We start from the raw sequence: 144179 nt of genomic DNA, 5'->3' as shown, positions 1-144179 counted from the left end.
GCCCCTGCTCTTATATAAGTCTTGAGACAACACTCGATGATGCAGAATTTCCCAAAGGAACAAGATTATTTAGGGGCAAGATTTAAATGTCGTAGCTTCATCCAAAAGGTATTTGCTGCAGTTGGAGTTTCTCCTATTCCCAATCTATAAACTGATGCCATCGAAATTGTACAGATGTTGTGGGATGCAGAATTTTCCAAATGAACAAGATTATTTAGGGGCAAGATTTAAATGCCGTAGCTTCATCCAAAAGGTATTTGCTGCAATTGGAGTTTCTCCTATTCCCAATCTATAAACTGATGCCATTGAAATTTGTCCAGATGTTGTGGGGGCCCAAATGATTTCATCACTTTTTGGCAGAAAGGGAATCTGAATTTGCATGAATGCATCTTCAAATTCAAGTAGCTACCATTCCCTTATTAGAGTTCAATTCCAAGTTTGTTGATCTTGTTATGAAGCATGATGCATGTCTAGGAGCATTAGGTGAAACTGGGAAGGGAGCTCAAAGGTGATGTCTACCTGGGATCCACCTATCTATCCATGGATTAGTTGCTTCTCCATCTCCTATGATGTGAAGAAGTCTTGGCTTCATAAAACCCCTTGATATGATGATGGATTTCAATGCTGAAGACGGAGTTTGTGAAGCTTTTTTTGCTTGTAGATAGTGAACATCTTTGAAGTACTTTTGTTTAATCAAATTTGCCCAAAATGACAGTGGGCTTGATGAGTTCATAACTTCCAAGATAGAAGCGCCAAGTTCATAACTTCCAATTTTTTTATGTTCAAACCTACTATTCTCTTTGAGTGACAAATAATATTCCAGCTGATCATAGAAATTCTTGTGTGCTCTTTCGAACTCTTCTAAGGTAGACTTGGGTAATTTGAAGCATGACATGAAATGTGACGGCATGGCTGAAGATAAGATTGTCTTAGTATAGTTTTCCCTGCAATGCTAAGCAACTTTGCTTTCCAGCTTTTCAAACGAGTATTCACCCATTGAATGAGTGTGTCACAATGCTTCTTTTTCAGCTTGCCGCTAAGGAGAGGGATTCTAGGTAGATATCCATTTTTGTTGTAGGTGTAATATGGAATTGGGTGGAGAGGATTCTTTTCAAGCTACTGGATGTGTTGGGACCGTGAGCTTGAGTTTTGTTGACAGTCAGTTGTTGTCCGGATCTTTTGCAATAATCTTGTATCAAGTCCTAAAATATTCTTGCTTGGCCAATGAAAACAATATCATCAGCAAAGCCTAAATGAGTAAGACTCTCACATCCTTTACCAAGTATTGATACCATAGTGTATTTACTAACATATATGTTCTAGTCTAATTGGACAACATGATAAATACCACCACAACATGGCAAACTGAAGCTTAAACTAATTTGACATTAGATACCCCTTTCATGTGATGAGATCTCGGATTTAAACACATAATTATCAGTTGAGTTGCCAAACCTGTAGCATTCAAGTAAACTATATAATTTAATCCATAAAAACTAATGACTAAAATGAAAAACATATAGTTTATAGAAAATAATCATATATTTAATTATTCTAGATTTGTATGGTATGGTTCTGATGTTAATTGTTAGGATCTATAGATTTTTCTCAAAACTTTAACCCATACAAAACTATATTATAATATAATATTCAAAGATAAATTGTACATACTTTACACCAACGTTGTTGAAGAGGATCAATCTCAACCTTGAAATAGAGTGATGATGCCTTATCCAATCTCCTCGTCTTCTCTGCCATCCCTCTTTCTTATGGAGAGAAAAGAAAAAAAAGACTTGAGTGGTTGGGTGAATTTTATTATAACTATTTATAAAATATTCCAAAACCCTAATCCACTTCCATAATGGACTGGCTTAATCAATCTCAAACCGAATGGCAATGCACCACCCAATGTGTTGAGGACCGTATCAATTATTAACCCTAATAATTAAACCAAGCCCACACATTGTCTAAGATAAACCTAACAAGTAGTGGATATGTATATATATATTCTCTTGTAACAGAACATTGTAAGTTGTTGTTTTCGAGAAGAATATAGCAAAAAACCTAATGATGGACGTAGCCTCACATTGAGGTGAACCAAGGTAAAATCCGTCTCTCTTTATTCCTTATTTTCTGTTCGATTGTGTGACTGATTGCTCTAATCCTAACATCTGGTATTAGAGCTTTAGGTTCTGCGAGTTGGTTATTTTTCTTTTACAAATTAGGATTTGCGATAGAGTTTTCTTGGTGAAGAATAATCCGCGAATCTGGTATGTGAAAGATGTCTACTAGTCAATCACGAATCGATGTGGAGAAGTTCGGAGGAAAGGGTTTTGAGTTATGGAAACTAAATATGGAGGCTTTACTCTTGGATAGAGATTTGTGGTATGTGGTTGAAGATGATAAACCATCAGAGGCGGACGTGTCTGTTGAGATGAAGGAATGGATAAAAAATGATAGGAAGGCTCGAAGTCTAATAAGGTTGTGCCTTGCTGATAATGTTTTGGTGAACGTGACTTCTGAGAAGACAACGAAGGATCTCTTGATGAAGTTGGGAAGCCTTTTATCAAAGCAAGTCACTTGTGAATAGGCTATTCCTGCAAAAGAAGATGTACAATTTGTGGATGAGTGAAGGTGATTTTTTTTTCTGCGCATTTAAATGAATTTAATACAATATGTGGACAACTTGCATCTATAGATGTTAATCTGGATGAGGAAGATAAAGCTTGTACTTTACTTTGTTCATTGCCTAACTCGTGGGAGCATATAATTATTTTGATTGGTTATAGTGTTGGCAAACTATCTTTTGAGATTGTAGTACCAACCTTGTTGTCCGAGGAGTGAGAAAGATGGTTATGAAAGTACCACGAATGAGGCTTTAGTGGTTAGAGGGAGAAGCAGTGAGAAATTTAAATTTGGTGATAGAAGTAAATCTAGGTGAAGATCTAAATCCCGAGATAAATTTGGATTAAAGTGTTGGAAGTGCAAGAAAGTTGGACACTTGAGGAAGGATTGCAGAAGTAAAAGTGCAAGCCCAAAAAAGCGAGATGAGGCATCATCTTCTGCTACAAAGAAGGATGATGACAGTAGCACAAGAGATCTGTACATGGTAGGTAGCTCATCTCAGAGTGATTGTAATGAATGGATAATTGATACTGAAACATCTTTCCGTATGACACCTCGTAGGGAATGGTTCTGTAGTTATGAGCCATGTCACGGGGTACAGTGAGGATAGGAGATGACACAAAACTGGATATAGTTGGTTGTGAGAAGGTGAGACTGAAAATGAAAGATGGAACAATCAAGGATTTGCCTGGTGTGATGTGTATTCCTGGTCTTAGCAGAAATCTTATCTCAATGGGAACTATAGTAGATGCTGGTGTCAATTTTAGCAGTGACAGGTATTCATGCAAACTAACTTGTGGGTCTATGGTAATTGCTAGAGGAGAACAACATGGGAAGCTGTGGAAACTACTGTGCAACACAATGTTCAGTGGCGAGAGCTATGAGCAGGTGGAGGAGGACACTTCAATGTTGTGGCATAGAAGGTTGGGTCATATTGGTTAGAAGGGATTAGAGACCTTGGCAACAAAGAAACTAGTGGATGGAATGCCAAGATGTTCTATGGGATTTGATTTCTATGAACATTGTCTATATGGGAAACAAAAGCGGGTTTCATTTAAATCCAAAGGAGGTAGAGCAAAAGGTACTCTAGACTTGATCCACAGTGATGTCTTCGGACATACACCGAATGCATCACTTGGAAAATTGAGGTATTATGTTTCTTTTACTGATGATTTTTCATGATATATATGTTTATACTTCTTACAGAGCAAAGATGAGGTGTTTGAAAATTTTCAAGAGTTCAAAGCCTTGATGGAAAATCAGTTTGACAGAAAAATCAAAGTACTGAGGATTGACAACGGAAAAGAATTTTGTTCAACAAAGTTCAACGAATTTTGTGCTCACAGTGGGATTGCAAGGCAAAATACACAAATATATTCGCCCAATAGAATGGAGTGGCAAAGTGGTTGAATCGACACTCATGCCAGAAAGCAAAATGTTTGCTAAGCGGTGCAGGTTTAGCAGCTGAATTTTGGGCAGAAGTCATAGCTATTACATATTATCTCAAAAACAAGTCCTCTACATCAGCTTTGAAGGACCAGACCCCGTTTGAAGCATTGTTTGGGAAGAGGCCAGATATTTCTCATTTCAAAATGTTTGGTTGTGAGGCATATGTGCATGTGCCAAAGGAGAAAACAAACAAGTTTGATAGGAAGTCAAAGAAGTGCATCTTTATTGGGTACAAGGATGGTATGAAGCGATATAAATTTTGGAATCCCAAAACTAGACATATCTCTTACAATAGAGATGTTGTGTTCAAAGAATCAAATTTGAATAAGATTTTTCCAGATGCTCAGAAAGGCCACAAACAATGCCTGTTAGATGTGGGTTTTGAAGAACAGTCAGTCAGCACACAAAGTGGAGCAAAAAATTCAAATTCTGAATCTGTCGAAGCTGATGAGACAGAGGATATAGATTCTGAAACAGAAGTTGAGGCTGAGGTTGAAGTAGTAATTGGTCCAATATTAAGGAGATTCACAAGGGAGAGAAGACCATCAGAGAGGTATGCACCTGATAACTATATCCTTTATGCCAGTAATGATAATTATGCTCTGAATGTCATAGGTGACGATCCAAGCACAGTAAAGCAAGCTAGAAGCTTGGATGATTCCAAATAGTGGGAGGAGGCTATGAAAGATGAGATGAACTCCCTGAATAAAAAAAAAACTTGGAGTTTGGTGAGAGTACTTGCAGATCGCAAGGTGATTGGATGCAAGTGGATGTTTAAGAAAAAGGTTGGTGCAAATAGGGACATAAAACGCTACAAAGCTTGATTGGTTGCAAAGGATACCCTCAGATAGAAGGGGTTGATTATGGTGAGGTATTTTCATCTGTTGCAAAATTAAATTCCATCGACTTGTTCTATCTATAGTAACTACATATAATTTGGAGGTGGAGCAGCCGGATGTAAAAGCCGCATTCCTCCATGGTGATTTGGAGGAGGATATCTACATGAAGTAGCCAGAGGGGTTTGTGGTCAGAGGAAATGAAGATTTGGTGTGCAAGTTAAATAAGTTTTTGTATGGCTTGAAACAGTCTCCCAAGATGTGGTATCAGAAATTTGACTCATATGTCTTGAAGCTTGGGTTTGATCATTGTATTATGTCCATGTAAAAAGGTTAGAAGGTATCTTTGTTATTCTAACCTTGTGTGTAAATGATATGTTGCTTGTTGGGAACAATATGAAGATGATCAGCACAGTTAAAGGATTGCTAGCAGAGCAGTTTGAGATTAAAGATTTAAGCCCAACAAATTTAATTTTGGGGATGCAGATTAAGAGGGATAGTGAAAAATGAAGATTGTGGTTGAGTTAAAAGCAATATATTGAAAATGTTTTGAAGAAATTCAATATGTTAGATTGCAAGCCTAAAAAGGAGGAAGAAGAGATGGCATCAATTCGCTATGCAAGTGTTGTTAGGAGTTTGATGTACGCCATGGTTTGTACTCATTTAAATATTGCCAAGCAATGGGAATTTTGAGCAAGTATATGTATAAGCCTAGGAAAGAGCATTGGATGACAGTGAAGCGTGTGTTTCGCTATCTTCGCGGTACATCTAATTTTGAGTTATGCTATGAAGGCATGAAGAGCTCAAAGGGACAACCACCATTAGAGCTATAGTGCTCTGGGGATGCTGAATGGGGATGTGAGATTGATAGTAGAAGATCTACTAGTGGATATGTTGTTTCCTTATTTGGAAGAGCTGTTAGTTGGATGAGCAAGAGGCAAAGCACAATTGCCTTATCTAATACAGAGGCAAAATACATGCCTTGACACATGTTGTCAACGAAGTGATTTGACTGCGTAGGTTGTGTAAAGAGCTTGGTTTTACACAAGGTGGAGTGACAGTTGGGTGTGATAGTCAGAGTGCAATATTCTTGGCCAAAAACCCAGGTTTTCACGCAAGGACCAAGCATATCAGCATACAATACCATTTTAATAGAGAGAAGATAGAACAAAAGGTTGTGATCTTGGAGAAAATTGACAAAAAAGTAAATAGTGTTGATTTTCTTACCAAGGCAGTGAGTTCTGAGAAGTTTGAATGGTGTACAATTGCTTTGGGTTTTAGGAATCATGTGAAGCATTCACCAAGTGGGAGATTGTTAAGTATTGCTCATGCTTCACATTGTGTTGCCGACGAACACGGGGGTCCAGCTCGGCAGCGCCCCCATAGCCTGTAGAGGGTCCATATTTCTGTGGGCCTTGGAGTTTCTTTCTGAGTTTGGGCTTGGGCCCATGAATAGCTGTGGCTTAGTGTTTCTAAGTGCATATATATATATATATATATATATATATATATATATATATATATATATATATATATATATATATATATATATATATATATATATATATATATATATATATATATATATATATATATATATATATATATATATATATATATAAAAAAAAAGGGGGGGGGGGGTGACATAGCGCGTATCGCGAGAGCCACACACGGGCGGGAGCGAACAAATCGTTTAATCTCCTCACCTTTGTTCACGTGATTTTTTTTTTTTTTTTTTTTTTTTTTTTTTTTTTTTTTTTAACCCTCAAGATATTTTGAAGGTCGGGGCTTTTGTGATCCGGCTGTCCAAATTACCAACCTTCTGTCCCGTCACCAAGAATACAACCAAGTCACGAGACTTTGTAAGCCGAATAGTCGAAACTCTTCCTGGAAGGACCACTTACAGTGTTACACTCCACATAGCATATGCTAGCTGGTGTATTTCTGCAGTCCAAAGGTTTCCCCTTGGCAGGACCTATTAGAAATTATGAAACCAGGTTTCGTTCCTATCGATCCTTAACATGAGTCGGCTTGAAGAAGTTCAAGAGGCTGGTAGAAGAAGAAGAGGTCTAGAGAACAGACTTATAAGATACACAATTCCTAACGATCTCAATCCTTATTAGGTAAGTGAAGACATAGAGTAAAACACATAAAAATTTAATCTTTTCAACAATTTTAAAAAGGCGATTACTCCGAATCCTTCGGTGCACCATCCATGCCTAGCTTTCGAAGTCTATCGAGCTAATGTCCAGCCACAACCAATTGCCCTGACGCACACAGCAAGCGGGACTTATGTTGGAATTTAGGACTAGCACATCAGATCTTAATAGTTTTCTAAAATTAAACTGGTCTTACGGGAGGAATTTATGCCGGATTCATCCTTGTAGTGATAATTAAAACGTGTTTGAAAGATTAAGAAAAATGAATACCAAAAATTTACAAGAGTAGGAATTTACAGATGAAATGCATACCACTTTTCACCAAATTTAGTGGCGAGCCGACCATTTATGGTTATGTGGTCTAATGAGATGCATGAAAAATTATCGAGGGGCCTAGGAGATGAAGGAAGCACGATTTGTAGGCTATTCATCCCAAATCCTTCCTCGAAGAAATTAAAGAAAGAAATGAAAGAAGTAAATATACATATAAAGTGCATGATGATGCATGATGTCAAAGTTTAGAGGGGCCTAAGAGAGATGATAGAAGCACGATTTGTAGGCTTTCATCCTCAAATCCTTCCTCTAAGAAATTAATAGAAAAAGAATAAAAACACGAGGCACAAGATTAGCTACATCTTAACCACTTAGGGTTCCCTTTCGGGATCCCCGAAGTGTTAACTAAATACTAAGTAGAGAAGAAAGGATCCAAACATACCATTATGTAAACTTGTCTTTATTTCTTCAAAAGCATGTTACAAGAGAGCTTGATACAAGAGAGAGCCAAGAAGAGAGAGAGAGAGACTTCACACCTTCACCTTCATCCTTTTTGCTATCCTTCCTCCCCTTTATCTTACACTAACTACTTCTATTTATAGGCAAAGGGTGCCTCCTATTCCTAAAGACACATGTCACCATTTTAAGCTAAGTTGTAATGTACTATTACACTTGTCAACTTACTACAAAGATGGAAGTAAAAGGACTAAGGTACATTTTTCAGGGTACTAGAATACCCTTAGCCCTTTTTGGTATTTACAACATTGTCCCTTTGAGGTGTCACTTTAATGATTAAAGAATGATCCCATGCAACACCCTCTACGCATGCAGCTTTGTACTTCTGCTGGGGACCGTAGATTTGGTATTTCTTCAAGAACCACCCCGTGGCATTCCATGTAGCATAAAACTACTGTTTTCCACATTGGTTTGGTTCAGGTGTGTAACCCATATTTCTGAGACGGGGTTCTTGCACGGCATACCTTTATCCTTAGCATGCTAAAGTGTGATGAACACTACGTTTTGTAACCCGTGTTCAGGGTTAGCCGGTTTTATACTAGCCTGGCCTAGTTTACCCAATGTTTTTCATGCTTGGTACTAGCATGGATCCTGTTGTAGCCCGGATCGAGGGTTAAGGACAATTATGTAGTTTTACATGGTTGTCCTATGAACCATGTGGTCCTTTATGGATTGGGCCAAAATCCTTGTGGTTTTGTTAAGGTCCACAAAAACCATCCCTAAGTTTAACGTCATTTGGGTGTGAGACGGATGGTTAGGGAATCACCCCTTTGTTCAATCTACATTTCCAGTAGATTTTGTGATGTTGACGGAGACTTTCCTTTGTTGTGTCTTCGTCGTACTATTTCATATTCAGTGTCTTCTTGTGGGGTCAATGTTCTTTCTTGTTCGTCTGTGGGTTTATGGGCCCACGATAGCTTCCGCCATATTGTGTGAATTTTTGTTGAAGGAGAGCTTCTATTTCTCCAAGTATTTCTGTTTTGAAGGCCTCCATTGGTGATTGTGAGCTAGAGCCTGGTGATACTTGTTCAACTTGTTGAGCTTCGTTTCTTGATGGAGTATCTTGTGCTTTGTAAAGTTGTAGCTCAGCTAAGAGGCTTTTGTTCGAAGCTTCTAATCGCTGAATTAGTCTTTCTTTTGTAGCATTTTCTATTTGTAACTTGCTTATCCTCATAGAACAATTGGCTACTTGATCCAAGAGTTCCCGGTTTTTGTTCTTGATTGGCTCGCATTGTATACAAGTTGTGTTCCTCTGAGCCATGTTGGAGAAAGAAGGTTGTTGAGGAGGAGCATTACGTAGTTTTGGATCTACGTAATATGTTGGGCCAATCATCGACTTGGCAAAAATGCGTGCTTGTTCGAGGGTCTCATATCCCTTGAAGAAAGGAGTGGGATAACCCTTTGTAGCTTCTGCAACATCTTCCCAATCAAGAAAAATGCCAGTATTGTGTCCTTGGTAGACGACGTAGAACTTCGCCTTGCCTTTCTTTGTTCGCAATTGTCCGTATAGGAAAGCAGCAGCATGTATGGCATTGGCTAATCCTGAGATAGCTTTATGTTGAGTGATACACTTGTTTGCATTGTACCATATGTTGTCCAAACATATTTGCTCTTCATCACTGATCATATAGCCATTGCTATTTTCAAACTTCATGTGAGAGTTTTTGAACAGAATATGTTTTCCAAAGTTTATAGTTTCGGGGGAGAGGGAATTGTGTGTGGTGAGAAAGAAGGGAATGTGCGAGCTGCCTTGGTATTTGAATTACCGACTGTTCCCATTATGCTGGCAGGTAAACGCCGTGTTTGTGGTGAGAAAGTATTATTCAATAATTGTGAGGGGGTTATCAGAGGAGAAGCTGTAGAGCTTTGTTCTGGAGTTGTATTACTCCTTTGTATGAGATCTCGGATCATATCATCTTCCTGTGTAATCATAAAATAAAGGTGGTTAACCGGGGTCTGTAAAATTTGGTGTATCCTGGATAGTAAATCAGCAGTTTTGTTGTCTACACCTTTTATATGTTCAATTGTAATTTTATATCCTCTATTATAAAAATGGTTTCTTAAAAGAACCCATCTCCTATGTTGTATTTTCCTTTCATTTAAATTATTATATGCCTTGACTATGGCTTCATGATCTGTTCTAATTGTAAATGGTCGATTTGTTAAGAATATTTCCATACAATCAAGTCCTTTTAATAAGGCCTCAATTTCGTATTCAACGAGAGGTCAATGTTTTTATACTAAACTTTCTGAGTTATACCTACTGATTTCTTGATTGATTTAGGGTGTTGTTACGATGGTTTAATTTTTAAAATAGCTCCCCAGCCAGCTTCACAACCATCAGTTTCTATTATTCGATAATCCTTATCTGTAGGTAATCTTAATGAGGGAATATTTAAGAAAAGATTTTTAATTTTTTGTACAAGAAGAATATCTTGATTATTCCATCTGTGTTCGCCATTCGATGAAGTTTTATGATGTAACGGTCCTAAATATTTTCCTAAGTTTTGTATGAAAGGTCTAGCTTGATTAGCTAAGCCTAAAAATGATCGAATTTGTGTTATAGATGTTAATTTATCAGGAAAGTCATGTATTTTTGTGGCAATATGGGGTTGTAACTTAATAGTACCATTGCCTAATTCCATTCCTAAGAATTTAATGTATTGTTTACCAATTTCCATTTTCTTTTTTGAAATAATTATACCATTATTCATAAATTCGGCAAATATTATTTTCAAATGACTTATATGTTCTTGAGGTGTTTTACTATAGACTAAAATATCATCTATATAGACTATAGCAAATTTCTTATGTTTTAAAAATATATCATCCATTCGTCTTTGAAAGGCAGGATGGAGCGTTTTTTAATCCAAAGGGCATTACTAACCACTCGAAATGTCCTAAGGTTGTAGAAAAGGCTGTCCATTCTATTGAGTCTTTATGCATTTTTATTTGGTGGAAACCTGATTTACAATCAAATTTGCTAAAAATTGTACAATCTTGTATATGACTTAGCAAATAATCTCTTTCAGGTATTTTGTAAGAATCTTCATGTGTATTATCATTTAATCTTTTATAATTTATTACCATTCTGGTTTTTCCTCTAATTTGTTCGGCATGATTATTTACAATGAAGGCTGCACTAGAATGTCGAGAATTTGATTTTTGTATTAATTTATATTCTAATAATTCTTTCATGTGTAATAGAAATTCTTCATTATCTTTAGGTGTATATTTCGCCTGTCCTGTATCTATTCGCATTTCAGGATTAATTATTTCTAATTTACAAATTGGTTTTGTAACATTCCAATGTTTAAGTGGATTATCATTTGCTATGATTTCTAATTTTTCTAAATTTCTAATTATCTGTTGGATTTCATTGTTTGAGTCAAGACTATAATATAAAGATTTACCTGTGATTAGATGTTCAAAATGTTCAGGTTCTATTATGCAGAAGTCATTCATTGTTCCTTTTTCAGAAGTTTCTGCAATATGTTCATTATATTGTAATTGAAGTGGAGGTAATCCACATTGATTTCGTGTACAGGCGCATGTGTTTGAAGAAATGTTAATGGGTTTTGTTTTTGAGTTTTGGAAGTCGACTTAACGATTCCACCACGCGAAGTTGCCGACTCTGATTGGGTGATGCGACGGCGTGACGCGCGATATTCATTGGTAGAAACCGTGGGTGTAAGGGTAGAACCATCAAAGAGAAGAAGGGCCTCTTTGGTGATTAGAAGACCCGCATTTTGATTTAAAAGGAAATTTAGGCCTAAAAGCATATCGATAGAAGGGGGCATGTCGGTTTGATATAAACGGTGTCAAGGGGTAGGAAAGAGAATATTGTTTACAATGGTTGCGAAAAGCAATTGTGGAAGGTTTGAGTTGATGAGTATATATATGGGGAATATTATCAATACCATAACTGGGCGTAGTTTGTGGGTCAGATATGGGCTGAGTATCATGTTCAGAGATAAAATGGGAAGAAAGGAGGTTTTTTGTACATCCGGTGTCAACATGGGCGATAAGAAATATCTCTTTGTTGGTGGAAAGAATTGTTAGTTTGACTTTGACCAAAAGAGTATGTAAAGTTGGGTGAGGTGAACATTGGAAAGTGGGAAAAGAAGCGGGGTCAGAGTTTGTGGAATATTCAGTGTTGTAGAGCTCGGTAGGCGGTGATTGAGAATGTTGTTTTAATTGTAATAATTCAGTAATATATTGGACCTTGGATGTTAAGGTATGTAGAGTTGTGTGCATGGTTTGAATATCAGATTTAATAGAGACGATATCAGATTCGAGGGCTGAAACGCGAGTGTGAAGTTGTGCATTATTTGATTCAATTTGTGTTAATCGAAGATCAGAAGGTGCTGTGGGAGTCTCGTATAACTGGTGTGTTTTGGGTTGAGGTAGGTGAGAGAAGAGTTATATTTGAATATTCGGGTGTGCGTAAAAATGGAGAGGTTTTGCCAGTAAGGCAAGAGTTACAGGCTTCTTTATAACATTTGTTACATTGATACCGGTTTTGTAAAGATGGCCAAAAGCCACAGTAAAGACATCCTATTTGTAGGTTGCCTTTGTTGTTTATCCAATTATGAGAACAACTTGTCATTTAATAAATATGGTTTAAATTGATGTTGTGGAATAATTCTTCTATTGGTTTTTGTTCAAGATCTTCTTGTTCTATATCTTCCCTATCATGGATAGTAATTATACTATAAATGCTTTCGGTGTCGGAAACATCTTTATCAATTTCTAATAACGCTTGATTTGTATTTTGTACTAAATAAGCATTCTGAGTATATGTATTTTGTAGATTTGGGCAATTATTACTAAAATGTCCTGTATTGCCGCAGGTATAACACTTTAATTGTTGTTTATATGTTCTTCTAGGGTCATATCTTCTAACATGTTTATCTTGAGATAAAAATGGTTTTCTAGCTGTAGATTTTCGGATAGAGTAATTGGAATTTGTTTTTCGAGGTTTACTAGTATAGCTATTTTGGCTTTTAGTGGAATTTGTATTGTATTTAGAATTCTGGTAATTTCTATTTTGTTTAGCTTGTTTTCTATAGAAGGGTATATTTCTATTGTATTGTTGTGGGACATACATTATATCGCAATAGCTATTATCTCCCTTTAATTGTTTTTGTGCTAATTGGTCAGCACATTTAGCTTTAAGTGTTTCCATTATAAATTGTACTTTTATACCGAGACCGTGCATATCTGCTTTAGTTAGATGCTCAGCCTTGTCTTTTAAAAAATTATTCCAAGCTTCGAGTATTTGTTGTCCTAATACTCCAGGTAATTTTAAAAATAGTTTGTCACTTATTTCTTTATTAAAATATAATCCAGATTTTATTCCATGATACATGTAATCATTACAAAATTGTTTAATATATCGATAATCTGTTAAAGACATTTGTTCTAATGTTTTTAAGGCATCAGCCTGCTCTGTGGTGTTTCCTAAATTTGGGTCTTTTCCAGTGACTAATTGTCCTACATAATTTAAGAAATTGAAGGGATTATTTCCTAGATTTATTAAATATTGATATGTGGGTTGATATTCTTGTTTAAATTTTTCCCATATCACTTTAACAGAGTCACCTAAATATGTTTCTAATCTAGCAAATAATTCTTCTGTTGTTAAATTTTCTACATTAAAATTTTTATAAATATCATTAGTAACTCTTTGTTTCCAAATAGCTATAACAGCATTCCATTTTTGTGGATCATGATGGGTTATATTTAATATAGCTCCTTGCTCATGATTCTGGAATATTATCGGTTCATCTGTAGGGTATCTTTGTCCTCTAGATTTCCACTGTGTATCATGATTAAAATTGTTGGTATTTCCCGGTAACCAAAATATATCTTTATGTTGTGCAGATGGTCTAGGTAGATTCATTCCAGACGATCCATCTTGATGTACTCATTCTTTGTATCTCGTATGTGAGTATTGTGAGGTTGATGTGAAGCACTAGCTCGAGATTCTTGTGGTTCCATATATTCATTATTTATATTATCTATAATTTCTTGTATATACTCACGTTCTGGATCTACAACATATTCCGTATTAATAATATTTGATATTTCTGATTCGAATTCTATGTCAGATTCATAGGTGATATTTGTATCGGGGGTTATAACAAGTTCTTTCTGGTTTTCTATAACCTTAAATTTGTTTTCTTGTTCTAACTTATCTTTTTTACATTGTTCTTCTACTAATTTGGTAATTATTGCTATATTATTTGTTAATTTATCTATTGATTGGTGCATTTCTTTTAAAGTATTTTTGATATCCATTTTGTTTTGTTTAATCACTAATTGATTCAGTATCAGTGTCTGTCTTAGGTTGGGTTAGGGTTGTATAATTTGTGAATTTTATTAATGTCTCTCCTTTAGCGGTTTGATACATTGAGTGTTCAGATGGAGTTATTGTCATTTGTGTATCGTTTTGCACTATTTGAGAAATGTTCCATGGTAATCCTGCATATTCAAAAGAGTCTATTTTAGGGGGTGTTATGGCTTTTACGCCTTTACTAGCCATACTTTCTACTATATCTTTTATATTTATTTTATAATTAGTGGTTGAATTTTGTATTCCGGCTCCTAAAAATCCAGTACAAATTATAAGATTGTTTCCTGTAAATCCTTCATATCCTTTAGTTTGGATTCCTATCTGTATATTGTTTATAAAAGCTTCTTTATCAATTAACATATCAGGGGTGAAGAATACTAATCCTACATTATTGTTCATATCTATTTCCATTAATTGTATTATTGAATTTGTGTTTTTCCATCTAGAATCATATATTGTTACCAGGGCTTTAGTGCCTAAGTGTTTTCGAGTAAGGGATTTTATTCCAACTACAAATATTCCAGTGTGTATTAATTTAATATGCTTTGGTTTTAATAATATTTTTAATTCTTTGTCCACCATTGGTAATCTGATGGTTTGTCCTTCTAAACAACTTACAATTTCTTCGTTTTTGTGTCTTATAAATACAGTATCTCTTGGGAAGTTTGCTGTATTATATAAGGTTTTAGGGTTTAATAGATTTAAAGCATTATTCCTAAATATTTCTATATTTTCATTTATATCTACAATTTCTGTTATTTTATTTTCTTGTGGGCTTTCAGAAGTTTTGGAGGATTGTCCTACTAGTTGTCTATTCGAAAATTTTCTTATCATTTTACTCATGATTTTTGTACGTAAAATTTAGCTAGGGGTTTTGGTTGTCTGAGTCTATCTATTCCTGTTGTCTTGTTAATATTTAGATTTTCCATTTGAGATAATATATCATTTACTGTGGTTTTCTTTGGTATTAAATCTTGTACTAAAAGTAAATCTTTGTGTAATTGTTCTAAGTTATTTAGGAGTTTTAAATGTAATAATATAATTACATTATTTTGTTTAAGGAGTATTTTATCAGTGGGTTGTCCTGGATCATATTTTGATAAGCCTTCCGTTTCTGGGTGATATTCTTTGGCTTGTTGTAAAATTTGTTGATATATAAGGTTGTCTTCCATAGCCTAATATCCTATTTGTTTAATTATCTTTTCTAAATATTCTAATTTTTCCATTATTTGATCACACCTAATATTTACTTTATCACATCTTTCGTTTCAATAAATTAAATATTTCTTTATACTTTATATGTCTATTTTGCTCTTGTTCAAAGAAAAAGATTAATTTATGTATATCCTCACTTGTTGGTAATTGTTGTAATTTTAATTGGTTTGTTACAGACATAATTTGTTCTAATTCACTTTTTATGTAATCTTGATTTTGTCTAAGTACTATTAGTTCATTTTTATAATTTTTATTTTCTTGGTCCATTTAGTAATATTCTTCGGAATTATGATAATCTTCAAATAGGCTGTCATTTTCTTCATTTACTCTAATTATTTGTTCAAATTGTTTTAATAATATTCCAATTTCTTCAAATAATTCATAATTTTGTTGTCTAAATTCTTTTAGAAGTTTTCTTTCTTCTAGGGTAGGGCCGCGTGGTCCTAAATATCTTGGAGCAGTTAATCGATGTATACTATCATAATTATTTCTGATTTGTTGTTTCAAGATTACTATCTCATCACTTATATCTTTTTGTTTTTGGATTTCTATTTTCATTTCTTGAGTTTTTATATTTATTGTTTCGATTAAAGTTAAACTTCTATCAAATGGTTCATATCCGTAAGATATAGCTAATTTCATTTTCATATTTTCTATATTTTTATACCAGGGGAGGTCTTCGTCAGGTTGATCGAAATAACTCGAAATCCTATGTATACAATATTTTTGTCTTATTGATCTTGTGTCTTCTTTTAATTGTATATATTGTGATAATAATTTTGAGTTTGTAGATTCTATGGATGATGCTAATTTATCAAATATCAGTTCTCTTATTTCACTGGGTAAAGTTATTCCTTGACTAATAGTTTCTTCAGGGAGTTCAATAATATTTACTGCATGTTTAAAATATTCTAATAAGCTACAAAAAGCCACTTTCTTTCCGTTAGTTGTTTCACTAAGTTGTAAAGCAGATATGTATACTGTGTATGTTTCTACTAGTTTTTGCATAATTATTAGAATAATTTGTTACCAAGATGACTCATGATGCAAATTGTGCTAATTCTTTTTGTTTATATTCTAAGATAGCCTTTAATCTATCTATTTGGTATATTCTTATTAGTATTGGTGGTTGATTATCTATTCTCCAACGTAGGTAGTCTGGGATATTATCAAAGGGTTCATTATGATCTATTTCTGCCATTTTTCTTCTAAAATAATTAACTTCATTTTCTGTTTCTTTTATTTTATCTCTTAAATTTTTTATTTCTCTTAACTGTCTTAGCCTATCTTGTGAACTCATGTTCCAATTAATGTTATTAAATATTAGAGTTTTTCTATTAAATTTGCATAATTATTCTATTTCGTAATTATCACTATCTTCAATGTCAATTGCGATATTTAATTCATTTTGTTTAAGCTCCATATATTGTTTGATATTTCCATAAATTTTTACTAAATTATTAATTTGTTCAAATAATTTTTGATTATTTCTTTCAATTTTATTCATATGTTTTCTATCTTTTTTACTTATTATGCCATGACCTTTATTCATAATATTATGGATTCTGTTATAATTTTGTTGAATTTTAGTTCTTATACAAACAAGTTCATCACCAATATTTCTTTGGTGTAAAATTTCTATTTTAATTTCATGTTTTTTTATTTCTAGAGTTTCAGACATGAGTAATTCATATGTATAAGGATCAAATCCCATAGATGTGGGACTTTTATATTTTATTCCTTTTATAAGATCATACCACGGTAATTCTGTTTCTTTTTTATCAAAATGTTTTACTGCCAAATATATCACATATTTTTGTCTTTGATTTTTAAACTTATTTCTTAATTGTTCTTTTTGTACTACAGTATTGGTTGGTTTAATAGAAATTGCTAACTTATCAAAGATAAGTTCGCGGATTTCTATTGGAAGAGTTAATCCTTGTTCAACATATGTTTGTGGAAGTTCTATAATATTCACAATTGTTTTGTAATATTCAAGTAAAGCGCAAAATACTTCTTTTATTTGTGAAAAATTATTACAATTATGCAAAAGATGAATATAAACAGTAAATTTATCTACTACTTCCTTCATTATAGCAAGTTTATAAAGACAGTAAGGAAAATTTACTAGAGTTCCGAAAAGAAAATTTACTAGCAGCAAGTGAACAGTGAATAGTGAATAGAGAACAGTGAACTGGATACAGCGAGTGATCAATAAAGTTGTATATCCTACTCAGTACTACCTTCGTAGTTAAGACTTACTTATCTTGGCCTGATGCAAAGTTATACTATATGAATGCAAAGATATCGAAGGAGTGGTTTTCTCGTGGTCTTTACTGGTATTGTATGGTAAATTTCGTTTGGCGCAAAACACAAAGCCTACAGGGCTCCATCTAATTATCAGAACTGAGACTTATAGCCAAGCTCGCTCTACGAAGTTCAGATAATAGACTTTCCTTTTGGGCTAGGGGATGCATTCCATAGAAATTGAACCATAACTTCAGAATTTGGTACTGAGAAAACGTTCCTTACATAATATCCGGATGCAAGATGGATGCATGAACCACGCTCTGATACCATCAAGAGTGCGTGGGTGACATAGCGCGTATGCGAGAGCCACACACGGGCGGGAGCGAACAAATCGTTTAATCTCCTCACCTTTGTTCACGTGATTTTTTTTTTTTTTTTTTTTTTTTTAACCCTCAAGATATTTTGAAGGTCAGGGCTTTTGTGATCCGGCTGTCCAAATTACCAACCTTCCTGTCCCGTCACCAAGAATACAACCAAGTCACAGACTTTGTAACTGAATAGTCGAAACTCTTCCTGGAAGGACCACTTACAGTGTTACACTCCACATAGCATATGCTAGCTGGTGTATTTCTGCAGTCCAAAGGTTTCCCCTTGGCAGGACCTATTAGAAATTATGAAACCAGGTTTCGTTCCTATCAGTCCTTAACATGAGTCTGGCTTGAAGAAGTTCAAGAGACTGGTAGAAGAAGAAGAGGTCTAGAACAGACTTATAAGATACACAATTCCTAACGATCTCAATCCTTATTAGGTAAGTGAAGACATAGAGTAAAACACATAAAAATTTAATCTTTTCAACAATTTTAAAAGGCGTACTCCGAATCCTTCGGTGCACCATCCATGCCTAGCTTTGGAAGTCTATCGAGCTAATGTCCAGCCACAACCAATTGCCCCCGACGCACACAGAAGCGGGACTTATGTTGGAATTTAGGACTAGCACATCAGATCTTAATAGTTTTCTAAAATTAAACTGGTCTTACGGGGAGGAATTTATGCCAGATTCATCCTTGTAGCATAATTAAAACGTGTTTGAAAGATTAAGAAAAATGAATACCAAAAATTTACAAGAGTAGGAATTTACGGATGAAATGCATACCACTTTTCACCAAATTTAGCGGCAGAGCCGACCATTTATGGTTATGTGGTCTAATGAGATGCATGAAAAATTATCGAGGGGCCTAGGAGATGAAGGAAGCACGCCGTAGGCTATTCATCCCAAATCCTTCCTCGAAGAAATTAAAGAAAGAAATGAAAGAAGTAAATATACATATAAAGTGCATGATGATGCATGATGTCAAAGTTTAGAGGGGCCTAAGAGAGATGATAGAAGCACGACTGTAGGCTTTCATCCTCAAATCCTTCCTCTAAGAAATTAATAGAAAAAGAATAAAAACACAGGCACAAGATTAGCTACATCTTAACCACTTAGGGTTCCCTTTCGGGATCCCCGAAGTGTTAACTAAATACTAAGTAGAGAAGAAAGGATCCAAACATACCATTATGTAAACTTGTCTTTATTTCTTCAAAAGCATGTTACAAGAGAGCTTGATACAAGAGAGAGCCAAGAAGAGAGAGAGAGAGACTTCACACCTTCACCTTCATCCTTTTTTCAAAATATCTTGAGGGTTAAAAAAAAAAAAAAAAAAAAAAAAAAAATCACGTGAACAAAGGTGAGGAGATTAAACGATTTGTTCGCTCCCGCCCGTGTGTGGCTCTCGCATACGCGCTATGTCACCCACGCACTCTTGATGGTATCAGAGCGTGGTTCATGCATCCATCTTGCATCCGGATATTATGTAAGGAACGTTTTCTCAGCATACCAAATTCTGAAGTTATGGTTCAATTTCTATGGAATGCATCCCCTAGCCCAAAAGGAAAGTCTATTATCTGAACTTCGTAGAGCGAGCTTGGCTATAAGTCTCAGTTCTGATAATTAGATGGAGCCCTGTAGGCTTTGTGTTTTGCGCCAAACGAAATTTACCATACGATACCAGTAAAGACCACGAGAAAACCACTCCTTCGATATCTTTGCATTCATATAGTATAACTTTGCATCAGGCCAAGATAAGTAAGTCTTAACTACGAAGGTAGTACTGAGTAGGATATACAACTTTATTGATCACTCGCTGTATCCAGTTTACTGTTCTCTATTCACTATTCACTGTTCACTTGCTGCTAGTAAATTTTCTTTTCGGAACTCTAGTAAATTTTCCTTACTGTCTTTATAAACTTGCTATAATGAAGGAAGTAGTAGATAAATTTACTGTTTATATTCATCTTTTGCATAATTGTAATAATTTTTCACAAATAAAAGAAGTATTTTGCAGTTTACTTGAATATTACAAAACAATTGTGAATATTATAGAACTTCCACAAACATATGTTGAACAAGGATTAACTCTTCCAATAGAAATCCGCGAACTTATCTTTGATAAGTTAGCAATTTCTATTAAACCAACCAATACTGTAGTACAAAAAGAACAATTAAGAAATAAGTTTAAAAATCAAAGACAAAAATATGTGATATATTTGGCAGTAAAACATTTTGATAAAAAAGAAACAGAATTACCGTGGTATGATCTTATAAAAGGAATAAAATATAAAAGTCCCACATCTATGGGATTTGATCCTTATATATATGAATTACTCATGTCTGAAACTCTAGAAATAAAAAAACATGAAATTAAAATAGAAATTTTACACCAAAGAAATATTGGTGATGAACTTGTTTGTATAAGAACTAAAATTCAACAAAATTATAACAGAATCCATAATATTATGAATAAAGGTCATGGCATAATAAGTAAAAAAGATAGAAAACATATGAATAAAATTGAAAGAAATAATCAAAAATTATTTGAACAAATTAATAATTTAGTAAAAATTTATGGAAATATCAAACAATATATGGAGCTTAAACAAAATGAATTAAATATCGCAATTGACATTGAAGATAGTGATAATTACGAAATAGAATAATTATGCAAATTTAATAGAAAAACTCTAATATTTAATAACATTAATTGGAACATGAGTTCACAAGATAGGCTAAGACAGTTAAGAGAAATAAAAAATTTAAGAGATAAAATAAAAGAAACAGAAAATGAAGTTAATTATTTTAGAAGAAAAATGGCAGAAATAGATCATAATGAACCCTTTGATAATATCCCAGACTACCTACGTTGGAGAATAGATAATCAACCACCAATACTAATAAGAATATACCAAATAGATAGATTAAAGGCTATCTTAGAATATAAACAAAAAGAATTAGCACAATTTGCATCATGAGTCATCTTGGTAACAAATTATTCTAATAATTATGCAAAAACTAGTAGAAACATACACAGTATACATATCTGCTTTACAACTTAGTGAAACAACTAACGGAAAGAAAGTGGCTTTTTGTAGCTTATTAGAATATTTTAAACATGCAGTAAATATTATTGAACTCCCTGAAGAAACTATTAAGGAATAACTTTACCCAGTGAAATAAGAGAACTGATATTTGATAAATTAGCATCATCCATAGAATCTACAAACTCAAAATTATTATCACAATATATACAATTAAAAGAAGACACAAGATCAATAAGACAAAAATATTGTATACATAGGATTTCGAGTTATTTCGATCAACTTTGACGAAGACCTCCCCTGGTATAAAAATATAGAAAATATGAAAATGAAATTAGCTATATCTTACGGATATGAACCATTTGATAGAAGTTTAACTTTAATCGAAACAATAAATATAAAAACTCAAGAAATGAAAATAGAAATCCAAAAACAAAAAGATATAAGTGATGAGATAGTAATCTTGAAACAACAAATCAGAAATAATTATGATAGTATACATCGATTAACTGCCCCAAGATATTTAGGACCACGCGGCCCTACCCTAGAAGAAAGAAAACTTCTAAAAGAATTTAGACAACAAAATTATGAATTATTTGAAGAAATTGGAATATTATTAAAACAATTTGAACAAATAATTAGAGTAAATGAAGAAAATGACAGCCTATTTGAAGATTATCATAATTCCGAAGAATATTACTAAATGGACCAAGAAAATAAAAATTATAAAAATGAACTAATTGTACTTAGACAAAATCAAGATTACATAAAAAGTGAATTAGAACAAATTATGTCTGTAACAAACCAATTAAAATTACAACAATTACCAACAAGTGAGGATATACATAAATTAATCTTTTTCTTTGAACAAGAGCAAAATAGACATATAAAGTATAAAGAAATATTTAATTTATTGAACGAAAGATGTGATAAAGTAAATATTAGGTGTGATCAAATAATGGAAAAATTAGAATATTTAGAAAAGATAATTAAACAAATAGGATATTAGGCTATGGAAGACAACCTTATATATCAACAAATTTTACAACAAGCCAAAGAATATCACCCAGAAACGGAAGGCTTATCAAAATATGATCCAGGACAACCCACTGATAAAATACTCCTTAAACAAAATAATGTAATTATATTATTACATTTAAAACTCCTAAATAACTTAGAACAATTACACAAAGATTTACTTTTAGTACAAGATTTAATACCAAAGAAAACCACAGTAAATGATATATTATCTCAAATGGAAAATCTAAATATTAACAAGACAACAGGAATAGATAGACTCAGACAACCAAAACCCCTAGCTAAATTTTACGTACAAAAATCATGAGTAAAATGATAAGAAAATTTTCGAATAGACAACTTGTAGGACAATCCTCCAAAACTTCTGAAAGCCCACAAGAAAATAAAATAACAGAAATTGTAGATATAAATGAAAATATAGAAATATTTAGGAATAATGCTTTAAATCTATTAAACCCTAAAACCTTATATAATACGGCAAACTTCCCAAGAGATACTGTATTTATAAGACACAAAAACGAAGAAATTGTAAGTTGTTTAGAAGGACAAACCATCAGATTACCAATGGTAGACAAAGAATTAAAAATATTATTAAAACCAAAGCATATTAAATTAATACACCTTTGGAATATTTGTAGTTGGAATAAAATCCCTTACTCGAAAACACTTAGGCACTAAAGCCCCGGTAACAATATATGATTCTAGATGGAAAAACACAAATTCAATAATACAATTAATGGAAATAGATATGAACAATAATGTAGGATTAGTATTCTTCACCCCTGATATGTTAATTGATAAAGAAGCTTTTATAAACAATATACAGATAGGAATCCAAACTAAAGGATATGAAGGATTTACAGGAAACAATCTTATAATTTGTACTGGATTTTTAGGAGCCGGAATACAAAATTCAACCACTAATTATAAAATAAATATAAAAGATATAGTAGAAAGTATGGCTAGTAAAGGCGTAAAAGCCATAACACCCCCTAAAATAGACTCTTTTGAATATGCAGGATTACCATGGAACATTTCTCAAATAGTGCAAAACGATACACAAATGACAATAACTCCATCTGAACACTCAATGTATCAAACCGCTAAAGGAGAGACATTAATAAAATTCACAAATTATACAACCCTAACCCAACCTAAGACAGACACTGATACTGAATCAATTAGTGATTAAACAAAACAAAATGGATATCAAAAATACTTTAAAAGAAATGCACCAATCAATAGATAAATTAACAAATAATATAGCAATAATTACCAAATTAATAGAAGAACAATGTAAAAAAGATAAGTTAGAACAAGAAAACAAATTTAAGGTTATAGAAAACCAGAAAGAACTTGTTATAACCCCCGATACAAATATCACCTATGAATCTGACATAGAATTCGAATCAGAAATATCAAATATTATTAATACGGAATATGTTGTAGATCCAGAACGTGAGTATATACAAGAAATTATAGATAATATAAATAATGAATATATGGAACCACAAGAATCTCGAGCTAGTGCTTCACATCAACCTCACAATACTCACATACGAGATACAGCAATGAGTACTGAAGATGGATCATCTGGAATGAATCTACCTAGACCATCTGCACAACATAAAGATATATTTTGGTTACCGGGAAATACCAACAATTTTAATCATGATACACAGTGGAAATCTAGAGGACAAAGATACCCTACAGATGAACCGATAATATTCCAGAATCATGAGCAAGGAGCTATATTAAATATAACCCATCATGATCCACAAAAATGGAATGCTGTTATAGCTATTTGGAAACAAAGAGTTACTAATGATATTTATAAAAATTTTAATGTAGAAAATTTAACAACAGAAGAATTATTTGCTAGATTAGAAACATATTTAGGTGACTCGTTAAAGTGATATGGGAAAAATTTAAACAAGAATATCAACCCACATATCAATATTTAATAAATCTAGGAAATAATCCCTTCAATTTCTTAAATTATGTAGGACAATTAGTCACTGGAAAAGACCCAAATTTAGGAAACACCACAGAGCAGGCTGATGCCTTAAAAACATTAGAACAAATGTCTTTAACAGATTATCGATATATTAAACAATTTTGTAATGATTACATGTATCATGGAATAAAATCTGGATTATATTTTAATAAAGAAATAAGTGACAAACTATTTTTAAAATTACCTGGAGTATTAGGACAACAAATACTCGAAGCTTGGAATAATTTTTTAAAAGACAAGGCTGAGCATCTAACTAAAGCAGATATGCACGGTCTCGGTATAAAAGTACAATTTATAATGGAAACACTTAAAGCTAAATGTGCTGACCAATTAGCACAAAAACAATTAAAGGGAGATAATAGCTATTGCGATATAATGTATGTCCCACAACAATACAATAGAAATATACCCTTCTATAGAAAACAAGCTAAACAAAATAGAAATTACCGGAATTCTAAATACAATACAAATTCCACTAAAAGCCAAAATAGCTATACTAGTAAACCTCGAAAAACAAATTCCAATTACTCTATCCGAAAATCTACAGCTAGAAAACCATTTTTATCTCAAGATAAACATGTTAGAAGATATGACCCTAGAAGAACATATAAACAACAATTAAAGTGTTATACCTGCGGCAATACAGGACATTTTAGTAATAATTGCCCAAATCTACAAAATACATATACTCGGGAATGCTTATTTAGTACAAAATACAAATCAAGCGTTATTAGAAATTGATAAAGATGTTTCTGACACCGAAAGCATTTATAGTATAATTACTATCCATGATAGGGAAGATATAGAACAAGAAGATCTTGAACAAAAACCAATAGAAGAATTATTCCACAACATCAATTTAAACCATATTTATTAAATGACAAGTTGTTCTCATAATTGGATAAACAACAAAGGCAACCTACAAATAGGATGTCTTTACTGTGGCTTTTGGCCATCTTTACAAAACCGGTATCAATGTAACAAATGTTATAAAGAAGCTCGTAACTCTTGCCTTATCGGCAAAACCTCTCCATTTTTACGCACACCCGAATATTCAAATATAACTCTTCTCTCACCTACCTCAACCCAAAACACACCAGTTATACAGACTCCCACAGCACCTTCTGATCTTCGATTAACACAAATTGAATCAAATAATGCACAACTTCACACTCGCGTTTCAGCCCTCGAATCTGATATCGTCTCTATTAAATCTGATATTCAAACCATGCACACAACTCTACATACCTTAACATCCAAGGTCCAATATATTACTGAATTATTACAATTACAACAACATTCTCAATCACCGCCTACCGAGCTCTACAACATTGAATATTCCACAAACTCTGACCCCGCTTCTTTTCCCACTTTCCAATGTTCACCTCATCCAACTTTACATACTCTTTTGGTCAAAGTCAAACTAACAATTCTTTCCACCAACAAAGAGATATTTCTTATCGCCCATGTTGACACCGGATGTACTAAAAACCTCCTTTCTTCCCATTTTATCTCTGAACATGATACTCAGCCCATATCTGACCCACAAACTACGCTCAGTTATGGTATTGATAATATTCCCCATATATATACTCATCAACTCAAACCTTCCACAATTGCTTTTCGCAACCATTGTAAACAATATTCTCTTTCCTACCCCCTTGACACTGTTTATATCAAAACTGACATGCCCCCTTCTATCGATATGCTTTTAGGCCTAAATTTCCTTTTAAATCAAAATGCGGGTCTTCTCATCACCAAAGAGGCCCTTCTTCTCTTTGATGGTTCTACCCTTACACCCACGGTTTCTCCCAATGAATATCGCGCGTCACGCCGTCGCATCACCCAATCAGAGTCGGCAACTTCGCGTGGTGGAATCGTTAAGCTGACTTCCAAAACTCAAAAAACAAAACCCATTAACATTTCTTCAAACACATGCGCCTGTACACGAAATCAATGTGGATTACCTCCACTTCAATTACAATATAATGAACATATTGCAGAAACTTCTGAAAAAGGAACAATGAATGACTTCTGCATAATAGAACCTGAACATTTTGAACATCTAATCACAGGTAAATCTTTATATTATAGTCTTGACTCAAACAATGAAATCCAACAGATAATTAGAAATTTAGAAAAATTAGAAATCATAGCAAATGATAATCCACTTAAACATTGGAATGTTACAAAACCAATTTGTAAATTAGAAATAATTAATCCTGAAATGCGAATAGATACAGGACAGGCGAAATATACACCTAAAGATAATGAAGAATTTCTATTACACATGAAAGAATTATTAGAATATAAATTAATACAAAAATCAAATTCTCGACATTCTAGTGCAGCCTTCATTGTAAATAATCATGCCGAACAAATTAGAGGAAAAACCAGAATGGTAATAAATTATAAAAGATTAAATGATAATACACATGAAGATTCTTACAAAATACCTGAAAGAGATTATTTGCTAAGTCATATACAAGATTGTACAATTTTTAGCAAATTTGATTGTAAATCAGGTTTCCACCAAATAAAAATGCATAAAGACTCAATAGAATGGACAGCCTTTTCTACAACCTTAGGACATTTCGAGTGGTTAGTAATGCCCTTTGGATTAAAAAACGCTCCATCTGTCTTTCAAAGACGAATGGATGATATATTTTTAAAACATAAGAAATTTGCTATAGTCTATATAGATGATATTTTAGTCTATAGTAAAACACCTCAAGAACATATAAGTCATTTGAAAATAATATTTGCCGAATTTATGAATAATGGTATAATTATTTCAAAAAAGAAAATGGAAATTGGTAAACAATACATTAAATTCTTAGGAATGGAATTAGGCAATGGTACTATTAAGTTACAACCCCATATTGCCACAAAAATACATGACTTTCCGATAAATTAACATCTATAACACAAATTCGATCATTTTTAGGCTTAGCTAATCAAGCTAGACCTTTCATACAAAACTTAGGAAAATATTTAGGACCGTTACATCATAAAACTTCATCTAATGGCGAACACAGATGGAATAATCAAGATATTCTTCTTGTACAAAAAATTAAAAATCTTTTCTTAAATATTCCCTCATTAAGATTACCTACAGATAAGGATTATCGAATAATAGAAACTGATGGTTGTGAAGCTGGCTGGGGAGCTATTTTAAAAATTAAACCATCAGAACAACACCCTAAATCAATGAAGAAATCAGTAGGTATAACTCGAGAAAGTTTAGTATAAAAACATTGACCTCTGTTGAATACGAAATTGAGGCCTTATTAAAAGGACTTGATTGTATGGAAATATTCTTAACAAATCGACCATTTACAATTAGAACAGACTGTGAAGCCATAGTCAAGGCATATAATAATTTAAATGAAAGGAAAATACAACATAGGAGATGGGTTCTTTTAAGAAACCATTTTTATAATAGAGGATATAAAATTACAATTGAACATATAAAAGGTGTAGACAACAAAACTGCTGATTTACTATCCAGGATACACCAAATTTTACAGGACCCTGGTTAACCACCTTTATTTTATGATTACACAGGAAGATGATATGATCCGAGATCTCATACAAAGGAGTAATACAACTCCAGAACAAAGCTCTACAGCTTCTCCTCTGATAACCCCCTCACAATTATTGAATAATACTTTCTCACCACAAACACGGCGTTTACCCGCCAGCATAATGGGAACAGTCGGTAATTCAAATACCAGTGCAGCTCGCACATTCCCTTCTTTCTCACCACACGAATTCCCTCTCCCCAGAAACTATAAACTTTGGAAAACATATTCTGTTCAAAAACTCTCACATGAAGTTTGAAAATAGCAATGGCTATATGATCAGTGATGAAGAGCAAATATGTTTGGACAACATATGGTACAATGCAAACAAGTGTATCACTCAACATAAAGCTATCTCAGGATTAGCCAATGCCATACATCTTGCTGCTTTCCTATACGGACAATTGCGAACAAAGAAAGGCAAGGCGAAGTTCTACGTCGTCTACCAAGGACACAATACTGGCATTTTTCTTGATTGGGAAGATGTTGCAGAAGCTACAAAGGGTTATCCCACTCCTTTCTTCAAGGGATATGAGACCCTCGAACAAGCACAGATTTTTGCCAAGTCGATGATTGGCCCAACATATTACGTAGATCCAAAACTACGTAATGCTCCTCCTCAACAACCTTCTTTCTCCAACATGGCTCAGAGGAACACAAGTTGTATACAATGCGAGCCAATCAAGAACAAAAACCGGGAACTCTTGGATCAAGTAGCCAATTGTTCTATGAGGATAAGCAAGTTACAAATAGAAAATGCTACAAAAGAAAGACTAATTCAGCGATTAGAAGCTTCGAACAAAAGCCTCTTAGCTGAGCTACAACTTTACAAAGCACAAGATACTCCATCAGCAAACGAAGCTCAACAAGTTGAACAAGTATCACCAGGCTCTAGCTCACAATCACCAATGGAGGCCTTCAAAACAGAAATACTTGGAGAAATAGAAGCTCTCCTTCAACAAAAATTCACACAATATGGCGGAAGCTATCGTGGGCCCATAAACCCACAGGACGAACAAGAAAGAACATTGACCCCACAAGAAGACACTGAATATGAAATAGTACGACGAAGACACAACAAAGGAAAGTCTCCGTCAACATCACAAAATCTACTGGAAATGTAGATTGAACAAAGGGGTGATTCCCTAACCATCCGTCTCACACCCAAATGACGTTAAACTTAGGGATGGTTTTTGTGGACCTTAACAAAACCACAAGGATTTTGGCCCAATCCATAAAGGACCACATGGTTCATAGGACAACCATGTAAAACTACATAATTGTCCTTAACCCTCGATCCGGGCTACAACAGGATCCATGCTAGTACCAAGCATGAAAAACATTGGGTAAACTAGGCCAGGCTAGTATAAAACCGGCTAACCCTGAACACGGGTTACAAAACGTAGTGTTCATCACACTTTAGCATGCTAAGGATAAAGGTATGCCAGGCAAGAACCCTGTCTGTAAAATATGGGTTACACACCTGAACCAAACCAATGTGGAAAACAGTAGTTTTATGCTACATGGAATGCCACGGGGTGGTTCTTGAAGAAATACCAAATCTACGGTCCCCCAGCAGAAGTACAAAGCTGCATGCGTAGAGGGTGTTGCATGGGATCATTCTTTAATCATTAAAGTGACACCTCAGTGGACAATGTTGTAAATACCAAAAAGGGCTAAGGGTATTCTAGTACCCTGAAAAATGTACCTTAGTCCTTTTACTTCCATCTTTGTAGTAAGTTGACAAGTGTAATAGTACATTACAACTTAGCTTAAAATGGTGACATGTGTCTTTAGGAATAGGAGGCACCCTTTGCCTATAAATAGAAGTAGTTAGTGTAAGATAAAGGGGAGGAAGGATAGCAAAAAGGATGAAGGTGAAGGTGTGAAGTCTCTCTCTCTCTCTTCTTGGCTCTCTCTTGTATCAAGCTCTCTTGTAACATGCTTTTGAAGAAATAAAGACAAGTTTACATAATGGTATGTTTGGATCCTTTCTTCTCTACTTAGTATTTAGTTAACACTTCGGGGATCCCGAAAGGGAACCCTAAGTGGTTAAGATGTAGCTAATCTTGTGCCTGTGTTTTTATTCTTTTTCTATTAATTTCTTAGAGGAAGGATTTGAGGATGAAAGCCTACAGTCGTGCTTCTATCATCTCTCTTAGGCCCCTCTAAACTTTGACATCATGCATCATCATGCACTTTATATGTATATTTACTTCTTTCATTTCTTTCTTTAATTTCTTCGAGGAAGGATTTGGGATGAATAGCCTACAGTCGTGCTTCCTTCATCTCCTAGGCCCCTCGATAATTTTTCATGCATCTCATTAGACCACATAACCATAAATGGTCGGCTCTGCCGCTAAATTTGGTGAAAAGTGGTATGCATTTCATCTGTAAATTCCTACTCTTGTAAATTTTTGGTATTCATTTTTCTTAATCTTTCAAACACGTTTTAATTACTGTTACAAGGATGAATCTGGCATAAATTCCTCCTGTAAGACCAGTTTAATTTTAGAAAACTATTAAGATCTGATGTGCTAGTCCTAAATTCCAACATAAGTCCCGCTTCTTTGTGTGCGTCGGGGGCAATTGGTTGTGGCTGGACATTAGCTCTGATAGACTTCTGAAAGCTAGGCATGGATGGTGCACCGAAGGATTCGGAGTAACTGCCTTTTAAAATTGTTGAAAAGATTAAATTTTTATGTGTTTTACTCTATGTCTTCACTTACCTAATAAGGATTGAGATCGTTAGGAATTGTGTATCTTATAAGTCTGTTCTAGACCTCTTCTTCTTCTACCAGTCTCTTGAACTTCTTCAAGCCAGACTCATGTTAAGGACTGATAGGAACGAAACCTGGTTTCATAATTTCTAATAGGTCCTGCCAAGGGGAAACCTTTGGACTGCAGAAATACACCAGCTAGCATATGCTATGTGGAGTGTAACACTGTAAGTGGTCCTTCCGCGGAAGAGTTTCGACTATTCAGTTACAAAGTCTGTGACTTGGTTGTATTCTTGGTGACGGGACAGGAAGGTTGGTAATTTGGACAGCCGGATCACAAAAGCCCTGACCTTCAAAATATCTTGAGGGTTAAAAAAAAAAAAAAAAAAAAAAAAAAAAAAGAAAAAAATCACGTGAACAAAGGTGAGGAGATTAAACGATTTGTCGCCCGCGGGGGGGGCCCCGCGGCGGGGCCCCCCCCCCGGGGGGGGGGGGGGGGGGGGGCGGTTTTTTCGCCCCGCCCGGGGGGGGCGCCCGCGCCCCCCCCCCGTGGGGGGGGGGGGTGGCGCGCCTCCTTTTTTTTTTTTTTTTTTTTTCTTTTTTTTTTTTTTTTTGTGATTGGACGTAGACTCAAATTGCGGTAAACCAGGGTAAAATCCATGTCTCTTTCTTCCTTGTTTTCTATTCGATTGTGTGTGAACGATCTCTCTAATCGTAACATCGCACCTTTTGTTTAAATTCTGTGGAGTCCATACACCATCTCCTATGTAAATGTCTAAAGTCCATAGACCACCTCCTATGTAAATGTCTAAAGTCCATAGACCACCTCTTATGTAAATGTGATTTTACTCAAACTATCTATAAGAGATTGTATATATCAATTGCTTCCATCGATAGATCTCAAAGTCATGGACGTCAGAGTTGTAGAGGGTACAAAATCACTTCTATGGTTCATCCATGCAAAGTAGGGTGCAGTGCTTTAGCTTTACCTCTGCCATTTGCCATATTTGGCAAGCTAGGAACTTCAGGATTCATTGGTAGGATAACTCCACTCCTCATATGGTTCTCGCTCGCATTATATCGAACACACATAGGAGTTGTTCTTGATGTAACTATACAGTAGAAGACTTCAAGAGCAGTGGATCATTCTTTAATCGTAGAAGGATTCCGGTCATAATCCAACTACGACACAACAACTTACACCATGGATTCAACCATCGTTTGAGTGGTTGGTAGTACATTGTGACAGTTCTATTTTCCATGACCGTGGTAGGTACGGTGCCACTCCTAGAGTAGTAGATCATTCTTTAATCGTCGGAGAATTCTGGTCAAGATCCATCATTGTTGTAAGAGCTTACACCATGGATTCAACCACCATCTAAGTGGTTGGCAGTAGATCGTGACAATTATGTCATCGTCGACCGTGGCACATACAACAACATTGGAAGAAATTAAAAAAGGACATGTCCTATTCACAGTAGCAGGTGGCAGCCCATATGCAAACGTGGAGATGTGAGCAATTTTGTGTGGGTTAACCCATGCCCGCCATCATGGTGGGGCCAAGGTGCAAAGTTCATTCAAATTCCTAGCTTGTTGTTCACACTGTTACTGGGGTGATAAACATGTCGTGGGCAGCATAGGATCTTGTTGTTCCAAAATCTATCTGCGTGCAATCTGGTTCACTTCTAGTCCAAACCAAGTTCCTGGAGATCAAAGAAATGTGAGAGTGGGCCGATTCTCGGGACGGGAAGCTACCTCCAATGATTAAGTCAGATTCAGGAAAACACAAATCCTTGTATTGAGGAGTAAATGCTCCAAGAAGGAATGTCTTCACTAGAACTTGCAAAAGAATTAATGCTAGAGTTATTGTAACTAGGCTTACCCTCATTTGTGCTACAGTTCCATACCTCTAATCATGTAAGGATGTCGTGATCGTTCAATCTTCCACAACAAGATGAAAGGTTGAGATTGCTCACGGTAGATAACTTAATCACTAAGTTAAGAGCTCAATCTTCTTGGAGAAGCTTCAAGCCAGCTGCACCTTATCTCAAATTGATCAGGAGCTTAGAGTCATGTGGGCTAAGATGTGACAACTATCCCTTAGTCCAACAGACAAACGTAAAGGAACAACACTTGAAAAAACATGAACGAATGAGAGGCTTTTTGATAAGCATTGGGCATTTAATGCATCTCAAAGCATTTAATGCTAAATTTAATGTCTTGATTGACGTTTGGATAAAGATGAGCCGAATCTCCTTACAACGTTACTTTTTCCGAGAAGTAGCATCCCGGGAGCTATGTAAGGTGTTGTCCAATAAGTAGCATTCACTGAGAGACATTCTTCAATGCCAGCATTCATCCGAGAAGTGGCATACCGAGAAATACCAGGCGAACCCTTCAAACTGGGTTTAGTGAAATGTTCTCAATTGAATGACTCACTCTGGTTTAATGGTCTAAACCATAATATATATATAACAGATCTCATGGACAATATTTCAGACCTTCGTCTAAAGTCCTAGCACTGTGTTGTCATCCATCATGTTCGTGAGTCAGCAATACCGCCAATTTTCCTTCCTCTCTGATTAATACAAAGTTCCCTTTGCCAAAAAAACATAAAACTTTGAATGGAAAATCCAAATTATCGCTCTTCCAAACAAGAAGAAGCAACTTCTAAAATTTCTAAACCTCTCTTTCTCTCGAGAAAAGATAGCTTTATTTATGAAAAATGATATGCGGTAGTGTTAAAAGTTATAATAGTTTTTCCTATTGGCATCATTCCGAACAAGGTTGGAAAGAGCTATTGGGAGAGCATCAAGATGAAAATAAACTTCTTGGGTGGATTGGAGAAATCCAACAAAAAATTCCGCCCTAGGGTACTCACAAACATGGCGGTCAAGTGACATATTTTTCTCTCTATGTCCATTTTTCTAATGATTTCAAAGGTGTGCTCATAGGACTAAGGGTTGATTCTATTCTACATCTTGTAACTTAGAAAGACCAATATACCCTTTGTCTTTTTCTTCTTTCCCATCAAAATCGATCATTTCTTTTATTTCAAAAAAGAAAAAAATATTTCTTTATCTATTAAATATATTTCATGTTTTTTTACTAAAGAAATATATTTCATGATTGATGCTTCTTCTGATTTCTCCTATCAATTTCAAATAGTACTGTTGGTGGAGAAAATATAGTCTTAACTCCATGATTCGCTCTTGATCCAGCCCTTGCTCCTGAGACCAAAACAAAGTGAAAGTGGGTCGCTTTTGAGGGCAGGAAGCCTCCTCCGACGATCGAGTTTGTCACACCCCACCCGTTGGTCTCGGTTACCCGCCCGACAACCCGTGGGTGCTATCCGTCACAAGATCCAAGGTTTTAGTCTATCAACAATATTTAAGACAAATAAAGATAATCAAGAGCAAAGAATATTCAATAACTGAATTAAATGAATTACAGGAGTCCAAAATACTCCAATCTCAATAAATAAAGGAAATGAAATAATGAATAAAAGAAATAAAGGTTTCAGCGGAAGTAAACAAAAAGGTTATATCAATTTCTTCCCAGTTTCCTTTTCTAAATCTAAAAAAATGTTTTTCATGGATCTCAAGGTAAGGTGTTCTCCAATTCAACTCTATTCGCCGAGCAAACTTTCTGACCACCCTCCGCCTTTGATCATGAATAGGTGCGATAAGCGCACTCCATGCAGCCTACGGAGCTCCCGCACATGCTATTTCCATCTCCCACTGACGGTGCCACATCTTCTTCATGCGGGATGGTTCCTTCATAGGAAACCAGTCCATCTTCCTGTAAAGTTCCTTCTTCTATGCAGGCTAATAAACAGTACAAAAATAAAGACGTGAGTTCTAAAGAACTCAGTAAGAAACAATTAACATCCCATCAATATATCCAATAATGCCAAGATATATGAATAATATAAGTGAATGCAAAACATGAATGATACTATGATTTCTAACAATGCAGGTCTCTAATAGTTGACATGCTTTAAGTTATACACTAGCCTTCCTCTGGGTAAGTCTCATCCCTCTGATCCGGCAAGGACTGGCTACCTCTGTAGGGATCCTGGGAAAAAGGGGAAAGTCCACACCTGGTTCTCAATTCCATGGCTGGGGGTTAAGTCAACACTCTCTTACCACGACCGTTGGTAATGAGTACTGGCGCATGTCGGGGTTTCTAATCCAATGCAAGGTCATATTGGTTACATGTCTACATGAAGTCTAGATACATCCCCTATGGCACCAACCAACTCGGTTCAGTATCCTTCGCAACCTAGGAGAGAGAATCCTCACGGACTGGATACCTTTGTTGGACTCCACTCCTTAACCCTATGGTCATCCACATATTATTGGGGCGGATGCTCTCATGATTCCTCACGACACCCAGTCCGATCCTTGGACATCCATGAGTTCAACCCTAACATATGCAACCCTACCATTTATATGACTAACAGTGGACCACTAAGTCACATCACTGTCATCACGGGTCACTCGGTTTCAATCCCCCTACCGAAAGGGTAGTAGCATGTGGGGTACCTAACCATGCAATCTAGACTCTACCTAAATAATGCCATCAAATAGTAAAGACAGTCTTTGGAGACATCAGCGGGCATGTGTCCCATTCCCACCGCCTCCGATATCCCTAGCCAAGATATCCCAAAATAGATACCTCATCTATCAGAACCATATACCAACTACCATCAATCCATAACATCCATAATCAATACAATATGTGTATAAGTAAGACAAACAGCAGTAAAGTAATATGATTTCTATACAAAACATATAAACAGCAGCATATGTAAAGAAATATGATTTCAGATATACACTAGATTAACATATTATAAGTCTATTCAGGAGATAGGATGAGTTGTCCTTACCTGCATATAATAAGATTGCCCGTAAAATGAAATCCGATAACAATTATATGACTTTTCTTTCAAACAGTAGTTACCTATATATAGGGTTACAGTAACATATAAGTTAAATGAATCAATTTGAATCAGAACCAAAAACCATTTGGTCTTTGTTTACCGGCCGGTCGCTTAGGTTGAGCGACCGCCACTAGTGACCGCCCCAAAAACAGTGAGTTTCAATCCGAAACTCAGGCTTCTGATTTCTCAATTTCAATCCGGATTTCGAGTAATCTTGACCTAAGTCTCGAATCAAACACTCCCTAAGCCAAAAGGGTGAGGGAAAACTAACCATTACCATCAATAGATTACCCATAACCCTCCCCTTGACTGGATTAACCTTCTCACGGAAACAGGGTTTCGTTTACGGTTATTCCATCTCAAGTAGACTAAAAAGAGAGTTAAAATATCCAAGGGGGTAATCACAAAGATGAGGAAAAAGGGATAATACTAATTTAACGCACAAAGAGAGTAAAGAACGAAGGATTAATTCAATACCTCACGCCAGAGAGTCAGAGAAGGAAAGAACTGATCTTCCAAGTCACTGTCAGTACTCCAGAGACTCTTTTGGATCTTCCCTGCAGCTGTCTAACCTCCCAAATAAGCAACCACGAATAAAGTATTCGTTAATTAGACGGAGGTTGCCTTTTATAGAAGTCAGGGGGCAAAATAGGGCAAAATCCCCGAAAACAGACCGGGCGGTCGCTTAGGCCGGTCGCTTAGGTTGAGCGACCACCACTAGTAACCGCCCCCATGTAATTTGCCATACAAGGGTGCTTTTACTAGGGGGGTTGATACCCAAGGCCAACCTAGCCTAAAATAGGAGATGGGGGAGATCATACCTTCAATCCGGACATCTCCGAACAACACCTGACTTCCAGAGTTCCAAGTTCCAGCCAAGGCAGGCTCTTCAGATAAAGGATCCAAATCCATGGGTCCTGGGTATGGATCATGGGCTTCAATCTGGATACTCCACAAGTTCACTCGACTAGACCCTCGGGTTCTCGGACCTGAAATACGAATCTCGGGTTAGAAATATGGGGGTTGTTACAGAGTTAGTCCAGGGCAACAAATCAAAGACTTCGTTGAGGAGTGAAGAGCCCCAAGAGATGATGAAGATCACGCTCTTGAAGGGTTAGAAAGAAAAAGAGAGTGATGGCTGGAGTGGTCAGAGCCTTACACTGTTCAAGCTTGGTGAAGGGTTATATATTTGATTCATACCTCCAAAGATAGCATGCTTCACAGCCTTTGGATGCTCATGTGATGAGATGGAGGGTGGAGATGACTTCATGGAGTGGCTTGCTTAACAAGCTAGCTTGCTTGAGTGATCTTCATATCAACTAGAGATTTGTTGGTGGATTGAGAAGTCAACATCATCTTTGGCTTTGACGTGACACATGCCCATGGTTGAGGGGACAAGAAGATGGATGCAATGTTCAAGGCAAGCTTGGGCCACGTGAAGAGCTTCTTTGTCAACAAGAGCATTTAATGCCTCTTGGGACCTTCAATATTGAGTTGAGAGCTTTGTCAGGTCATTTAATGTTGAGTGAACAGCTTTGGACAAGGACATGCTAAGTATCATATTTGTCATATTCTCTGCTAAGAAGTCACGTGAAGCCAGCTGTAGTGGCAAGTCCGAGAAGTGGCAAGTTTGAGAAGTGCCGAACGGGTCCTCTTGGCTCAGATTTTAGCCCTTGGTCTTGGCCCAATAATCTGGTTTGGTTCCTTGGCTTGAACCATAATTTCTGACCATAACAAGTACTACCAATGCTCTTTGTTCTCTAATTGCTATCCCAAAAAAAGGGGTTTAATTCTTTGTATTTTGTTCTCTGACATTGGATGGCTTTGTTGATTGGTCTTACTTGTGTTCTTTGTTATTACTTTCTCATTTCAGTTAACTAGATCCCTTTCTAATATTTCATTTGCTTATAATCAACGATCGTGAGACTGGGAGAAACCAAGATAAAAAGAACTGCAACTTCTCCCACCTTGAATTTCTATTTAAATTGAATCAGAGCATGAAAGGTGTAAATAGAAAAAGGATGAGTAAAGATCGGTTGGGAAGAATAAAGATCGAAAAGATCAACTACAAAAAAAAAAAAAACTAAATCAAAATCACAACGCTAATTAGAAAAGGAAAAAAGAAAAGAAGAAAAAAAAAAAGATTAGGAAACAAATACATCGAGCTTATCTATTTCAATGTAAGATGTTAGTCTCTTCTTTTCATTACAATGGTCGAAAAAGGCAGCATCCTCATCCTCCTCATTCTTGCTGGAACCCTAGAATGACTGTAGATAGGGGTGTAAGCGGACCGGATTTGGATAAAATAGTGGTAATACCATATCCGCATTTTATTATGTGCGGACGGATTCAAATAATAATATCCTATCGATTTTCGGCCTAATTCAGTCGGATTTGAATGATAATCGGATAGTTATTTTCTTAAGTAGATTCTTCTAAATGGGCATGAATAAAGATTAAATACAAGTTTTCGACTACCTGTTTACATCTTTACCATTTCATTTGTGAGGGCTAGGTTTGAAATTTAAGAATTTAACAACTTTGGTAGCTATTCTAGTAGAAAATCTAGAAAAATTGTTACATACCACAGGTAAAAAATTTATAAAAATAAGAAAAATAAGTCTAAATAAATAACTTAATTGGATAATTTTATAATCGGTAAGAAGGGGGTATATCATATCCGCATCCTATTAGTAATCGGACGGATTTGGATACTCCTAAACTGATGTGGATGCGAATTCGGAAGCGGATTTCGGTTATCCATTTACACCCCTAATTGTAGATGATTCAATAGATTATTTCATTTCATTTCTTTTTTCTTTTTAAGAAGAAGATGCTATTAATTGGGATTTATTGAATTATAATTAAAATCCAGTAAGGGCAATATTATAAAATTTTTAAAAAGCTAAAGACAAGTGGTTAAGGGTAATACTGTAAAGTCATAATAAGAGCAGTTTAATAATTATGAATTATCTAACTATGACTTAACATAATCTACTAATGGAATAACACATTGTGCAATTTTATGAGACATTTTGGAGTGTCTTTGCCAAAGTGATATATTTTTGGGGTGTCGATGATTTTTGTTATATATTTTGGGGTGTCCTTGAAATTTTCCCAAAAATAATTAGCCCCCTTCTCTTTATTGACGTAGTGTGAACTTCTAACAAGTTGAGATTGTATCTCGTATGTGTTAGGTATCAATAATGTATTGATTATATTGTTGGGTTATGAAAAACCCACCGAATAGAATAATCAGCAAATAAGAGAAAAGAAGAACACAAGAATTTACGTGGAAAACCCTTAAAGGGAAAAAACCACGGACAAGAGAGAAAACTCCACTATAGATAAAGAAATATACAAGAGGGAGGATTTTGGGATGAATTACATGTGGAGGGGGAGGCATCCTTTTATAGCCTCTCCCCATCCTCCCTTCTCTCACATTTACTCGAACTGGGACTAAAAGTCTCAACAAACTCCCACTTCTTTTTGATGTGGGATAACAACTCCCACTTCTACTAGATGTGGGACTAAGACTATACAACAATCTCCCACTAAGAGATTAGATTGAGAACCAATTAATCTCCACACCATTTTCTATCTTGCCACCACCATGCTGTCTACGTCTCTATCAAGCCATACAAGGATCTGTACCAAATGAACTTGTCAGTGTTGATTGCCTTTGTCAATGCATCTGCTAGATTCTCTTTTGTGTGGATTTTCTGCATATCCACCCTTCCGTCTTCCACCACTTCACGAACAAAATGATATCGTACTTCTATGTGTTTTGTCTTGGAATGAAAAGCTGGATTCCTTGCAATGTGCAAGGCACTCTGACTGTCACAATACAAGAGAATCTTCTCGTGTTTGTGCCCAAGTTCTTCCATGAATCTTCTTATCCAAATTGCTTCTTTACAAGCTTGTGTAGTTGCCATATACTCAGCTTCTGTTGTAGACAGTGCTACAACTGTCTGTAGTTTAGATACCCAGCTGACAGCTCCTCCTGCAATTGTAAACACATAGCCAGTAGTGGATCTCCTTTTATCAAGATCACCTGCAAAATCAGAATCAATGTAAAACCCAGCCCTAACCTTGACCCGAAAACCTTGTTATTTGTAGGTCCAGTGACCCGAAGTAAAGTAAGAAGTCAGCTTTGGGCCATCCCAGTGGAGGACTTGGTGTCTGGCTTTGAATCCATGAGAGTTGAAGATGAAGTTCTATTTATGGAAACTGAATCTTGATGAAGATCGGATTAGTTGATGGACTTGGAGTGGTCTCTATCATGGTTTGAAGGCATTTCTACCTATTAGGTAAGTCACTTGTTATGTGTGCAAAACCCCTTTAGGATTGGATTTGATCTGGGTCTTCAATTCCCTGTTTTGGAATTCTTTGTCGCATTGGTCGACTGATTGGTCGTTGGACCAATCGACCAATCCACTCGACCAATGGGTCTTGTCTTTGGCAATTAGGTCTTGCTTGCTCTATTTAAGTCCAATCTCGAGTCTACTTCGTATTTGCTGCCTCCAAACTCTTTGGAACGAACCAAAGACCTCTGCAAGTCATCTCCCTTGCATCCTTGGTGATTTTCTTGACGGATCTTCGTCAAAACTCTTCCTTTTGCATCAAAGGTATGTCTACACTCTCTTCTTCTCCTCCATCTCTCGTTTTTCTTTCCTTTTTGAGTTGAGACAGTGAGGAGATGCTGCATTCTCTGTTGCAAACATCTCTGGACTTGTCTCTCATGATCATCCTAAGGATTAATGGTTAAAACAATGATCTTAACCATGATCATTGCAAGCTTTTGAAGGAATCATGATCAAACCATGATCTAGTCTTTGTTTAACTTCGATTTGAATTCGATCTCCTTGGATCTTCTATATTGATCATGTTAGTAGTCAATTGCTGTGTTTTCTTTTCATGATCCATGATCTATCAATTTCTAGTTGTTTCTCTTCTACCATACCATGTTTTCTTCATGAATCATGATAGTTACATATATGATAGGTTTTGTTTCCTTATTTAGATTTATGCTTTTAAGCCTATTTCCTTGAAGATCTAAGTATGCTTTTCATGATACCTTTACCTGAAGCAATGATCCATTCTCCTATTGTTCTTGTCTTTGATTTCTATCTTGAATTCCTCAAGATCCATGGTTGATCTAATTATGGTAACTTTTTGTTTCCTAATTTGGATCTTGATGGCTTGATTGGATTAGTGTTTTGAGGTCCCTTTTATGTTAGGATACTACTGATGTAGTTTACCCCTTGATTAGTACCCTTTTGAACCACCAAATTCGGATTTTATATCTTAAAACTTCTGTTTTTTTAGGGCTCTTTATCTGCATTGGTCGATTGATTGGTCGTTGGACCGATCGACCAATCCACTCGACCAATGAGTACAGCAACTCGAGAATTGAGTCTGTGTTGGATGTTTTGGTATCTTTCTACGTTTAGGATCTTTCCTAATATGTTGTATACACTTGTTTAGGACCTTCTTCTCAAGTTTGCCAAGATCTTACTTGATTTCTTAGGATTCCTTTGCGAGTTATAAAAGGTAAGGATGGTTACTTCTTTAACAACATAGATAGCATGAATCTAGTTTCTATATTTGAATATCATTGATTTGTTTCCTTAATTAGATTCTTACAATGATATATTACTGTTGCATAATCTTGATAACAGTAGCATTACTTATTCATATTGAATTGACTCATGTATGATTTACTTACCAATTATATACAAAGTGATTGTAATTATTGATTTCTTTCCATATATGAAGTTACCATATATGTGATGATATGAATTGATGCATGTGTATGCTTAAGTATGGTTTGGAAAGGAGAGGTGTCCTTTTGACACTTCTGTCCTTGGACTACTACGGGAATATTATGGGATGTTTCCGGAGATGCCCTATGGACACCTTCCTAAACTGTTGGATGACATATCTAGGATTGTCTAGTAGTGTTTGGCTAGGATGTCCCGTTATGTCGCGACCCTAATCGGAGGGGTATTGAGACCGAACGACCCGTGGTAGCAATGGGGATTCATGGGCGCTCAAGACCGGTAACCAACCCGTGAGAGGACAGGAATCACATTGTGGGGGCCATTTATTGGTAGGGTTGCATATGGATAGACTTGGGTTCACGGGCGCTTAAGACCGGTAACCAACCCGTGAGAGGACATGAGAGCTTCCCGTTTACCATATGTGGATGATCAATAGGGTTGATGAGTCCGTAGTCAGGGACTATGAGGACTCTAGTGTGAAGGATACCGGAAAGGATCGTCGGGGACGAGGAATGGACGTATCTGGATCGACTTGATGTAACTAAGTAGAAGACTTGCATTTGGCTAGGCTTTACCCTGACATGCGCCGGTACTTAGACCAATGGTGATGTGAGAGAGTGGTGACCTATACCCCCGGCCATGGAATGTCCCGAGGGATGCCGGACCCATTACCAACTGATGATGAGTGATTGAGACCTTCCTAAAGAAGTACAGTGCTATGACTTAAAGCATGTCTGCCAATAGAGACCAGCATATATAGAGTTAGATTCATTCATTCATTGCTTGTCTCATACCATATTGCATTTATGTCTGTTCTGAAATCCTGCCATCTATGTTATTATGGATTTAACTGCCTTACTGAGTTTCTTTGAAACTCATTCCTTTATTGTACAATGTTTGTTAGACTATTATACAGGTACTGAATATCATGACGGCCCATATGAAGAAGCGCAAGGAGAAGAGGCATATCTCCAGGAAGGTGATTGCGGTTACAACAATTACACTGAAGATCCCGCAAGTGGTTATGCTCCGTACGATGCTTAGTCCGACCATTGAGTGGAAGCGCCCTTGTGCCGTTTATGAGATTTATATTTATAGGGATGTTGTCTATAAAGTGGAGAACAATTTAGTTACCCATTGTACTTGCTACTGGGATTAGATTTTGTCTTGCTTATTCTCTTTTAGAACTACTTTTCCGCTGGTTGTAGAGTGGGATTTTGCCTCACTTTACTTATCTGTTTTTGACACTCTGATTATATCTAGTACTCTGATTTATATATGATTCATTCTTTCCTTATTGGAACTATGGTTTATCTTCCGCACTTTTATTATTATTGTTCATGATTATGTTATTGTTTATGTGGGAGGTTGATTACTCGATACCTGATCTTTGGGCTGTGGATCACACTCTCGGGTATGCCAGATAGGGTACCGGCTGGGAGGATGTGACAATCAACATATCCTCTGACAGTAAATTCAGATCCTCCATAACATAGAGCAGCATCCGAGGTTCCTTTAACATATCTTAGGATCCTCTTCACAGTAATCCAATGCTCTCGTCCTGGATTCGCCATGTGACGACTAACCACTTCCACTGCATGTGCAATGTCTGGTCTTGTACATATCATAGCGAACATTAGACTCCCTACTGCTGATGCATACGGTACTCGAGACATCTCCATCCTCTCTGCTTCATTGCTAGGACACATACTTGAGGATAACTTGAAATTAACAGGAGCAGGGTAGAAACTGGCTTACAGTCTTGAATATTGAAGCGGCGCAAGGTTTTCTTTAAGTAACTCTTCTGAGATAGCCAAATTTTCCTGTTATTTCTGTCTCGATGAATTTGCATCCCTAGAATCTTGTTTACAGGTCCCAAGTCCTTCATTTCAAATTCCCTAGCCAACTGAGCCTTTAATTCTACGATATGATTTTTGTTGGGGCCTGATACCAACATATCATCAACATACAACAACAAAATAATGAAGTCATCACCACCAAACCTCTTGTAATATGCACAAGGGTCTGAAGCAAGTCTGTTGTATCCAAGCTCAATATGAAGGAATCAAATCTCTTACCAACATCTTGGCGCCTGTTTTAAGCCGTATAGAGATTTGTTTAACCTGCAAACCAAGTTCTTCTTTTCTGGTTCTTCAAAACCTTCTGGTTGGAGCATATAAATTTCTTCTTCAAGATCTCCATGAAGAAATACAGTTTTTACATCTAACTGCTCAAGATGTAGATCAAACGTAGCACAAAATGCCAGAACCATCCGGACAGTAGTAAGTCGAACCAATTGAAAAAAGATTTCTGTAAAATCGACACCTTCTTTCAGAGCATATCCTTTGATCACCAATCTTGCACGATACCGCTCTACTTGATCATCACTGTTTCGTTTGATCTTGTAAACCCATTTGTTACCAATGGGCTTCCTTCCGTGCGGTAAAAGTACAAGCTCCCACGTCTGATTCTTATGAAGAGCTTTTAGTTCTTCCTGCATAAATGCCATCCAAAGTGACGCTTCTGAGCTATCAATCGCTTCTTTGAATGTTGATGGCTCCCCATCTTCTGTTAGAAGACAGTATGCAACGTTGCTCTCCATAATATAATCAGACTGCCAGGTTGGTGCATGTCTTTCATGAGTTGACCGTCGAACTTCTACAGTTGTAGACTCAACTGGTACTTGTTCCTCGTTTTATGATTCTGCTCCAGAAGAATTTTCTGGATTGGACTTCTCTTCTTCCTGAACTGTTGTACTCTCCGGAATTTCTATTGAATTGCTACTCACATCTTCTTTTTGCAGCTTATCTTCTGCAAAAATAACGTCTCTGCTGATGACGACTTTGTGGGCAGTGGGATCCCACAGTCGATACCCCTTGACTCCATCAGCATACCCCAAGAATCTGCATTTTCTTGATTTTGGATCCAGTTTCGAAATTTCTTGGGGATGATACATCACGTACACAAGACTCCCAAATGTGTGCAGGTGTGAATAATCAACTGGCTTGCCAGTCCACATCTCCATCGGTGTCTTCAGATCAATCGATCTTGTTGGTGATCGATTAATCACATAGCAGGCAATGTTGACAGCTTTCTCCCATTAGTTTGTACAAATTTGCAGCGCTTCTTTCAGCCTTCATTACAACTATCGATCCTTTGACGATCCTCATCATTCCATTTTGGATGCGTGTCTTACACCCATTCATCTAATTGTCCCAAAGACACTAGATTTTTCTTTAAGCCCTTCACATGCCTCACATTTTGAATAGTGCGTACCATACTATCGTACATCTTCAACTTGATAGTGCCAACTCCAGCAATCTCCAAGGCATGATCATTTTCCATGTACACAGACCCTGTAGAGATAGGTTCATAAGTGTGAAACCAATCTCTGCGAGAGGTCATGTGCCATGTTGCTCCCGAATCCAAGATCCAAGCATCAGTGAGCTCCAATCTATCCTTGGATACCGTTGCTGCTTCACTGTAAAGAATCTCTCCTTCAGCAACGCACCCTTGAGATGTTTCTGCCTTATCTACACCCTTTTTGAATCGGCACTCATTTTTGAAGTGTCCCCTTCTGCCACAATTATAGCACTTGAAATTCTTCTTACCCCTGGATTTTGACCTCCCTTGATTGTGACTCCCACTGGAATCACGTTCCATTGACCTTCCTCGCATCATAGAGAGCTTCTGCTTGTTGTGAGCTTGCTTGTCTATCTTCCCTGCTTTTTAGTCTATTTACTTCTTCAAGAATTACAGCAGCGACATCATCAAATACCAGATAATCAGAGAGGATATTACTGGTTAAATTGATGATGACTGGGTCATATGAATTTGGAAGACTTTGGAGTAGAATTTCAGCACGTTGAAAGTTGAGAACATAATGAAATCAGAGTATGTAAGTGCTCTGTAACTGATGTAGATTCTGCCATCCGTAAGGTATACAATTTTCTCTTCAAGAAAATTTTGTTGTGAAGTGATTTGGCTTCATAAAATTTGATGAGGTGGTCACAAACCTCCTTAGCAATTTTCTTCTCTTCTATACCCGCTAAAATATCATCAGATAATGCTAGATGCAAATTGGAAAGGGACATCGTATCTATTATGTTCCACTTTTTGATATATGTGAACTCGCCGGCCGAACACCTGATGTCTTCCAGGCTGTTATCTTTTATGAATAATGCCTTCATCTTCATTTTCCATAATGAGAATTTCGTGCCATCAAACTTGCCGATGTCGATCCTTGCTGCCATTGCTTCTATCACGAACTGTTGTTGACTACAGAATAACTCCCACTATTTCACGTAAAAAGTATCTTCTCAGGTTACTTCCAACTGGTATATTGTTGAACCAAAATACACCAGGAAAATTTTCAGGAAAGACTGGAGGGACACAACCGGTCCGCTTAAATACCAGACTCCTTAGACAGAATTTTCCTAGACATGCACTTAATCACCCAATATACCTTTCTAGGATACCAAAAAATAAAACAAATACTTGAATAGAGACTTCAAAAAATTTATGTAGCACCTCCGTAGGATGAAACAAAACCTTACTCGATACTACCTGTTGGGTTATGAAAAACCCATCGAATAGAACAATCAGCAAATAAGAGAAAAGAAAAACACAATAATTTACGTGGAAAACCCTTAAAGGGAAAAAACCACGGGCAAGAGAGAAAACTCCACTATAGATAAAGAAATATACAAGAAGGAGGATTTTGGGATGAATTAAATGTGGAGGGGGGATGCATCCTTTTATAGCCTCTCCCCATCCTACCTTCTCCCATATCTACTCGAACTGGGACTAAAACTCTCAACAAACTCCCACTTCTTTTTGATGTGGGATAACAACTCCCACTTCTATATATATATATATATATATATATATATATATATATATATTGGTTTCACACCTTCATACAAATACCAATTTGATATGGTATCAATGCAACTAATACGGGTACTTGTCAAGGAATATTAAGGGCAAAGCCAGACAAAGAGGGAACTAAATTGGGGTCGAAGGAGGCCATGCCCCCCCCCCCCCAATTTTTAAAAGTTTTTGATTAATTTCTGTAATTTTTTAGTTTTTTCTTTTCCCACATGTGAAATATCACTATTTGGCCCCCTCAATATTGAGAATAAATTTTAAAAATAAAATAATGGGTATAAATATCATTCCTAATTAAAAACTAAATCCTCAATTCTTGTTTATTCTCTCTTCTTTTCTCTCTCATCTTTTTTTTCTATTTACTATCTTCTCTTTCTTTAAACGTGGGTTAAGAAAATTTTTGAAAAAAAAAATCTTATTAGGTATTCAAAATGTCATTCAGAAACAAACTTCTCAATTCCTATTTATTCTCTCGTCTCTCCTCTCTTTTTTCCGATATTATTCTCTTCCCTTTCTATATGCGTGGGTTAAGGAAAATTTGGAAAAACAAATCTCCACAATTAGGTATTCTTTATCTTTTATCTTTTTTATATTTTATTTTTATTTTTTATTTTTATTTGATTTTCTATTCTTTGTTTCTTTATTTCATCTACAATTTTTGTTATTTAATTTTATATTATGAATAAAATGTCTATAGTTAGTAAGGTAACTAAGTATCATTGGTTTGTATCTCCTACACGGGGAGAGAGAGAAGAAAAAAAAAGGGTTTGCATTTTTTACGGAGAGAAAATTTTGGTTTTCATCTAACATTTTCAAGTTGAAGTCATGTGTCTTTTTTTTTTTTTTTTTTTTTTTTTTTGATTTTTGAATTGTTGCTTTAATTTATCTATATTTTGTCAGGAAAAAAAATATCATTATCAATAATTTACCTATTTTTTTCAAATATGTGTAAGCCCTATAAAATATATGTGGACCTAGACTTTAATATAGTGAATAATCCAGAGGTGGGACCCCCAATGGGTCTTATAAGGGTCCACACAATATGCGTGGCGAAATAGCATTAATGCTTCCCCAACGGGAAGGTTATCTGGACCTTCATTCTTCGGCCCCTCCAATATTGAATCTTGATTCCGCCCTAAAGCCAGATACGTATCCACCAGGACCATATTGATTTCATTATTATGCAATTAAACCTTGATTACTATTAATAAGAGTTTTACAGGTTGGTTGGTTCATTTTGTTTCTAGATGGGCTAATTCTGTAGTCGATAATCTAGCTAGGAAGGCCCTATCCTTGGTAAGTAGGACTGTTTGGTTTAATTCCATTCTTTAGCTCTTTGAAACTTATATTTAGGATGTCTTGACTTTTTCTTGTCCATTTTCTAATTAAAGATTCTTTTACCAAAAAAGAAGAAGAAGAGACTTTTTGGAGTACTCCTCTAAAGAATGATCATAGAGGGACTTTACGAGAGCCAAAGGCAACAGAGAATACAACAATGGTTTCTGCTAACATTTGTAGTCATTGTTGAAGTTTGGTTGATCTACGGTGTGGAGAGATGCATTATTGACCTCTCGAGAATTTTCTATATCTTGAATTTAGGATTCATTTGATTATCAAAGTAATGAATAAAAACTCTTTTAAGTGGTTGAAAGGAAAGCTGCCACCAACCGCCATCAACTTACCAGATTTAGTGACTGGGTCAAATAGGACATCCTTGAGGGATTAGAGGACGATGGACAAAGGTAACTTGATGCATCATGGGATGGTGAATCTAATCCTGATCTAGGTTATTTGGTTGAGTATTTCTATTTGTTCCACATATTTTATATATAAAAAATATATTTACATATGTCAAAGCATGATTGGTAAAGTGGTAAGATTCATACTTTTCAGTAGAGAGATCATGGGTTCAACCTTTGCGGACCATATAGCTCCTTTTGAGGATGTGATGGAGGTGCACGTAAGCTGTTCTGGATAAAACTCAAAAAAAAACAAACAAAAAAAAAAACACCTTTACATGAAAAAAACAATTGAACCGGAAATAGGTCCTAGAACCACATATCCTCTAAAGTTTCACGGCGGATGCAAATTACTTTTCAGCTTGAATAGCTTGTTGCTTATTTTAGTTGAATAATTAAGTTTTTAGTCAATGGTTTCAATTTCTCTTAAAAAGACTTGACTTATCAGCCTTTTCATTGAAAAAGCCATAATAAGTTCTGTTGACTTTCTTTAAAAAGTTGAACATATAGATCTCATAATAAATAAAGTAATATTTTTTCATTTCCTTTAAGTTTTCCTCAAAATCACTCATAAGAGTGTAGGACTTGAATATGGGATCTTAAAATTGTTTGTTACATAAGCAGACTATTCCCTTAAATCATGCAAGATTATCTTTTTTCCTAACTCACGCTATCTAAATGAACAAACCAAGATTCTGGTATTTATAGTCAAATTACAGAGTTATATGTCTACAGACGCCTGTTGGTTGGTTATCACCACATGCTAACTTGCTATATGTTCCGCAATAAAAAAAGCTTTAATCTTTGCAACCCAACTTTAATCCATCAAAGAGAGATAACAATGTTGCTATGGTTTAGAATAGGTTAAGATGAACCTCGAGCATGCAAATAAATACTTCTGAAGAGGGGCAGGCTCTAGGTAGTAGAGGTGTTGCAGCTGCTGCTTTTTCCTTAGTTGGGTCTCTGCCGAAGAGTAGGGACAGTGAGAATCTGGATCATCTCTCAATCGGGGAACAACAGCTTTACAACCATAAATAATGTGGGGTCTACAAGTAAAAAATAATAAAATATTTAAAAAAAAAACCTCATCACCCAATCCTGTGGACCCTTTGTAGTTTGTATATGTCAAGCTATCGGGAAGCACACCCGACGGGGAGATGATTCGGACTCGGGAAGTGAAGTTTGGGTGTTCCACCCGAAACGAAGGCCAAAAAAGGGTTGAAGATTGGTCTGCAATCAAAACCCGGCTTGGTTGGTCTGAGGCGGCTTACTTCTGAACAGGTCTAATAAGTTTGAACTTTTTATTTTCAAATTGTCTTTTGTCTGAATTTTTATTTTCAAATGGACTACCGTCGGATCACTTCAATTACAAGTGGCATCATCGGGACGATGAGCAGCAAGTGCAGCAGGAGATCAGGATCGTATATATTAGAGGCATCGAATCATCGCTCGTATTGTAAACAGTGGCTCGTAAATTCACGCCCGCCCTTGACTTTCTAGGGTCTCGATTTGCTCAACCTTTTTGACAATCTTGTTCGTGAAGTCTCTAACAAAGTTAAAAGGTCGTAATTTTTTATGAAAAAATAATAAATAATATTACAGTAACCGATAATATGCCGTAATATACGATAGATATCACGTGCGTTCATTTAAAAGAACCTCTCCTTCACATGGTGCAATGTTTATACAATCCGCACGTTTTGTGGGGTCCACCAAATAACTCCATAAACTCCAAGATTTCTATAACGGTCTTAAATTCTCTTTTCGTGAATGAAATGGAACGTTTAGGGGCGGTTAGGAATCTAAACTATATACTTCACGTCCGTTTTCTGGATGACGTGGATGAAGTTGCAGAACGAAACGTGGGGGATCAGTTACATGTAGAGGTTTCTAGTTTTAGGAAACGGAATCTTTATTTTAATCTACAAAAGTTTAATTTTCGGAGATATTCGAGTGATCGATAGTGATGTGCACAGCGAAGCATCCAGGATGAATAGGAGTCAAATATAAAAACTATATAAAGCAGAGAGACTCCGAATGACCCTCTTCTTCGCTCTCCTCGCTCTGCTATTTGTGTGGTTCTCTGTATGAAAGTGAATATGGCCGTCACAATACACGAAAAAGGAACGAAACCCTTAAAGATTGATGAATAGGTACGCTTGAAGCTGGTGAAATAAGTACAGAAACGTTCATGCTTCGTTTAAATTTGCTAACGTTTTGATTCGTTCATCCATATATGAAGATCAATGCTACAAGATTTGATGCTTGTCTTTTTAATTCCATTTGTTTTGAATATCGTCTTCCTGGAAGGTTTCTTGTTCTGAGTCGCAATTTCTATTCGGTCAGGTACCAACTAAATGCATTTGAAAGCGTTGACAATGCTTAGTTTGTGGTTAATAAGAGGTCGACCAAGCAGCTATTCATGTTTCAGATATATTAATTTGGATCCTTGCAGAGAATTCAAGAATATTTGAGTAATTCGAGGGTTCAAACGTTTTTGTGGTCGCTTGGTTGCGAAAGGTTCACAGAGTTTGTTGAAAACAGAGCTATTAATGGTGGCAATGTGTACTGGTTGCTTCACTTCCTTTCCTATAGCTTAGTGGAGCGCTCAATTATTGAGATATATGAATTTTAGAAGGATGAGTTGAAGTACATGCAATGGGAACAACAGAAGAAGATGGGAACACACGAGATGGTCAAGAACTATCTCATTCTGCTGCCTTGCAGCAATTTTCTGAGGACGCAATTAGAGCGGCTGGCCAAGTATTTAATAATAGTTATGTGGGCAGTCCGAACATTCCACACCCGGTGCCACCAGGGCATCGTCGTTGTCAAAGCGAAGTATTTTTACCTAAACGGAGTAACAGTTTTCACAAATTGAAGTCTCAGATGCAGAAGGCTTTGCGATGGGGTGGCGAGACCACTGAGAAGAGTTCTCGTTCGAATTTTAACCCTGAGGTTCTGGCAAGCCAAAAGCGTCAGTGGTATCAGCACCACACAAAAACTCTGGTAAACTTTGTTACTCTCTTTTAATCGTTTTTCTGAATCATGAGGCTTTGAGGGAACTTGTTACTTTATTTTCTCTTCAGTGTGTAACAAGCAAGCGTCCGTTTATGTTGTTCACCACTTATGTGTCATGTAATTCTTGGTTGGAAAGATCCAACTAGAATCCAATAAGGCAATAACTAGGATCGGGGAATAAGTTTCGCTAGTTCAAGAATGGGGGGGGGGTTGTCCAAATCAGGGTTAAAGTCTTGTAGGAACTTGGGTTTGATAATATGGTTATGCTAAGTGAGTGTAAGGGTATCTAACAGTAAAGGTTTCTTTGAAGGTTTAATGGTGAAATAGTGCTGGAATATAATGGCAGCAGAACCAGGTAAGGTTTCTGGATTGTGGGATAGAAGAATGTAAGGGAAATTAGGTTTCTAGCGGCCAGAATTGGTGCAGCTAGATCGAGTTTCCAGATGGTGTGGCAGAGATTCAATCCAATCATCCAATATGGGACAATACTGATGGTTGGTTTGGTCCAAATGTAGGTTTCAAGGTTTCTGGATGATTTCTAGATGGTAGGGTTTATGACCTGTAAGAGTAGCAGAAGAAGAATTTTGGGGTGGGAGATGATTCAACTTAAGACTTCGATGAAGAGGGGTTTTTTTTTTTTTTTTTTTTTTTGGGTGTGTGTGTGTGTGTGCAGCACAAGTAGACAGCTATCAGCAACACCCTTAGAAACTCGTATTTAATAAATTGTGGCTTAGCTGAGCAAATACAGCTGCATTATAGCCTCAATGGACAATGGCTGACATAGAGCTCAAATAGAACTCGGACTCAAATTAAAACTAAGATTCACTATTGACTTCCTATTAGGATTACAAATCCTAACATGAATTGGATAAGAGACTAAATAAAAAGTCAAATATTCTTAAATTACCCCCATGGTATCGGTGCTGCTGTATGGGGGAATCCCTACACCTAATAGTGCTGCTGTAGGTAAGAATTCTTACAGCTGTAGCTGATTTTAGACAGCTGAGCGTTGTGCTGGGAGTCAAGGAGCTGAAACATGATCTGGCAGAGTATTTCTTTCTGCCCTTGGTCTATATCTCACATGTTGCTTACCGCCATCTAGGATTGTTGCATAGGGTTTTTTTGGCATTAAGAATCATGTAATATAGGGAAGTGGAAAATATGAACCCCACCTGATTTTTGATTGGGCTCTAAGGCATATTAATCAGTGAAATTAGTTTGCGCTTTTTGTTGTTTCCAGTATTATATATGGGCTCTTTAGGATACAAGGATCATTGAATCTTATTTGAGAGCAGTCCTTATTAGTAGTTTCATTTTTTTTTTTTTTTGGGGGCCTATTTTTCTTTGAGTTCAGCCTAGGGTTGATAGATATGGGATTGGGCCTTTGTTTAATATGTTTGTGTGGGGTCATGGGCCCAAAAGTTTAGCCTCTAGGTGAAGTACAAAAATGGGTTAGTTTGTTAGTTTAATTGGTCTAATCATGTAAATGCTACCCAACTTATATTATAAGGGCAGATTAGTGTTTGCTTATGTTTTTATTTGAGTTTAAAGTGTAAGTCACTATAGGCTAGTTACTTTCTGATATCAGATTTAAATATCAAATGATAAGCTTCTTTTTGAGCACTTTGTGTGTGTTTAAGTTATTGGTTCTATTAATTAGTTTGAGAACCCAAGTAGGAGGAGTTCTGGTTCTGTCAACTAGTTTGAAGATCCATACCTAGGAAGGTTTTTGGTGAAATCAAGCATAAACACCTGCATTGATTGAAGATCCGAGTTCAACCTTCATTCTCCATCTGTATTCCATCTTCAAAGCTTCATTCAGGTATTATTGGTAGCCTACAACAATTCTCTGTTTCTGTTAGATATTTTTTTTGAACATATTTGGAGTTCCCAAGACACCCAAAATTTAAGGTTATATCTACGCCAATCTAACCTACAGATTTGACCCACACTTTACGGACATCATCCCCCTAGTGAGTAGTGACCTTAGATTCTAGTTTGACCCTGTTTTGACCATTCAATTTCAAGATATGAATTTTTTTGACTTGAATTTTGATACTCCCTGAGCCCACCAAAATAAGAATCTTTATATCTTCCATTTAGGCATCCAAACCCAACCAAACTTTGGGGATTGTTTCTATATATCGTTACCGACATTCCCTCCAAGTTTCAGCCCATTCCCATTAGTTTTCATCTCATGTCTCAAGAACCTGCTCCATCCCGCCATATGTTCCACCATTCTAAATTTTGTCCAAAACTAACACCCAATCATCGTTAATACTGTTTGATTTCAATTAATCCAACCAGGGAATTCAGAGGTCACTAAACAGATTCATTCTTACCAGCAAAATCATTCTGTCACAGTCCATATCAGAAATAACCCCCCATATCCCACAAACTGGAATTTCAAGAAACCCTTTCTTGGTTCCGTATGAGTTGTTTCTTTAAAGATTTTGGAAGGAGTGGCCCTTCTTAAGTTGGGGCTGCACTAGGGGTGGACTGAGAATGCTATATTAGTTTTCTCACCTTTGTGGAAAATAAGGAAGAACAACTCAGCGAACTGACCTATCTGAAAGTATTTTAACAATTGTTGAGTCCGTCTTTAGGTTGCTCATTTACTCGGGGAAAAGGTTTTGAGGGCCTATTTGAGTTAAATGGAGAGCTGCTTTGGCCTTTCCAATTGTTGGGTTGATAGAACACCTCTAGAATGTTCATGTTTTATATTCTACCGGGTGTGGCAGGTTCTTTTATTTCCTATGAATGTGTTTTTTTCAGCAGTCATTCTTGTAAATAGATGGCTAGGAATCAAATGCAATGCAAAGGTAGAAAGATCTGGATGTAACCAGAGTCAGGGCAGTAATAAAGGCTGGAATAGGGCTTAGGGTGATAGCCCAACACCCTACGGCCTTACAGTAAACCAGGGTAATTTTGGTAATTTTACATTGTTCTAGTTGATTAAAGTTAGGGTTTGCTGGATCTAGTATGTTATTATGATCTCAAATCCACTTTTTTTTTCGAATTTGGTTGAGTTTAGGAAAAATTATTGAAGAGTCTTAGTTAGGTTAGGAGTCCCCCGTAGAAAAGGATTCTCTTAGTTACTGCCAGTTCTTCCAAGGAGTCTAGATCTACTCTTATTTTGTAATTCGGATCATTCTAGGATGAGTGGTGATAGTCCTTGTCGGAGTGAGAGTCTTTGGTTCAACTAGAGTCCTAAATCCTGAATTAGTTTCACCTTCTAAGTTTGAGTCCTAGTGTGAATTCATTAATGTAGGCTATAAATAAAGCCTCTCCAGCTTGTAAAAGACGGATCTGATCAATAATAAAATTTGAGATTGAAGATGCAAGGAGAAGAGCTGTGGGTTTTACCTAGGAGGGGAAACTTGTGGCTGCTTTGTGTTTACAAATGCTGCAGATCTGAATGTTCTTCAACCCCAATCTTCTTCTACAAGTAGGTACAAGAAGCCCCACCCGAGCCCCTACCCTCTCCCCGCTTCTTTTCTCACTTAATCCCAAATTCCCAATCCCTTTAGGATACGTCTTTCCCCTTCCCTCCCCTCGCTTTTGCCCTAACCATAGTCCTACCCACCCCCCAACCTAGGCAGACTGAAACCCTTCTTCCTTCCCTAAACCCTAAGCCTCATATCCTTTCTTTCTTATTTTCTGAAATTTCCAGACTAGATATCATTAATATGTCTATAATTGTAGTATAACATATAACATTTGATAAGTAAACATATATGACTTATAAAAACCCGCCAAGAAATATCCAATATAAAAAATATGATCCCCATTATACTATTGACAGAATCTTGATCAACCTAATGTATAAGTTGATATGATGCTGGGAACTCTTCTTTAAATCTTTCCCAGGCTGCTTTTACCGACATTCCTAAATATGTTTCTAATCTTGCAAATAATTCCTCTGTTGTTAGGGAGTCTAAGTCCCGTTTACTATATATGTCTATGGTGACTAGATTTGTCCATACATCTATTATTTGATGGAACTTCTAAACTCCTACTGAAGTCTTGATAAGGTAAATAAAATTGAAATTGAATTTTTTCTAGCTATTTATGTATCATAAAGTACTAATAGAAACACTGAATTTAACTTCTAATCTCGTGTACTAGCATCACCCACACTTTTAGGCCCATTTCGTCAATAAATCCAAAAATAAGAAGCCTAGCGTCTACAAAGCCTTCAGTGGGAAATAAAGTATTTTAAGTTCGAATTGGCTCATTTGGGCATTCCTAACAGCATCAATCACTGTTCAAACCAGCCAAACCAGTTCAATTTAAAACCTAAATTTCGTATAAACTTAATTGCCCATAGTTCAGGCTCATGAAAGTGGTCTATTATGTAGAAAATCCATGGGATCAAAGGACCAACATGTATGGTACCCAACAATATACTAATTCCTACGATGTAACCCCCAAATTGAGGGTCAGTTTACAGGACCACTTCAATTGAACCAGCAGTAAATTAAGGATTTAAGCACCCAGCAATTAGGTCTTCTGGGGCAGTTCCAAGGTGGATAGCCGCTATTTTGGGCTAGATACACCCTGTGGCAAGTGTTTCTAGAGGTCTAGGGGCAATTTAGGGTTGTTAGGGAAAGAGAATAGGGTTCGGCCAGGCTTTAATTGGGTTGGGATTTAAGGGAATTAAATCAGTTTGACAGTTTTATTTCAGATTCAATTCCCACAACTAGGATTTCACACAGTTTCTACGGTTTCTAGAGGATATTTTGATGTAACCCCCAAATTTGGGGGCCAGTCTTCAGGATCAATCCAAGTGAACCAGCAGTAGAATTATGGTTTTCTAATCCTGTAGTTCAAGTATAATGCTGGCTTGAGGGGTTTTAAGGTATAGGGCCTACAGGGTTCGGGTAAGCTTAGGGTCTAGGGTTTATTGACATCTAGATCTGAACCTCCTGTGAATTAAAATTCAGTACTGAATTAGGGATTCTCGGGGGTGGCTAGGGCTAGGGTTAAGGTTGAATGTAGAGGAGGGTTTGGGGATGATGATTCTAAAAGGAAATATGATTTGGGTGAAGGGTTTGATAGATCTAAGCAAAAGAAGACTAGGGTTTTTGGGAATTCAGGCTGCAAAGGAATAAGGAGTTAAAGTAGGGTTTGGCGATGTAACTGACTTGCTATGCTAGTAGAAGAGTACGTGTGCTAGTGAGCTACAACTAGCAGCCAGCTAAAAAACTACAGCACGCTAGTCTTGATCTCGGGTTTCTGTATCGATATGTTTCCGGTGCTCCCGGCTTTGGAATAGGCTCTGGCTGAAGCAATGGGTAGGGATGCCTAGCAAATTGATGGTGAATAATTAGGCTATTCCGCAGCTGGTTCATATGGTGATGCTGCTGGTCATGGTTCAATGGATGAAACTTAAGGTTCTGCTTCGACGCTCCCGACCAACAACTCCTGACTATGGCTTTCGAACCTAGTAGGGAGCCCCTACTCAAGGAAATGCTGTTCAGATGCTTTCTCTGATCCAACTCGAGTTCGATATCTTAGAATGCTTGTTGGAGTGAGTGAATCGAGAAGCAGCCGCCCATGCATTGGAGGTTAGAATCAGGCTTACGAACGTCAGGATCTTGCTCCCTATGGCTATTGCTACGGGTCCTTCTGCCAGATCGAGACTGCCCACTCCTCCCCTTTCATTCCATTCCTTTGATCGAAGGAAGTTGTGATGGGTTCATCTTGCTCGCCCACGAAGATAGGCATAGGAGAAAGAGATATGAGGTGCAATAGGGGGAGATGAGTTGAGGACTGGAGATTGAGGGTTATCTTCCAGGATCTTCTAATAAGGTTGCACCAGCTAATTAGGACTCTTTGCTCCAATTACAACTCAAACTGGACTCTATCAACACTTTAAAAAGGAATCAAATTGCTACGAGATTCCAGCCCTTAGATTAGAATCTCTTATAGACACTTATTTGTGACTCAACAAACACTTAACTAAAATAGACCTACTTTAAGATGAGGTTTCCAAAAATTAAGGAACTCTATCCTAACAACTCAACACAAACTTTAATAGACTATAACTCTTAACTGACTTGTCAGAAATAAAAAATAAAAATATATCCCTCAGCCTAGGATCGTGGGGAGCAAATAAGACCCATATTTGGGCCCCAAAAGTGGGGCTTGTAAAATGACTAGAGTACCCTGGGGGTATTCAGCCAGTCTTAGGTGCACTTTTTAGGCCTGGTTTTGGCCCAATTTTTTTTGGGGGGTCCAACCCAGGATACATCATTTGGTTGGTTCGATTGGGCTGAAATTAAGGGGGAGGGTCACTAGGCTTGGGGGGATGAGGTCCCTAAAGTTGGAACAGATGCAATGGTTAGATAGCCGTAGATGATCTATAGGTGATTCGACCATCGAAATATTGGTCGTATTCTTGGTCTTTTTCCAAATCAGAGATGAAATCCTATGGGCAAAACTTTATTCCAAGGTATTGACCCGTCTTGGTTGAAATTTTGAAACCAAGGTTTTGACAGAAATTTGTTAAAACTTATTAAAAAATCCCAAATCACGTTTGAAATCTACGAAATTTCGTGAAACTTGTAGGTGCCGCCGGTTAGAACTTCGGGGATCTCCCCCCCCCCCCCATTTTTTGCCACTTTTACCTCTTTCAGCCTCTTTTTCACTAATAAGTCATCACTGTCTTCCTTGACCTTGTTTGTTTCTTGCTCCATGGTTGTAGTCCTTATGGAGTGAAAGGTGGAGTTGCTGGCTATGGAGTATGACTTTATTCGAAGTATGCGTCTCAAGGGATAGATCCACCTAGGCACTGAACTTGGAACGGAAGCCTGGGAGTTCCTTTTTTATTATTGTTTTTGTAATTTGGTATCTAATATTTAATTTATGCAATACAGTTTCTTCAATTTTATAAAGTTTGTATTTCTCAGAAACTGTCATGTATACTAAAACTTGAATGATAACTCATTATTGGTTCTTTTCTTTTAGAAAGCTACCTTTATGATTGTGCTCTTTATGCTTTAAATAGGTAGCATGCAAGAAAACTAACCAAAAAACCGTGTAAGAACCTTGGTGTAGATCTGACCTCAATTTTAGGTCTTTGAAAAATTCCAAAAATCCCAAAAAAGTTCCAAAAAATTGAAAAAGACATGAGGCTTAGGGTTTAGGGGAAGAAGAAGGGATTAGTCTCCCTAGGGTTAGGTGGGGAGGAGGGTAGGCCTATGGATAGGATTGAAAGCTAAGGGAGGGGTGGGGGAAGTGGTTTTCTATAGGGATTTGGATTGAGAGAACTAGGGTTTGGGGATGGGGAGTGGTTGCTGCAAGCTATGGGGAAAAGGGAAGATGGGGTTGCAAAGGTGAGGGAAGGAGAACAGTAAAAGTAGGGATTGGGGTTGGGTCTTGGTACTTACTTAAAGAAGGGAATGGGAGAATTGAAGATCTTCAATTGCAGAAAATTATGCACACACAGGACACAGCCACAAGTCTCCCTCCCTCACAACTCCTCTCTTGACACCTTCCAAAATTTTATTGTTCACCCAATATCTTTTACAAGCTAGAGAGACTTTTTTTTATAGCCTTACATGAATGAACTCACACTAGGACTCAAACTTAGAAAGTGATCTGAAGTAGATTCTAATTGGACTAAGGACTCTCATCCCATCAAGGATTTCATCATAACTCAAACCTATAATAATCCAACTTACAAATTTAGAGTAGATCTATACTCCTTGTAAGAATTGGACTGTAACTAAGTGAATCCCTTTCTAATTGGGACTCCTACCTTAACTGGGACTCTTCAATAACTTGACAAAGACAAATCCAAACTCAAAAACAAAAGTAGATTTGGGATCTTACTAAAGTTCTGGACCCAAGAAAAGCAACCCTTCTCTAATTAGGACTCCTAGCTAGACAAGGACTCTTTCATAACTTAACAAACAAGGACTCGAATAACAAAGTAAAAGGAGATTTGAACTCCTAAAGTTGTGCTTCATCTAACCAGATTAGTTGGAACTCACAAGGAAGTGGCAAAATGACCAAATTGTCCCCATTTGGTTCAGCCTTCTTATAGGGCCGCAAGGTCTTGGCAGCAATCCTCTCCTTTCTTTTGGCTTTTGGGGCTTCTCTTAAGGGGGTGGTCCTTTTGGTTACATCATGGTCTAGGGCCAAGGTTAGTTGAGTGTTAAGGGAGGGAAGAGGGTGTATCCTGGATTGAACAGGATTTTGGTAAATGGTTGAGGAGAAGTAGGTATTTGAAGTTTAGGGTTTTAGCGTTGTGTGAGGAGTTAGGGGTGGGAGATGGGAGTTGAGTATGAGTCAAGGGAAGAGGAAGGTGGTCCTTAGAGGGTAATGATTTGGGGGTGGAGTTATAAAATATAGAGGAATGAGGGTTTTGGAGGGAGGGGTTGTTGCCTTAAAGGGGTTGGGAAGGGAGAAGGATTGCAAAGGGGGTAGGGTGTGAGAGAGGGTAGGGATAAGGTATAGGGTATACTTATGTGTTTGAAGAAGAGGATTGTTTAAACAAATTGTAGGAAGTCTGGATGCTCCAAGTGGCGCCAACGATCCTCCGTGGAAGCCTTTAGAACTTCACAATTTTCCTTCAATCCAATTTTTATTAATCATCAACTGTGTTGATTACATGTAGGAGGCTTTGTTGATAGCCTTACATTGAAGGAGTCACACTAGGATTCAAGTTGGAAATAGAAACAAAAGGAATATTGTTTTAAGGAACTCCTACTCAAATAAAAAAAATAAAATCCTAATTTAAGAAGGAATCTGTGGAAATAATTGAATCCTTAGATGATCAATGTGATCCCTAAGTTTCTTATTTATAATAATGTGAAATATACAAAGTTACATAATTACCCTCACTAAACAACTGATAATAATAACTTGAACCACAATTTATAATTAAACCAACCCACAAATAAACCGAACCAACCAACACTCCCCCTCAAGTTGAGGCATAGATGTTTATCATCCCCAACTTGCTCAAAATAGGGTAGAAGTCTCCTTCCTTCAGTCCTTTAGTAAAGATGTCAGCTACTTGATCTCCAGATCTCACAAAAGGCGTGCATATCAGCCCTTGTTCCAACTTTCCTTTGACAAAAAAATCTATCTGTCTAAGTATGTTTTGTACGATCATGTTGCACTGGATTATTGGCTATACTAATGGCAGCCTTGTTGTCACAATATAACATCATGGAACTTGTAATAGGAAACCCAATATCTTCTAATAGACCCTTTAGCCATAAAAGTTCACATACTCCTCAAATATGGATCTATACTCAGCCTCTATACTAGACAATGACTCCACATTTTGCTTCTTACTTCTCCAGGTTACTAAATTGCCCCCAACAAATGTATTGTATCCTGATATTGATTTTCTGTCAGGTGAACTAGCCCAATCAGCATCTATATAAGCTCCCACTTTCAAATTATCTGAGGGTGACAAAAGTATTCCCTTTCCTAGTGTGGATTTCAAATACTGAAGTATTCTAGTAACAATATTCATATGAGTCGATTATGGGTCATGCATAAACTGGCTCATTAGGCTTACTGAAAAAGCAATGTTAGGTTTGGTGTGAGACAAATAAATCAGTTTTCTAACCAACCTTTGATATCTCCCTTTATCTACTGGTACTCCCTCTTTCTCTTTAAGCTTAATACCTGCTTCAATTGGGGTATCCATGGATTTACATCCCAATATTCCCACTTCCAAAAGTATACTTGCGTTGGGACAAATAGATGCCTCTTTTTAACCTAGCGACCTCAATTCCTAGGAAGTACTTGAGTTTCCCTAGATCTTTGACCTCAAATTCCTTGCCGAGGAAGCTCTTCAACTTTTGTATTTCTGCCCCATCAGTCCCAGTGATGACAATGTCATCTACATAAACTATAAGAAGCTTAACGTGAGTTCCTGACCTTTTCACAAAGAGAGTATGGTTAGCATTAATTTGCTTGTAACCTATCGATGTCACGGCTTTTTGGAGGCTTTCTACCAACCCTTCCCTTTTGTTTTGCTATCATAGAATCCATGTGGGATTTCCATATCGACCTCTTCTTTCAATTCTCTATGCAAAAATGCATTCTTTACATCTAATTGATATAAATCCCAATCTTAATTCACAGTTACTGATAACAAGTCCCTGACTGTATTCAATTTTGCAACAGGAGCAAAGGTCTCTTGATAATCAATTCCATAAGTCTGAGTGAACCCTTTTGCAACCAATCTAGCATTCAATCGGTTGATTAAACCATCCATGTTCTGTTTTACCACGAACACCCACTTACAACCTACCGGTTGTTTCCCTGGAGGAAGAGTAACCAACTTCCAAGTACTATTCTTCTTCATAGCTTGCATTTCCTCTACCATTACTACCTTCCAATTTTTATTAGCATAGGCTTCCTGCCAAGTCTTTAGAATAGATGTAATAGATAAAGAAGATATGAAGGGTTGGTAGGAAGGAGTCAGATAAAGAATTAGAGGAAACGTATTTAGCTATAGGATGTTGAGTACACAATCTGATTCCTTTTCTAACAGCAATAGGGAAGTCAGAAGGAGATACCTCAGGGATACTTACAAGACCTGAATCTGGATTAGGAGATTGGAGTGGTAACATGTCAACCTTCTTTACCTACTATTGCCAATTGGTTTTCTTCCTCTAATAGGTCTGCATATCCTTGCTTTGGTCAATTTGCCTTTGAAAGACCTTAATAGTGTGCCTTGCAGGAGTGGTCTCCCCCGGGATAGGATCCTCATAAGGTTTAGATGGGGAAAGGGAAGACTGTGTGTCTACATGTATGCTAGCCGAATGCTCCCTCTATTAAGGAATCTCTTCCTGAATCTCTAACTAGGGTTGAATTGGGTTTGGTAGGTCTCTATATGTGACAGGAACATCCTAAGTGGGAAAGAACACCTTTGCTCTTGGAGTCTCTCCCTGGAGAGGTGTATAAGGAGTAAACTCATTAAAGATGACATCCATGGACACTATTGTCTTCCTCGAAAGAGGATGGTAACATTTGTAACCCTTTTGAGTAGCAGAATACCCTAGAAAAATGCAGCGGAGGCCACGAGGTTCCAACTTACTCTTTTGGGTCGAGTTCTGGCATAACACACAACCAAATATCCTTGGAGGAACTATAAAGGAAGATGTCTCTTGAAGGACCTCACTAGGGCATTTGAAGTCAAGGATTCTACTAGGCATCCTATTTAAGAGGTATGATGCAGTGAGAACTGCGTCACTCCAATATTGGTCGGGGACATTTATGGCAATTAGAAGACAACGAGCAATCTTTAAAAGATGCTCGTTCTTCCGTTTGGCCACTCCATTTTGGGTTGCAGTATCAACACAATTAGTCTGATGTATTATGCTAGAATCAAAGAGGTATCTCTGAAATTCTGTTTCACTATACTCGGTTCCATTGTCACTGCGAAGGACCTTCATAGTGGCATTGAATTGAGTTTTAACCATATTATGAAAATCTTGAAAACATCGAAAAACTACATTTTTTTTGTTTTAAAAGATAAATCCATGTGGAGCGAGAATGACAATCAATAAAAGTAACAAAAAAACGATGGCCAGTAGTAGATATGTGACGACAAGGCCCCCACACATCACTATGAATTAACATAAAAGGAATAAAACTTATATCATTATTAGAAGGCAAATAACTTGAACGAGTCTGTTTAGTAAAAACATAAGCTTCACAAAAAAATTCCTTATGACAAAAATGAGACTAAATTGGGAAAAAGTTTTCTTAGAGTTCCTATAAGGGGATGGCCTAGCCTATGATGCCACTGGTGGAGACCTGACAAATTGACCTGATGAGGAGTAGCAAGCATAGCAGAAAAAGAGGTTCCATTCGATTCCAACAAGTAGAGTCCGTTGTTTAGTTTACCACGTCCAATCTCCTTCCCCGTTATCAGATCTTGAAAGACACAGTAGGAGGGAAAAAATGTTACCTTACAATTCAAGTCATTGGAAAGACTACTAATGGGAAGAAGGTTAGTAGAAAAAGATGGAACATGTAAAACTGAGGACGAAGAAAGGGACGGTGAATGCTGTATGGTTCCCTTTCCAACAATGGAAGAGTAAGAGCCATCAGCTATACGGACCTTATCTTTCCTTAAGGTAGGTAAATAATTCAAGAAAAGAGAAGCAGAACCTGTCATATGGTTTGTTGCTCCAGTATCAATAATCCATGGAGTAGAAACTAAAGAAGCATGGAAGCCTTTAAATATGGTACCTAAAGTAGCAAGTTAGGAATTCGAAATGTGATCCATTTAGGCATATTGCCTGGCATCCATGGCCTATATTATTTGTTCTAGAGCCATCATGTACCTTGCAAGAGTCTTTAGAACCATCACCTTTATTTTTCTGGTTCTGAAATTTTTTTCTCTAAAAAAAATTATTGTTTAATTTCCTATTTTTGTGGCGAGTATTTTTCTCCTACCAAACCTCTTTTTTCTTTGTCCATAATCCCTCTTTGTTCCCGTGATGGCCATTTTAGTTAGCCCCGCCTCTTGGTACATCTAGTATTGAGGATCAACTTGTTTCTTCTATTTCATAAGATTGTGATTTTTCTCCCTTTTAGATGACCACTGTGTTAAGCTTAATGGGACCAATTTCTTCGCTGGTCTCGTTTTGTTTCTCTTATAGTTGGTGCTCGTGGTTTGGCTGGCCATCTTCATAGGAACCTCTATCAAGCCTTCTTCTTCTAGTACGGCTCAAGATAAGTGGGAAACAGATGAATGCTTGGTTTCGAGGTTTCTCCTTAATTCCATTGAATCAAGTATTGTAGAAAGTTACCTTCTCCTTCCTAATGTTTCTTTAATATGGAAGGTTGCGAAAGAGACTTATTCTAAGGTTGGGAATGATGCACAATGCTTTGAGATCAGATGAAAAATTCATCAATTGTGACAAAAGGAGCTTATCCTATCTCATCACTATAACACTCTTCGAGGCTATTATCAGACCCTTGTCTTCTATGGATGTTTTACTCCATCCTGTGCTGTAGATGTTGCTCAGTTGCTACCTATCAAAAGTGGGAAGACAGGCTCAGAATGTATGATTTTTTGGTGGTACTAAATATTGAGTAAGATCAGATTCGAGCACAGATTCTTTCTTGAGAACCTTTTCCTTCTTTGGAGCAAGCTTATGTTATGGTTGACAACAAGGACAGTTGTGGGACAGCTATAGTTCATACTTAGACTTTTGATAGGTTTGCACTAGTGGCTGGTATTGGCAACAATAACCCTAGTTGTGGTGATTCTCGTGCCCAGTGAACTGCGAGTTTTGTGGTGAAGAGCGTCATACAAAGGATAAGTGTTAGAAGTTGCATGGACGTCTATCAAATTCCCGTGGTGGAGATAGGAATGGAAATAGGGGCAACAATCAAGCATCTGTATACCAAACTAATTTTAACATCTTGTGTACTCTAGCACCTCTTTTCCCATACAAGCTCCAACACCTTCACTAGTTGATGTCTATACTTAACGTGTCTTCTTCAGCGCTAACTTCCAGCGTGAGTGTAGCCTCTGCTGTTGTTCCCTCTGTTGATACACAGTCTTCCGCAAGTATTTTTGGTTATCATATTGTCAATTCAACTTTTCCCTCCTAAATAATCGACTCTGGGGCAACCAACCATATGATTGGTTCATATTCATTGTTTCATACTTATTCCTCTGTTCCTTTGACTCAGGTTGTTCGAATGAATGATGGGTCTTGAGTTAGCATATTCGGCCAATGATGTCTCTCTCTCTTAGAGAAAGTATACTTTGAGGTTGCTGAAGGAAGCTATGATGTTAGGATGTAAGCCTGTTGAGGTTCTTGTTGAACCTAATTCACACTTGAAGGCAAAAGATAGAGAACTAGTGGGCAAGATAGTCTATCAAAAGTTGGTTGGAAAGTTTTTTTATTTATCACAGACTAGACCAGATATCACAGTTGCAACTAGCCTTGTCAGTTAGTATATGCATGATCCTTATTCCTCACATCTGGATGCAGTGCGCTGGATCTTGATATATTTGAAGGCTATTCCAGGGAAATATATTTTGATTTCAGCTCATGGACACCTTAGAGTTGAGGCATACATAGATGCGGACTAGGCATGATGTCCAACTGACAGGAGGCTTGGCTCTAGCTACTATACATATGTTGGAAGCAACTTGGTAGCATGGAGGAGTAAGAAGTAGGCAATAGTTGCAAGATTTAGTGCTGAGGTAGAGTTTAGAGCATTACCTCAGGGTATTTGTGATGTACTGTGGTTGAAGGGGCTACTTTAGGAGCTTGGGACAGATTTAAAGGCACCTATTGATCTATATTCAGACAGCAAGTTAGTAATCGACAAAGCTCACAGGACCAACCATGTGGAGGTCGAAAGGCACTTCATCAAGGTAAATTTGAGGCTTGGCTGATTCAGATTACCTTTGTTACCTCAGTTAATTAGTGGGTTGATGTGCTTATTAAGAGCTCAAGTTAGAAGATGTTTAATAAGATCAAGTGGGGCATGATAAATATCTATGCTCCAACTTGAGGGGGAGTGTCGTAAGACAGAATCGGGTGGTAGATTTACTTTCCTTTTTTGGGGTTTCCTTATTGAGGGTAGATTTTCCAAGATTTTTTACTAGGATCTTTTAAGATCTTTTATATTTTCTTGTAAGATTCCCAAATTGGGAAGATTTGATTTGTTTTGTATTTGGAAAGTTATTAGTACAAATAAAGCTCTTGCTGTGTCCTTCAGAGTTTAGACACAAGTCAAGATTTAGACAATTGTTCCAACACTAACCAAGCTTATGTGCTTGTAGGCCTTGAAATATATTGTCCAACAGACCCAAAAAATGCATAAAACCCTTGAAACCTAGCTGAATTTGTACTAGGTTTCGGCAAGATTTTGGCCAAAATCTCATCGAGATATTGAGACGAAACAAAATTTAAAACTATGACTAAGACGGCATCATTTTTTTTTTTTTTTGGGGGGGGGGGGAGAGGAGATAGAAGAGTGTTTGAACTATGAAGATAAAACATTAAGCTAGTCCAAATGTTTAATTGGGTCATGTCGGGGGAGTTTCTTCATCATCTGGCTAGTTGGATTAGTTTATCCAATTTTATATTTACTCATTCTGGTGTGAGTTTGACCAGTTATGATTCTTGGTTAGCTTGTTTGCATGAATGTTTTGTCCCTAGTGATGTAAGCAGGCCCACCCCCTCTAAGATCTAGCAACAACTAGCCCTATAGCCAAGCTCAATTGGCACACCAAGGTGCCTGCCAAACCCTCAAAGGGGTAGTTTTGTCTTTTTCTTACCTACTTTAAATGCTAAAAGGGTCCAGTAAATTTTCTAATTTTTTTGGGTCCATATCTACTTTTTTTTCTTCTTTTTAATTTTTAATTGGATTAGCATTGAGATTTGAGAGTCTAGTCGGAGATGGAGTGCCAGTTGGAATCTATTTTAAAGCAAGACTCCTTAAGGATAGTTGTTATTTTATGTTGTAGATTTCTGTCGTCCTAGTTGTCCAGTAGTTGTGTTTGATAATTTGTTATTAATTTTGCAAGTGTTGATAATTTGTTATTAATTTTGCAAGTTTTTTTAGAAGATTCCTTTTTAGTCATCATCTAGTACTGTCCAAGGTTAAGTCCTAAGTCTAATATAAGGGTATTTATAGTCCCACCTCCTTGTGAAGAAGGCAGTTTTGAGAATTAATAAAATCAGAGACTTGGAGTCATGGGGAATTAGGTCACGACCTGGGTTTTGTATTGAGTGAATTGTTGAAGCAATTCTCTATCTTCTTCAACCTTGCAGCAGCCTTGAAGCAGCTTTCCAGATTTGCAGCATTCATCCTGCCTCCCTAAACCAATATGTACAATCCCAGCCCCTTCCGTTCCCTAATCCCTTTCCTCCATCTTTGCGTAAGCCCTCACCCTCTTCTGAACCTTGTGGCAGCATCATCCTTCCCCTCCCCCTCTTCTAGACCTTGTGGCAACCTTCCCCAGCCCTCTCCCTTCCACCTTCTTTACCCTCCTCTCCTGATCTTGCGGCAGCATTAGAAGAAGAAAGAAAGAAATTCAGAAAAAATGGAAAAAGAAAAGGGGGGGGGGGGGAGAGAGAGAGAGAGAATAAGAAAGAAAGAAAGAGAAGAAAAGAAAGTAATGAAAGAGAGAAGAAAGATCGATCACCTTCAGGATCTTATTCAAGTGAACCATCAGTAAATCTAGGGTTTAATACCCTGCCATACAAGGATTAGGGCGGATTTGAAGGTTCTAGGGCTTTAGAATGGGTTGGTAGCGTCCTGATTGGGCTAAGACTCAGAATTTGATGAGATTCAATCCTAAACCTTGCAGTAAATTGATTTCAAAACTGAATTTTTTAGTTTAGGGTTTTGAAAGTTGGGGTTTGATAGGAATTGGGGTTTCTAGGGAAATGGCTAGGGCTAGGGTGATAGTTGAATGTCAAGTAGGGATTGGGAAAGGTAATTCTAAATGGAATTAGGTTATGAATGAAGGGTTTGGAAGTTACCATTGAAATTAAGGTTAAGGTTTCTAGGGTGTTTTGGGGAATTAGAGTAGGGTTTGGCCGGTCAGGTTGAAACTTGAAACTAAAAGGGAAGGTCCCTAGGGTTGAGGGATGAGGTCCCTAAAGTTTGGACAGATCTAATGGTTAGATTGCCGTAGAATCTGACCTTGAATTTTAGTTCTTAGAAAAAGCTCCAGAAAATTAAAGTAGGATATTGCGCTTTGGGGGGGGGGGGGGGGGCAGGGCTATGGTTAGGATAGAAAACTAGGGGAGGAGAGGGGAAAGAGGTTTCCTAAAGGGATTGGGATTGGAAGAACTAGTATTTGGGCATGGGGAGGGGTTGCCACAAGCTAGGGAGAAGGGGAAATAGAAGGGCTGCGAGTGAGAGAAGAAGAAGGAGAAGGTAGGTGCTGGGTTGGGACTTGGCTGTACTTACTTGAGGATGATAATGGGAGCTTGAAGAACATTCAATGCTGCAGAATTTGTAAACACTGAACAGCCACAAGTCTCCCCTCCTAGGGAAAACCACGACTCCATTCTTGGCTCCTTCCAAATCTAAATTCTATTCAGATCTGCGTGTTACAAGCTTGAGAGGCTTTATTTATAGCCTTACATGTGTGTAATCATATTGAGGACTCAACATAAGAAGGTGACTCTAACTAGGTCTCTAACTTGAGTCAAGACTCACATTCAAACAAAGATTCTTACATAACTCATCCTAGCATGATCTGAGTTGCAAAACGAGGGTAGTTCTGGAATCCTTGTAAGAAGTGGACTCTAGCTAAGGGAATCCCTCTCTAATTGGTACTCTTCAATAACTTGACCATAACAAAACCAAATTAAAAAAAAAACGTAGATTTGGGATCCGACTAACATACTGGATCCAACTAAAGGAATCCTTCTCTAACTAGGACTCCTAGCTGGACTAGGAGTCTAGGACTCTTTCAAATCTTAACAACTGAGGACTCAAATTCAAAAATAGAAGTATGTATAAACTCCTAGCAGGACTTTGAATCAATCTATTCGGGGACCCAAAATGATCAAAATACCCGTACGCTGGCCAAAATTCCCTGGGTTGGTGGTAGGGCCACAGGCGACTATTAACCCCTCTTGGCCCTCTTTGGATGGTCCTGGATCTGGTTCACTTCACCCTGTTCTGTTATCAGTGAATAATGATCATAAGGAAGGAGGTGATACAAGTATTGTCTATTAATATTCCTCCACCTGGAAAAATCAGATATTCTGTGATATAGAGTATTTTCTTCTAGACTCCAAGTAAGAGTATATGTGTATTTTGTAAAATGAAAGGTCTAACTGACGTGATGATATAACATGCTTCAATATGAGATTATAAGATTGGCTCTCTATATCTGTGAATTATTCAACATGACTAGATGTTGCTTCATTCCTTCAATTTTATTTGGTATCTTTAAGTAGTAAGTCATAGAATCAGACCGAAATTGGTTTCTCTTATATCTTTTTAATTAGAGATTGAACTACTTAGTTAGAAAGTATTTTTACTTAGCAGACTCCACTATTTGGTACTAATGTTGAGCAACTCACATGTGGTTGTTGTTGTAGGATTTGAAAAAATACAAGGAGCCCACTTCACTTTTTGAACACTTTCTTATAGTGGGTCTTCGTTCGGATACTAACCTCGAGGCTGTCGAGGATGCTTTTGCCAAAAGGAAGATATGGGAATCACAGATGGCTAAATCTGAAATAATGGATCACAAAATGCTACAGTATCATGGACCCTCAGTTCCAACATTTGAACCTCAGGTTGATTGTGCTGATGATATCAACTGTAATTTTCTCTATTTTGGTAAATTAGTTAGTATCAAATTTATTGTTCTACATTAAAAGAAGTGCAAATACATTGAGATTTTGGGATTCCCAGATTTCCACTTTTGGGATGCTTGTGTGCTCTACTGCTCTACAGGTTCTCAGACTCCTCTCTTTGCTAGTGCTCTCTCTGGGAAGAAAGGAAAAAGAAAACAAAATTAAGATGCTAGTTGATTTTCTGTCTTTTTGGGTAACCAAGTTAGGAATTTCAGGATTCACCATACTGGGAAGGTTTTCCTTGAAGTCTCCTGTGAAAAGGACAAATAGCTGCCTTGCTTAATTCAAGATCTTAAATATAAAATTTATCAAGGAAAACTCAGATTACCCTTATCAAGGATGGTAAAATGGATTAGTTTCCCAAATAAAATTTAAAATGTTGTTAATGGGTTTGTGGGAGTTAAATATAAATTTCTGAGGGGACACAAAGAAAAAACAATTTTAAGTTATTCCATAAATCTTGTTAGTGACACTGGTGGTGAACTGGTGACCATCGGTGCTTTCCCTCAATGAGGTTAAGTTGGACCTTTAAATTTTAAAAGGTTGCAACTCCAGGGTTACAGGTGTTTTCTGATCCTTGGTTAATCACTCTTGCAATATTTAAGTTTCTGCAAATGGTTCTTAAAGGATAAATTTTAATTATATTATCATGGTTGTGTCCTGTCTATGGGTTGCATCCATGTCTTTTATTGATTTTACTGAAAATTGATGTCAAACTTGCAGATTCTTTTTCAATATCCTCGAGGAAGGAAGTTAGCCGTGCAACCAAAGGATTTGCTTGCTTTCTGTTTTCCTGGAGGTGTCAAGGTATGATGAGATGGATTCCTTTCATGTCATGCTCTTCATGTTTTAGCTAGCTAATTCCTTCTGAAGGAATTGGTGTAGTCATTTCTGAAGGAATGTTTATTTATCACAATAAACTAGCAAACACAACAAACATAGAGAGAAGAAGTGAATAAGAAAACAATAGCAGAGATAGACATGATGGTGAGAGTTATTGATGAAGCCTAAGATTAGATAGGTTCAACTGAAGGTGAATGACAGAATCTCAGTTCAAAGGCGAGGGTTTTCACTTTCAAGGTTTTGGGTAGTTTATTGTGGTACGTGAACATAGGTTATAGCAGTTGAATGGGTATGAAACTTGGAGAGAACTTAGGGAATGGTATATGGGGATGATCCCTAAGTTTCCGACAGTTGTCACAGTTCTAACGGTCAGATTGGTGTAGATCTAGGCTTGAAATGGTTTTTTAGGGTATGAAATTCAAGAGGGAGTTAAAACCTTGGATCTTGATTTGATGTGTACTCTTGATTGGATGAAGGGAATGATATGCATAGGCTGTCAGATGGATTTCCTATGGATTCTAATGGTTAATTTGGACTGAAGATGGTTTTTAGTGGCTAGGTTTAGGGGAAGTGAAGGTCAAAAGAGTTTAATTGAGAGGGTAAGAAAAAGAATTGGGGTTGGGGATAAGTCAACGTACTGTTGTTGAAGTCCTTCTTGAAGGGCAGCTTGAAGCCTTGAATGATAGAAGAAGCTCTTTGGAAAGGAAAGGGAAGATGAGAGAAAAAATCTCATAATTTGGGGTTGGGGGGAGGTGTAGATTGTCATGAAACTATACTATGCCATTGTAATTTGTACCTCAATGTAGCACATACCAAAATACAATTTTTAATTCTTCACTTCGTTGTCACTATGCCATTGTGCTGAATGGTTTGATAACTTTTGACTTTTGTCAGAGGGACACAGTCAGTCTTTATTGTTTATACGAGAAGAGTACAAAAGAAAAGAAAAGAAAATTCCCAATATATGGGATTATTACAAATAATATCCTAGAGACAATTGTATCCTTTGTTCTTTGAGTTACAACAGTCCCCCTCAAGTTGGTGTATAGATATATATTATGCCCACCTTGCTAGTAATGTTGCCAAAGATTGTAGTAGTTCGACTCTTAGTGAAGATATCAGCCTTTGGGTTGTCAGTTGAGACAAAGGAAATGTTAATCACTCCGGATTCAATCTTCTCCTTAATGAAGTGCCTGCCAATCGCTACGTGCTTGGCCCTATCATGCTGGATTATGGGCTATGCCGAGTTGCTATTTGAAAACAACTGTATAAGAACTTTTGACTTTGCACTCAGATCTTGAAGTAGCCCCTTTAACCATAACACCTCACAAATACCACAGTGCCGGTGTTCTAAATTCTGCTTCAGCACTGGAGCTAACAACCACTGCCTGTTTTTGACTTCTCCAAGTTGCTTAGTTTCCTCCCACATAGGTGCAGTACCTAGAGGTAGACTTGATATCACCTAGGCATCTTGCCCAATCTACATCTGTATATGCCTCAAATTTCAAGCGTCCATGAGGAGAAATCAGAATTCCTTTTCCTGGGGCTGTCTTTAGATATCTTAGTATCCAGTAGACTGCATCCAGATATCTGAAATAAGGATCATGCATGTACTAACTCACTATACTAACCGCAAAAGTGATGTCGGGTCTATTATAAGAAATAAATCGGCCTCCCAATTAAAATGCAACAAAAAAGACAAGAACTAAAATTGCAAGTAGTCAAGTACAATTGTAGGAGTCAGTAGTCAGTAGTACACGGTTAACACATTATAAGTGTATAACATAATAGTATATGAATGAATTGCAAATTAAAAATTTACAATACACATCACACCTATGAATAACCTAATAATAGCTGTTGTACTGTGCTGTGGTGGCTTCATCGTCAAAACCCCATAGGCTTGCTTATGTGAACGATGGACATACTCAGCCCATGTCATCGAACCCATATAGTGTTTTGCTAGTGGAACCTTGCCCTTCTATAGGTAGCATCATGCTTATATAATAACCAACCCATCTTAAAGAGAGTGTCATAAAGGTAAGGATTGCTGCTATAAATTTCGGTGAGATTTTAGCATGGTTATCAAAGCGGCCGCCTAGGCGGCAAAGCGGTTTTTGAACCGCTTAAATTGTTGCCGCTTAACTAACGGGCTGATTTCTTGCCGCTTTTTTGCTTGGGCACTACTATTTTGCCACCTTTTGGGCCATATTGCCGCCTAGATGCTAAAGTAACCGCTTTTTTTACATTTTGTAATTTGTGCATTATTTTTTTTTTAAATCATAATTTATTCTACAATGCCATATATAAATTTAAATATGTGAGCCATTTCGGAATCGAGGCCCAATTTGCAAATGAACTTCGAGGCCCAAAGTGCTTGTCGGCAACAGAATGTGAAGCATGAGCCATATTCAACATTGATAATCAATGAATCATTAAATAAACAATGACTTGGAAATCAGAATAATGAGATTTATTAATTTATCATGTCGGCACTGTTTGGTTAAAAAAAGGGAAAAATGGATACATCAATTCTGATTACTGATGTATGCACAAGACTACAAGACACTTATTTGGCATTACACTATCATAGAGGTAAGTAAAAATGTAAAATTACTACTTTCATTTTCATTTTTCACATTGATTACTAATATAGTACATACTACATAATTATTGTTATGAATCTTATGATGTTTGATGAGATGAAGTTATGTTTTTAATCTTTTTTTGGATAATTTTTCATAATTGTGATTCTTGAATTTTTTTTATTTTTATGAATGTAATTGTTGAATGTTTGTTTAGGACTTTAGTTTATTATAAAAAATATTTGTATTAAAAAGTAGTTTAAAAGTAGTTATATTACTAAACCGCTTTTGTCTCTTTATTGACGCCTAAACGCCAAGACGGATCCCCAATCACTTTGGTCGCTTTGCCGCTTTAATAACCTTGGATTTCAGAAAGTTCAGTGAAACTTCGTCGAAATTTTGGTGGCAAAATTTTGATGAAATATAGACATTTTCATCTTAGCCTTCGTTTCGTTTAGTTTCGATGTGGACCAAAACACCAAAATCACTGTGAATTTTTGCTGACATTTCGAAAAATTTAAAACTATGCTTGCTAGCTGTTAGGAACAGAAGCAGAAAACAAGCATTAAATAATCAAAACAGCAGCTGAACTTGAACAAAGAAAAGAGAGAAGAAGAAGAAGAGAAGAGAAATGAAGAACTAGTAGAAGAGGCTTGTGATTCTTGCTTAAGAGTCTAGAATGACAGAGCACTATTATTTATAGCTTCTAATGAATCTAATACAACTTGAGAGACAAGTAATTGTCCTCTAGAAAAAGGAAACAAAATATTACAACTTTAGTAACTTCCTAACTCCTAAAATAGAAAGTCTGAAAATAGAAACTACCACCAAAATAGAAACTATACTTTCTAAAAACTCCCAAAACTTATGTAGCAAGACTCCCACATTAAAAATAGAAAATATAATAAAAACAATAGCATAATACTGTTCACGTGAACAGTAACGTGAACAGTAAAAGCTGTTTTTACTGTTCACGTGAACAGTAAAACTACCAAATTTACATATACTTCAACACTCCCCCTCAAACTGGAGTGTACAAAAAGAAAACTTCAGCTTGCACAATAAGAATAAGTTTGAAAAGTAGCACCAATCTTGAATCGTGTAGCAATGGTAGATGTCGATAAACACTGAGAAAACTTCACCCAGGAGATAATCAACACCAACTTTAAAAAAACTTTAATTCTTCATGTCAATAGAACCATCCAATATTGAGAACAATCGATGATGTTGAAGACGAACAAAGTCCGTAAGTATAGCAAGATCAAAGACACTATCCATATAATGCCGGTAGTAGGGAGAAATATCCACACTAAATCTTCAAAATTGTAACTCCAAAGTCCAAATAAATGCTTCGCAAGAAGCCAAGTTGTAGGTAGGCAAAAGGCACTATCCATATAATGCCCGTAGTAGGGAGACATGTCCACGCTAAATCTTCAAAATTGCAACTCCAATGTCCATATAAATGCTTCGCAAGAAGGCAAGTAATAGGTAAAGTATGGGTAGGTAAAAGGCAATATTGATTACGGTGGACCAAGTAGGTAGGTAAAAGACAGTATAGGTTACTGTGGACCAAGTAGGTAAAGTAGTATGGGTTACTACGGACCAAGTAAGTAGGTAAAAGACAGTATGGGTTACTGCGGACCAAGTAGGTAGGGTAAAAGATAATATGGGTTATTGCGGACCAAATAGGTAAGGTAAAAGATAGTATGGGTTACTACGGACCAAGTAGGTAACGTAAAAGACATTATGGGTTACTACGGACCAAGTAGGTAAGGTAAAAGACAGTATGGGTTACTGCGGACCAAGTAGGTAAGGTAGAAAACAATATGGGTTACTGCGGTCCAAGTAGGTAAGGTAAAGGGCAATATAGGTAAAGATAGGTAATGATATTATTGTAGAATGCCATAAGTTGAGGGCAAAGATCTTCACAAATAATATCCATTAGCACATCTTGAGTAGATATAGAATAAGGTACCATTCTCCCCCTCACGTGTAGCATTACACGTGGACAATTAATGATGACCAGTGACAAGCATCTTAAAGTATGAGCACAAAAGAAACCCAAGAAGGAAAAGTAGCAGCCACAGAGTAGTGTATTATTCACCAAGAAAGTTGATCAAGCAGCAAAAAATCGTCTCACAGGAAAAAGTCTTGTGCACCAAGGGGGGAAAAATTCTGGACCACCGCTAACCCTTAGGCATGAGCAAATTAGATCAGGAAAACATATATATATATATATATATATATATATATATATATATATATATATATATATATTGAAACAGCTTGGAATCTCAAAATTGCAGTAGTCGCTGCAGCAATCCACTCAGAAGAAGTGCAATAACAATAGTTGCAGTAGCAAATAATATCAGATCTCGGACCATAGCACAACATCCTTCTGCTAGATTTAAAACTCTAAAAGATCTTGATATGAAGGAAAAGTAGTCCTCTAGGTCTTTGTAGAAGTTTTAGATAAAAAAAAGGCTAAACTTGATTCTGAAATAAACAACGGAAGCAGTAGTAAAGCAAGACGGTAGCAGCAGAATTTTTCAGAACAGAGAAATACATTGAAACATGGGTACTAGTATACGACTTGCAACAAAACTTATAGCACAAACAATGGAAGACAATACTTAGGTCTTGTAATCCGAATTATGGGCATATCTTTGCAAGAATCAAGAGGAATCCCAGGACATCAGTATAGTGTAGATCAAACTTCAGATTTGCAGGAAAAAAAAGGGGTAGTAGCAGCCTCAGTTGAATCAAATAGGTAGACATATCCCCAGAAAGCTTGGGGCCTTTTGTAGTATCAATACATAGATACTTGGTGCTTCAAAAGTCAAACAAGAAGGACAGCCATTCACAATTACTGCAGCGAAGGTTGGGGCTGCCCTAGATAAGAAAAAGGAAAAAAGAAGAAAAGAAGAAGAAAAAAAAACTGGGCAGCCAAGAGAGAGAAAACAGTCCCTAGGTTGATTAAACTTGCTCTGATGCCATGTTAGAAAACAAGCATTAAATAATCAAAACAGCAGCTGAACTTGAACAAAGAAAAGAGAGAAGAAGAAGAAGAGAAGAGAGATGAAGAACTAGTAGAAGAGGCTTGTGATTCTTGCTTAAGAGTCTAGAATCACAGAGCACTATTATTTATAGCTTCTAATGAATCTAATACAACTTGAGAGACAAGTAATTGTCCTCTAGAAAAAGGAAACAAAATATTACAACTTTAGTAACTTCCTAACTCCTAAAATAGAAAGTTCTGAAAATAGAAACTACCACCAAAATAGAAACTATACTTTCTAAAAACTCCCAAAACTTGTGTAGCAAGACTCCCACATTAAAAATAAAAAATATAATGAAAACAATAGCATAATACTGTTCACGTGAACAGTAAAAACACTGTTCACGTGAACAGTAACGTGAACAGTAAAACTACCAAATTTACATATACTTCAACTGAAGCAATGGACAAGGAAGAAATAAAGCTTTGAAACATTGGAGATAGTGATTGATATGAGACAAAGTTAACAATAGGGTGCTTAGTGCATGCTCGTGGTTGCTTCCTTAGTGCAACTGGTAAGTATAATGAAGGACTAGATGTGAAATAGGAATAAGCTTACTAGGATTTGTGAAATAGGAATAAGCTTACTAGGATTAGTTTGTGTAGCACTAGGAAGTGGAGCTTACGACTGGCTAGGAATGGTAGAGGGAATTTTCAATGTTGCTTTCCTTTGATAAGGTTTCAGGGGAGATTGCAATGTAAGTTGTTGCTCCCCTTGCATGTCACTGCCTTTGTTCATCGCCAGTTGTTCCTATTTGGTTATTCCATCTTCCAAGTGGGCATCATCCGTAGGAATATTATAAGGGATTTTCATTAGAGGGATGAGAACTAGAAACTCTTCACTAGAATTATCTCCCCCTAAAAAGGTTTAGGGGAAAAATAGGGAATGTTTTCCTAGAAAACTACATCCATGGAAACAAAAATCTGTTGAGAAGGTGGATGATAAGCCTTTACCCATTTTGAGTGACAAAATACCCAAGGAAAATAGACCAAAAACCCCGAGGACCAAGTTTACCATGGACGTAATGGTTTCGAGCAAAGGCAACACACCCAAAGACCTTAGGTGGGACTGTGAAGGAGGTGGAACCCAAAAGAACCTCAAGAAGACAACGTTGTTGTACAACACAGAATAGCATTCAGTTGATAAGATAGGCTGCAACAAGGACATCACCCCAAAACCATGGGGGGGGGGGAACATGCATGGTGAATATCAATGATCTAAGTATCTAACAACTTCAAGGGTGTGCCTATTTTTGCGTTTGGCCACCCTATTTTGAGGTGGGGGTTAACTCAACTAGTTTAGTGGATGATGACATGAATAGTGAGATAAGTTTGGAACTCCCCAACTGTATATTTAGTCCCATTATTGGTACAAAGAATTTCCATGGATGGTTCAAATTGGATGACAACCATCTTGTAAAAAATCTGAAAGCAAGAAAACACATCACTTTTTTGGTATAGTGGATATACCCATGTGTTTCTAGTGCAACAATCAATAAAAGTAACAAAACATCTATAACCAAAGGAAGAAACAACACGGGAAGGCCCCCAAACCTCTCAATGAACGATAGAAAAAGGTGTAGTACTACAATTCTCAGAAATAAGATAAACATGTCTAGTTTGCTTTGCTAAAATGCAAGCATCACAATGGAGATCGTTCATATTAGGACATTTTACTGAGTCAGGAAAAAGCTTACCTAAAGTACATAAAGTAGGTTGGACAAGACGAAGATGCCACTGAAGCAAAGTAAATAAAGCAGCAGCAGAGGAACTAGAGACTGTAGTCATTGTCGATGAGGAACTATCTTGCAAGTGAAGTCCCCCTGTCTGTTTATCGCTGCCAATCATAGACCCCGTTTGCAACTCCCAAAAAACACATTGAGATAGAAAGAAAGTTATTTTGCAGTTTAAGTCCCAAATGATACTACTAATAGATAGAAGGTTAGTTGAAAATTTGGGAACATGCAATACGGAAGAAAACTGTAAAGATGGGGAACAAAACAATGGATCCTTTTACATAAACTTTGGAAAGGCATGCATCGGTAATACATATAGTTTGATTGGTAGAAACATGAGAATGTAAAAGAAATAAAGAAGATAAACTAGCCATGTTATTAATTGCCTCAGAGTCAATTATAGATGAGGAAGAGCTTGAAGACACATTATGGCAACCAAAAATACTTGAAGTGGAAGACGGTTTAGAAGTAGTCACCATGCTGGAGGCAACATTAACACTGGATGTTGGCGTGGAAGTAGGCATCACGAGCCCAGTCATCAACTGATGGAGATGTTGGAGCTCATCTGAGGAGGGAGGAGTTGGTACACCAGAGTCTTCCAGATGGGCTTGATTCGTAGCTGCCAAGGAATTTCCACTTTGACTAGCATTTTGTCCTCCATGGGAACTACGTGGTCAACCATGTATTTCCCAACACTTATCTTTTGTATGACGTTCACGGCCGCAATATTCCACATTTTAGTGTTTCAATTTCTAGGATTTCTGGGGGATACTTAGGGCTGCTTCTGGATATTGAGTGTTAGGGAAGGGGAGGGGGTGATGATTCCAAAAGGGGGTGAGATTTGGTTAAGGGGACTCAAAGATATGAAAATTAGGGTTTACGGAAGAAGGGAAGCCACAAGCAAGGAGATAGAGAAAAAACTAGGTTGCAATGCGGTTGGAGGTGGGAAAGGGTAGGGATGAGCACTTACTGTATTTTGGGGGGTTGAATATGAAGAACCGTTGAAGAAAATATCACCAAACGATGAAGCCGAGAGCCTTCATGTGCTGGCGATTCCAAAAAGAACCCAGCTGAAACTCAATCTTTGTTGTAACTCTATCTGCAACTTTAGTTGTCAATAACTGATTTGGTTACAAGTTTAGGCCATGTATTTATTTATAGCCTTTATTAGACAACTCCTACTAGTTTTCAACTTTGGATTAGAAAGAAAAGTGGACTTCTATTTTAGATAGCATTCCTACTCTAATTAGGACTCTTACTTATGCCAACACAGACTGACTCAAATAACAAAATAAAAGTAGGACTAGACTAGGACTGCCCAAATTACCCAATTGCCCTTCATGCTGGGCCTTTCCTATACTGCTGAGCATGGATGCAAGGTGCTAGGTAGCAACCTTGGGCCTTCCTTGGGTCTTCTAAGGTTTGCCATGGGTCTTGCATCAAAAACTCTTGAAGATCTGAACCAAGCATGCAATGTATTAGTATAACCTTGTTAAAGGCATGAACAAAGCAAAAACAAAAAAATGGAAAGTTTAGAATTGTTGGGTATGGCTCATGTTTACATTCTGTTACCGACAGACGGGGGCCAGGGGTCGTGGGGGCCACCCGGTGGGGATATGGAGGCAGCACTCCTGGGCGTGTAGAGGCCTTATATCACTTTGGGCCTAAGAGTTCCATCGTAATTTGGGTTTGGGAGCATGAATAATTGTTGTGGCTTAAGAGGTGTTTGAAGGAAAAGGAGGAGCAAAAGAGCTGTTTAAGGCAAAGGAGTTGTGGAAATAGGGTGAAAATGGGGTAGAAATCACCAAATACAAGAAAAATTAGCAAATATAGATCGAAACCTAAGCTGCAAAACTGTGTGAAATATCGCAGGTTTCGACTGAGATAAAGGATTTTATAAGGAACAGTCAATTGAAACCGGTCAAAACCTTGTTTGGCTGGTTCATGTCGAAATTTCTGTTAGGACCAAAACACTGTAATAAAACGAAATATTGCAGGTCTCATTTAGATTTTGAAAAATACAGTTATTTTGGTCGAAATTTATTCCATGCTTTGATGTACTCTAATGTAATTTTTTTTTCTTTTCTTATTTTGGTCTTTTTTTTTGGGGTTTGGCAGCTAGTGTATTGGCCTGTATTGTTACCGTACATAAAATCTTTGTTGACTAGTTCTGTATCAAATCAACATTGTCAAGTTCGATATGTATTGGTGAAGACATTCCATGTGGTATCAATAATTAATGCTGCAATTCATCCAAAGAACACATAAATTGATGCCACTGGTTGAGGGATTAGTTAATGCCTGATTAGTACCTATTTCATCCTACTGAAATCCATTTGGAAGTTTATGTTTGCTTAAACAACTTGTTATAGTTCCTGAGGTTTTAGCTCCTCAAGATATTTCCTTGATGTTGCTTTTGCATTTGGGAAAAAAGAAGTGAAAGTTAATTGTCACTTACCCCTAATAGTTGGTGTAAGGTTGGAAAGAAGAACTTGACTGGGCCTAATTTACCTTCCATTTAAAGAATACTTCCTTGTGAAAAACTGTCACTGATTTTAACGAGATCACTTCAATCCATGCATTTGAGAAATAGGGAGACTTGTGGCGATGAAGCATATTTAGAGACGTGTTGAAAAGGCGATGATTCTTTTAACTGTTCAACATGGTACTTTAAATTTTTTTTTAGCCTTGGATTACGTATGAGTCAGTAATTGTATTGGCTTGCCTTTTTTTGTAGATGCAATGAGCATAGGATATGACCATAGGAGTTGCTGCTACGTCCTTAATGAATAAAATTTCTTTTCTAAAGCCATGATGTGTTAAGCTATTGTCTCCTTGCTGTTGTTATTTAATAGTGAATTGTTAGTTTTCTTTTGCTTCACATTAGGTTCCTGTTCTGTGACCTATCAAACATATTTGGTTTTTATTTTGGATAATCTGGTTTCTGTTAGAATTAGCTATTTACACTCAAAGACCAAGAAAAAAGAGAAATAAGAAAATTATTAACTCCTGGTTATATTATTAAAGTTTTTCATTCTGTTTTTATTGATGTTAGCAATTTTTGTAGGCTCGCTTGATGGAGAGGACACCGTCAATGAGTGATCTAAATGAGATTGTCTATGGACAGGTATGTTGAATCATTGTTAACAAGGTTGTTGTGTTCTGGTTATGTCCAGAAGTGTATATGCACTAATTATGTTTTACAATTGAACTTGGCTTACTTAAGCTCTACACTAGGGCTGCAACTGGGCCGGGCTTTTGCAATCCCAAGCCCAGCCCTATATGTTCTAATTTGAGCCCATTCCCGCCCTAACCCTAGTCCCGGCCACGGTCCTGTCCCGCAGTGGCCCTAACCCCGGCCGCCCCGATTGGGGCCCTAACCTTGGCCCTATTTGGCCCTGTCCTTAGCCCTGACCCTGATTAGCCTTGTCTCTGGCCCTAATTGACCCTATCTTGGCCCTAGACTTAATTGGTCCTAGCCTTGGACCTAAAATATCAAATGTAAATTCATAAAAAAAATAAAAATAAAAATACATAAAAGTATCACAAGTAAACTAAAAAAAAAATTCATAGAAATATAAGATGATTCAAGCTCCTACAAAATGATAAAAAAGTCAATAAGTTGATAGTGTTGCTTTAAACATAAATAAATTCATACTCCATAATTATATATTGACCTTTGAAAGTCTCCCATTGCTTTGGTGATGGAAATTGAAAACATCTCCCATTACTTTGGTGATGGAAATTGAAAACCTCTTCCATTGATATCCTTATTCAACAAAAAAATCCATATTCAAAACTTTGTTAACAAGTAAATCAACGATAATTTAGTATTGATATTTTTTTCGTAGTAAAGAAAATGATATTTTAGTTACAAACATAGCTATCTGTCCTTAATAAGTTTTTTTTCCCCCTGAAATATCACATTGGAGGCAAAAGAAATATGTCAATATTCATGATGAGAAGTTGGGGTGTAGATTTGTTAGATATTAATTCTCTATAAACTAGCTTTTATTATTTATAATATATTATCTTGCCTTAGTCAAAAAAAAAAAATCAATGATTTTTTGAAACTAAAAATTACTTAGTTTGAAAAATATAAATTATCTTAAAAATAATATAAAAAGTGAACTCATAGTCTAATATGATCAAAATGACTGAAGGTCAAAGTCGAGACTTATAGTTATATCAACGTTAATATGAAGATTAGGGTAAAAATCTAGTACATGATCAAGGTCAAATTAACATTAAGACTAGAGCCAAAATTAGGGTCAAGATTTGGCCAAAATCAGATGGATGCTTACCACATTGGTAATGATGATATAATTTTTTTATTTTTTTATTTTTTACAAAACATGATCATGTTTTTAAAATTTGACACGTGTCAAGTATTCACCCATGTGGATTATAATTAATTCCTCTCCATATGGGTGGAGGGTCCAGACTCAAATTAGGATCAAAATCATGGGCCTAGATCAAGGCCAAGATTAGGGTCAATATGAGGGCCAAAATCAGGGTCAAGATCAAGGTCAGAATCAGGGCCAAAATTAGGGCCAAGATCAGGGTCAGAATCGGGGCCAAAATCAAGGTCAGAATCAGGGCCAAGATAAGGGCCAAAATAAGGGCCAAAATCAGGGCCAAAATTAGGGCCAAAATCAGGGCCAAAATTAGGGCCAAAATCAGGGCCAAAATTAGGGCCAAAATCAGGGCCAAAATTAGGGATGGGCCAGGATAGGCTGGGCGGGTCAGAGAGTAATCCCAGGCCTGCCCTTGGCCCTAGTTCAAGGCCAGAATATTTTGGCCCTAACCCGCCCTTAGGGCCAAAATCTTTAGCCGAAGCCCTATTCGGGCTCAGAGCGAGTCAGGGCCGCCAGGGCCAAACTTGCACCCCTACTCTACACTAGACTCCTTTTCATCTTTTCAGATTGTAAAACCTATAATATTTCAAAAAATAACCCCTTGTTCCATCGGTATTCCCAAAGGCCAAAACCTATTAGAGTTGAACTCCTAGTAAAACTCAACTGACACTCCCCCTCAAGTTGAGGCATAGATATTAGTCATGCCCAACTTGTCTACAATAGGTAGGAAATTTCCTTCCTTCAAACTCTTAGTGAAAATATCTGCCACTTGGTCTACATACCTCTCAAAAGGCATGTAGATGAGCCCTTGTTTTAACTTTCCTTTGACAAAATTACTCCTTTTTGAGGGTTCGGCCAGCCCTAGGTGTGCCACCTTGAAGTGGTCTTAGGGCCTACTTTGGGGTTTTTGTCGGGAGGTGACCCTTGTTCACATCACTTGCTGGTTTGCTGCAGTAGAGTTTGATGAGGAAAGAAAGAGAGTAAAGCGAGACTGGGCCTGTTTTGAGAGTTGAGACTCAATAATAGACATGAAATGTTTTTTTTGAACAATAAATTTTTAAAGAAAAATGAGAGATAAGAAGAGAGGGACAGAAATGAAGAGTTCTCACAAGTCACAATTCTCAATCTTTTACTTGACTAGATAGTATCTTCTTAATTAACTATTGATTGGTTGGTGTTTCATGCACTTGAAGGAAAACAAATATTCCAAATGTCTAGTTTCCTAGAATATAAAAACTAACTTAGAAAATACTATTACTGTATTAGAAATTTAGAACTCTTGAGAAAGTACTACTAAAATTCCCAAAACTGAAACTATAGTGGGATAGCGTTACAAAGTATCAGCTGTATAGAACATACCTGACCTATTGATATGAATTTGGTAGAAGATGGTGATATAACCAGGGTTGTCAGCAAGCATAGGACACCTCAAATTTTGAGCGCAAAACCCCCCAGACCATGTGGCTAGGGTTGGCTGAATCTGACCAGGGGTATCTTGGTCATTTTACACCCTCTTTTGGAGCCCCAGTAGGGTGAGTTAGGTGTAGAATGCTCTTAGGTTACACCTTTTTTTATTTTAAGTTTTGGTTTTGTTTTGATCAAGTTTTGGAAGAGTCCTTGTCTAAGTAGGAATCCTCGTTGGAATCCAATTTACAAGTAGGATATCTTATGGAAGTAGGTTGTTTATTTGCAAGTTATCTTTGTTCAAGAATCAGTTGTTCTCTAGAAGACTCCATTTCTAGTTGTTTGAGAGTTACTTTTTTAAGTTGTTCAGATATAATTGGATTCCCTAAGTTGAGTCCATGTAGGTTTCCTAAGTGGAGTCTTAGTTGGTTTCCCTCAATTGTAAGGATATAAAAAGCCAACTCACTGTAAGCAATTTCTTTTATGAACATTGAATAGAAATTAGACTTGGAGTTGTTGGGAACAAATCCCACCACTTGGTTTTTTGAGGGATTTATGTTTTCTTCAAATTCTGCAATTTTCAAGTTCTTCTTCATTCTTTTCAAGCTTGCAGCAGTCAGAGAGTGCATCAAATCTAGAACCACATTGGAGGATCTTCTTCCCCATTATGCAAACCCCTCTGCTATCCCTTCCCTAACCCTAATACCCCTCCCTAACCCCTGTGCAATTTATCCCTCACCCTTCTCCTTCACTATGGCAGCACTACCTGATCCCCTAAATTGAACCCTAGAAACCCTCATCCCCTTTCCCCTATTAACTCCCCTAGGATCGCACCTCTCTCCTCTCTCTTTTGCTAGTAAAACTAACACATCCCCATGCCTCTTAGTTGTAGAAACTTCCTGCACTTCATCTTCTTACTCTAGAAACCTCAACCCTAATTTCACTTAAAACTCTAGTATCACCCTAAACCCTCAATCAAACCCTAAACCCATTTGGATTACCTTCCCCTGCACCTTCTCTACCTTCCCTCTAAACCCTAACCCTATCCAACACCTTAAGAGTCCTAAACCAACTAAGGATACCTATTTTCTAAACCCTAACTCTTAGTATCAAATCTGAAATTACAGAAAAATAAGATTAAAGTCAATAGTTTTTCCCTTGGACAAACCCTACACTTAATCCTAAGCCTTTCCCATCAGTACATAAGGTTTAAAGTCAAACCCAGCCTAGCCACAGGGTTTTCAGGTATTTGAGTGTGATTCAGCTACTGATATTGAAATTCAGATCTGGACAGCAAGGAACCCAACCCTAATTGAACTGCTGTGACTATAGAACAAAGTTTTAAGTTGCTGTCCTTGAATTCCAGACTTGACCATCAGGGTTGCAAGCCCTAAATAGCTTCTGTCCACCAAGACTTGACCTAGAACAGCTGGGTTTCAACCCTAATTTTACTGCTAGTGCTGATTCACTTGAGAGGATCCTGAATACTGCTGAGGGTCATACTATTACACTTTTTTAAACTTTTCTTCTTGTAATTTTTTTTCTCTTTTATTCTTCAAGGGAAAGCAAACTTATCTCTTTATGCATATATTTTTCTTTTACAGGAGCATCTTGGTAGAGATGATTTAGCATTTATTTTTTCATCGAAGGTAAATCATGTTTCTTGTTTTTTCTTCTTCTTACTCATAGATGGAAGTAGCATATTTTCTTTTTTCACTCACTAATAAGATTCCTGCTGTGTCATATCAAAGAATACACTAGTAAAATGCTCGAGCAATCAACACTTGTGAATGTCGTTGCTGGTGCTGTGTAGCCAAGCTACCTAATAAGTCTTGTATCCTGATATGATTCAATAGCAAGTACAAGACATAAAATAATATCAGCATATACAAAGCCCTGTCGTCAGACAACTCAGACCAGCCTGCACTTGCATTGAACTCATTCATCTAGACTGTCACTTGGCCAATTGGAATTGAACTTCCTTTGATCAACAGCTTGAAGTACCTTTGGGCTACCTGTTTGATTGGATAGGAGGGTTCTGTTGTCTGCTCACTTCTTTAAGCTAGATCTTTTTGTTTATCCAAAAATAAAGGGATTTTTGTTGTACAATCCCAGATAACTGAAACAATCACAATAAACAACTAAGCATTGTCCAAACAACATAGGGTCAGGTACATGAATCCAAACAAAGACAATTAATTAATAATAATAGTAAAAAGGAAGGAAACCCACCAAGATTGAAGTATCGGTATTGAGTATCTGGTATTGTATCATAATGGGCAGTGCAAAATCAAATGGAAATGGTCAAAATACACATGGAAATACCCAGTTGAAACAAAATAAATAAACGACATATAACAATTGTCATGAATTAACACACAGATAAAGAATAATGTTTAACCAAACAAGTTGCATTAAATTGACATTGCTGCAAAAGATGAGGTTTCTTACATGTTGTGATAGTTTATAGCCATGAAGAATATTGGACGACCTTCTAAAAGTCCTTGATTCATTTTAAGTCCTTAAGTGTGAAAACCAAGGTTAATGGAAAGATTTTAGACTCTTGGCTCAGAGGTTTCCTTCATCTGTCCATTAGAATAGGAATTTTGTCGAGTATTGGAGTCTTTGCGGAAGTGATTTTCTTATGTAGGCATGTTGAGTCATATTGGCTAATAGGTATTGATTCATATTAATGCACCCACAAAACTAATTTGTCCTCAACTTGATTTGGGGCCAATGGCCAGATCTTAAAATCAAAACCACCTCAAATTCCAGAAATTGGGGTTGGGGTTTGTGAGGCCTGGAATTTGGGGCTTTAGGATTTATAGATGGAAACTTTTTTCCTTCCAATGACCCTTCATCCTTGATATTTTGTTCCTTCTAATCTTGTTGTGCATTTTGAACTCATATTTCTGTTGTAGTGGTCATATGGCTGCACTCATCTTATAGGTTACTTGAGGTTGAGGACCTCCGAAATGACACCATAATAATCCCTAAATGTCACATTCAACACTTAGAAGTTCAAAAAGCAGTGTTCCCTTGGTGTGCTGAAATTTCTGCAGTTAGACCGTACCAGTTGCTGAATGATATGCAATCTGACGTATTTGAAAGTCCTTTTCCTTTTCTGCATCTTGTTACACCTATTTACTTTGGATAATATGCTGATTGAGTTTAAACATCGTTGATGCAATGCCCTTCAGGAGTCCCGAGGCCCAATTTAGGTGAAACTCTTTAGATTAGCACCTATGCTGTGGATTAAGTTTTTAAAAATCACTTCTGAAGCAGTAAGGTAAATTCATTGGTAGTTCCTGAAAGAATTTTTTGATGCTTATTTTCAACTTCGATTAGGATACGATCACAATGTAGTTCATTGGTCCTAGTTCTGTGATTCTGTTTCTTTTGGTCTTGAGATTAGTAGTTCTAAGAAGTTGCATCATCGAACTGTTAATATCTCATTCTTGTAGTCATTTACGGTATTTCCTGCCTCTGCTCATTCATTGGTATTTGTCATACTGGTATGCTAATTAATTTATACTGGTCTTGGAATATTTTATTTATTCATTTTTTATTTTAGTTTTTTATCTGGAAAGAGGTAGTAGACTAGTAGTAGTATGTGGGTAGTCTAACACATTATTGAGAAATATGATGTATTCTTACTTACCTTAGTATGTTTCTTTACATATTGAAATCTGATTACTTGGATTTTCAAATGAGTGAAGTGTTCTTGGTGACTTTTAGGTGGCAGACAACGCAACTCTTTATGGTGTCTGCTTACATGTACCAGAAATAGTTCAGAGGCTACCTAGTATTTTAAATGGTGCCTCACCTCTTTCTCAATCTTCTGGGGGTTGCGGACGTTTTTTGGTTTCGGCTCCTCGCTGTTATTGTCTGCTTACAAAGGTTCCTTTTTTTGAGTTACACTATGAGATGCTGAACAGGTTTGCATTATTAAATACGTTGATGTTTCATTCGTGGATTTTCTTGCTAAACCTTACTTTTTGTGACTTCTAGATATTTTTCACAATGAGAGTGAATCTTTCAATTCAAATATGTTTCCAAACCATGTGAGACACTGAATTTCGATAATGACAAAATGATATAGTCACTATTGAATTATTATAACATCTTGTATTGTCCTGAACTTAAAAATACTATGGGGATAAGGCTAAGGCAATCAAATGGTGTCAAGCTCTAAATACACCTATAGAGACAGTCTTATTATTATGGATCTTCCAGAGTATGCTATATATTTTGATATGGAACTGTGATACCCACTATTCCCTGAGAATTTTACTTATACATTTTTCTTTCATGGATACAGCATTATCGCACAAGAGCGGTTGGATAGGATTACACAATTTGTTACTGAAACGGCCCTGACTGAGAATGTCTCCCCAATGGTAAAAACACAAGATCGGATGAATGGCAGTATTTACTCTCCTCACAAGGAATACACTAGTGACTGGATGGCTTCAGCTATTCCTGTTGACAGTGCCATAGCCCTTTCTGCAGCTGCTGCAGGACTCATATCAGATGAGGAGATCCCTTCTTTTTCACGCAGGTCATCAGAACCTCAATCTCCTGAAAGTTTTACCGCAAGCGAAGCTTCAGATTTTGGTCAAATAAGAGAAATAGACAAAGACACCCGAAAAAATGTGCAATATTTTGATGATTCATCTGAGACCTCAGAATGCCATTCAGAAGGATTTGAGAGAATGACTGGAAGTTTTGACAATGGCCATTCTTTCCCTGAAATTTGGACGCTCCCATCTTCTAGGAACCATACATTAGAGCGCCTTGGAAGTTCTGAATCTTTACTCAGGTGGTGGCTTTCATATTTCTTTGGTTGTATTTACTGTATTTAGTACTTGGTTGCTAGCTGATATGAAATGTTAATTACTTTTTAGTCTCATTTTTAAATCTCGGAACTAGATATTCTTGTTTCTACCAAAAAAAAAAAACTAGATATTCTTGTCATATATATTGGATTTTTTCCCTGGAAAATTTGAGTATATCTTTTGTTGGCCTTCTGCAGTTCAGTAAGAAGCATGGGGTCTGAAGATGAGGACGATGAGATTATTGGGGATGATGTAATAATGGAATGGGCTAAGGTATTTCAGCCCTAAGCTGCGGAAAGGATATGTTAGTAACTTGTATACTGGTTTCATCAGTAATTACTAATTACTTTTGTTTACTGCAGGCACATAAAAATGAGTTGCTACAAATAGTTTGTGGTTATCATGCTCTGCCTCTTCCAGCACGTGGATATGAAATAATTTTTCGGCCTCTTGAGCATCTACAGTCTATCATGTACACCCGACCTGCCATTTCTGCCCTTGACTTTGGTGGAAATAATTCTGATCCAGAAGTAAAAGGTTCACTGGAAGCTGCTCAGGTCTGATAATTGGTTACTAAATTTTTTATTTGCATTACAGACCTCTTTTTAATTTTATGGAATGAATTTATGTTTCTACTGTTTGTCTATTACTGAAGATGGATGGCTTTTGATAAGTTTAATGCAAGGTTAGCTGCTGCTGAGGAAGCTTTTGCATTATCAATATGGAGTACAGCAACAATATGCCGAGTTCTATCCCTTGAAAGTGTATGTCTTTTCTAAAACTATAGGTGTGGACTTGGCTCTTGGTGTAGGCTTTTATTTTGTGCTCCTTGTTGGCTAGTTGTGAAATTGCGAGTAGGATGCAGTTAAATCATCTGCATATGTTATGAAACTTCTGCTTGTGCATCATGTTATCCTCTCTCTCTCGTTTGTTTTTTGGCTGAATAAAAAATTCATTACCAAAACCTCAAAAGGCCAGAAAAGAGAATGCACAAGAGGAGAAAAGAAGGGTGCAGAGCCTACAACCATCTAGCTTGGATAAGGGTAGTGCCTAAATCCTGGATAATGACAATAAGCCTATTCCTTGAGGTATACAAAACATAGGGGATTTGGGGGTTGGAGCCTAGCAGAAATTAAAAAAAAAAGATGGCTTTCCAAATCAAAGCGAGGAATTTAGACTTGGAAGTCCATCTCCCAAGGTTCTTCTCCCACTACAAGTGAGAGATTAAGGTACCGTTGACCAACTTACCATCCAAGTCATTATCCCCTCTTAGTTAATTGAATCATGACTTATTACCAAAAAAAAATAAAATTGAATCATGACTTTATCATATAGTTAACCACAATGCCATGTACACTAGGTTACAGTGCTTTGTATATTATGATATTCAAGCATTTATAGTGTGTGGTGGATACCACCTTGTCTATGCTATTGACAAAATCAATGGTGGTGTATTGAAAATTTTTGACCCAACCGCTTTGGTCACCTTATTGCCGCCTAGGTGCCGCTTTGTCGCCTAATTGCCTAAATAGATCCCCAATCGCTTTGGTTGCCTTGCCTCCTTGACAAGCATGGTTTGATTTGTCTTTGCTTTCTTCCTTTTTTTTTTTTGGGAGGTGGGGGGTTAAAATAATTCACTACATGCGAAGGGAATGCCACATCTAAAAGAGATCATTTGCACATTTCTTATGTAGTCCTAGATTTATAGATTATTAGCTAGGCGCTAGTTCTAGTTCGTCCAAGATCTTGATCTAAGCAAACTCAAATGGTTAAAATTCAGTTATTATGGAGTCTATGGGATAAATTTGGGGAAATTTCAGATGGTGGCTTGGGTTTATATCAAAGTTGCAAGGATATTTGTTGGAATGATGTAGTAATAGAAAATGAAACAAAATGTGTTGATAAGAAGTCAGATCAATCTAAAAGGTTTATATGGGGGAATTCTTGATATGAGTTTATATTGGGTGAATTCCTTGAGATGAGAACCGTAGTTTCTAGGTGTTAGAATGGGATGAAAACTTTGAGGGAATGTAAGCAATGTTGTAGGGAGATGATCCTCCAAGTTTGGTGATGTTCTAGTGGGTAAATTGGGATGGATCTGGGTTCTTGTTTTTAGGTTTTTTTAGGGGATCCTAAAATTTTAAAAAACTTGCTGCTTTTTTTTTTTGGGTTAGGATGATTTGTATAGGCTGTAAATTTGCTTGAAGGCTAAGGGTTGGTGTATACAGAATGGTTAAGTTTGGCACAAATCTGACTGTTAGATTAGTGTAGACCTAACCATGTTGTCATGGCACCAAGGTGATGCTTTCAAACTGTTTTAGGAATTTGAACAGTCTAAGTGTTTAGGTGGTAAGGCACCTGCCAAGGTGGTGTCGATGTGGTTATGGGGGTTTAAGTGTACAACCCTCCTCCCCCTCTTGCTAACATACTACACCATACTTGGGGGCTGGCTTTTATTTTTTCGTTTTGGAATTTTGTTTTGTTAACTAATTTTATTACATCCAAATAGGGGATGTTTTCTTAGTTATGAATAATATCTTAAGTTAATGAAATATCAAATATTAAACCATTTACTTATATGATATTTGTCATAAGTGCATGCCAGAACATAGTTCAATACCAATTAAAAGAGTGCAAGATACCCTACAGTAAAGCATTGGCCGCCTAGGCCCTCAGTAAGTCAGCCTTGATGCCTAAGTAGTGCCTAACGATGCATTGACAATATGGATCTGACTTTGAATTGGGGTTTCTTTGGAAGTCAAAAATTTTAAGAAAATAGAAAAAGGTGATAAGATATTTGGGGTGGGGGGGATGACGGGCCTTGTAGTTGATTGTGGAGGAGCTGGAGTGGAGAGCCCATTGGCTGAATACTCAGCCACAAAATTAACTTGGATAATACTTGCTAGGAATGAACATCCATATGTTAAAAAGTATGAAATATAGAACCTCTAAGACATATAAATGCAAAGCAAGTGTAACAAATACATCATATAACTACATAATTCTATCCATATAAGTACACTATAACATCACATTCTCAACTCTCGGCAATACAAGAATACAACCAAATTTAATATAAATCTTAAGTTCATAACAGAAGTGTTGGGTATGGCTCATGCTTCACATTTTGTTGCTAACAACCTTCTCTTTGACACACACGGGGATCCTGCTCCACGATGAGCAGGAGGGGGTGCTGTGGGCAACGCCTTCGGGCCTATAGAGGACTCATATCATTTTGGGCCTCGGGATTTCCTTTGTAGTTTAGGCTTGGGCCCATAAATAGCTGTTGTGGCCTTGGTTGAAGAACTCCTTCAAATTGTCTTGTTTGATCTTCCTTTCTTGATATAGATGTGCTAAAGCTTGCTGTAGGTGAGAATCCGGTGTCAATCTACAAAAAATGGGGCAAAAAAGGGATTTGAAGTGGTTTCAGTCGAGTTTACAATTCTTGAGATCTCGCATGAGATTTCATGTCAAGATCTCAAAAAGTGAGATTTCGCGAGATTTCATACCATGCCAAGGGCCCTAACAGAAAATTAGAGACAACCTTGAATGTTACTCACTAAGGATCCCATGCCTTTGGATGTTACTCACAAAAGAACCAGTTCAACCTATTTCTGATCAGACCATTGCAAAGAGAAAACAGAACAGAGCTGAAGCAAATACTCAATATTCAATCTGTATTTTTCCCAGTCGGTGGGGCCTTCTGTAATAGCTTTACATTTAAAGTCACAACGATTTTAGGACGAAAAAACTGACTGCACTTGGACATTACAACTTAAAACGCCTAAAGAGAGTGGTCAGCCTAATTCGTGGGCTGATAGATGACCGAGGGAAAAAAAGAAGGAAAAAAAAAAAGAGAAGAAGAACTTAAATGAAGACTGATGAAGACCTAAAAGGACAACTATGTCCTTGACTTAAAGTTGGCAGTATTACCTGGCTGCCACTGCCTAACTGATTACTAACACTAAGAAAAAGAAAACTACGTCCGGAAAAACAATGATGACTTCAAGTGCTGCTGGCAGCAAGCATAGATGCTTCACCTGGGCTTTGAAGTGCTATCTAAACCAAGTGCTTTAATTTGTGGCTGTATCTGCATAACTTTGGTTTTTTACTTCATAGACTACGAAGTCCCAAATCCTAGGAAAGTTTCTTGAATTAGAAGACCAGTTCCTGAGGTTTTGCTCCCTCCAAATAAGACAGAAGCTCCAGTGGCAAGCTTACCCATCGCATCACACATATACTTTCCAGAAAAAGTCATATCCTTTTAAATCGATCCTTTCTGAAGGGGGAGAATTCCTCTTCTTCTTGGCCAGCAGTTGGCTAGAAGCCCATTCCAAATAGCGAAGAAGGGACTTGTTGCGAGGGAACTGGACTCTGCCAATGATTGAGAAAATTTTGTATTTGAAGTTTGAAGGTGTTTGGCCACTTCCTAAAATTTAGGGGTTATGAGTGAAATTAGGGATGCAAGGTCAATGAGTTCTAATGGGAGTTTAGCTCTAGGGTTTGGATAGTTGTAGAAGTTGTGTTAGTGCTGGTTTCCTCAGAAGGAGGTAAGGCTTTGATGGGTGGATTTTAGGTTAATGGGTTAGTTGCAGGTTTTAGGGTTAGGAAGGTAATTATGTCTTTAACAGAGGGTGGATAGAGTGGTAAGGTAGAATGGTAGATCTGATGTGGGTTTGGGGGGCGGGGGTGCTCTGGAATGGATTTCCAATGGATTCTAGTGGTTAACTTAAACTGGAGACATGGTTTGATGGTTCGAGTTTAGGAAATTGGAAGTATAAAAAAAGGAGCAATTGAGGATTGGTATTTAGAGGACTAAAACAAGAAGAACTGCAGAAATTGTGATAAAAACTTACTGTAGTTGAAGAACAAACTCTAAAATGTTTGAACTAATACTAGAACTTGAAGAATGTTCACCACAGTTGAGGCTTCTTCCATGGAGATTGAATTAGGCAGCTTAGAGGAACTTGAAGAGATCAATGGAAGGGGATGACGGGCATCGGGGATTAGTAAGACTGAATTGTAAAGCAGCAATGCTCAAAATAAAACTTTCATTTAATCTAATTGTGGCCTCATCTGGGCAGTTACATCAATATATACAGGCATATTGCTGTTACAAGACTTAACACTAAAACTAGGACTGAGATAGAAGCTAGGATTTAAAGTGGAATTAGGATTATAGTTCATGGTTACTGTTCTCACATGAGCAGCAACTTTAGGATTCTTATTAGAACTACAACTTCCAAGAAGACACTTAAATTAAACAATTAGTAGGATAATTAAATATCAAAATAACCTAAACCTAAACCAAAAATTGTGTATGGAGGTACCCTACACCTGAGCTACACCTAATAGTGCTGGATTAGGGAGGACTTCCTACACTTGAGGCTGGTTTTAGATGGCCAAACTGCATCATCATGAGATCATTGGTGAATGCCAAGTGGGACAACTTTGAGGTTCTTGCACTTAGGCATGAGGGAAATGAGCTGCTGGTCATTGCTTAGCTAAATGTTTCTAGGTAGGACTCTAGAGCCAGGGTTTATTTAATGGAAAACAGGGGCGACCTAGCTGAATCCCAACCCAAATGAAGAAAAAACCAGTTGGTTACTTGTAGACTGAGAACCAAGGAAACAAACTGTTAACAAGTACTATGTAAAGGAGGGAACATAATCCTTGTCTACATTGGGGGTGCACATGGGTTATGACCCACAGCCTTGAATCACATGGGTTCCTAATCACACATCTTTCTAATTACATGTTTCTAAAACTTACTATTTTCTGCACTTTTTATTTTATGTAGCTACTAGCAAGCAATACGTAGTATAACCAGATTTAGGAAGTATGCTAGATCTGGATTCTCTTCAGCTATTAATAAAACCGCATATGAGGGGGAGTTCATGCACAATTCTATCACCTCTTCTTCACTTCTTCTCCTTCACCTCTGGTTCTGCTCTTTCTTTGGCTTTGGTTTCATAGAACTGACACAAAAATAATGGTGATTAACCCAATCAGGCAATTTGTAAATTATGAAGGCAACAGGGAGTGGCCCTTTCTGTTAATACCTTGGACCAACTCCTTGCAAAAGATATTGTTATCTGAGATACTTCTGTCAGCAATGACAGCCAATTTGTCTTTCAGCAATGACAGCCAATTTGTGTTACGGACAAGTTTGAGATGATTGGCGAGTTTAGGCCTACTATCATGTATGATATGGAGTAGGTCTGTTTGGAGAGCTAAGATCCACGTTGCCAACCCCGTTTAGTTAGGATAAGTCTGTGTTGTTTACATCGCTGTAAAACAAGAGTTTACATCGAGGCATTTTATATTTCTGGCTTCAGGACCTGGAGGATGTTGATGCTTTCTGTTTATTATTTTTAGAGCGACTTTGAAGTATTAATTTTTATTTTTTTTAACAAGTTTAACGCCTGTTATGTGGAGATGCCAATGAAATGTATAGAGTAGAAATGATGATACATTGTTTATGTCATTCTCTTTAACATTTCTGGAGTTACAAAAATACTCAGATAGTTCAGATATCTGAATACTGGATTCCAATTTTGATGTTAAGATGACATGTAAATATTGAGTAAAATTTGGGTAGGATCTGAAAATTCAAAACAAGTTCTTGAATTGTTTGTCTGCTTCAGTCTCATTCCTTTACATTCCTATTGATGCATATGGACCCCAATGAGGGTTCCTTGGTGTCTTTGGTGGAACTTGTCTCCTCTTCATGCATTTCTCACTTCTATAATTGTACGTGAGTAACCAAGTGTGATGGCTTTTGCATCTTTCAGATTTTGGCTTTACTGGCAGGAGTATTACTGGAGAAACAAGTAGTATTTGTGTGCCCAAATTTGGTAAGTGTATCATTTTTCTGGCTCTTTTCTATTAAGACTTTGGATTATTTGACCATTTACTTTTTGTTTCCTCTTTCGTTGGGATCATCATATATGCAATGGTGAACATTGTTTTCCCCAGCAAATTCTTATAGTTGATTTCAAATTCTAATTCATGCAGGGTGTTCTATCGGCTACTGTGTTATCACTTATTCCCATGATTCGTCCATTTGAATGGCAGAGCTTATTTCTTCCAGTAAGTTTTCAAACTTCATTTGACAATTAGGATCATTCAGAAGTTCTTATGGAATATTACTATATAAATGCCACAAGAATTTTTCCTATGCATAGTAAGCCCTTCGTCAGCTCATTTTTACACCCAACTTTATTTTAAAATTCCAAGTATCAGTAGTAGTTTGTACCTGAAAATGTTACACTTCCTTTTATAATGATTGAAATGTATTAACATTTTATGTAAGTTTTCTATTCTCAAACATCAAATCCGTGCACAAAGTATGAAATCTGTCAGGGACTCTGAAGAAGAACAGGGTTTAATTACTAAGTTTGTGGCATCCTCGAATGTTTTTTTAGTGACATGCCTTTCCTTGTCACAATTTATCTAACAAAGAAAAGGCGAAAGAGCCTCAGCAATTGAAGACAAAAGTATGAACCCATACGAACTATTATAGTGAGCAAATTGCTTACATTTGGGGAAATATGGGTTTGATCAACATTTGTTTCTCCAAAGTAGCAAAAGTGAGCTCGGTGTTGACTTAAATGGGATTTGATAGCTTCTTGAATGTTTACAAAAATAAAATATAAAAAATCTTACATGAAGAGGCTACATATTGTAACTTAACAAGTTACAACTTACAACTTTAAAGTTTCAGGGAAATCTCGTGGAGATTTGGTACCGTACCATCACTAAAAAGTTGTATCATTTTATACATTTTGTACGTTGTTGCGTTCTTCTAGATTTTAGTAACCTTTTCCTCCCTCACAATCCTTGTCCATATGTATTTCTGTTAACTTTTCCTCCCCCCTCAACCCCTGTGTAGATAGTCTTATTTTGACTACCTCAACATTGTAAAATTTACAAAATCAGAATGATGATTACAAATATAATACTTGCACAGAAACTAAAACAGCTAAGACTTCAAATATGACGATATCACAGGATGAAGGATTGTGTTGGAATCTTACAAGGAAAAATAAGATCTAAAAATATCCTTGCAATCTACCCTCAAAAAAGTAAAGAACAGAATAGGAAACTAAACCCAGCCAAATCAAAACATGCAGATCTCCTCTAATCGATTTTTCCTTACAAAAACCTGGTACAAAGGAGTTATGGAATTTAGTCAATCAGAACATGATACCCTGGCCATCAATTACTGATGTTCAAGCTGATTTGGGGCATTACAAAGCTATGCTTTGTATTCAGATTCATTGTCCTTGTAAGCTGTCAAGGGTCACAGAAATGACTAAATCCAGAATGTTACTTCTATTTTATTTATTTATTGTTGGTGCTTTACCATAGTAATGCTTCCCATTAATGTATTGATGCTGTATTGTATAATATCTAGTTACATTTTGTCAAACTATATCTAATTAATGGCATCTTTGGTATCCATGGGAAAAATGTCGGTTTAGCAATCTCTCTATTCTAGCTCTTTTATTCTTTCTTTTTGTCTTCTTTTTCTCAGGTTCTACCCAGAAAAATGCTAGACTTTCTTGATGCTCCAGTACCTTTTATTGTGAGTTTGGGTGCTTTGCTATCTTGTTTTCTATCATCAACTGCATTGTGGAAATATTTATGATGCTACCATGGCCAATGTGTTACAAGACGAGAACTGTGTGTTGTATTCTTGTTGAATGTCTTGACTCTCAGGTTCAATAAATGTATAAATTATAGAACTGATCATTATACTTGCTATTATAGGGCTGAATTGGTAATTACAATTTCAGTTATGGATTGGTTCCATGAAATAGTCAACAAATAGTTTATTGGTCAAGAGATCAAAATTGTTTTTGCATCAGTCTGAAATATTTCAACATTTAGAAATCACATTTGGAAGTTGAATGATTGAGAATATAAACAATGAATGGGGTGAAAGGCTGTACTTCACGCATCCTCTTTCTCTTCTCCAATCTCAGATTCTAATTGATAATGGATTAAATTAAAAGGGAGAGTTTGTGGACAGGAGAACGAGAAGCATCAAACAAAAGGACCTAAGTGAGAGACAAAGAAGAGGAAAAACAAGTTGAAGACTGGAGATGGTTAGAAACATCAAACCAGAAAATAAGGAAGAAGAAAGATTCAAACAAAACAATTAAACTCTGCTTCAGCACTTGATCAAGCCGCTACAGCCTATTTTTTGCTCCTCCAAGATACCAAGTTACCCCCCACATAAGCATAATGGCCAGAGGTAGATCTCCTGTCATCCGAACATCCAACCCAATCTGCATCTATGTATGCTTCACCTTCAAGTGGTCCCTAAGGGAGAATAAGATACCTTTCCCTAGAGATGCCTTAAAATATCTTAAGATATGGTATGTTGCATTAAGATGTGAAGAATAAGGATCATCCATGTATTGACTAACAAGGCTGACTACAAAAGTGATATCTGGCTTAGTATATGACACATAAATCAACTTCCCAACTAATTATCGGTAGCTGGTTTTGTCAACCGGTTCTCCTTCCTTAGCTTTCAAGTGCTGATTAGGCTCCACTGGGGTCTCTGCAGGTCTACACCGTAGCATTCCAGCCTCTTTTAATAGGTCCAAGGTGTACTTTCTTTGAGAAAGTGAGACACCATTAGCAAAGTAGGCCAACTCTAACCCAAGAAAGTACTTGAGTCTGCCCATATCTTTTATCTTAAACTCTATCCCCAATAAGGTCTTCAAGGTTGTAATTTCCTCTTCACTGCTTCATATGATGACAATATCATCCACATATACAAGGAGCATTGTAGTATAAGATCCATCCCGCTTGATAAACAAGGTATGGTCTCCATTACTTTGCCATTGCCTTGTGAAATCTTCCAAACGATGCCCTAGGGAACTGCTTTAGACCATATGGAGCTCTTCTTAATTTCCATAGGTCTCTGAACTAGAATAACCAAGGGACACATCCATATATACTTCTTCTTGCAACTCTCCATGTAGGAAAGCATTCTTCACATCTAATTGTTGAAGACTCCACCCTTGGACAACACATGAGAGAATAGCCCGAACAATATTCATCTTAGCAACAGGGGCAAATGTTTCCAAGTATACAATGCCATAAGTTTGAGTAAAGCCATTGGCTACCGTCTTGTCTTGTATCTCTCAATGGTTCCATTTGCTTTATATTTTGTTACAAACATCCATTTGCACCCAACAGTCTTCTTCCCTGTAGGCAAAGATACCAAATCCCATGTCTTATTTTTTTCGAGGACTTGCATTTCCTTATCCATAGCTTTCTTCCTGTTTAAATGAGACACTGCCTTCTGCCATGAGTTAGGGATAGAGGTGGAAGACAAAGAGGAAATAAAGCTTTGGAATTTTGAGGATATGAATGATGTGACACATGGTTAGAAATAGGTGTTTGGTGCAAGTACATGGTTGTTTTCTTAATGTAGTGGGCAAATCAAGATCAGAGACAGACTCACCAAGAGGAATGGTTGCTTTAGGACTAGGATCTGGTGCTTTCAATTGCCGCGGCTCTGAGGGGGATCTCTGCTTCCTTTAGTAGGTCTTCAAAAGAGGTTTAGACTCTCTTTGGACATCATTCCCCAAAGGAGGTCTAGACTCCCCCTGCATATCTTCGACCAGCTGTTTCTGTCCAGTCACTACATCTTCCAATCGAAAATTTGCTAAAGGAGACTCAACAACAGGAACCTTAAGAGGAATCTCAAGGAGCACTAGATCTTCTTCACTAAGACTCTGGAGAAGAGGAGGAGAAAAAGGGGAACCTATTCCAGAAAAACAACTTCCATAGATTCAAAAAATCTATGAGATCCAAGATGGTAAGATTTATAACCTTTTTAAGTAAGAGGATAGCCCAACAATAGACACTGAAGGGACAAGGAGCAATAAGAGGAGGAGAAGAGGCACAGAAACGACCGAAAGTCACTCCACAAATAAAGAGGGCGAGACGGACAATAAGCCACACCACAACGAACAGGCAGAGAAGAAGGATTCCCCTTCTCGCCACTTGCTGACAGCAAAGAGGGCTCTGTTCTTCCACACACCGGGAAGACCACGGAAAAAAAAAATAAAAACGAAGAGAAGAACCACACCGGGAACCCAGACCTCTCCTTCTGGCAGCGTCCTTTTTCTCTTGTTCTTTGTCGCGCACTACAAGGTCGATTAGGGAAGGCAAGAAAAAAAAAGGGGAAGAAGAAGAACAGAGAGGAGCGGCGGGCCGCTTCTTGATTAGAAGAGAAACACCGAGGCGCCCGCCGCAACACACCGGGATAGGAAAGAAAGAGGGAAACAAAGCGGACCCACGACGGGGAAGCGAGAAACGCACGATTCTCTTCTCAAACAGGAGTCCCGATTCTTCATCAAATTCTCTCAATCCGAATTAGCAAAGTCTATTTTTCCTCTTTCCATGGTTCATTAGCCCAAAAACAAGAAGAAACTAAAACCGATATTCGGGGCTAGGAATCAAAGTCCGGGGACCAGCTGTAACAGATTTGGGACTAATTGGTAATTTCAAAGTTCAGGACAGTAACAAAAGTCAGGGACCAGTGCTTCAAATATTCGGGGACAGCTATAGCTTGGAGAAATATGTAATTCGATTTCAGGGACTTATGTAATTGGAAAGAAAAAAAAAAAAGAGAGAGAAAGAGTGAGTTGTTAGCTAGCATCGCGACAGTTATTCGAAGAAGCGAGAAATTGTCACAGACAACAGAGCTTCTCCTCCCAACAAACTCCTACCGCACGGGTAAAACTTAGAAGCTCAAGCTCGGTTCTACCCGGATCAGATACGGGAGCCACGGATCAATGACGGGTTTATCCTCTCTTCTACAATTTCCTCAACACGGAAAGGATAAAGTTGAATGTGATGGCTGTATTTTATGCTGAAAAGGAACAAGATTCTCCATCACTGTCAAAGTCTACAGTTCCCCTTCTCGAATGCTCTCAGAGTCTACATGACTGAATTGTAAAGGACTTCCCACTCGTGTCCCCGGATCGGTCACGGGGAAGGAGATTGGAGTGGTAAACAGACAAGTTATTGCTGAGCCGATTGGAGAAGCTGACACATCTCTAATCCGTCCATTGGAAATCAAACTCAGGGGCAGAGGCGGTCACCCCCAGGAACTCTAGAAAATATCGATTTGGTTCTCATAAGAGGATAATTTTGAAAGGCATGCAAGGGACTGACTATTTACCTTCTCTAGATAGAAGAATTCCAGCAACAACGAGGTGGGGCCCCCGACGGTACAACGGCCATAGGTACTGTACATGTGTCACTCTGTCTACATGGATTATCTTTAAAACAAAAAAAGAGGTCGATGTTTCGTGATTCATAATATAATTAAAATCGCAATCCCCGTGAAGATCCTCGCAGGACAACACAGTATAGATGGTGAATCAAAGATATCTCTCGACTACGGCATAATACATCGGACAATCGGATACGGCGCCAAAATGGGGTGGCCGAAAGGAAGAATCGCACTAGAGATAGCCCGTCAATGACAGAATGTGCACGACCAATAGTGGAGTGATGCTATAACACCGAAAGGATGCCCAGGATACTGGAAATGTCCAAAGAGTCCGGAGCCTCCGGCCCCCAAGGGGAGCGGGCAGCCGGAATCACACCCACCGAGAAGCGGCCCCCAGCCACGCGCAAGGGATCGCACTCGAAAGGGTACAAATGTTATCATCCTCCCTCCAGGAAAACCATTGTATCCATGGATGTAACAGAGGACCAAATACACCTCCAGGGAGAGTCCAGAGGAGAGGTGTTCTCCGACAGACCATCAGACCAACACAACAAGAGTCCCGGAAGAGTTCGACCAAGGAGACCGCCGAAACGAGACCCAACCCCCCCAACCAGGAAGAAACAGCGGAGACCACCGAGACACCGGGGCCAAAACCAGTGACAATAAGGAGGTTTAGACATCAAAGGAAGAAAACAACCGCAAAGCGGTGGAGAAAGGGATACGTTACCACGAGCTCCTACCGAATCGATCTCCGAGGTACCAATCTCACGAGAAAAGGGCGGACGACTCAACATCCCATAGTAAATATGTCATAACCTTTGTCGACTCTACCGACATACCTCTCGTCAGATCATCAAAAGTTGGCGGAAGCCACCGATAAGAAATGGAAAGAAGCAGGAGAGGAAATGCGAGGCAAGAAGAAAAATGACACAACAACACTTCCTCCAGAAAAAACGGACGCAAATGGGAGTGGTAAACAAAATATGGATGGACAACAACAAGTTAAAAGCTAGACTAGGCAAAGGGACCGACATGGGAGAATCGGGAGACGCCCGCAAACAAAACCAAGAGTTCCGGCAGGGACCGGAACGCACCAACTAAACGTAAAGAAGCCCACAGGAGAGCGGAAGAGGTCATAGGAAATCCCACAGGCCGATGACAAACGCAGGGAAAGCGCGGGAAGAGGTCAATAAGGGAAAACAGGCCAGATCGGTGGACGCCTCAAGGCAAGACCAGGACAAGCAAAGCAATGCATCATACACAGCGAAGTCGACTAACATCACACCTCATGAGAGACGAAACACACGGGGAATGATGGTGAAGAAACAAAGGAAAGACCGCAAAGAGTTGAAATAAAGATCAGGGAATGGACAGGGAGAGGTGGCTCGACAAATAAATGATACCATCCCAAAGAAAGTATGTCCAGATCAACGAAGGGGAAGTGGGGGTAAACGGATACCCAGAAGAAGCAAACAAAGAAAAGAGGGAGAACCGGGACAAAGGAAGATATCAAAGCGGAGGGAAGCAACGCCACACCGCGAATCGAGGAGGGATAGTGAGCCAATCACAGATCCAAACCATAGAAGGCACCAATACACATGAAGGGAACAGAAAAGGAAAACACCCACGATAATCAAAAGAGAAGCAACACACGAGCGGACCAACAGAAGTCAACAGGCACCGAGGAACAACGGAGAAGAAGAAAGAAGGTACACAACGAAGGAAAACAGCGGGAGGGAGCACAGGAAAGGCAAGAAAGCAAGCCAAACAGAGAAGACAACAAGCAAGAAAAACAACAAAACGAACAACAAAAAAACAAAGAAAGTAACAAGCAAGCCAAGACAGACCAAAGCAGAGACAAAGAAAGAAAGAGATCCAAGGCAAGTCAACAAACAGCCCACGAGGGGGAGGTGGATCATAGAGCAATAAGAGTTTGATAGGAGGAATTAGAGTTGATTCATGTAAACTTATTCTGAATAGTCTATCATAATTATAAATAGAGGCGATCATGGTCATAGCCATTAACACAATCGTTTCTTTCAACACCCTCTAGGATCAAGCTTACCATTGTTGCGAACAAATGCAACACATCTAAAGACTTTAGAGGGCATAGTGAAATTGGTTGTTTCTAAGAGAACTTCAAGAGGACAACATTGGTCTAAGACACTGGAATGCATTCTATTAGTGAGATAGGTGGTGGTTTGAACCGCATCACCCCAAGACTGAAGAGGCACGTGCATTGTAAACATAAGGGACCATGCCTTCTCTTAGAGATGCCTATTGTAAGTGAAAGGAGAGAAAGGAGAAGGGTTTGTGTGACCTAACAAGGCTTTATTTATAATAATAGTTATGAATGAGAAAGTACAATGATACCCGATGTGGAACTAAAAAAAAAAAAAAATAAAGACTCTCTAATAGACCAAACTACCCCTTGGACTTAACTTATGACTTACAACAATAGGGTCCAACTACTAATTGAGTACTACACTTTTGTTGACTATTCACTACTGTTGTGCACTTCTTGGGTAACTATTTGACATCAGTAATGACTGGAAAGTTCTTGTGCCTAGTTTTAGTAAGTAACCTGGTTCATTCAAGGAACCAAACAATTCCTTAGTACAAACTTTGTGATGTTGGCAATTGACTATTATTAATTGTCCACTTATAATGCTAACTACACGTGAAGGGGAGATTGAAGGTTTATTCTCAATTTGCTTAAGAATTCGAGATTTTTATCTTAAGGAGGTATTTTATAGCAACAACAGTTACCTACGTACTTGGTTCGTAGTAACCATGCTACCTCTTACCCACCTACTTAGTCCACAATAGCCTATACTACCTTTTATCTATCTACTTAGTCCGTCATAACCCCTACTAATTTTTATCTACTTACTTGATTTTCGGTTACCTACCTCCTTGATCCGCAATAACTCATACTGCGTTTTATCTACCTACTTGGTCTGCAATAACCCATACTATCTTTTATTTACCTACTTGATCTACAGTAGTTCATACTGCCTTTTATCTACCTACTTGGTCCGTAGTAACCATACTACCTTTTACCTACATTCATGGTTTGCAATAACCCATATTGCCTTTAACTACTTGGTTCTTAGTAACCCATATTGCTTTTTGTCTACGTACTTGGTCCGCAGTAATCCATACTCCATTTTACCTACCTATGTAGTTCACAGGAACCCATACTACCTTTTACCTACCTACTACTTGCATTCTTGGGAAGAGCTTATCTGCGACTTTGGGCTGCACATTTTATCTTCTTGTATGGAGATTCCTCCCTCCTAGTGGCATTATTTGGAGCCCTTGATGTTATTTTTTCTGCTACACTTATGGATATAGTCCGTCTTCACCACTGCCTATTATTCTCACTGTTGGATGGTTCGTTCAATGTGAAGATTGCTGTTGATATCTCCTACGTGAAGTTCATGCGGCATTTATCGGCGTCTATTGTTACTACTTCTGCTCAAGTGTAATGAAGTTTATTGATGTGTTCTTGTTATTCCAAGCTAGATGGAGCCTTTGGAATGTATACTTTAGCATAAGGGAGAGTGTTAATATTTCATCTTCTATTTTAGCTTAGGTTTCTATTTTAGTTACTTAAATATTTCTATTTTGGTTACTTTCTGATTTTCTAATTAGTTGGTTGGAAAGTAATCTCCCTACTTTTTGTAGATTCGGGAGAGTCTATGCAATATGTAATTTTCCTTTTTGCCATAAATCAAGTTAGAAAAACTTCCTAAATTGAGATTTGATTTTGCATTATAAATAAAGTACCATGAGAGAGCCAACAGACACATTGCAAGCTCTCTCCCTTTTCTTCTTCTTCTTCTTCTTCTATTCTTCTTCTTTTTTCTTAATTTCCTTTCAGTTCCTAGGCTGATCACTGGTACTGAAATCCGAACTATAGTCATTGTAGGAAAGTTACTATTCCCCTTATATATTTGCTTGTGATCTTGTAATTATTAGAGTGAATTGAAATAGAAGTTCTAGATTTATTTGACAATCGGATTGTGTGCTCACTTCCCCTTTTCTACGGTTTCCCTTTTTTCTTCCTATTTCCACTTTTACTCACTGTTAAGCCCACCATAGAAGACTCATTGTCAGGTCTGCATTATGAGGCACACTAAAATCACGGGTATATAGCCTAATGGCAGGACAAAGTGAAGGGACCTAACCTAATTAGTAGAGTCATGGTTCACATTAAAAGTAACTTCAGGAGTTCTATTCAAGTTACAACTTCAAATAAAGACCAGATAAAAGCATTTAGTAGACTAATCAAAAGTTTCAATAAAGTCTTAAACTATTCCTACATTTTGGTGCTGCTGTAGGGGAAAATTCCTATGCCTACCTTAGAGCCTAATATTGCAGGTCTAGGGAAGATCCAGAGACTGGTTTTAGACAGCCAAACAACATTTTTATCCCAACTAAATGGGATCATCTACATGGATCCTCCTTCTCCATTCAGCTTTATTCAAAGCCATAACTTGAAACCAGTCTTAAAATTTGCTTGTCTTTTCTCACTACTTCCGGAGTAATTTTAGGTCTACTCCTGGCTGTTTTGGCTCCTTCAATTAAAGTGTTCACCCTTCATCTTAGAGCATTCAAAGACCTTCATTTCCCATGTCCATGCCACCTCAAATGACTTTCAAAACCATGGTTTAAGCTCTTGATTTTGACCTGATTTCAATCATGTAGAAAAAGAGCTGGGCCGAGGTCAGTATCTCAGTGACTTGGTGCATTTTTCTTGAACTCGAAGCCAGGTTTCAGTGGGAACCATTTTATTTAGTGTAAAATACCCAGATAATAAAGATATTTAACCGAGATCTTGAGTCAAGCTACTTTCTTAACTCATACTTTGTCTCATCTTAGTCCTTCATGAGATATCTTGGAGATCAATGAGACCTCGTCTGATGCTCACAAATTATCATATAATGGAGCTATTTCTAAGAAAATTAGCTCTAATTTGTCCAGTTACTTTTTTTATCTTTCTGGTTTTACCACTCATCCATCTCCACATCCTTATTTCTGCCACACTAAATTTGTTTACTGCTGTTTCTTCATTATCCAACAATCAGCTTAGTACATGATGCAACACTATTGGTCATATAACCATCCTATAAAAGTTCCCTTTGAGTTTTAAAGTCACACCAAGGTCATATACTGCCGGTCCCAAGCCCTGATAAAAGAGGAGGGTCTGTGTGAGGTTGGCAGCTGGCATTATACAAATTTTTATCCGAACCCTTTCACATGCATTCTTGACATACTAAACAGAATAAATACAATGTTATTAATGTGAATGACTTTTATTGTGCTGCATGCAGTAGCTCCATGCAAGCTTTAATTCATATAAATGATGGACATCTTTTCCATGCAATATATGTTTTTACTAAAGGAGCTTTTTGAGTATCTACAAAAAATTATTTCCCGATATATACTCAATGTGAGTTTTTATAGATGCAGTTCACAAAATCATAATCCAAGACAGACAGTTGAAGTAATAATGGATAAATATGACAGAGATGCAATCTGATGCTTCTGAACCCAGTTATGGTTTCCCTAATTTGCCTGACTGTTGGTCATCCATCTCGACATCCTCATATCTGCTACGTTAAGTTTGTTTATCTGTTGTTGCTTCATTATTCAAAAATCTGATACAACACTGTTGGTCTTACAACCATCCTATAAAAGTTCCCTTTCAGTTCTGAAGTCACACTCAGGTTGTACACTGCTGGTCCGAGGGTCTGTGTTCAGTTGGCAGCTGGCATTATGCAAAATTTTTACCAAACCCTTTTGCTTGGATTTTTGCTATCCCAAGCATAATGAATACAATGTTATTAATGTCAGCAAGTTTTATTGTGCCGCTTGCAGTAGTTCCATGCAAGCTTTATTTCATATAAGTGATGAAACATCTTTTCCATGCAGTATCTGCTTCTGCAAAAGGAGCTTTTTGTTAGTTAAAATCATATTTCAGTACATACTCAATGTGTGTTTTTACAGATGCAGTTCATAAAATCATAATTCAAGACATGCTGTTGAAGTAATAACAGATAAATCTGATAGAGATGCAATCTGATGCTTCTAAATCCAGTTATGGTTTCCCTAATTTGCCTATGTTTCAAAAACATCTTCACTGTCACAATTTTTCTTACCCGTGCCCTCATGTGACACACAATTTAAGATTTGAGCTGGCCTGGTTATCTTAGATGAAGCCACCTTCTTGGTCAGACTTGGCAGAGATGCAATCTGACGCTTCTAAACCTAGTTATGGTTTTCCCTATTTTGCCTATGTTTCAGAAACATCCTCACTGCCATAATTTTTCTTACCTCTGCTCTCATGGGACACACAACTTAAGGTTTGAGCTGGCCTGGTTATCTTAGATGAAACCACCTTCTTGGTCAATCTTGGCAACCATCAATTTTTATGTCTGTTTGGTATGCATTCTTGCATTTCAAGGTTAAATTTACATCTTCGATGGCAAAATCAGTCTGTGTTTCATGAGCATTCTAAATGGATTTTGCATCCCCATTGATAAAAACAATGTCACTACTTCCAATGATACAAACAACCCAGAATTCACATCTTGGATGAGAAAAAGAGTCATTGTTGTTGTTGGAGAATGTGAAATCTGCCTGGAATGTATTCCAAGAATGCATACCAGACATGGCCAATGTCTGAGCTTGCTCCACGCATCTCTATATTTATGTGACTAATCCCATCTCAAGCCCTAACCCTCTGCTTTTTGTATAACTCAACTGAAAGTATCCATAGCTCCTGTTAGGTGGAAACATGTGTTAAGCATTTATACGGAATGGTTACTATAATGGGAGTATTATTTTGTAGTGCATTTCTTATTACCCAGTGAAATATAATGAGAATTTTAACTCCCTACTGCACATATTGCTCATTATTTACTGTGACATTTATCTTTGTTTTGTCAGGTTGGTATACAACACAAACCGGGGGAGCTGAAGATTAAAACATCAAATCTTGTTCATGTTGACATCTTTAATAACAAGGTCTTTTTAACCTTATGTTACTGTTGATATCATCTTCTTGCATTGGCAAAGTTTTAACTTGTAGTGAAACAGTTACAAAGGCCTGCTGCAAGGTATAGCCTGATGAGTGCATGGACCTGTATTCTGAACCAGGTCTTTGTGCGGGCAGGGCTCCGTGCAAATTCTGTGGACACGTAGATCACAACACCACTTGATAGAATTAGACAAATTGAGAGGTGCCATGCGGCACAACAGAACTTAAAAAATGGTTGAAATCCTCTCGCTGAAAGGTTGCCAAAGAGGCCAACCACCTAGCTTGGCTGGACTGCCAGATAACCATTTTATATATACAGAATGCTTGGGATGGGCCACATATCAAGTTGGGAGGGCTCAAGTTTTATCATATATTCTCTTCCTTGTATATCCTTTTGATTGTTCCCAATTTTCAATACTTTCCACTGTGCAAATTTCATTTTGACTAAACTTGACAAGATCTGTCGTGTTGTTATGGGCATACTCAATTGGATGTCCATGTGGCATTCATAGTGCACCTGAATGCTCTGAGTAACCCTAAACTAGTGACAAAGGGGGATATGAATCAAGACAAAGACACATAAGAGCAAGAAGAAAAACTATTCCATTAATTAAAGCAAAACATTTCAAAGTAATAAGCTATGATCACCAGGCAAAGTCTGTGGTAAGACAATGCCCCTCAGGAGCTTGCAACCAAAGGATATACTCCTTGAAAACCTTTCACTCCTTTATATGGATGCCTTTATGCTTTTTGTACTAGTCTAGGAGGAGACATGACCAACAACAACAACAATAAGCCTTGTCCCAACTAAATGGGGTCGGCTTCATGGATTATTTGCCTTCCAATCAGTTTTGTTCGAGGTCATGCTAGATACAAGGCCTAAGCTATGCATATCCTTTCTCACCACTTCTATTAAGGTTATCTTAGGTTTACTCCTAGCTTTTCTAGTTCCTTCAATCTGGATTATATCACTTCTCCGTACAGGGGCATTTATTGGTCTCTGTTGAACATGGTCGTGCCACCTCAAACGACTTTCTTGAAGCTTATCACTTATGGGAGCAACTACCAAACCAACTCTAATATGATCATATCTTATCCTTCCTAGTTTTGCCACTCATCCATCTTAGCATCCTCATTTCTACTACACTGAGTTTATTTATATGATTCTTTTTAATAGCCCAACACTTTGCACCGCACATCATAGCTGGTCGAACGACGGTCCTATAGATTTATCTTTTAAGCTTTAATGGAATACATCAATCACACAAGACCCCGGATGCACCTCTCCACTTCATCCACCCTATTTTAATTTTTTGGGAAACATCATCTTCTATATCACCTCTTTTATTTATGATTGAACCTAGGTACCTAAAAGAATCACTCTGAGGAATCTCCTTATCATCAAGTTTCACCACCTCATCATCTGCCCGATCATGACTAAAGTTACAAACTAGATATTTTGTCTTCGTTTTACTTAATTTAAAGCCTCTTGATTCCAAAGTTTCTCTCCATGATTCTAACTTGGTATTATTCCCCATTTAAGTCTCATCTATCAACACAATATCATCAGCAAAAAGCATACACCAAGGGACCTCGTTTTTTGAATGCCTTTGGTTAATTCATCCATTACAAGTACAAATAAATATAGGCTTAAAGTTTATCCTTGATGTAGCCCAACTATGATTGGGAATTCATTACTTTGTCCCCCCCACTGTTCATACACTTGTCACTAAACCATCATACATATCCTTAACTATGTCTACATATTTACTTACAACACTTCTTTTCTCTAGTACTTGCCAAATTAACGCTCTAGGAACTATATCATAAGCATCTTTAGGTCTATAAATACCATATGAAGGTCTTTCCTACACTCTCTATACCTTTCCATAAGTCTCCTAATTAGGTAAATAGCCTCCATTGGAGATCTTCCCGGCATAAACCCAAACTGATTCTCGTAATTGTGGTTAAGTGTCTCAAACGGGTTTCAAGTATTGTCTCCCAAAAATTTCATAGTATGGCTCATCAGTTTAATGCCATTATAGTTAATACAGCTTTGAATATCTCCTTTATTTTTATAAATTGGGACCACAATGCTTCTCCTCCATTCATCTGGCATTTTTCCTGTGCTCGTAATCTTATTAAACAACTTAGTCAACCAAACTAGCCTGCAGGTTCCTAAGTTCTTCCATACTTCTATTAGGATTTCATTAGGACCTTGTGTCTTGCCTAGTTTCATCCTCTTTAGTGCTTCTTTTACTTCGGACATCAAAATTCTCCACATACATGTTTGAAAATTGGTGCATTGGTGAATGGTGTAATCGTCCAAATCAGAGGTGCTTGAAGCATGCTCGTTTAGTAGACTAGAGAAGTAGATTTTCCATCTTTTCTTATTGTACAAGTACTTTACCATCACCATTTTTAATACATCTAACATTGTCAAGATCTCTACTCTTCCTATCCCTTATTTTAGCTATCTTATAAATAGATTTTTCCCTTTCCTTTGTGCTCAACTTATTGTATAACTCTTCATACTGCTTCTCCCTTGCTTTTCCCGCAATTTTCTTAGCTTCATTTCTAGCCAACCTATACCTTTGAAGATCATCAATGTCTTTAGTTCTTTGCCATGTCTTAAAACTAGCTTTCTTATTTCTAATGGTAGTTTGAACCTCACTATCCCACCACCAAGTCTCTCTATAAGAATGGATTTTTCCTTTTGATTCACCTAGGACATCTGTAGCCACCTTCTTTATACACATAGCCATCTCATTCCACATCGCATTAATGTCCCCTTCAAAATCCCACTTTCCTTGTTTGACTACTTCATTAGCCAAGGATTTCAAACACTCTCCTTTCAAGTTCCACCATCTTATCTTGGGATAGTTATCTTTGCACCTTTTATTAGTTTTTGGGGTTAGGCACATATCCAAGACCACAAGTCTATGTTGTGCAGTTAGCTTTCCCCTGGTATCACCTTGCAATCATTGCACAACAATCTATCAATCCTTCTAGTTAGAAAGAAATCTATTTGGCTTCTATGACATCGAATTTTGAAAGTAATTAAATGTTCATCTCTCTTTTTGAAGCAAGTATTTACAATAGATAGATCAAAAGCAATAGCAAAACCTAAAATTGAAATCCCTTCCTCATTCCTCTCTTCAAAACCATATCCTCCATGTATACTCTCATAGCCTCTTTGATCTTTTCCAATATGTCCATTTATATCACCTCCTATGATAATCTTTTCTCCTTGATGAATTCCTTGCATTAATCCATCCATATTTTCCCGGAATTCTAATTTTAGACTTTCATCCAATCCTACTTAAGGTGCATATGCACAAATTATATTTACAATCTTTGTCTCCATTACAAGCTTGATAGCAATAATCCTATCACCCACTCTTTTAACATCCACCACATCATTCTTAAAATCTTTATCCACTATTATACCTACCCCATTTTTATTAGCTTTATCCCTAGTATACCAGAGTTTAAAGTCATCTAACTTTTTAGCTTTTTTACCCTTGCATCTAGTCTTTTGAATGCAAGCTATATTAATCCTTCTTTTCCTCATAATATCTATCAATTCTAAGCTCTTACATGTTAAAGATCCTATGTTCCAAGATGCCAATCTAATCCTACGTTTTTGGACTAGCTTCTTTACCCGCACTCGTCCACGGCGCAAGAACCCTTGCCTACTTATCACCGCATCTAGGCGCTGATGTGAAGCGTCACTTACAGGGGACGCCCTAGCCAACCTTTGCCCACTTATCACTACACCTGGGCCATAGTGTAGCGTGTCGCTTCTTTTGTCGGGAAACGCCCTAGCATAGCATTTATCATATAAGGTCAAATCCATGAAAAAGGGTTTGGCTAGATTTTTTCTGATGTCGGCTGCCGACCTGACACACCAACCCTCCTCCTTTACCCAGGCTTGGGGCCGGCAGCAAAACACTAGCGGAGTTTAGGAGGAAACATGACCCTTCCTACAAAATTGTACTGGAGAAGATTACAAAAGTGCCACTAGGCATCACCCCCATGTCAACCATAACACTTATGTCCCACATATGCTACAACTCTAGGCCAAGTGTAGAGTGCTGGATGAAACGGTCATGATTGCGTGGCACAATTAGCTGTGTCACCAGCCAACCTAGATGGGCAACCTGTCCAGCCTACTTTTGCCCATTCAATATCTTTCTAACAGAATAACAAAGTTTCCTAGCTAATAGTGGGAAATGTTCTATAGATGGTGAGCCATATGGTTTAATTTGTTCATCAAATTGACATGTGACCAAATCAGATAGAGAATGGTCAAATTATTGCATGCGGGAGTCAGATTTTATTGTATTTGATTGTAATAGGTTTTTTGGTCTTTTCTATTCACCCCTAAATTTACGCCTCAGATAGTATCTGAAGCTAATTGAGCCCACTTTTGGGCCTAATATGACCTGGAGAACTTGAAAAATCTTTTATGCCCCCCCCCCCTTCTCCTCTTTAGCATTTGGGCTTCATAATTGGTCCATGCCCATGATCATTGGAACCAGTAAATATAAAGTCCACACCTTCTAATAAATAGACAATTCTTGTTATTGCTTGTGATTGTGAGACTACTGATTTGATCTTTCAGGTACAGCATACATTGCTCACCAGGCTTTGGATTTTGGTTTTCCAGATCCTTGGTTTTGGGTTGTCCAACGCAGACTTCAAATTGGTGCAGATTGGCATCATTTAGCTCTTTAATTCTGTGTCTGAAACCTTTGATCTACTACTGAGTCCTCCTTTGATAACTAACTGCTCCATAATGAGGGTTCATTACTTTTATTATGATAAGTTCAATTGATCAAAAACTTCTTTCACTCATGCAGGTGAAGATGTGTTACTTGCCTCGGCTTCCTCGATATAGAGAACTACTCTCCGAATTAGGGCCTATCCATGCTAGATTGTCATGTGAAAACTCTATCGCTAAAAGGCATCCTGTATATAAATGCAATGAAGTGCAGGTACTAACATTTTCTTCTGCATTCTTCATCTGATACATCCACTAATGCCTTTTGCTTGGTTATAGATTTTGTGAAACCACTGTCTAAGCTGACATTAGACAAAGTTCATTATTTTTTAATGAAGTTGATAATCTATTTCCCCTATGCTGGACAATAAGATGTTATAGTGTAAAACGTCAGAAGGGGTTCATTTTTTCCTTGAATAAAGCTCGATGGGAAAATTGGATAAACTTAGCTTATTCGTGTGTTGCATACAACACTGGGGTGAATATGAGTTTCTCCGATGTATGTATCTGTTGGCCTTATGGATTTCCAAATGTTTATCAGCATCTGTTGTCTGATGATGATATCCTCTTTAGTCAATTACTTGTACTCTTGCAGTAAGAGTAATTCTGGTTTAGGATGCAGTTCTTCTCTCACTTAATTGACTAAGAGAATGATTTAATAGGCCCATCAAAGACCATGTGCAGGTAGTCTGTCTTATGAGATGCTTCACAAAACAAACAAAGACTTAAAGCCAAACTTTTTAATATGAAAGATTCTTATCCTCAGTTCACCAAGACCAACAACCTACATCTGAAGAAGTTGCCTGTGAAACTATTGTCTTATACTAATTTTGAACCAGAAGGAGCCACTAGATGAAAAGATTTGAGGAGTTTCTCTCTGTCCTCCAAAACTCAGCTGTTTCTTTCATTATGCAGTCCCCATTTGGTTCCAAAAGAAATTAGTCTTTAAAGATCTATCTCTTGTATTGAACATTACCATTGCTAGGCTGAGACACCATTTTCAGATCCACAGGATCCACTAGTACACTGATTACTGTAAGTGAATTTTCAGTTCTGTCAAGTTACTTCCAGTTGCTTTCCGTGAGAAATGTTTGTTTTGGTTTCATACTCTACCTAGTGCCAGATTTTTCTCTTGTTATTAAATGTTGGAACGATAGTCCTCCTAGACACATTATCCTCCTTCATAAGAGAGAAACTTGGTAGCTACTCAACACGTATGGTTACAGATAATTGATGTTGTGGAAAGAAAAATATAATGGGGGTATTTTTTGTCAAGTTTTTGTGAACAGTGAGAGTAATTTGAGTCACATATAAGGAAGTTGCTGTATAAAAGAGTGTTTATGAATGGTATTTTCTTGCTTTCACAGTATTAAAATCTACTTCCTGCCCCACATCTGCAGGGTGACACTTTGTAAGACCCTTAATCTGTTATCTGTTTATATGGCCAAGAAGCTTGTCATATGTTACTAACAAACATCGATTTGACTTTAGTCAGTCATGTAACAATTGATTTACAAATTTATTGGTGCATGCAACTTTAGCAGTTTTAACTCATAGTAACAGTTTACTGTAAATCTATAGTTCATGTCAAATAAATTCTGCTAGTAGTTTGATTTATAGTTGTCTTTATTGTTTACCGTGCTCTTTGATGAATCTGATTGTATTCTTAGTTTTCTTTCAATTATTTGCCTCATATATGTTAAGCCCATTGTCTGAACCATGAATAGTTGAAGCCTTGCCAAGATATGAAGGGATGGAACTGTGCTTGGATTCCGTCTCATTCTTGGGCAGGTTTGAAATCAAATAATGAAATAATTTATATATCTTTCAGAACTGTCAGCCAGGTAAGCTTCTGGTACCATACCATGAAGGAACAATTTGATATGCAGAAAACCTCATAGATAGACATAAATAGTCTGGGATTTTTTTTTAATTACCTTTAACTGTAATGTCATATGCATGCAGTTCATGGATCTGCTGTGTTTTAGAATCTTTGGTTGTGATTGATATACTGTAACAAACTTTCAGGCTGAAGCCGCAGCTAATTTTTTGAATGTCATGAGGCGCTACTTCGAGTCCCTTTGTTCAGGTTTTAGGTCGCATACCATAACTTGTGTAGAATCAAATAGTGACAAGGTTAGTGATTTCTTGCATTTCACTGACTAAATGAAGCATGTGAACATTAGAAGATAGTAAACTCTACAAGAACTAGTTAAAAATTGTATGTTTTTATTCTTTTGAGCACCCATAAATTTTCCTACTCACAAGGTGATGGCTGGCTACTTTGTTAGGTTTCATTACTTCTTAAAGAGAGCTTCGTTGACTCGTTTCCCCCTCGGGAACAACCCTTCATCAAGGTATTCTGCATTTCCTATTTCTATTGTCAAAATCTGCATTTATATTGTTTTTCTTGTGGCTCATTCAAAACATGTCACATTTTGAATCGTTACATGAGGCTACCCAATGTGTGGCCTGGGGAGGGTCCTTTATAATCTATGCATTACATACGATATGCAGTCTTATTCCCATCAAAGTGACATTAAGGTCATTTTAAGGTTTGTCTATTCCTTTCTGCTGATCACTTGCATTGGTCGTGATTCAGACGAAGTGTTTTCAAGGAATGACAACACTGGACACTGTAAAACCATGGAAGAACTACAAAATGAATGTTTCCTTGTTGACAATGAGCACCACCTGAAACGTTTTTCTAACGAACGCACACCCCCTCCCCACCAAAGAAAAAGAAAAGAAGAGAAGAGAAAAGAAGAGAAAAGTAATGTAATTTTTTCATTTTTATAGGAAAATCATCTTGCATTGTTTTGTTTTGGTAGTGGCATCCACTTTTAATAAGTTTGTTTCTGAAATCAGAGATGTTGGAAGTTGATAAAATTGTTGGAGATGTTATTGAGATTTATTGTCCTAGCGCCTGCATCTCTAACACAAACGTTTTTGTGGTTGCAGAATTTTGTAGACACGCAACTTTTTTCTGTTCTATCAGATGCTTGCCTCTCAAAATATGAGCTTGAGTAGTAGTTCCACCTATTAGAGATTTTTTTCATATATAATTTTTTGGAGCTCCAAGGTGAGAAACAAGAATGCCATTTGCCAAAATCCTGCATAGAAGAGTGAAGCCTGAAGTTTGAAAGTTATGCCAATCGATAAAGTTATAAGGAATGGCTGACATCTTTTACAAGCAGTGTCTTTCCCAGCATCATCATCATCATCATCAATCTCCTGACTAACGGAGCTATTAAATAGTGTTGAATCACAAAAATTAACATGTACCATAATCGATGCAAATATTCATACAGGCGAAATTAAGCAATGCTGCCTGCTTTACTGCTTACAGCTCTTGGATTCTCATCCTTGTATTTTTATAGGGGATGTGATCCTGGAATCATACTAGGACTGCCTTAACCTCAATGCCTTGTAAATCTTTGAATTAATAAAAGAAAATAATTTTGTCTGTTTGCCTCGTGTCTTGGCTCTTTTTTTTGGTGTTTTTCTCATTGCATAATTCAAGAACATAGAAGCATGGTTTTTCAGTTTGTGGCTTCAGACCAGGTCACCTCTGAAACTGACATAATACATACAGGTCTGTATTTGACCAAATTGAAGATTTTTCTGCTCAAAAGATACACTACTTATATCAACATTATTTTGTCAAATCTACCACCCATTGTGTTTAGCCATCTATAAATTTATAGAAAACACATCAATTAAATTTTCAAGACTTTAAATCTAGAAACTGGAAGTTAGAGTAAAGCCACTGGTTTTTGAATGATTTGTGATGAACCAAATTATCATCCAATAATGATATTCAGGAAGTGAGGTTTGCCCGAACCAGCTTATGCGCATGACTACATCGTCATAGGATAATTTCTTACATTCATTGATAATTTACTCAAATGAAATAAAATCTGAAGAGAGATTTTTGAAAGTAGAAAATCTAAGAAGGAACTGGTTTATTTTATTTGAGGGCTATCAAAAAGGGTAATAGAATGGTTACCCAAAAAAAGAAAAAAAAAACCCACCTAATTAGCAGGGAGATTTTAAATCCTATTAAAATATAACTGTTTCTTTCTCCACAAATTATTAGTTTTGAAGCTTTTGTACTTCACGTCATGAATAATGAACCAATCCATTTTTCCCTAATTTTTATTCTTACAGATCCGGATTTAGTTTCATTAATCCAGCGGAATGCCATGCCATGCCACAGTCGAAGGTGATATGGTTCTTGTTTTTTTTTTGGGCAAAACAAACAAGTAGCGATCATATTCAACGTGACCCTTGAGTGCCTTACTCAAAAAGTTGAATTCATCTAATCAGGAAACAACACCAAATTTTGTTAACATTTGCCACTTGTGGTGCAAATTATTTAATGGATTCGATGTTGATAGTCAAACAACTCTCCCTCTAATTGCATTCCCTCATGTGCTTGTCCTTATATGACTGGGAAAACAAAGAAAAAAATTTGCAAACTCTCACAATCGTCCAATATAGCTCCCTCTTTCCCTCACTTTTTCTGAAAATTCTCAAGTGAGAATTAGATATTTTCAAAGTTATATAGTAATACAAATACCATTTGGCTCCTCTCTTTAGAAGAAATCTTTGAATAAATAATAGAATTCAGTTATGTATAAATATTCTAATTTAAGGGTAACTTTGATCCCAACAACTCGAGATTCCTCTCCTATTATCTTTTTTTTCCTAAGTTTTTTTTTTTTTTTTGGTAAGACCTAAGTCATTTTCTTTTATATTTAGCTAATTGATTGAAAAAGTTGCTTTCTTGGTCATATTCTAATCATGCTATTATTTGAGGAGATCGACATCCCAAATAAATTTAGGCTTTCAAACTTGTTTGTAAAACTCTATACATCTTTATTTCATAATAGAAAAGGAAAGATTCTTACCTGGATTTGCATTCTCAAAATAGAATTATTGCAGCGGAAATTAATTTGGATTCCACGTCCTTGTTCCTCCACGAACTCATTGGATTCTACAATCACGAGGAAATGGAATGTATTCCACAATCCAAATGCTTGGTGGATGGATGGTATAAGATTGAGATCTAAAACAAGGAGAAGAAGATCCTCAAACAATTTCTCCTTCCTCCTGCATTTCTTAGAGAGAGGGAGAGAGAGAGAGAGAGGAGCCACCTTTCAGTAAAGCTCACGTCCAATAATGTGATATCTCTTAAATGATGCGGTGGTTATCAAAATATATAACCCTATATTTTGTAACCGCCCTAAGGGTGAATTCTCAACTTTGTCCTTAGGCATATAATTATATTAATAATTAATAAATCCCAACAAAGCTCATGATGTAGATGTTCAAAAATTATGAAATTATCTAATCATAAATTAAAATTTACTTGCATACATTAGCAAAAAGTTTAGAGACATTTTGAGAGATTATTGCCACGCTAACATAGTTTTAGAGACATTTTGAGGGATTATTGCTATTTTAACATAGTTTTAAGATGTATATGATTTTTCCCAATCATCTTGCAATGTCCCTAAAATTTTCCCAAAGGATAAAGTAATAAATAAACCAATATGATTACAAAGGTATAAGTCGGCGGCATCAAGCAAGGCATAACTCAATATGATTTGCTGCCTAAGGTGAAATATAGGACATGAAAACGGTGAGTCCCACACCTGACACCACAAAGATTATTTTAACACTTGTTTGGTTACATGAGTGAAAATTTCAAATCCATGGAGTCATAACTCATAAAATTAACTGATTGATTGTGTAATGAAATATGTGGATTCATCCTAAAAAAACTATTCAGTCGACGTGATTTTTGTGAATACGCAAATGTTTAGCATAGAGATTTCACCACATACCCATAAGTCTATAGATTCACAATTTTAATATAAAAAAAATGAATATCTAAAATTCATGAATCCAAGAATTTTCACAACGAAAATCTCTCTGTATATGTCACCAAACATGCATTAAAGGTTTTGTCGAAAATTAAGAGGAATATATAAATATTTTTAAATAAAATTTTAGGGTAGAAATCCATTCAATATGATCAAAGACGTCCCATTTATTTATTTTAGATCTAAAAGACAAAATGTCCCTTTCGTGTTGGCATTTGTCAAGGATGCTACAACCGTAAAAGTCACTATGAATCTATGATATGATTTGCTGCCTGGGTGTACTTTTCTTTTGATTATATTTATGCCCCATAAAAGCTGGATGTGATCTCCCTCTTCTTCCATGCCGCTCCGTCCATCTATTATAAACATTATAAACAAAATGACAAACAAACACTTCTATTAGAAGCCTCTCTCTCTCTCTCTCTCTCTACCGTCTGTTAAAACCTCTCTGCATCAAAGAGGTATTTTTTTCTTTCTTTCTTTCTCTTCCTGTATTTAGTCCAAGCTGCAACATCTCTGTGTCTCCAAACCTGCAAAAGCTTCAGTCTTCAATTTCAACTTCACGCGAATCAAATTCTTGGGTTAGAACTTAGAATCATGATTTACGCATCCTTCTCCAATAGAAATAGATCCATCTGGGTACCCCCAAATCAAAGAACACCACCACCACCTCCAAATATTTCCAACCTCATTTTCAACTATCACCAAAACCCAGAAGTGAAATCTTCTTCAAAGCCCACAACCCATATTTTGAAACCTATCATAGAAAACCCTGATCAAGTCAGACTAAGGAAGAGCCATACCAAAACAAATGTTAGCATAGCAGAGTCACACCAAGTGGGTTGTCAACGGATGTCTGTTCTCTGTGGATTTGGGTATTGTCTCCAAGGTTTCAGGTGCTTTCCGTGGTTGGCTCTCAACTTTCATATGGCTCAAACTCTTAACTTGAATTCTTCAGTATTGCAGCTCGTACAGAACTCTGCTAACTTACCCATGGTGGCCAAACCTCTCTTTGGGGTAATTTCGGATGCTGTTTACATCGGTGGTGCTCGGAGGATTCCTTATATTTCCACCGGAGGTTCGTTGCTTCTCTCATCATTTCTTGTTTTCTTTCCCTTTTAACTACTGGTTAGTCGTTACACAAATTAACGAGTTCAAAGTTCGATATATTCTTTAGTATTGTGATAACTGTTTCTCTTCTTCATCTTCTTATTTTTGATTGTTTTCTTTGTGTGCAATTTCTTTGGTGTATTCACATTCATCCAAAATTAGCAAGTATCCATCAGTTGAGTCTATTATGGGTATCTGATAGTGAAGTTTTTGTTAACTTCTTCTGTGATTGGTCTTACTTCTCAGGTGAGCCTTTGAATTTGTACCCCAGATCTAGGTAGGTGAAATCTTTTCTGTCAATCAGTTTCCGTATTCAAGCTTAGAAAAGTTAAATACATAAATCAATTTGACCTTGAATGTAAGTTAAATACATAAATCAATTTGACCTTGAATGTAAGTAGGATGATTGTTTTTCTGTATTTATAAAATTGTTTCCTGGATTTGTTATGTTTTTAGAGAAATCAGTGGATGCAAATGGCTGCATGGTCTTGAACTTAATAACTGACAGGACATTGCTTGGCTAGTCTCCCAAGTTCCTGTCTTTTGAAGTTTAATAAACAGAAAAGCAGAGAGAAGGATGAAGAAGAAGAGAATATGAGAGAGACCTCATGTGAATTGTGTGGGACTCAAAGCCAAGCCACTTTATTTATAGAACTCATACGGAACTATAGGAAACCAAAAAAATAAAAGAAAGTAGAGACCAAAGGGGACTCAACAGTCCATCCTTAAACCCTCTTGGCATTGGCACCTGTCATGAGAAGAAGAAGAGTAGAGATGGAAAAGAGAATGTAGTGGATGGAGACTTGCCGGATGCAACATCTCTCCTCCACTGTCCTTCATTTAGAGCTGGGAACAGAATAGCATAAAATTACATAATATGGAAAGAAATCAACTCCGAAATATGTTGGACTACAAGTGGGTATTCATTATTCCGCATAAAAAGAAATGATGATGGTTTCATCCAGAGATACAAGGCACACTTGGTTCTCAAAATAACTAAGAAGAAGGGATTGATTATACTGAAAACTTTAGTGCAGTTGTAAAACCAGCTATATGGACTATTTTATCATTGACAACAGCATTAAAATGGACCTTGAGGCTGTTTGATGTAAGCAATGCCTTCTTACCTGGCAACTTGACACAGGATATGTATATGACACAGACACCAGGATACTTGGATCTAAAAAGACCAAATCATATTTGCAAACTCTAAAAATCCTCTATGGCTTGAAGGGCTTGGTTTCAACGCCTAAGCAATCCCTTTGACTGGGATTCACAGGATAAAAAACAGATGCAAGCCTATTCACTGTTTGCCGAAGTATCTCTTCAAATTTATGTTGTAGTGTACTAAGATGGTATCATCAAAGGATCTAACACCAATCTACCATATTGGATCATCACTTCATTGCCAAAAGAGTTTGCCTTTCATGGCTTAGGAGATCTACATTACTTTTTGGGCATAGTAAGTACTGCCACATCCAGAAGGCTTACTCCTCTCACAACAAAATATATTTACAGAATTTCTCATGAGAACCAGAATGGATGGTGTAAAACTGGTTCAAACTCCAATATTAACCTCCGCTGCTCTGTCATTCACACAGGGCACACCGTTACCCAGTGCAACTCTCTACCGCAGCACCATTGGAGCATTGCAATATGTTACACTGACCTGGCGAAACTTAATCTAATTTGTTAATAATGTGTATCATTTTTTAAAATCGCCAACAGACGAGAATTGGCAGGCAGTTAATAGAATCCTGTGCTATCTCAAGGAAACATTCAACTAAGGCCTACTCATATCAAAGGCATCCAACAATCACATCATGGCATACGGTGATGCTGACTAGGCAAGCTTCCCTGACAATAGAAAATCTACGGGTGGCTATGCAATTTTCATGGGAAAGAAATCTCATATCTTGGTCACCCAGGAAGCAGTCTACAATTGTAGACTCATCTTTGGCTGAACTGGCTTCCAAGAATTGGGTATCTAACTCTCTCAACCCCCAATCATATCGGGTGACTATTTGGGAAAAAAATATCTCACTCGTAAGTCATACCCCACTATTCCATGCCAAGAAAAAAACACATCGAAGTAAATTTTCTCTTTATCTGTCATTTGGTGGCTCAAGGAAAATTGATCATGAAATTCATTAACACCAAGGACCAACTTGTAGACATCTTCACAAAACCACCATGCAGGATCAAATTCCAGAAAATCAAGACCAATTTGAAGTTTTGCAGACAACCATCTTCCACTTGAGGGATCTATTAGGAGACACATTACTTTAGTTTCTCTATCTTGTATTTTTTGGGTTCTAATATTCAAGTTGTAGCATGGCTATTTCAAACTCGTAAGTATATACAGATAGAGTTTGAAACGGTTAGTCAACTCTTGTAATGGATACTCTAATACAATCTATAACACACACACAGTCCATGAGTAGGGTAGTGCAGAATTCCTTGAAAATAATTCGCAAACTTCACACTAATGATGTAGGAAGAGGATCAGGTTATGTTAGACAAAGAGGGCAAGGAAGAGGATGCTGTCGTCAATTTTACTCTGATCATCACATTAACTCAGATATACTATGATTGGTGTTGGATTTTTCATCCTAGTTGTGTAGTGACAAGGAGAAGAGTTCAAGAATCAACTGCCGGTTTTGGCAAGTACAGTAGAGGTTAAAATCTGTTTGGAAAGTATCTCTGAGCAGTTACAAGAACTCATGCAGTCCAATTGGACTAATCCTAGCACTTAAGATAGCTTTACTGCTCTTGCTCATGCCTCTAGTTCTCAAACATCTGGTACTGCTCTAACCTTCTATCCTGCTTCCAAAGCCTCTCTGATAATAGACTTAGGTGCCAGTGATCAGATGAGTGGGGTGTTTAGGCACTTTTGGCGCATGCACTTGGTACTTTGCACGTTTGCATTGCTTCGAGCAAATTTGATTTGGACCATCTGTTTTGATCAAGGGGTGATCAAGGCTGATGGAGGTAAAATGATCGGACTCCCAGAAGATTCCATGGTTAGTTTTACCTTGGTTGTCTAACTGTTAAAGATTCCACGGTTAGTTTTACCTTGGTTGTCTAACTGTTAAAGATTCCACGGTTAGTTTTACCTTGGTTGTCTAACTGTTCCTAGGATAGGTTCTGATCTATACAGTCATTCAATCTGGACCATCAAATCGTGTGGCTGAACAATCCAATGGCTGAAATTGGTTGTGTATAGATGTGCCTATACAGTTTGATACATATATGGATAGAGAGGTACCTCTCTGCCTATGTATATTCCCTCTACTTTCACAAGATGAGTTACTGAATTTTCTCATAAGCAATGTGGTTCAGGTTTATTTGTGCATAATGAAACCTGATATACAGTTCGTGTTATGCTTTCTTGTATCCTGGGAGAGAATTCGGTGTAACCCACTTGCACCTAGTGGTGGGGGTGAATTAAGTCTTAAGGAAAGCAACATTGAAACGTGCCTGAAAATGCTAACATCTCATCTCTGTTGTGCTATATCGAGATACTACTCCAACAGATATCTTCTCCTTGCTTTGAGCGGGAGTGTTGAAAGAAAGATTATTGTATCACCAGATCCTCTATGATCGAAAGGATCTGTTGATTTGGCATGACTGTCAGTGACCGTTGTATTATTACCTTTGGTTGTAGCCAATTTCTTAGGGTTGTATCAAAATCTATAAATAGACCTCTGTAGCACCCTAGACAAAATTGTGGGTATCAAATTTGCAGATGTAGGCATTCAACCCAAACCATGTAATCCCTTGTCTGTTTTCTTGTTATTGTCCATTACAATAAAACTATTATTCATATTTTCAACACTTAAGTTAACTTTAGAACAAGATTTAAACTTATAATTGGAAACAATGCACCGAGTAACTATGACAAATCTAATCATTTTTTTAATAACATTATTCATATTTTCAACACTTAACTTTAGAACAAGATTTAAACTTACAATTGGAAACAATGCATCGAGTAACTATGACAAATCTAATCATTTTTTTAATAACATTATTCATATTTTCAACACTTAACTTTAGAACAAGATTTAAACTTACAATTGGAAACAATGCATCGAGTAACTATGACAAATCTAATCATTTATTAATTGTTATTCTTTTGAGCAATCTAAGTAGATGTTGCAAATTCCTTTTGTTTCTGATATGGAGTATACTGTGCAGTGATTTTGCAATTTCTATCATGGGGAACCATTGCACTGGTTCCGGTTGGTGGTGATGTTCTTCCTATGTTAATGGCATGCATTCTGCTGAGCAACATTGGTGCATCAATCACAGAAGTTGCAAATGATGCTTTAATTACAGAGTACAGCCAAAAGCATAGATTGGGTGGTCTGCAATCTTATGCTTTCATGGCATCAGCTGTTGGGGCAATATTAGGCAACCTGTTGGGTGGTTTTGTATTATTGAAAACACAGCAAACCAGGACCATGTTCTTCATATTTGCTATTCTACTGTCTGTTCAGCTTGCAATCTCCTCAAAAACAAGAGAGGCTTCCCTCAATTTGCCACAACCATCAAATCGCCATCTCATAGGGAGTTCTATTCCAGAGAACCTACAGAAACAATTCATCAATCTCCTTGCTGCAATTAGTCGAAGGAGCATTTCTCGCCCCCTTGTCTGGGCCATAGTTTCCATTGCCGTGGTTCCAGTTTTTTCAGGCACTATCTACTGTTACCAAACACAGTATCTAAAGCTTGATCCTTCAATCATTGGGATGTCTAAGGTGATTGGTCAATTGATGCTTCTATCAGCAACTGTACTATATGTTCAGTTTTGGAAAACAGTCCCTGTGAGGAAGTTAATACGCAGAGTTCAAATTGTATATGCAATCTCTCTTCTCCTGGACTTGGTTCTAGTGAAGCAGATCAACCTGAAGCTGGGAATTCCAAATGAAGCCTATGTCTTATGCATGTCAAGTTTAGCGGAAACCATTGCTCAATTTAAACTTCTTCCTTTTTCAGTGTTGTTTGCAGATCTATGCCCTCCTGGTTATGAAGGATTGCTCATGTCATCTCTAGCTTCAGCACTTTGTTTATCATCCATTATCAGTGGTTTTTTGGGGGTTGGGTTGGCGTGTGTCATAGGAATTTCCTCTACTGACTACACAGCCATGCCTGTTGGCATTCTGCTACAAGTTCTTGCAGCTTTGGTACCTCTGATTTGGATATCTTCTGTACCCATGTCACAATCAGTAGGAAAGGGAAAGAGAAAAGGGGTGAGTAGGTGGAATAGAAGAGTCGGAAGATTGACATATAATTATGTGTATGCACCCCGGCATCGAGAGAGAACATGAGAGCAAGCTGGTGTCTAAAGAAGGTGGTGTGAGAAACCAGTGGGGGAATCATGTCAATTTAGTTGTGCCTTGTGCTGAATCAATACTAATTGGATCTCTCTATTTGTTTCCTACTCAGTCAATTGCATTGCAGAACCTGCTAGCTCAGGGTGGATCCTGAGACACATTACTGCATATACCACCAACCCCACTTGGCTATCTCAGTTAAGGTTTACTGATATTGTCCTGGAAAGGGCACAGTATAATCACCCACCGACTGCTGGAGATTTTGCTGCTCACTGCAAACAAGAAATGGCTGACTATAACACAAAGAGCTTGCTATCTTGGTTTTCAAAGTTCCAGAAGTCCATAGCTTGGTTACTTATACAGGCCGATGCCATTGTCGTGACACAGGTTATCCAAATTTGCCTTTCCATGATAAGTTCGGTTAGTTTCTTATCTTCATGGTGACAACTGTATACATTTCCCAAATCAACAACATTCTCAGGTCTCTTCAAGAAAAAAATATAAGAAATAAACTGGGGACTGCTCCAAAAAATTCTTTTCAGAAGAAAAAGGCTTTTAGGCAATGCCTTTCAGTGGTTTTATGATATGTCCGTGGTAACTGGTAAGTGCATTACAGACGCCCTGGTGGCAGGTAGCTCTCTTTCCATCCTCAAAAATAAATTTCCCTCAATATTTGAGTGACAGATACCATATGGTGTTTTAAGGTCTGTAAAGTTTGATATCAAACAGAACAAATATAATACTTGCACCCTTGGGTGGTGACATCCCTTGACAGCGAATGTTGTGACTCAAAAGTTATCTTTGATCACTGGGTATGCCTGGCAGCCAGAGAAGACTTCACCTGCAATATCTGGGTATCTGGGTGGATTCCTCATCTGAGTCAATCGTGTTGATATATGTTTATTAGTCGTGTCTGATAAAAAAAATGTTAATGAAAATTTAAATTAAATAAAATTAATTCAGGCACCTTTATGAAGGAAGATTTAGACGATAGGAGATTGATAAATTACTTCTTCACTTTATACAAGTGATCCTCAGGGTGCAAGTGAATTAAACCCGACGAATGAGAAGTTGATGACCTTACTCACTCGAACGAGATCTAAATTTATATAACTGAACAGTGGGAATTACTGAAACAACGTTTCCCAATCTGTTACTACTTTACATGGCATCAAAATTGTACAAGGCCTGTTTAGCATTCTTCTATCAGAAATTGATGAAAACTTGTTAATATGCCTCGTAGAGGATGATACCCACACCCTCTGATTGAACAAGCCACCTCTCATTTTTCCTCATCCTCAGAATCTGATTTGGCAAAGACCGTTTCTGGCTGGGTTGATGCGTATGCAGGTGCAATGTACTTCGGCTCTTTGGCCGCTACATCAGCATATTTCAAGATAGCCTCTCTCGGGTCTTCCTCCATCCATGTCTCCTTGATCATACCTCCTTGCTGCAATTTAAGTTGAACGGGTTAGCTGCAAAGGCATGCTTCATTATTCAGAAGGGAAGGAAAGAAGCACACACAGTAGTTACCTTGAGCAAGTACTGCGTCAATAGACTTCCTGTTGTTGTACCAACTCTTCCACCAAATCCTGGGCCTGTCATCGGAAGTTCAGGCTTATGGGACTTGAGGGGATCCTTCAAAGCTTTCTCTCGCTGACGCTTACGGCTTGGCTGATCTCTGAATAATGGTAATGCATGAGGGTTGTGAATAACAGGGCTTGGCTGAAAATCATCAACAGACTGCTTCCTTGGAGCTCGTGCAACACATACTAAAGCTCCTCTCTCACTAAGACCTGGATCATAGAGTACGTGCGTCTCTCCCTGCTTTTTGTCACCAGCTGTGGTAAAGATCTATGGACACAGCAGAAAGCATGATAAAATTTCCCAGGACCAACTAAATGAAATCAAGAGAGAGAACAGATTGAAAAATGGGAAACAAAAGAAATCTTCATGTGAATGAGGCATACTTAAATATTTAAGAACAGAAATGTAATAAAAGTAGGCTCTTCTGATCAAACTTGACAAGTAAATTCGTAATACAGGATCCAACTAGTAGCATCAAGGACCAAAATCTGACCTGATTTAGCCTTGGATTCCAGTCACATTGCACAACACTGCAAGTTGGTGAAACACCCACTTTTGATACTAGTTCAAGTTTTGTTCGGTCGAAGAAGCACAACAAACCTCCAGTAGTGCTCTCTCTCTCAACTGATGTTCCAGTAAGGATGAGTCTCTCATCAGGACTAAATGCAACATTTGTTTGGGCATAGTGATTTGGGAGCTCTCCAAAGACTTGAAGGGCCTTCTTTGTATTCCGCAAATCCCAAACCTAACCATAGAAGTTACAAAACAGTGCTATCGTCAGTGTACGATCATAACCACTTTCCACAGACAATTTGGAAGAGGGGGTTGAGAGAAGAGGAGTCAGGGGAGTTGTTCCAAGAGAAAATGCATGTATTATCACCTTCAGTGTACAATCCATGCTTCTTGAAAGTAAAATACGGCCATCACTGGAGAAGTGAAGTCCAGTGATATCATCTTCGTGTCCTTTCTCAATGTGCACATCAGGTCGGCTTCCCCATCCTGGCTTAATGTTCCATATCTGTGGAGTAAAACAACAAATACCTCTAGAGGATGAGAAGAAAAAAAAGTAAGAAACAAAACTTACAGTGCAAATTGCTTGCCAAAAAGACCATCAGAGGCTACACCAGTACAAATGTAGGAAACTTATGCCCAAGTTTTGAGTACCTGAATAGAACCATCTCCAACACCACCTGCAATGCATTTTCCCTCACGATCCCAAGTGCATGTGGTTACTGGTACTCTTCCTGGCCTTGGGAGCTTGGGTTTGATAACCTATCATGGGATAGTGATACATTCAATATTAGATCAGCTATCTTCTTGCATACAGAGCACACAATCTGATAATAACTCCCCTCCCCCACCCAGATTCCGATAGATCATACTTCATGAATGCATGCTATTAGTAACATCCTGAATCCCTCCCACTTTTCCTATGATACACAGCTGTAAAGAATTTGTGCCTAAGTAATGCTGAACAGGTAAGAATCAAACAGGAACCTATTATAAATTAAGTTAGTTAATGGATCCTAAGGACATCTACCAATTAGTTGCATGCTAAGTGACAACATCATATTGCAAGAAACTTTCTACAAAATTTGAATCCTTATTCGGTTCAATTAGTCTGGTAAAAATGTTAACGATGGACTAAACCAACAAGTCTTAAAGCCTGCATCAAAGAGCAGAGATAATTGGGAAGCATTCAACAACCACAAAGAAAAACTTTCTTTTTCATAATCTTCAAGCACAAACCATTGAGGAAAAAAAAATGAAAAAAGAAAAGAAAGAAAAACAATGTTCTTTACTATGTCCAGAAAGAGCTTGTTCATTTACAGATAGGCATTTTTCCCTCCTTCAATCCTAGATTCTAAGCTGTGCATTTATCTCGGCTGTAACTTGAATGCAAATAATTCTCCTCCAGCCAATTACTCACAGTTGGAGTGTACTATTAGGTCCTTCCAATTTATATTATCCACCTCAAGAAATTTTTGTTATGATTTGTAAATACCAAGTTACTCACAAAAAGTAATTAGTATCACCATAGAAGAAATTATGGTCAAAACAGTCGACTGAAATGCCTGCATTTTTGAAAAACGAAAAACCATTTATCTCAGAATAGTCAAAGGTTTCGACTGAAACAACACGAAATTTCCGTTGAAACGATACCCCTTTAGTTATAAAAATCTAGTGTTTCGATCGGAACCTGCGAAACAGCCAGTTTAGACCAAAATCGCCTCTCCAAATTCCTTTCCCATTTCTCTTGCATTCAACCCTCTTTTCAGCTCATTTTAACAACTCCTTTGCATTCCTTCTTCAAGCTTGCTCCTCCATCATTGAGTTTTTGAGAATCAAAGAAGGTGAGTTAACAAACTTCTCTATTTTTTTATTTTATATTGTTTATGGCTCAAATCAACTTAAATTGCTTTCAAATTAAAGTATGTCTAGTCTAGAGTGTTGATCTATGAATTTTTTGAGTAAAAAATAATTTTTGGTTCTTCCTAGTATTTTTTATTTTTATTTTTCTGTTATTAAAAATTATTTTGTAAATTATATATATTGCTATAAATGTATATGTATACCTGTATAGTAGATGTATCAGCTTTAAACTAATGTATGTGAGAGTTGAGACACCATATTGCTGTGATGGTGTTGAATCAATTTTCCGTTAATTATCTATTTTTACTATATTTAATATATATTTAAATAATTTTAAAAAAATTAAATATTAAAAAAATACTAATTAATTTATGTTTTAAATTTAAAAATATGAAAGTATTAGTGGAAGCATATATGCAATTTTTGGAGCATGTTGCGGAGCTTTTTAAGATAATTAGTATGTATTTTATACATTTTTAAATTATTAGATGTCAAAAAAATACTTATTTATTTTTGTTTTATATTTAAAACTAGGAGGTTATTATTAAAAGCATGTATGTAATTTTTGGAGCATATTGTGGAGCTTTTCAAGATACTTAAGAGTGTATTTTTTCTTTCAGGCACTGTATTTCAAAGATGTCAAACATAACTTGGCAACACTGGAGGCCACTAACAGCTGATAGGAAGAGCGAGTGTAATTACTACAAGAAACAAATAAGAGGAGGTGGGGCCACTAGATTAAACGTGCATCTAGCTGAGGGAAACATGGATGTAGTAGGATGCCAAAAGGTGCCCTCAGAGGTTAAGAAGGCAATGGCCTCATACTTGGCTGGGGAAAAGCAAAAGAGGAAAGAGAAGAGAACACAGAGGGAGGAGTTCGAGGATGCATGCCTAAATGACCTTCCAGAGCTAGAGGATTATGATCCAAAGGAGCCAAGAGAGTACGGATGTGACCCTAACCTAGAGTTTGAACAGATCAGGAGGGCGATATGATGATGTGGAGAACACATCATCATATAGTACGGAGAACACATCATCTGATCTCGGGTTAGAGGTGTGTTCATCCAATTTGATACTAAGTTATTAGCTGCAATTATGGATGTACCATACGTTCCGGATGAGATGAGGTGGATTCCACACAGCGGTGAGGATGATTCCATTAATTACACCGAGAGATTTCTCATATTTTCAATGTTGTGCAATCTCGAGTGCGATCACGTCCGACAGGGGAGAAGTATGCTTCCTTCCCCGAGACTTATTTCTCGCATTGTGAGTTGCAACATCTTGCTCAAGGGTGGGCATCAAGATGAGATATCAATCATGCAAGCATTCATCACCTTCGCCCTTTACGTGGGATATCCCATAGATCTTGCATACATCATTCAATGTGCAATGATCCATAGAGTGCAACATCTTGAGGTATCACACATTGGGCATGGGCGTCTCTGAACCCGTATCTTCGGACACTTCGAAGTGGACTTCTCTAACACAGAAGAGTTGAGGGAAAATCTAGGAGATAATATTGGGAGAAAACTTATCTCTCAGATGGGCATTCGAGATGGGCCCAACTCTCCAGTTTTGACAAATGATGGTGAGAGAGGTAGACATCAGGAGCATGTGCTACTAGAGCGTCACATGGAGGGTGAGTCTTCCTGTCATAGGAGGGCTCCACCGGTACCCATAGTTGAGCCAATTCCTTATCTTCCACTCTATACCACAGCCACCAGCCTTTCCATATGTAGTTGAGCCAATTCCTCATCCGGAGATTCACAACTTCCCACCATCAGGATATCTTAAGCATGTGGATGAGGCCACATATAGAGCTGCAGTTGCCGACGTATAACTATATGGGGCAAACATTATGGAACTTGTATTGTCATTTGTATGGGGTGTAGAGGGAGACATGGAATAGACTAGACTTATAATTGGTAATATTCTCGCTTCTTCTCATATATACTAATATATTATATACTTGAATGTAACCTTTTTCAATGGTTTTTCTGTTAAACTAGTAATTCCATAGTGTTTATTATGCTTGAAATAGGGAGTATAGAAGAATCTAGATCATTTTAAGTCCATATGAGTCCCAAAACTGAAGTTTGAAACTTCAATAAAAAAAATCACAATTGTCAACCGAAATTTCAGTCAAAACTTGGAAATTTCAGCCTTTTATAGGGTCGAAATTCCTGTTTCGACTGAAATTTTTTCCATGAGTATCACATCATAAATTTAATCCCTAATCCGAAGTTCAATCAGCAGTCCCATAGCTAAGGGCTAAGGCATCACCAAGGAACGCCAGATCACCTATATACACTTTCTTCTAAATCATATTATCATATCATACTACTATATAAAAGGAAAACTTGAAACAGTTGTGGTATGTATTTTGGTTGACCAAAATACCCCCTTGAATAGACATGTACCTATTCATTATACTATCATACTACTATATAAAAGTCAAAATACAATAATGATGGAAAATCTTTTAGAGGACCAAAATACCCCCATGAAAACAACCTACCTTTTCGCATGAAATGCACCCATTCATTCACAACAACGCGCACCATAACCTTCACCAAGAGCTACGTAACTGATTAGAAAGTAAAACTCTAAATTGGACACACCCTTTCCAAAGCAAGCACCCCTCAATATCCCGAGCAGAATATCGTTTGCTTTGAAAAGGGAGAAACCCACCAGACGCTTCCCCAAACATGCTTCACTGTCTTGGGAACCTACTTTCATTTTAACCGTCGAAATCATTTCACACTTTACAGGCTCTATCAACAAGGATTTGGTACTTCATTCACATATTTGGGCTGCCTGTAATGGAGCTAATAGAAGAATCAACTGTAAACCAAATAGCTCTGAAAATGGAGGATCTGAAGCAAAGAGAACTCTCATACGATCCTAACAAGGGAAAGCCTTAGAGATGAACATGGTGACTGCAAGCAAACCCTATGAATTGAAGCTCTTGAATTTCAGAATTCCAAAAATACTAGACCTTCATTCAAACCACTGAAAATCCATTAACCAGCAACGAAGAGTTTCAGTGTATAGAAGACGATTACTCATTACAGTAACTTCCAACTCGACAATGATACTTTCTCGCCCTTAATTTCCAGTTCGAGTTACAAATTCCATGCCACTACAATTAGCTTTGGTACTTTCAATCTTGTCTCTTCTTTCTTCCTATTTAATTTTCTGTTTTGCGGCTTGTACCATTTGCTTTGTTCAAGTGACAGTTCGTTTGGTCTTAATCTTGCTTCTATGCCGAAATATTTCCTTGAAGAAATTTAGTGTAACTCTTCCATTCAAAAGAGCAAAAGTACATAGAAGAAAGAACCAGAAAATCTAATTCTACAAGAACAGTATATGGTATTTGTGTATCTGCAATACGAAATTATCAACTCAAAAGATTGTTATTAGTTCATCTGGTATTTTACCTTATATCTCATAGGTAGGTAACCGATATTAGTTGGCCTTCATTGCTCAGTTTTTGTTTTGCTATAAATACCCAGATTCTCCTTCGTTGCAAGTACTAAGATTCCACTCCATGGATTTTAGGGCTTTTTCTTCCTTTGCCTTTCTGTGAATCGTTGGTACCTTATCAAGTTGTCGAGTTTCTATTATTCTCCCCAGACCTTCTAGCAAAGAACAGTTGCAGAACAGTGCACCTGAAGTTATTACTTGTAATGAATACCAGAGAGAAGTTGCAGTGACTCAAAAAATTGCCAGGAAGCTGGTCAACAAGGTGTTTACCTTCGATATGGTATTTCTTCAATTTTTTAGGTTTGAACTTTATTGCGCTTTTTTTCCTCTCATCATTGACATTTAATTGTCACTTGCTCTGGATTCAAATGTTGAACCCAAAGTCCTAAACTGCTGATCAAGATATGAGTAAATATTTTTTGCTGGTTTTCTTTGATGCTCTGTGGTGTTCATGCGAGAGGAAATGTAAGAGTTTCATGTTCCTGTTTTCAAGTATCGAAAATTTGATAAGATAATATGCTCAAATAAGTAACAGGAAAAACCTTATATGTAATAGTTCTACCATGCAGAACTACTGGTCAGTTTTAACATTTATAGCTGTAGGTTTCTGGTCCTTTGGCTCAGCAAGAGAACCTATACGAACAAGCGATTGTTCCCATGGTAAACAAGGTTTTAGAAGGTTTCAATTGCACTAACTTTGCACATGGGCAAACTGGTTCAGGAAAAACAACCACAATGGAAAGTGAATGCAAAAGATCAAAGGTAAACACATAATAGCTAGGTCTGATTTAATTATTTATATAATGTATGTTCCTAGATGCATCCCCCTCTGTATTAGGTAGTTTTGCTCCATTACGGGTCCACCTATGCCAACCATGGTCACGGCTCTTAAAAGTGTCATTGGGCTTGATGGCATGTTCCCATGTTATTACTAAGTGGCTTGACTGAACCCTTTTGGGTAGTCGACAAAAATGGGGTGGCAACTAAACTAGGTGAACTTCTTGCTGTTGAAATCTGCACTTTAGGTTCTCTTACTGGATCCTCTTACTTGCTTCCTACTGGTTTGGACGAAATGTTCATAATTGCATTTATGCATATGCATTGATGCCACAAGATGCAGTGACTCCCTCACTTCCACTGAATCCACCCCATGGTTTTGTGTGCCTATGTGCCATATTAAAGGAGTGTTCCACTGCATGAGGATCCTATCATTCAGGGGTTGGGAGGGGCAAATGTATGTAGCCTTAACCTTTACTTCACAGAGTAACTGTTTCCATGCTTTGAACACTAAACCAGGTAGTTGCAATGTTGCAACTCAAGCATAGCACTAAGAGAGAGTTCTTCAAAACTGCAACTAGATGAAATAGGTTGCCGATGCTTCTTTGTTCCTCATGTTTCTTATTTTTCAATTTTTTAAGCCAATTCCAACAGTAACGGCATGCATATCCATGTAATCTGGAACCACGACTTGGAAAAAGGACATGTCTTCATTCTAAATCCTATCACATTTAGAGGTAGCCCCCCTCTAATTGCGACAGCCAAACCATTTAACAAAGCCTGATGAAAACATTCCTTGTTGCCTATCGTGCTGTGTACTAATACCTCTCCCTCTTCTGTTCCTTCCAACTCCCTCTTTTATATTTCTTCCTGTGTTTATCGTATGCGGCTAGCAGCTAAGACAACATAGTTTCTAGCATCCATTTGGATACTAAAGGTCCTTATAGAGCACCGAGGAGGTAAATCCTTGTACTATTTTTATGATATACTATGAATCTCGTGTATAGTAGCAGTGGCTACTTTCTGCGTTGTAATGTGGAGAAAATGGGGATTTCAGATACGCTCTGTAACTGTTTATTTCTTTTCTTATTGCTATACGTTACTTCTGTTTCCTATGTCACCTGTTAGGTTATTGTTACCACTGAGCTAGAGATTGGTCCATGAATCCAATTTTACAGGTTAGAAAGGTTGAATTTACTTGAGCTTCAATCAAGTGATAGTTTATGAATCATCTAAGAGAAGAGGGGAAGTGGGATAAATAGAAATAGAATATAGAAGAAAAAAAATTCTATTTTGCTTTTCTATATATTCAATTTGAAGGGTGTCATTTTATCATGAGGTTTTTCACTAATTGATTCAATCATTTCTTCTTTAGATTTAATTTATTTTTCCCCAGCTCCAACTTCTGTTGCAGATTTGCGTGATTTTGTAATTTGACACACACACACAACCCCCTGAGAGAGAGGGGGAAAAACAAAAAAAACAAAAACAAACTTCATAGTTTTTTGTTACTTTGTTATTGGTTTTTAGCAACTTGAGACTTCAAATTGCTGCAATAGTTCTTAGATTGACTGGTAACAGATTCCTTACATCTTGCTTGAGGGCTCTTTGGCAAAGACTTCTCACAAGTAAGAGGCCATGAGTTCAGTACTCCTTGGGACTAATTATTAGATGGAAAGAAGAAAGAATGGCGAGGGTCTCTATTAGGACTTGGAAGGGAGGAAGAAAATCATAAAGTAAAAAAGGGGGGGGGGGGGGGAATATGGAGGAAGAAGAAGTCACAGACACGTCTTCTATGCACTCTCCAAACTCAAAACTTTTCAACGCGTTCTCTAACCTGTATACTAATTTCACGATTGCATGGTATAAATAAAAAAAGACACTGCTATTCCAACTCAATATTTAGGGATATACTAGGACTCTCTTCTTATAGCTATGGCCCTATGTATGGACTTCCCCCTTTAGGCTGGTCACCATATCTTGCTCTTGTTCTGCTGTTATTCTACTTCTTTTGATATTAATCACACCTCCAAGAACTGACAAGTGATCAATTTTTGGGAATGTCCTTGCTTTCCCTATTATATATTGTTTAATCACATGGGCAAACACTACAGCAAAAATTTCTGTATTGAAGGTTCTATGGATTTCATCTTTTGAATGTCTACAACCTAAGAGGTCTAACATGGTGAGTAGTAAGTAGCTACTGCTTAGAGCTTAATTATGTCTCACACAGATGCTCTTCTTCGTCCTTACCTGGAAGATGGTTTCTTAGTTTGTTGAGAAACAATTAAAGTTGGATCAAACTATGGTATCTTTGAAAGGACAAGTATTGATTGCGATTCCCTAGACTTACACTCTAGCAAAGGTCGTTGATCTCAATACTCACTACTCATACTATAATGATCTACTAACATTGAAATTCAGTAGATTGAACAAACGGGTCGTATCATAGTCAACCTGGATACAATTTGCTTCTCACTCAAGAAGACTACTCAGCTGGTGAAAGAGTTTGGTAGGCAAGCTCACTTCTAAAGTGTTTTGATCCTGCTGGCTTTTGATAAGTGTATTGTGTTTCTCCTCTTTTTGAAGGTATCATTCTCAACGTAGCCATCAAAGTAAGTACATTTTTTACTCTAATTGAGAGTATAACATTTGGCATTATTTTCGGCTGCAGGTGTGATGTGCAAGCAATAGCTCAGAACAATGTGGGCACCTACCAATAGTTGATAAAAAGGGACTTCCAAAAGGAGAAAGAGGAAAACAAAGAGAACAAAGCAACACTCTCAAATTATGGAATTATAACTATTTCAATTATTTTTGGAGGGCTTTCATTGGTTGTTGACAATAACTTTCTCTATTCTGACAATTGAATAAGCTTTGAAGTAACAGCAAATGTCAAGTGTATGATTAGTTTCTAGGCAGAACAGATTGGAGATACGTAAATCTTCTTTTCTATTTTTGGTAGAAAGGAGATTCTTAAAAGTATGTTACTTTCAATAAACTATGTTCAGTTTATCCTTATAGAAATGAAATTCTGACTGTTTGTTGTATTGTCAGATTTCGGAACCATACACCTAGGTAACTGAATTCCCATAGTTTTTGGTACAATTTAGGTGACATCTTCTGCCAAGAAACTCACATCTCTAAACTAACTGCAACCCACATTGAACCCGTAGGACAAACACCAAAAAAAGCAACTCATTTTAATTAAATTATGATTATCTTCATTTTCTCCACTAAACAAGAATTTCTATCAAAAGATAAAAAAAAATAAAAGAAGATAACCATTTAGATGTCACAACATATAACTCCCATATTAGCTTTCTCTTCTAGCATAAATAGAGCTAAAATTTATTTAAGTCAAATCATGCATTACTATTAAAAATCGATATTCTATAATCTTCAATCTAATGGAATAGAAGCAAAAGGCTCATGTGCATCTGCAAGTGCATATTTACTAGTCTCATGAAAATTCAAAACCAAGAAGTTGATATAGATATGTAGGTCAATGGTAATTGATTTTAAACAATAAAGTTAGATTTGATTACTCATTCAAAAAGTACTCCTTGAGAGGGAAAGTGTAATGTAAATGACAAAGCTATTAACAACAGTCAATTTGTGGAAAGAACATTACAAGAAAAAGGAGAAGACGTTGATGCATTTCTGAGTTAAATAAGCTCATATTAGCAATAAAGCAGATGAGAGAGCACTGACCTGTTTTTGACTTTTGAAATCATTAACATCCCATATACGTAGTGATCCATCTTCTGAGGAAGTTAAAATTGTCTCCTTAGTCCTTGGGTGCCAATGTCCACAAGTCAATCCAGAGATATGTCCCTTGGTGTTCTTCAAATCACGAATATACATGTCCCCCTTTACAAACTCACCCAAAGTAAGTCCATCACGGTCATAGATCTGAAACAATGAAAAACATACTGAAAATTCATATCTTTTCAGATGAACAAACCCAAGTAACATGAAGACATTTTGAAATTAGCACCATATATGAACCTTGGCCTGGGCAGAGCCAGTCACACACAAAAATCGGTCCGAGGTAGGACTCCAACTTAAAGCACGGACTTGGTGCCCTTCAAATGGTTCCAGCTGCCTAAATGATTGCAGACGAGAGTTCATTCCTTGAAAGTCATACATACGGACTGAGTAGTCATAGCTACCAGAAAGGACCCTAGATCCTGTATGATCAGCTGCAAGAGCTGTAACAACCTGCGCACATTACATCCGATCAGAAAAAGAGAAGGGGATTCCATACATAGCCATAGAAAGTTAAATTCTTACCCATACAGTTCAACATATAGTTTAAGGCTTAAACCGAAGCTTTTTCAAGCTGAGAAATGAATCATCTTTTAACAGGCGAAACCTCAGAAATGTCCCTTTTTTTCACTCTTGTGGTTTTTATTGTCTAGTTTTACCACCTAATTGTGAACTTGCGTTAAGCTACACTCTCCACGGACCTCTGAGATCGACTATGCCAAGTTCATCATTGTCTCATCATGATTCATGAAGAAACAATTTCTAACAATTTAATGTTTGAAATTACTGAGCATAAAAAGAAGCCGGATGGTTAGGGTTTCGGAAAAACTTTGCCAACTTATGAGATAGTAAGAACCACGACCTAAAAAGAAGAGAAGCTCAAAACCTCCAAACTTAGAAACAGACACTATAAACTGCAGAAATTAATTACTACAACGCATAATTTTAAGGTAAAACCAGAAGCAATTTGACCTAAATTAAAAACCCTACCTTGGTGTGTCCTTTCAAAGTAATTTCATTACTGAGAGGGATCCGGTACTGATCTTCAGCTTCGGCATCCTCATCATCATCATCATCAGAATCCGAGTCTGTCGAATTGGCAGGCGGCGGCCGAGGAGGTCCTATCAAAACATCATCATCATTACCATTCTCTTCTCCATCCGGAGAACCCAATGTAGGTGGAGGCCGAGGAGGTCCAATCATCGCTTCTTCATCTTCATCTGCCAAATTAGATGGAGGCGGTGGAGGTCCAACCATTCCCTCATCATCATCATCAACAACAACCTCTGGAGCTTCGTCTTCTCCAGGCGTAGAATTGGGTTTTCTGGGTTCCAAATCCCCGTTATTGGGTTCTGGTTTTCGGGCACTGGAGCCCTTGTTTCTAAATTCATTCAATAAGGCCTTGGAGGAGGAGGAGAGAGAAGGGAAGCCTTTGGTAGAGAGGGAAGAAGGAGAAGAAGATGAGGGTTCGGTGATTCGGCGAGTGGTGTTGTGGATGGATTCGAGAGGGGCGTTTGATTTCGTTTTCTTTCCGAAGGAGAGAGGGAACTGGGCTCTCATCTGTTCATAGATTTCTGCTTCATCTTCCATTTTTACTCCGATGACAACTTCTCCTCACACCCGTTCCAGCTCGCCCACGTCAACCTTAAAACTAACTCACCACCGGTGGGACAAGTCACCAGAGGCAGTCGGAGTTCAGCGAAATTTTCACTTTCTCGGAACGGGAAAAAATCGTCTCTTGTGCATAGCAGCGAATTGACACAGATTATACCAAATGAAGGGATGAGATTAAGAAACTAATTTTAAGTGGAAAAACAAAAAGATCAATGGCCAAGGAGGAGAGGGGGGGGGGGAGGGGCCCCCCGGGGGGGGGGGGGGGGGGGCCCCCCCCGCGCGGCCCAACCCCCAACCCAAAAATTGTACCAAAAAAACAAAGTCATTGCCATGGGGGTAGTAGGATGGTTAGGAACCCATTTAACCTATACCCGTCGACTTCTGAAAATGAATATCCCTATTCCCATATATAAGACCAAGTTGAGAAACCCATTTAACCTATACCCGTCGACTTCCCATTTAACCTATACCCGTCGACTTCCGAAAACTCAAAATACCGAAGTCCCACAACTCTTTTCATCATTTCTTTCTTCTCAATGGTACCACAGATTCTGAAAGCATCCTCGAATGGTAAAAACACCCCTTCTATAAAACAACATCATAAACCAAAACACTTCAATCGTCTGCAACACAAGATTTATAGGTTCTTTTATCTTTTTCTTTTCCTTCCTATTTGCTTCCTTAGGATGCGATGAATGGAGCCGAGACAGCGTAACCACGCACTAAAAACTGGCCAAGCTAGAGCTGGAACTTGGGAAATTAGTATTCCATCATTTGCAGCAGATGATTTTGGAGATAGAGATGGTGATTCATCTGCAACACCAGAGCAATCAACAGATTATTAGTATTTTGCAGCTATTGAAAACTCTATTTTCTAACATGAACTGAATGGTGCAGTTAAAAAGAAATTTGGGAAAAATAAGAAAACAAAAATATTTTTTAAAACGAAAATGATCCTTTTTTTTTTTTTTTTTTTTTCTTTTTTTTGTGTAAAAGCATAGTTTATTAGAGGGAAAAACCGTAGGAACATTACAACTTACAAGTTACAACCATGAAATCTAAAAGAGAAACCAGTAAAGATTTGAAGGAGCATAATGTACAAAAGTTTCTTGAGAGAGGGCTGCTTCCTTAGCTAAGCAATCACCACCAAATTAGCCTCTTGGAGTACGTGATCAAACTTGATGGAGGAGAAGGAGGTAGACAATAGTTTGATATCATTAATGATGTGAAAGAGCTTCCAAGGGATTGTCGTGGAACCTTTGATCATGTTAATCAATGTCTAATTATCACTTTCCAGCTGTAGTCGATGGAATGAGAGTTGAGAACTCCATTGTAATGCTCGTTTGACTACTAAAGCTTATGCTGTAAGTGAATCTTGCCAACCACAACCCTGTCCAAAGACAAATAAGAAATTGACCTAGTGCATTCTTTACCACCCCACCATATCTTGCTACATTATGTGCTGCAAAGGATGAGCCATCCACATTGAATTTCACAAATTCACTTGATGGTGATTCCCATTTAATAGAAGCCTTGTTGTTCTCAATGGGGACCTTTGAGTGGGAGGTATGTTGAAGCGTGGTTATCCATCTCCATCGAATAATCGATATTGCTTGAGTGTTTGATGTAGGTGTACCCGTGCCAATGAAAGATGTATATATTTTCCAAAGCTCCCAGAGAGCTAGAAGCAATTTGAGAATTTCCACCTGGTTGGTAGGCGAATGATGAAATTGTTGGAGGAGCTTTTGTATCTGTATAGCTAGTGGGAGTTGTTGTTTAAGTATAGGTAGTTCAAGTTGGTGCCATAAAGTATTTGTGTAAGAGCATTGAGTAAAAATATGTTGAGCTGAACTAGCATTTATGCCACATAACAAACATACCTCTGTCACTGAACAACCTCGTTATAGTAGTACATCTGTTGTAGGTAACTTGTGATGTAGTGCCTTCCAAGTGAAATGGAGTACTTGTGGTTGTAAGGGGAGTCGCCATAGGAGATTCCAATTAAAGATTGGAAGTATGTTACCTTGAGCACCAGTAGGCTACCGATACAACTTTTAAGTTGACTTAACAGTGAATAGTCCGGAAGCTATTTATCTCCACACATATCAATCATCAACATTATAAGAGGGAAGCGGAATTTGACTTATTTTACATGCAATATCCGGCGGCCACCATTGATTGATGAGTTGCATATTCCAGGTCTTAGATGAAGAGATGATGAGAGTTGATACCTTAGAGGGAGCATATGTAGCGAATGGATAGCAACCTTTATCAAGATCAGTATTAGGAATCCAAGAATCAGTCCATGGATTAATGGTGTTCCCATCCCCTACTTGCTTAAACATCACATGGTAAATCAAATCTCTTGTCTGGATCAAAGATTTCCATGACCACAAAGCAGAAGTCGAGCTAGAGGCTTCAAGAAAGGACAGTTCCTAAAATATTTGTGCTTCATCAATCTTTCCCACCGAGTTGTGGAAGGGCTCAAAAGTTCCCATGCCTTCCAAGATAGAAGAGCGAGGTTTAAAGCATGGAGGTTCTTAACATTAAGTCCTCCTTTTTTGGGTCTACTAATCAATGACCAATCAACTGTATGTATGTGCTATTTTGGAACCCTCAGCGAAGAATCTGCCTAAAGCATTTTTCTAAATCATGTAGAATTGCAACTGGCAACTTGAAACATGACATGAAATAAGAAGGCATGGTATTGATTGTTGACTAGATAAGAACTGTTTTACCTGCTTGTGAAAGTATATGTGCCTCCAGCCTTGTAATATGGTATCAACCGTATGTAAAAGAGTCAAACAATGCTTCTTCTTCAGTTTCACTGGTATTAGAGGTATCCCAAAATAGACATCCATTTCTGATGTGGAAGTTAGATGGAACTGGGAAGAGAGTTCCCTTCTCATTGGAGATGAAGTACTTGGGCTATAGTGTGCTCGAGACTTTTGTAAATTTAGCTGCTAGCCTGAGTAAGAGCAATATTCTTGAAAGAGAGCATAGAATCTATCAGCTTCACTGGTAGTGGCTTGACCAAATAGTATCAAATCGTCAGCAAAAGCCAAGTGAGAAATTCTTTCACCTCCTATTGAAAGTTGAATACCTCTTAACCTTCCTGTGTTCAATTCTAAATCCATATGTGAGGACAGTACTTCAGCACAAAGTACAAAAATATATGAAGATAATGGATCACCTTGACGTATGCCTCTAGAAGGTGTAAAGTGAGGGGCAAACCATTGAGCCATATTGAAAACTCAGGAGTGGCAATACAGAACATGATCCAATCAATCCATTGAAGCGGGAAGCCATAAGCAAGTAAAGTTTTCCTGACAAACGACCATTCAAGCCTATCATAAACCTTAATCATGTCCAATTTCACAGCCATCAAACCTTTCTTTTGTCTTCGATGTTGATGGATTTTATGAAGGAGTTCATGAGCTATCAAGACATTGTCCTAAAGATGCCTTCCTTTCACAAAACCAGACACCCCACCCGGGCGGACAACCCGGGGGCGACCGCCAAGACCAAGGAGCACAACAAAAAGACAAAACGAAACAGAGCAAAGAAATCAATAACCGAATTAAAGGAGCCCAAAGCTCCAAACAAAGGAAAGAAAAAGAACAAAGGAAAAACAAAAAGAGGGGGAAACAAAGAAAAGCCCGGCAAGCAAGAACAGACCAGAAAAGGGAGGGCCAACCCCGCCGGCCGCGACCACCCCGCCCCGACCACAACGGGCGAAAGCGCCCCAGCCGCGAACCCGACACAGCACCACCCCCGGCGGGCCACACCAACGGGAGGCCAGGAACCAGCCCACCGAAAAACCCCCGAAGGCAAAACAACAAAGAAAAAGGAAGAGTCAAAGAACCAAGAAACAACAAACCACCACACCAAAAAGCCAGAACAACGAAAGAATGAAGAAAACAGAAGAGCAGACAACCAGCAAGCCAAAGGACAGCAAGAAAACACCAGCCCCGGGAAGCCACACCGACCGGCAAGGAAGACCCGAGGGACCGGGGAAAGGGCCACAAACCGGGGGAAGCCACACCCCCCACGACCAGGAAGACGCGCAGCGGGCAACCAAGCAAGGCAAAGGACAGCACAGAAGCCGAACACCCCAGGCACCAACCAACCGGGACCCGAACCAGGAGAAGAACCGGGCACCCGGGACCCCCAACCCAGGCACCACAAAGGGGGGAGCCAGACCCACGACACCGGCCGGCCGGACACCAGAGCCCAACCCAACAAGCAACCCACCAATAGACAACAAGGACCACCAAGCACACACGCACACGGGACCGCAACCCCACCGAAAGGGAGAGCAGGGGGACCAGCAGCAACAGACCACCAACAAGCATCAAAATCATGATAGGCTGAAGGACGAGGCAGTGCCCACCACCAAACACGGAGAACCCAAAAGGAACACCCCAACACAAACCAAACCAAACCAAACAAAACACACAACAGGAAAGAAACAAAGCAAACAGAAAGAAAAAAACAACACAGAAAACAAAGAAACAAGACAACAACACGAAACAGCAAAAAGAGATAGAAAGAAGAGCCACGCAAAAGAACGCCGAAAGGAACCGAACAAGAGACCAAACAACCCAAACACGGAAGAAAAAAGCACAAAACAAGACAACGAGACAAACCGGGGGCGGGCGGAGCCGCCACGGACCGCAAGAGCAACCAACGACGACAACGGGAGAACCACCAAGCGAAAAACACCCAAGCCAAAGGGGAGAGAAAAAACCACACACAAAGAAAAACGAGGAAACACCACGGAAGAGGGGGACCACAGGAAAAAAGAGGGAGAAACCAAGGGGAACACGAGACGAGGGAAAAGGGAAACCAACAAGGAGAAAAGAGAGAAGAAGAAGGGAGCAAACCACAGAAGGAGAAGAAGAGGACCAAGAGCCGAGACCGGCCAGGCCAAGCACCAAAAAGAACGAAGAGACGGAGGCCGGGGCGAGCCGGGCGGGCGGCGGCCGGGGCACGGGGGAACCCGGCCCGCCCAAAAAGGAGGGGGACCACCGGCCGCCCGCCGGGCGGGTCCGGCCGGGGTTGGCCAACCGGCAAAGCAGGCGGTGGGTCGGTTGTTGAAATACGGGGGTTTACAATTTTGTTGGAAAGAAATGAGATGAGGCGGAATCACTCTTAATCTGTTGACTAACAGCTTTGAGATAATTTTGTAGGACATATTGCATAGACTTAGTGGTCTAAAATCACCAATAGATGAAGGGTTGTCCACTTTAGGAATAAGAGCAATAAAGTTTTATTGATTGGCTTTGTGAAGGTGCAAGTGGTAGGGAAAGCTCTTACTAGTTGGAAGACTTCATGTTTAACTTCATTCCAAGAGTGCTGATAAAAAAGTCCTGGAAATCCATTTGGACCTGGAGATTTCAAACCATTATCTGAGAAACTGCATCATGAATTTCCTTTTCAGTAAATGGAGTATTTAGTTGGGCTTGAAGTGTTGGAGTTAATCTGTCTTTGACAACTGAGAAGTAGATATCTGGTTGACGTGGATTAGAGGTCGAATAAATAGATTTAAAATGGCTCTGGAACGCGTTGGCTATCATTGCTTGATCTGTCAATAGGAATCCTTTCATAATGCAAAACACGGATCATGTTTCTAGCTCGTCTCTTTAAAGTTGAGAGATGGAAAATTTTGGTATTGCGATCAACATTGGTGAGCCACTGAATACAAGATTTTTGACGCCATTTATCATGCAATTGTTTTGTAATCCTACTCAGTAGAGCCAATAGCCTACTTTCTTCTTGATACCACTCATGTGAGCGTTGGCTAAGCTACATTGGGAGTGAAGCATAAGAGAGTCCCGAGTTGTCCTTTCTGACCTCTTTAAATTCTGTACATAATTCTTATTCCAATGGCTTAAAGTAAACCTTAAAGAATTCAGCTTTTCATGTAATTTATGAGAGGGAGAACCATTAATTGGGATTGACCAAGTTGTTGAAACCACATAATGATATAATTCTTCCTCAATCCAAAAGCTCTCAATTCTAAAAGGAAGCGGAACAAACCCCAAGTGAGCTTCAGAAAGAATAAGAAGAGCCAAATGATCAGAGCAAGCCACTTTGATATGGTGTATAGTTGCAGACGCGAAATGATATAG

The 144179-nt window shown here is 37.6% G+C and overlaps 3 protein-coding genes across 4 annotated transcripts; 2 read left to right on the top strand and 1 right to left on the bottom strand.

Moving 5' to 3' along the window:
* The first annotated feature begins 50343 nt into the window (after positions 1–50343).
* On the top strand, positions 50344–115731 carry LOC149022736 (uncharacterized). The gene is made up of 18 exons (XM_089150686.1): positions 50344–50820; positions 68910–69110; positions 69894–69977; positions 80460–80519; positions 84759–84803; positions 86893–87092; positions 87476–87976; positions 88190–88265; positions 88355–88549; positions 88667–88756; positions 94787–94849; positions 95010–95084; positions 96532–96582; positions 107218–107295; positions 112174–112308; positions 114123–114230; positions 114386–114451; positions 115056–115731. The coding sequence occupies exons 1-18, from the start codon at positions 50470–50472 to the stop codon at positions 115122–115124; spliced, it is 2448 nt and encodes an 815-aa protein (XP_089006812.1). The 5' UTR covers positions 50344–50469; the 3' UTR covers positions 115125–115731.
* A 2707-nt stretch (positions 115732–118438) lies between these two features.
* LOC149022735 (putative folate-biopterin transporter 9, chloroplastic) lies at positions 118439–125151 on the top strand. Of its 2 annotated transcripts, XM_089150684.1 has the most exons (3): positions 118782–118860; positions 118944–119063; positions 123296–125150. In XM_089150684.1, the coding sequence occupies exons 2-3, from the start codon at positions 118979–118981 to the stop codon at positions 124426–124428; spliced, it is 1218 nt and encodes a 405-aa protein (XP_089006810.1). In that variant the 5' UTR covers positions 118782–118860; positions 118944–118978; the 3' UTR covers positions 124429–125150. The 2 variants fall into 2 exon arrangements, with proteins under 2 accessions (XP_089006811.1, XP_089006810.1); XM_089150685.1 differs by having other exon boundaries at positions 118439–119063; positions 123296–125151.
* A 33-nt stretch (positions 125152–125184) lies between these two features.
* Positions 125185–138234, bottom strand: LOC149022734 (Transducin/WD40 repeat-like superfamily protein). The gene is made up of 8 exons (XM_089150683.1): positions 137422–138234; positions 136672–136884; positions 136375–136575; positions 127186–127293; positions 126902–127039; positions 126515–126766; positions 125968–126288; positions 125185–125884 (listed from the first exon to the last, which is right to left on the bottom strand). The coding sequence occupies exons 1-8, from the start codon at positions 138019–138021 to the stop codon at positions 125717–125719; spliced, it is 2001 nt and encodes a 666-aa protein (XP_089006809.1). The 5' UTR covers positions 138022–138234; the 3' UTR covers positions 125185–125716.
* Between the last annotated feature and the right edge of the window lie 5945 nt (positions 138235–144179).

Source organism: Hakea prostrata, chromosome 3 (assembly GCF_041222555.1).
Source record: "Hakea prostrata isolate BN-2017 chromosome 3, UWA_Hpros_2, whole genome shotgun sequence".
Lineage (NCBI taxonomy): Eukaryota > Viridiplantae > Streptophyta > Magnoliopsida > Proteales > Proteaceae > Hakea > Hakea prostrata.
This window is presented reverse-complemented; position numbering and strand designations above follow the sequence as displayed.

What these genes read in the sequence shown, in the direction of transcription:
- LOC149022736 (XM_089150686.1), top strand. Translation starts at nt 50,470, where the DNA reads ATGGGAACAACAGAAGAAGATGGGAACACACGAGATGGTCAAGAACTA. An exon ending in AGCACCACACAAAAACTCTG is followed by an intron (nt 50,821 to 68,909) that starts GTAAACTTTGTT and finishes TTGTTGTTGTAG; the next exon opens with GATTTGAAAAAATACAAGGA. An exon ending in GGCAGAGCTTATTTCTTCCA is followed by an intron (nt 95,085 to 96,531) that starts GTAAGTTTTCAA and finishes TCTTTTTCTCAG; the next exon opens with GTTCTACCCAGAAAAATGCT.
- LOC149022735 (XM_089150685.1), top strand. Translation starts at nt 118,583, where the DNA reads ATGATTTACGCATCCTTCTCCAATAGAAATAGATCCATCTGGGTACCC. An exon ending in TCCTTATATTTCCACCGGAG is followed by an intron (nt 119,064 to 123,295) that starts GTTCGTTGCTTC and finishes TATACTGTGCAG; the next exon opens with TGATTTTGCAATTTCTATCA.
- LOC149022734 (XM_089150683.1), bottom strand. Translation starts at nt 138,021, where the DNA reads ATGGAAGATGAAGCAGAAATCTATGAACAGATGAGAGCCCAGTTCCCT. An exon ending in GCATGGATTGTACACTGAAG is followed by an intron (nt 126,767 to 126,901) that starts GTGATAATACAT and finishes TTCTATGGTTAG; the next exon opens with GTTTGGGATTTGCGGAATAC. An exon ending in TGACGCAGTACTTGCTCAAG is followed by an intron (nt 125,885 to 125,967) that starts GTAACTACTGTG and finishes CTTAAATTGCAG; the next exon opens with CAAGGAGGTATGATCAAGGA.